We start from the raw sequence: 112,449 nt of genomic DNA, 5'->3' as shown, positions 1-112,449 counted from the left end.
TTTGGAAGTTGAACCCTTTCTGGTTAAAGTTGATGGTATCTCCCGATAGAACAATCGATTAGTTGCATTGTTTCATCTCATCCCATCCAGAACCTCAAGATATCAATTTATTTTGGGATGCCCTTAAGGCATATCTGAGGGGCTGTTTGTCCTCCACGATCTCTTATATCAAGCGGGTAACCTCAAGGGAGGATGATATGGAGCAAAAATTGAAGGATTCAGAGGCTACATACATATCTAACCAAACTAACGGCAATAGGATTGAGCGGTTGGCTGCTCAGAGGTTATATGCTCAGCATATAGACACTAAGTCTAAGCGTAAACTATTCTTTACCCGTCAATTTTATTTTGAGCTGGGAAACCAGGCAAGCAAATTCTTGGCCTATTTGGTACGCCAACACAACACCTCTAACACAATATTACAGATTCGTAAGTCAGATGATTTATTGGTGTCTTCAACCGAGGAGATACTCGGCTGTTTGTACGATTACTACAGGGCATTATATGAATCTAAAAGTGATTTTGATAATTTGGGGTGTTTAGACTACTTGTCAGATGTGACATTTCCTACATTAGATCCTGAACAGCGAGCCCTTATGGATGCTGAGTTCACTGCGGAGGAGATAGAAAATGCCATGACGGACATGGCCTCAGGGAAGGCTCCTGGACCAGACTGATTTTCTATTGAATTGTACAGGAGATACCGGGATATATTAACGCCACTTCTGGTAAAGGTATTTCGGGGAATTTGGGAAGGGAAATCTATGCCTGAATCCTTTTATGAGGCAAATATCAGTGCTTAGGAAGGAGGGGAAGGACCCTTTGGACTCCCTCCCCTCTGTACCAGTGTCATTGTAAATTTGTTTACTGTTAACGATATCTGTAACTTTGTATGTAACCCCCTTCTCATGTACAGCACCATGGAATTAATGGCGCTATATAAATAATAATAATAAATGTGGATCCTATCATCCCATTTCGTTAGTAAATGTGTACTATAAAATTTTTACTAAGATCCTAGCTACCAGACTGAATTCAATTATATTGAACCTTATACATCCTGATCAAACGGGCTTTATGCCTGGTAAGAGCACCTCCATTAACATCAGACGAGTCCAGTCAATAGTGCAATATAGCTCCCTAATGCCAGACAACAAATGGGCACTGGCATCGTTAGATGCTGCCAAGGCTTTTGACTCTCTTGAGTGGCCTTTCCTCTCTGCATGCTTGCAAAGATATGGCTTTGGTGGTAAATTTATAAAATGGGTCAAAATACTATATATGAAACCCAAAGCCCGTATTATAGTAAATAATTCCATGTCTGAGTCTTTTTCACAACATAGGGGGACTCGTCAAGGGTGCCCCCTTTCCCCGGCCCTCTTTGCCCTTGCGATTGAGGCACCTTTCAATACGTATAAGGTCTTCCCCTGGCATTAAGGGTATAGATATAGCGGGTCGGGTAGATACCATAGGTCTATATGCTGACGAAAATGGTGATATTTATGGATGAAGCGGAGAAAACTCTGCCACAAGTAATTGCCACTATAGATTCAGTAAATATTCAGGTTTATATATAAATTGGGAGAAGTCCGCCCTGTTACTTCTTTCCCATGCCCCAACTAGAGGCTCTCTCCTCGCTTTCTATTGTATCTAGTCTTAAATATTTTGGCATCTACATATCTCATAACCGTGCGCTTGACTCACAACTTAATATCCACCCACGGCTGGAACTAGTTAAATTTGCAACTTGGAGCAAACTTCCGCTGTCTGTAGCCGGACACATTAACCTGATTAAAATATTTCTCCCCAAGCTCAGCTACTCCCTTCAGCACAGTGCTGTAATGGTACCCAAATCCTTCTTTGTGAATCACAATTCCCAGATCACATCTTTTATATGGGGGAAAATTAGGCCCAAACTTAAATTGTCCACCCTACAAAGGCCTAAAAAGGGAGGTAGGGTGGAGTCACGATTTTTTCCTGTACTATTTGGCTGGGCAGGCTAAAGCTTTAAGTAAATAGATGCTGGGTAATTACCTCCCCAATTCTGAAAATCACCTGCTTCATGCTGCACGAACTGATTGCCCACTGGGTTTCCTTGAGTTAGAGAGAACTAATGTCCCTCATCTACTACCCTTGCTCCGACTGGCGCGATTAACATGGAGGCAAATTAAGAAAGTGATTGGATTTAAAGATTTTATAGCTGAAATTCCCCTGTGGAATGATTATTCCCCGGAATTACTAAATCACCCATCCACTGATTTTTGTAGTCAGCATAACGTCTCCTCGATGGAGGACTTGTATGACTAGGGGACCTTTTAATGTCTTTTGAGCAATTACAGGTTACACATGATATCCCAAGATCTCAATTTTTCCGCTATTTACAGTTGAGACCGGTTCTTCAATTACACATGAGATGTAGGGGTGTGGGCCGTACTATTTCATCTACACCTTTGATAGGAATCCTTAATTCGCAAGGTCCCCAGGGTCTTAACTCCTCTTTATATACGTACATGCTGTCAGTAGGAGCAGAATCTGCTATAAGCTCTATTAAGGGGAAGTGGGAAAGACTCCTCCCTAATACGCAGGGAGAGTGGGAAGAGATCCTGGAGTCTCCGATCGGAGTATCACCATCTATTAATAACAGAATGATAGTTATATATAATAAATCAATCGTACGTGACTCCGACACGACTATTTAGGATGGGTCGATTTCAATCATCAGAATGTCTGCGATGTCACTCACCAGCTGCATGTTTTTATTCATATGATATGGCAGTGTCCCACTATCCTACATTACTGGAAGGAGGGGACGTCGTTATTGACATCCCTGGTACAAGCACCTAGTCTGCTTGTTCAGGGCATGGGATGAGGAGATTTGGGATCATTATATCGGGATCTTTCTGCGCGAGACATTGTTTATGGTACGGAAGGTATTGGCACTACGGTGGATGGGAAGCTCTTGTCCCTCCCTTAGAATTTGGATTGATTTGGTAAATTCGATTGTTCCATACGAGCGCACGTTATATCAAAATAGGGGATGCCCGGGTAAATTTGAAAAGATTTGGGAGAGGTGGAATTCCTCTCATCTTACTTTGCAAGGTTGAGACATCACATGTGAGATAATATGATATAAGATACTAGGCTGCGAAATAGTAAATACCAGTTGATGTAATTAAGGAATTTATAATTAGACTATTATCCGAGATTGAAAATTATCCCCTATACATGGGATTAGGGATAATTTACGACCCCTGGGGATTCAAACACTGGGACTCCCAGTGATCCAGAGAACAGGGCTCTACATAATCTTTTCTGAACCTTGGCAAAAATCCTTTAAATACAAACAAAATTATGGTTTATTGTTGGTCAGAGTTGCCACGTGTTATTTAGTGGACCAGAATGAGTGACTTGTCAAGATGAGTCAGAGTAGATTAGGCATGTAGTTTGTCTACAGTCTTGGCCAAAAGAATGCTTTACTGTTGACACAGGACTTATAGTAAAAGCACACCCTTTCTTCTCCAGAAAAATCAGTCTGCCGGATTTCAAAAAGAGGACTTCATCGTCAATAACAACTCTACCACAGTCCTCTGCAGCCCTGTACTTCCAGCAAAATGGCCATCTGCCCTTGATATTTCTTTGTAAGCCATATCTTAAATGACCTTCTTGACATCAGATCAGTTTCTAAAAGCCTTTGCTTCACTGTGCATACAAGATGCACCAACATTTCCTACCTGCCAATGCACTAGGGATAAACTGTAGCCTTAGCTGAATCTGGTTTAGGAGAAGGCCTGGCACTTTCTTGGGCATGCTGAAGTCTTCCTCAAAGCAATAAAACTCCCTTTTTCAAGTTACTTGATTGAGAGGCAATCTTACAAACAGCAATGTCCTAGCCTGTAAAGCCCTTTTGATGCAACGCAATGACAACAGCACTTTTTTTTGTTTAGATAACCATGGTTAACAGAAAGACAATGATTTCACACACCATTTAAAGGGAACCAGTCATGTGAAAAAAAACACTATTAAGCTGCATATATGGTGTTAATCTGCATGTTAATAGCGTTCTGAACCTGTCTGGCGCCAGCACTTAGACCCACGCAGCCGAAAGGAAATGAACCTACTCTTCCCGAAGCATTCAGGTTTCATTCACAGGGTGAGGCTGGTTCAGGCACCGATCTGTGTATGAAGAACAGCGACTGTAACCGCATCCTGAGCACTGATTGACAGCCGGCCCTACAGCTGAGCTATTGTCAGTCACAAGCCAGGGCACAACCAGTCTGCTCTTATAATTCAGTCATGACAGAGGGATAGCAGATGCCTTTTTTTATTTAATACTCTCCTGGGCGAACAGGATCAGCGAAATGTTTTAAGCAGGCCATTGTGGGCGGCACGGTGGCTCAGTGGTTAGCGCTGCAGCTGTTAGCGCTGGGTTCGAATCCCACCAAGGACAACATCTGCAAGGAGTTTGTATGTTCTCCCCGTGTTTGCGTGGGTTTCCTCCGGGTACTCCGGTTTCCTCCCACATTCTAAAGACATACTAATGGGGAATTTAGATTGTGAGCCCCATCGGGGACAGTGATGATGTGTGCAAACAGTAAAGAGCTGCGGAATATGTTAGCGCTATATAAAAATAAAGATTATTATTGTGTAGCAGAGATGAATTTACCGTAAGTGGAATTTTTTTCGTATGGCAAGGAATGAATGCAATTTGTGTTTTGTTGTTTTTTTACAATTTATCTGATTACTTCACAACTGGAATAAATGCCAATTGGCACTATAAAATAAAAACTGGACAGCAAACTGTAAAAACTAAAATTTGTGTCAGTCTATAAAACTTTTGGCCACGACTGTATAGAGATACTTGATATTCCAGGCTACACTGATCAATCTCAATTTTATAGGACGATGTCCAAGTTTAAAATAAAGGTCTGCCTTCTTTGAAAACCAGTGCCACAGTTGTCTACGATGTGTAGTACTGAAGCTTATTCTCTTTTCATGCAATGAAGCGGAAATACAAAACTACCATAAAGTGGACAGGTGGGTCATGGTTTTGAGAATAAAGCAGTTTATTGTTTTCTTAAATCTCAACAACTCCTTTAAGTATTTGTGAACTTCAAAAGCTGTGTAAGAGCATTCAAAATGCAGGAAAAAAAAATGTGGCCAAATAAATTTATCCTATGTATCATTTAATCAGATGTGTATATATTCACGTGTGCCTCAGTCCAACTATACTGTTTTACTGGTAAAAAAAAACCATTGAAAAACCCATTCACCATAAAAAATTGGATGCCACAAAAAATGGTAAGATTATAATTTTTTTTTTTTGACTCATTAACCGTTATACTGGTACTCCATCTAGTGGGTATTCCCAATAGTACAATTGAAGAGAACACAAAATTAAACATCAGCCATAATATATAATATTTATAATTTTACACCAAAAATGAAGACCTAAAAGTACTGTTGCAGGATAATTTTTTAAAGTGTGGTGTAGGTGTGTGGTTGGATGGTGTGCTGACAGGCCGGTGTAAGATCCGTCCACCTATGGCAAACCAATGGTTGCAAAATATTGAAATAAAATCATGCATCAATTGGCCATCTGGTGTTTGGCATCGCAACCAAATGTGGCCAGCTACACTGTCTTGCTTTATCTTAAAGGGGTTGCACACATTCAGATTGATTACATATCCTCCAAATAAGTTTTCAATATCAGATCAGTTGGGGTAAGGCACACATCCCAATCAGCTGTTCCCAGTACCTGCAGATATGATCAGTTGCGGAGCAGACCAGTGCGGCTCTGTCAACTGTACAGTGATTGTGGGGGAATTGGGTATCACATCCGCACCGATCTGATATTGATGACCTATCCTAAAGAGTGTAAATATTAAAAGTAGTGAACAACCCTTTTACATCTAAGGCCAGATGGAGCGGCTGTGGCCATCACAATCAGTGGCATGGTTTTGTAGGTCTATTTGCTGTTCCCCTGCACAAAAAAGTAAAAGTAATTTAAGGTTTTAAAAGTAGGCAACATTAAAAAAAATTCATGGACAATCAACATCACTATTACACTCTTGAGCATAAAGACCCCACCACATATTCACCACTCCATTAAGTATCATGTGCTGCAACTTCAGTGTGTTCTCTTTTCTGGTAGGATTTTGCACATACACATCCTAGTCAATTACAAATTGGGCTCTAAACTGTGAATGTATGGCTCAGTGATTAAAAAAAAAAAAGAAGCTTTTATGGTCACAACAAAATGTGGTGGAATCTGTGTGGGGAAAAATAGTAAAGACACATCGATGGTCACATAAAATGTGGTGGGATCTGTGTGGGGAAAAATAGTAAAGACACATCGATGGTCACATAAAATGTGGTGGGATCTGTGTGGGGAAAAATAGTAAAGACACATCGATGAGTAGGTAAGGAAGGAAGTCGGCACAACTATCTGTTGGTAAAAAATGTTCCATTTTATTAGTAATCCATTAAAATTAGAAGAAAATTTCTAAAGACTTGCGTGTTGCAAGCGGAACATAAATGCTATGATTAAGGGCAGGTGTTCCGCTCGAAACGTGCAAGAGTTTTAAAAATTTTCTTCAACTTTTTTCTTCTATTTTTAATGGATTACTAATAAAACGGAACCATTTTTTACTGATGGATGGTTGTACTGGACTTCCTTTCTTCTTACCCATTTGTGCTGACTGCCAGCTGGATACGGCTCCTTCTGGTCGATACAGACAGCACGGTCGGCAAACTAGTGGCAGCGCTGGTGAGCTTTTTACTTTTTCTATTACAATCTGTAATTTATCTTAAAAGTCCATGTTATGAGTCCTCAAACCTCACTCTTCAGCCCCTGCAGACTGTGGTCCGATGTTTTGTACTTCTTGCCAGCTCAGTTATCTCTAGACTACATTTCCCAAGAGACATTGTGTTCTGGTTTCTCTGTTAGCACTGTATCCAGCTCACACACACCCACCCTCACTGCTCTCGGACTCCACCTTGAAAGTGCCCTCTTGAGACTCCCATAGAGTCTCAAGAGGGCTAAATCACTGCTCAGATAGTTTTTCCTACCTCCTGCACACTGCACCTAGTATGCTGCCATCTCAAAATCACTGGCAGATTTCTTTTCCCTGCCTCCCACACCTAGTATACTGCTAGCCTGAAACTCTCATACAGTCTCAACATTGCAGCTTTGTGAACGGAATCTCCTGCATTGTTGTGTCTGGCAATCACCTACCCAATGCCCACAATGCAATGGTACTAAAGTTTCACTTCCCAGTTTTCTCTAGAATACATAATCACTTTAGATGTGCATATAAAAGGTGTGTATATGTATCAACTAAAGAGTACAGCACACTGTGTGCCTAGATGTATGCAAACATTGACTGTGAAATTTAAACTGCATTACTGTCATATGGAATATTCTTATAAAATATATTTAGTGAACAAATTGTCCAGTTTGTGAGCGTCTACCATACACAAAAAAGTAACCTACCTCCAAATGTTTACTACTATGAAAAATTGACCAGCACCTCTGTAACAGAATAAAGCAAGTGTGAACAGGTGCAAGCTGACGTGACTGCATTATCTATAAAAACACCACACCAAGTATATACTTGAATATTTATTTGTACTTATACATATGTGCTGTGCCTTACAGTATGTATGATACCTAGGAAGAACCAGGGATGCAATAACAAATAAACTTTTTACCTGAACAATAGTGCAGTACAAAAGAAATGCAAAAACACATTGCAAACATCTCCCCTTTGATAAATAAAAGGGACAAGTTAAATTTTATTTTTTATCAGTGGTTCTTCGGATAAAGCTGAAAGACAAAGCCCATTAGAAGTACACAGTCATTGGAAATCTTCACAATATGATTGTGAACATATTAACTAGTATAATAATTTTGCACATTAGTTGTTTATAAAAAAAAAAAAAAAAAGTAAAAAAATATAGATAATTTATTAGGAAGTCGTAGTCAACTATCAAGAGCAATAAAACTTAACTGAAAGAACTGTGCCAGATTCATCCCCTATACAGCACATCTAGACAGCTATGAAATAAAGCTAGGGTAACAAACATGACATTTTAGACCCATGTTTAGATCCTTTACCCCCTGCAGCACTGACAAATACATCATGCTTGTGAATATCTTGTCCTACACATACTAACACAATCTGAAAATTTGCAGTCCGTTGGCAGGTAGGCCAAGGATAGATAAGCCTATGTGTAAAGTTCGAGAAAAGACAACTGTTCTTGGCACAAAATACTGTTGTCAGCCTAGCACAATATTCAAGGACTTACCACAAACTTTGGTGGGTTATGCCATCAATGTCTGATGCTAGTCGATTGAAACCCTTGCAAAGATGGGAAAAAGATGTGTGAAGCCCAAGTGATATGGCGCTTCTTAGAGCTGCTGCCAATTTGATGTCAAAAAGATATGACCTCAGGCAATCACTAGAGCAAGGTCTGTGTTTAGTTATCCTCTTTGCTAAGCAGATCAGTGACATTAATGTTTAGGTGAAACATTGCTGGACGGGTATTGTAATAACCCATAGCAGGTCATACACATTATATAAAAATTGGCAATTTAATGTCTGTGGCGGCATCATGAACCCATCAGTTCATAAACGAGAATCGGTTATGATGGATTTTAACATGCCCAGATCATAGTCCTCGTGAAATAAGTGGTTTCACTGCCATTTCTTTAAGCTTTAAAGGAAGTGTATTATTAGAAAATGACCTATTTAAAATAAGAGGTGTTAAATGTGTTTTTTTTTTAAATTTGGGCAACCTTTTTTTCCATATCAAGATCTTTACATATATGAAAAAAATAAAAATTAAAAAGTAATATTGCATTTTTCACAGTGCCCATTTTTTTTTTTTTTTATACTCCTTCCTGTCTATTCAGGAAATTTTCAGCAGGCTCCTTATCAGAGACAAGAATACAATAACCGCTAACACCTCTAGACACCGCTGATAACATAGCATCCACCATTGCCAATAGGTGAGGTCACAGCCAGCCACAATAACCTTTGTACGCGTTCAATTGGTGCTTTTCTACAAAATATAAGGTCAGAGTCCGTTTACTGCTGCCAATGTGCATTTCCTGAAAGAACGGGAAGCTTGAACATAAGGGTATGTGCACATGACATTTTAGTCGCCAGCGTACCCAAAGAGTTTTTCATGCAGAAGACACTTCAGGAAAATGCTGGTAGTGTTTTTCCAGTACGGTCCTTTATGGTTGCTTTTTTTGCAGGTCTTTTCACTTGTATGTAAAAAATAGTGTGTGGCTTCCAAGTGGAAGCTCCCCAAAGGATGGTCAGGTTGCTTCTTTTAGCCGCTTTGCGTCTTTACAAATGTAAAGCAGTTAAAAGATACTCAAAAAAACTGAACGCAAGCATGGCGGGTCACATTTATTTTTTTGATATATCAATGCATATGTTCAGAAACATTTATTAAGCTCTTTTGCAGGTGGGTTACAGAGCGTTTCCACCTAAAAAAAGAAAACCAAAACAAAGCTGTGTGCACATACACTAAAGATGCCCAAGTGTTCAGTGTGAGAACTGCAATATTTACATTTGCCATTGTTAATACAGGTTGTGATATGCCAACATAGAGGTATATATATTTTATCTCTTTATAATATATATATATATATATATATATATATATATATATATATCTATCTATCTATCTATCTATCTATCTCACACACATACGTTTAATACATAAATAAACCAGAGGTCATTTTCTGATGATACATTTCTGTTAAGGATTAATCACATGGGACTGATCTGCAGTGTATTACTAGACCAGCAAAGTGAATGACATTTTAGCAATATTCATCCACACAGAGTTAAAAAAAAAATTAAATAAAATAAAAATAAAAAAGGTGAATCCACGGGACAAATAAAACTTCCACAGTGTACATTTTAGATCCATTCTGTGCAAATGATAAAGTGCTCCTGTACAAACCGCTGCACATTCAGCGGAGTGCTACACGCTCTGTGCACATACATTCCAGCAGCTGGAAAAGATAGAATACTCCTCATGTCTTACAAGAGCAGACCTCCTCTATCCTCTGCATGAGGTTAATAAAATGTTACTTTTTACATTTCAGATTCATTTTTTGCATGTAAATCATAGCATGTATTTGGTATATGGAACATATACTAACACAAGGAATTCTAATGTGTAAAAAGAAATCGATATTATTTCACTGACATTTAACATTAGCTTTCAATATCTATTCAATTAAGTACCCTGAAGTGCAGTGAACAAACGCTATACATTAAACCAGGGGCACTGCTCCTGAAACCACCAGTGATCAGCAGAAATCGCCAAGAAACGTTCCATCCATCCATTGGATGGGCTAGATACACCCAACTCCTTATTCCAAAGTTCATCCATCCACGGTGGAGAAGTATAGCATTACATGGCCACAATTTAAATAAATGGTGAACATGTAATAATACATAGCTGGACAAATGGACGTCAGTGTATATATATATATATATATATATATATATATATATATATATATATATATATATACATACATATACACACACACACAATATGAATGGGGATTGTCTTCATGCATCAACCTTGTAAAATATGGCATCAACTGAACCTGCAAAATGTAGAATTATACACAGAATAAAAAAAAATATATTTAGTCCCCTAAAACTGTTAAAATATGCTTCAAATATTTCTGATATAAACAGGCGAGCAGACCTCAAAAGTTATGAAAAATTAAAATTACCTGACACTGGACAGGTTTTCTATCCCATCTTGGAGCATTATAGCACCAGGGAATGGGTTTAATTCTGCTTCTTATAAGCACTTAACTAAAAGGTCAGAACGAGTCTGGGATATAAAGGGAATGTACCAACCATATTTTTTTAGTAATGTAAGCCGATACTGATTTTTTCCCTGATGTTTTTTTCTGATAGTTTTCTACATCTATTCTCTGTAAATAAATAGCAGCCATCTTGCCCAAGATGCTGTTAACAATATTTAGACATATGCTTCTGCAGTTGTTACTTGGACAATAAGAACCTGTAAACTGCAGATGTTCATTTACTGCAATGAGCATTTCTCAGCATGCTCTGTGACCTCTGCAGAGGTCATTGTTCAGAGAGGAGGTAGTGACTGTGACCATCACCTATTTTGAACATTGTAATCCAGTGTTATCTATATACAGACGGTACCTTTCATTGTAATCCAGTTTGGGATTATTTTTGTACACCAAAATAGCAAAAAATATCACTAATAATTTTAAAAATATATATTTAAAAGATAAATTTTTGATTTAAACAATAAGTCATTTCCTGGTAACACTCTCCCTCTAAGGGTTCATTGGGTGGGGGGACATGTCTGACATATATATTATCCTTGGCGCGTGCACTTTGATAAATCTATCCAACAAATATGCAGGATGTTTTCTAGTACTTATAGGATACATCTTACAAGTTTGCAACTTTACCTTTTTGTCAACAATTATAGTCAATGCCAGATGTATGCACTTGTACAACACACAGATGCACACAAAAAAATGTTTGTGGGGTGTACACACTAAACGTGGTGTGAACACAGCCCTTGACTGATCACTCTACATGGCAGGATGGATAAGAGTGTATGCTTAGTACCTCGTCTACAGAGAATGGAAAATATTGCTTCTTGATGATGTGTCCTGCTGCTGCGGTAAATCTCCATTTCTCTCATCACATACCATTGCGTCATTAAGTTTTCATTGCAGTTTTCTTGTATTGTGAAGACTGCGGAGCAGAATCTGTCACGTCTGATAATAACAGAGCTATTACACAGCACACGGCTCTCAGTTATTTTATTACTGATAATGTGTGTGGAAGATATTGGAGGGAATCAGAAAACAAGTGATCTCCCATATTGTCATCAGTACTTGTATGGCATCACCGAGAACTGTCGGGAGTGAGTGACTGACCAGAAGTTACGTCGGCTCTGCAGAGACTGAAAACAATTTTTTATTCTCCATTTGTCGCGTCGAATTTTGATCTTTTTCACCTGAAAAAAAAAAGTAGATACATAAGCATCAGTGGCATCTTTTTAGATTACTTTTTCCATGTACATAAAAGATATCCTTACTTAGCTGTGAGAGGTAAAGGGGTGATCTCACTAAGGCATATGGCTAGCTTTTATTTTTCACTACTTTTACATCAAAATTACAGTTTATAGTAGAAATCAGTAGGCTGTTGGCAGACATGGGCATTTATAGGGTCGAGAGGGAAGGGATGGACATGAGATCGGACTTCCCTAGTGGCGCTGCACCATTTAAATACCGCATTCAGAGGTTACTAGCACCTGCCTTGTATGAAACGAGCTCAGCTCCTTGTATGCCCAATACAACTGCACTTACTAGTATGTTCTACTTTAATTCCTATATCAGGAAAGCGTTAAAGGGGTTGTCCAGCCTCAGACTACAAGTCTGCAGTCACTATGTGACTACAGACTTGTGAATCCTCACATCGCATGCACATTGTTCGGATTCTCTGGTGACGGGCATCAGGAGTATCACCAGTGGCGTAACTACAAAGTTATGGGCCCCGGTGCGAACTTTCAAATGGGGCCCCCACCATGCCAAAAAACAAGCACATCTCCGCTCCGTACACGCGCGGCTCCGCTCAGTACACCCTGTAAACCACTCCTGACCCCACACAAACTTACCCTCATCCAGCACTATGACAACCAGCACAGCAGAGTCCTGCATACACTGAGGCTCCTGATCATGTGACCCGTGACTCCTCCCCTCCTGTGACCTCACCACAGGTCCTGTGCACACAGATCAGCCATCGCGTGCTCCTGAATGCGCGTGTTCCACCTAAGCCTGCCTCAGGGACTGAGCGCGCTCCTGAATGCGCGCCTTCGCTGCCCTAATGAACCAATGTGCATCAGGCCAATTGCAGCCTGGCAGCCAATCAAAGCACAGAGCTTCACAGCCAATGAGCGGCTGCAGCTCTCAGAGGCTGTTACTCCCCTGACACACAGCTCACCTTCAAAGTGTAAACTCGCGAGCGGGCCCCGTTAGTTACAACCCTGAGTATCACCACAAATAAGTGATTTGTACACGTGTGGTTATCTGCTGACTAGATGGGTGCAGTCACAAACAATTCAAGTGTATTGAGCAAGGCTTGACAGTCTAGATGGAATGTGGTTGAAAATATGCAAACCGCATACTTGCAGTCACATGACTGCCCACTCCAGGATAACCCTCACAGCGCGCAATGTGCGGATTCACAAGTCCACAGTCACTATAGCTAAAAGAAAATCCAGTTAAAGGGCTTAAAGGGAACCTGACATGTCCCCCATGCCCTCCAATCCACCAGCATTTGTATATTCCTTTATAAAAATCCTGCAACAAGCCATTTATCCTGGATGACATATTAACCCCTCTACGTCATGTCCCTGGCTTTGATGCAGGCTAGGACGCTGAGCCCGCATGTTTCCCTGCACATGATAGTTGATCTTATAGGCTGTCATGTGCCTCTAATTGCCGTGGGTGAATGTGAGATGCATCCGTAGCCGTTATTCAGTTAAATGCCACTGTCAATCACTGACAGCGGCATTTAACATGCTGGCCGGAAGAGCATCACAAGCCTGCCCATCGGCGCCCGTCATGTGATCACAGGGCGCCAATGGGTTGTCATGCCGATTTCTGTGTAGCACAGGCGACTGAATGATCACAGCTTCAATTCTCCTAAGGGGACTATTAAAGCCAGTAAAATGTAAAAAAAAAAAAAAAAAAAAAAAAAAAAAAAATCACCCCCTTTTGCCTCATTCAAAATAAAACAATTACAAAAATACACATTTGGTATAGCTGAGTTCAGAATTGTCCAATCTATCAAAACAAAGTATATTAATCAGATCGGTAAACGGTGTAACAAAAAAAAAATAAAAAAATAGAAACACCAGAATTAACCCCTTACCTACATTGGACGTACTATTCCGTCCATGTGACCTGGGACCTAAGTCCCAAGGACGGAATAGTACGTCTAGTGAGTTCAGCGGCGCTCACGTGGTGAGTGCCGCTGATCGCGGCCGGGTTGTCAGCTGATTATCACAGCTGACACCCGGCACAATGTGTCAGGGGCGGTCACAGACCGCCCCCGACACGTTAGCCCCTTGCACACCGCGATCAAACACGATCGCGGTGTACCGGGGGTTAAAGGGAAGCATCGGCAGGGAGGGGGCTCCCTCCGTGCTTTCCTGAGCCCCCCACCGCAGCGCAACGTGCAGCGCTGCTGCGGGGGTCTCTTTCCCTACAGGTCCCCGGATCCAATATGGCGACGGGGACCTTCGGGGACCTGCAGGGAGCTGACTTCCTCAGTGCCTGCAAAGCGCAGGCATGAGGATGTCTGCGTCTATGCCTGTGACAGATCGCTGATCTGTCACAGTGATCTGTGATGTGACAGATCAGCGATCTGTCACAAGACAGTGATGTCCCCCCGGGACAACCTAATAAAGTTAAAAAAAAAAAAAAAAAAAAAAAAAAAAAAAAAAATCGCTAAATAAATTCCAAAAAAAAAAATTCCCTAATAAATTCATTTTTTCGAAATAAAAAAACAAAATAAAAGTGCACATATTTTGTATCGCCGAATCCGTAACGACCCGCCCTATAAAACTGTCCCATTAGTTAACCCCTTTAGCAAACCCCTTAAAAAAATAAAAAAAGAAGCAAAAACTAATGATTTATTATCATACTGCCGAACAAAAAGTGCAACAATGCACGATCAAAAAGACGCATATAAATATCCATGGTACAGCTGAAAACGTCATCTTGTCCCGCAAAAAACGAGCCGCCACACAGCGTCATTAGCGAAAAAATAAAAAAGTTATAGCTCGCAGAATAAAGCGATGCAGAAATAATTATTTTTTATATAAAATTGTTTTCATTGCGTAAAAGCTCCAAAACATAAAAAAAAGACAAATGAGGTATCGCTGTAACCGTACTGACCCGAAGAATAAAAGGGCTTTATCAATTTTACCGCACGCGGAACGGTGTAAACGCACCCCCCAAAAGAAATTCACGAAACGCTGGTTTTTGTTCGTTCTGCGTCCCAAAAATCGGAATAAAAAGCGATCAAAAGATGTCACGTGCCCGAAAAAGATACCAATAAAAACGTCAACTTGTCCCGCAAAAAATAAGACTTCACATGACTCGGTGGGTCAAAATATGGAAAAATTATAGCTCTCAATATGTGGTGATGCAAAAACTATTTTTACAATAAAAAGCGTCTTTTAGCGTGTGACAGCTGCCAAACATAAAACCCGCCATAAATAGTAAATAAAACCCCCCGTTATCACCCCCTTAGTTAGGGAAAAATAAAATAAAGAAAATGTATTTATTTCCATTTTCCCATTAGGGTTAAGGTTAGGGCTAGGGCTGAGATTAGGGTTAGGGGTGTGTTGGGATTAGGGTTAGAATTGGGGGGTTTCCACTGTTTGGGCACATCAGGTGCTCTCCAAACGCAACATGGCATCTGATCTCAATTCCAGCCAATTCTGCGTTGAAAAAGTCAAATGGTGCCCCTTCCCCTCCAAGCTCTGCCATGCGCCCAAACAGTGTTTTACCCCCACATATGGGGTATCAGCTTACTCAGGACAAATTGCAAAACAACTTTTGGGGTCCAATTTCTCCTGTTACCCTTAGGAAAATAAAAATTTGGGGGCAAAAATATAATTTTTGTGGAAAACACACAGGATTTTTGGGTTGCTTACCGTAAAATCTGTTTCTCGGAGCCTTCATTGGGGGACACAGAGACCATGGGTGTATGCTGCTGCCACTAGGAGGCTGACACTATGCACAAAAAAAGGTTAGCTCCTCCGCAGTGTACACCCCACCGACCGGCAGGGAATTCCTCAGTTAGTGAGAAAGCAGTAGGAGAAGTAACAGAATAGATTGAAAACAGAACAAACAACTCAACTGTAACCAATCAACCAAAGTAAGAACAGGAGTTGTAGAACATGGGAGGGTGCCGTGTCCCCCAATGAAGGCTCAGAGAAACAGATTTTACGGTAAGCAACCCAAAAATCCTGTTTTCTCGTTCGCCTTATTGGGGGACAGAGACCATGGGACGTCCCAAAGCAGTCCCTGGGGTGGGAAACAAACTTCCATCAGGCCAGTGGACTCACCACAGCTGCCTGCAGGATCCTTCTACCTAGGCTGGCGTCTGCCGAAGCGTAGGTGTGGACCTTGTAGAATTTCACAAACGTGTGAACCGAAGACCAGGTTGCAGCTTTGCAAAGCTGCAGCGCGGAGGCTCTGTGGCGTACCGCCCAGGAAGCACCCACTGCCCGGGTAGAGTGCGCTCTGATCCCCGGAGGGGCCACTCGATGCTTAACCCGGTAGGCCTCCAAAATTGCCTATCTGATCCAGCGAGCAATAGTAGCTTTGGAAGCCGGGTGACCTTTCCGCGCCCCATCTGGAATGACGAAAAGAGAGTCTGTCTTTCGCAAGGAAGTCGTCCTAGACAGTTAGACTCTCATCGCCCTGACCAGATCCAGTTTGTTCAGGGACCGCTCCCGAGGGTGAGTTGGACTCGGACAGAAGGACGGCAGAACAATATCCTCATTGAGGTGAAAGGAGGACACCACCTTCGGAAGAAAAGAGGGTGGAGGCCGCAGAACTACCTTGTCCTGGTGAAGTACCAAGAAAGGAGAGCGGCAAGAAAGAGCCGCCAATTCCGACACGCGCCGGATGGAAGTGATGGCCACCAGAAAAGCTACCTTCCAAGAAAGGAGAGAAAGGGAAACATCCCTGAGAGGTTCAAAAGGAGAACCTTGCAGAACCTCAAGAACCAGATTAAGATCCCATGGATCCACGGGCGCTCGATACGGAGGAGCCGTGTGAGCCACGCCCTGAAGAAAGGTTTTGACCTGAGGGCGGGAGGCCAACGTCTTCTGAAATAAAATGGATAGCGCCGAAACTTGACCCTTCAAGGAACTGAGAGCAAGCCCCGCATCCAGCCCTGCCTGAAGAAACGCCAGAACGGAAGGGAGCGAAAAGCACATGGGTGCGATGTTATTGGCCTCACACCAAGTGAAATAGGCCTTCCAAGTACGGTAGTAAATTTTGGAAGATGATGGCTTCCTGGCTCGGATCATGGTATGAATTACTCGACCGGAGAATCCTGCTCGTTTCAAAACCTCGGTCTCAACAGCCACGCCGTTAAATTGAGCGGCCGAGAATTGGGGTGGCAAATCGGGCCTTGAGACAGCAGATCTGCCCTGTCTGGAAGCTTCCAGGGGGCGTCCGCGAGAAGGTTGACAATGTCCGCGAACCAAGACCTTCTGGGCCAATTCGGGGCGATAAGAATGACTGGAATTCCTTCTGCTTTGATCTTCTCAACAGCTAGGGAAGAAGAGGCAGGGGAGAAAACAGGTAGGGGAGCTCGAACTGCGACCAAGGAATGGCCAGAGCATCGGCGCCCACTGCGAGAGGATCTCGAGCCCTGGATACAAACTGTGGGACTTTCCTGTTGAGGCGAGAAGCTAGCAGATCTACGTCCGGGGTTCCCCAACGACGGCAAAGCTGAAGAAATACCTCCGGATGTAGGGACCACTCTCCTGCCGCGAGACCTTGGCGGCTGAGAAAATCGGCGGCCCAGTTGTCTACGCCGGGAATGTGTACTGCGGAGATTGTCGGTACCGAAATCTCTGCCCACCGAAGGATCTTGGACACTTCTGCCAGGGCTGAGACACTCCGTGTCCCTCCTTGGCGGTTGACATATGCCACCGCTGTGGCATTGTCTGTCTGAATCCGGACAGGCAGGCCCCTGAGGAGCCTCTCCCAGTGGACGAGAGCCAGATGGATCGCTCGTATCTCTAGGACGTTGATCGACAGAGCAGATTCCTGAGTCGACCAACGACCCTGAACAGTGTGATTGCGGAATACTGCACCCCAGCCGAGGAGGCTGGCATCCGTTGTTACAATCTGCCAGTGAATGGGAAGAAAAGACCGCCCCAAAAGGATGAGAGGTGACGTCAACCACCAGTAGAGTGACCGCCTGATCCGGCCTGACAGACGAACAGGGCGATCCAGGGACAGAGCCGACCTGTTCCACCTCGACAGAATGGCGTGTTGGAGAGGTCTGGCGTGAAATTGGGCAAAGGGACCTGCCTCTATCGCCGCCACCATCTTTCCCAGGACCCTCATGGTTGTTCGGAGGGATGGAAATCGTGTGGTCTGCAGTGATCGTACATCCTGCCGCAGGGAGAGAATCTTCTCTTGAGGGAGAAAGACCCTTGACCGACGAGTGTCGAACAGGAGGCCCAGAAACACAAGACGTTGAGTAGGAACCAGACAGGACTTTTTCCTGTTGACGATCCACCCGAAATTGGAAACAGTGTCTAGGACGATCGTCAAACTTAGGCGTGCCTGTTGGAAAGAGGGAGCTTTGATCAGAATATCGTCGAGGTACGGAAAAAGAACGAGACCTCTGATCCTCAACAAGGCCATCAACGCAGCCACGATCTTCGTGAAGACTCTGGGAGAGGTGACGAGACCGAAGGGCAGCGCGACGAACTGGTAATGTTCCTGGCGAACCGCAAAACGCAGGAACTTCTGATGTCCGGAGAATATGGCAACATGTAGATAGGCATCTTGGATGTCTATTGAACACATGAATTCCTGCTCCTCCATGGAAGCGATTACCGAACGAACCGACTCCATCCGGAAGTGGCGAAGACAGACTCTCTTGTTGAGCAGCTTGAGATCCAAGATGGGTCGGACCGCCCTGTCTTTTTTCGGCACGACAAATAGGTTTGAATAAAACCCTGTAAACCGCTCCGCTTCGGGAACGGGCACAATCACCCCGGCACTGAGGAGAGAGTCGATGGCCGTAAAGAACCCCGGGATCAAAGCTGGATCTTTTGGAGGACGGGATTCGAAGAAACGATCCCGTGGAAGAGACGAACTCTATCTTGTATCCTGACGATACAACCTCCCTGACCCAAGCGTCCTCCACTGAGGCCAGCCAGACGTCCTTGAAGAACAGGAGTCGACCTCCCAATTGGAAGGGACCCTCGGGAGTCTGAGGATAGTCATGCTGATGTGGACCGTCCAGATCTGGGTCTGTATGGTCTGCTTTGCGAAGAGTGGGAGCGGGTCTGAAGGAAACTTTCTTCCTATCTTGGCGTGCCTGCGGGCTTTGTTGGTTGGAGGAGGTCTCCGCCGTATTGAAACGGCGGTAAGCCCGAAAGGGTCGAAACTGACGCCTTAGTGGAGGTCTGCGAGGCTTGGACTGAGGCAGGAGAGAACTCGTGCCTCCGGTGGCGTCCTTAATAATCTGGTCCAATTGGGAACCAAAAAGGCGCACTCCCTGAAAAGGCAGATTAGTAAGAGAGTTTTTAGAAGACAAGTCCGCCTGCCAGGCCTTGAGCCAAATTGTCCGTCGGATTGCCACTACGTTGCTTGACGCCTGAACTGCGCAGGATGCCGCATCCAAAGAAGCAGAAAGCAGATAATCCCCCGCATGGGAAATCTGATTGGCGAGATCGGCCAATCGATCTGGTTGTGCTTTCTCTAGGATGCCCTGACGAAGATCCTCTGCCCAAGTAGCTATGGCCTTTGCTGCCCAGGATGAAGCAAAGATTGGGCATACCGCCGTCGAAGCCGCTCCGAAGGCAGACTTCGCTAGAGATTCTATAATCCTATCATTAGAATCCTTTAGAGACGCCACGCCTGAAAGCGGGAGAACCGTGTTATTAGAAAGCCTGGACACGGGCGGATCGACCGAGGGAGAGGCAGACCAGTTGTCCGTGAGCTCTTTAGCAAACGGGTACAGAACGCTGAGACTCTTTCCTCTTTGAAAGCGTCTGGTCGGATCTTCTCTTTCCCTGGTAAAAATCTTTCCAAACTCGAAATGCAGAGGGAATACCCTGGAGGGTGTTTCCTCCCTTCTGAACGAAACCTCCTGATCTGAGGATTTCGCAGGGGAGTCCGCAATGTCGAAGGTATGATGGATCGCTGCAATGAGGTTCTGTACAGTAACCCTCATGTTCGCATCCTGGTCTGAATCTAGCTCTAAGATCCCCTCAGATGACCTGTCCGAGAGCGCCTCACCTGACTCGGGAGAGGAGGCCCGGGAGGGAGGCTGACGAGAAGGACTATGTGGTGACATGGGGCGAGGAGAGGATTCCGGCTGGAGATCCTGCCTGGGTCTTTTGCGACTAACACTGGCCGACTCAGATGGAACCTCTTGAGGCCTGCTGGACCCTGTAGAGGTGTCCAGGGGCAACTTATCTAGAACGGCTACTAGGGACTGACACCCTGGTGAGGTCTGCCACTGACTGTGATAGAGACGAAGCCCAGCCGGGCATGGGGGGTTCACTCTCACCTGGGGCCCTAGATGGCTCCTGGGCGGCGTCAGGTTGAATTGGATTGCTACAGTCCAGGCATAGGGAAGTGGACTGACCTGAGGGAAGTTTGCGATTGCAATTAGAGCATGCAAAGAACTTGACTAGAGTGCAGGAGGGAGCCGCAGGGCGGCTACGGTCAGATTTGGAGTTAGACATAGTGAAACCTGAGGTAGTGCCGGAAAGTTGGGGGACAGGAGGCAGAGGAGGGTGTCAGTCTGCAGAGCAGAGCCTACTCACGGTCCAGTGTCCTGTAGATGCTTCCAGCAAACGCTTGCTGAGTCCCCCAATGCTGCACCACTCGTTTGGATCTGCGGAGCCCTCGATGGGGAAGAAGACGGAGTCCGGCTGACAGGCAGAAAAAATGGCGGCCGCCTGAGAAAAGCCGGGTAGAAAAGCGCGCTTCCTTGAGCAGACAGGGAGAAGGAAGGGGCGGGCTGACCGCAGTAAGGAGGACGCCAAAGTAGGCCCAAACTGAAGCCGGGGCCTGTAGTAGATGCGGCGGCCGCCGTGAAGCGCGGGGCGGCGTGGAGACAGCGCCGCACTGCCACGGCGATCACTCCTCAATGGAGCCATGACTAGCCCGGCTGCTAACCATCGCTGAAGTGCAGCCGGGGAGGATGATGGAGGCCTAGGAATTCAGGGAAAGGAAGAGGCTGCTGAGGGCTCAGGGTCCTATACTTACCCTCTAGTCCTGCCGCTGTTCAGTGTCTTCTGGTACCTGTGGAGAGAGAGGTACACTTCTATCATCCAGCCGAAGGATGTCCGCGTCTCTTCCGGACCGACAGGCTCTGGTGGGCGAGTGGGTGGGAGACGGGGGACGGGGACCAGTTGGATCGCCTGACACGCGTCCGTGCTCAGGCTCTGGTCCTTCCGGGAGACCTATGAGGATACAGGGTGGCAGTTCACGCTGTACTCATAGCCTCCTTGTGGGACTACAGATGTGACCGTTCACACTGTATCCCTCCACAAAACGAAGCACATCGAGGTAGATAAGGGTCTAATGAAAGACCCGTGTCCACCTCCTACTGACACTAAGCTAAAACTGAGGAATTCCCTGCCGGTCGGTGGGGTGTACACTGCGGAGGAGGAGCTAACTTTTTTTGTGCATAGTGTCAGCCTCCTAGTGGCAGCAGCATACACCCATGGTCTCTGTGTCCCCCAATAAGGTGAACGAGAAATGATTTTTTTTATTTTCACGCCCGGGCGTTATAAACTTCTGTGAAGCACTTGGGGGTTCAAAGTGCTCACCACACATCTAAAGTTCCTTGCGGGGTCTAGTTTCCAAAATGTGGTTTGGCCTTTTGCTGAGGAAGAAAGCCGCTCTTGCCTCCTGTGGAGTCGGAGATGAGCTGATCAAGCCTATCTCCGAACAGGCGGCCACACTGGTATGGTATCGCTGTCAAGGACTTTTTTGAGGCTGAAACAGCCCGCCATGTCCTTAACCATAGCGCTCTCCTAATGGATATTGCATTTGCGGCTGCAAGTGCCGAGCAGTTGGCCGCATCTAAAGATGCATTAATCAAGTAGTCCGCCGCCATGGCTATCTGATTCGGGATTTCTGATACTTCCTAGGTCCTGCAAGGCTCTATTCAAAGTTTCTGACCAAGAAATCATGGCATGGCTACCCACGTTGCTGCGATCGAGGGAGAAAGCGCTGATCCTGATGCCTCAAACATTGAGCGAGCCAAGTTCTCTATGAGACGGTCAGTGGGATCCTTAATAGAAGAACCACTAGGCACAGATAGTAAAGTTCTTGTAGCCAAGCGCGACAAAGGTGGGTCCACCGTTGGGGATTCCGTCCACTTTTTACGGAGATCTGGGGGGAAAAGGGTACTTCGCCTCGAGTACCTTCTGACCCGAGAACCGCCTGTCCGGCCGTTCTCTGTGTTTTTGCACTACATCCTCAAATTCAGGGTGAGTGCAAAATACCCTATGGGGACGCTTGACACGTTTAAATGACACCTTATGGCCCGCAGCCAGAGTGGAATAATCCTTAATCCCCAGTGTCTGGTTGACAGCTTTTATGAGACTGTCAACCGTTTCCTGACCACCTGGCGTATCTAGGTCCAGGGGCATATCCGAGTCGAAGTCCGAGCCTTGTTTGCCATCGACTGCTGGCGACGGGGAGCGAGAAGCCGAGCTCACGGATGCCGAGGCACCGGATGGACCGGGAAACGCCGTGTGGGTTCGTTTCCCCCAGGTCTGCCTGGAGAGCGGCCCCTGCAGGCCGGAGGCTCGGGTGAGGTAGAGGACCCCTCTAAGACAGGAGAGCCACTGTCCCTATCGGGGCAGGAAGGGACTCGATTGCTCTCGTAAGTGACGCCATAGATTGTGACAGTGATAACGCCCATTCCGGGGGGCCTGTTACACTGGGCTCGGTCGCAGGGGAGGGCTACTGAGCGCGTTCGGCTTCGCATACCCGTTTGGTCTGTGCCCGCGGGAAAGTCGACTGACAGGAGATACATGCAGCGTAAAGGAACGTATGCGTCTTAGATTTTCCTGACATGCTGTACCTGTCAGGTCTCTGTGCTGACAAAAACAAACCGCCGGGGGAGGGCGCTCTTTGTTCCTGATAGCGTGGCCTGTCCGTGGGGCAGCACTTACCCCAGTCCTGTGTCCCCTGTGTCCTCAGCGTGCGAAGTGCCACTTTAATCTGCGTGCCAGTACTGCAGGCTGGCCCCCGGAAGAAAAAGAAGGATCCTGGGGGCGGTTCTTTCTTTGCGGCCTAGTTCTGGCCTAAAGCCAGGGACTAAATTTCTTCACGCGCCCGCCCAGGCTACGTGGGGCAGGGTCACCGTGACTCGATGCCGGGGACTTCCGGCCGCGGCCTAGCGCTGGCTGAATTTTGGGCCTCGATTTATTCCTCCATCCGCCCGAGGGGCGGGCGAAACCTCTGGACCTCCCGAAATGCTCTGGAATCGGATCCCTGGGCGCCGCAGGAGCCCTCCCTGGCCATCATTCCTCAGGTAGAGGGGAGGGGTCCCTAAATGACCAGGACAGTGCAGGCACCCTAGCTCCATCTACCCCCTGCAGGGGTGAGGAGAGGGACCGTCTGCCACCCTGCCCCCCGCAGTCCTTAGCATTGGTGGGGCAGCGGGGCTGCGTGGACTACGCTTGTGCCTCTGTGCAGCCCCGGGTTTCAATACCCTGGGGTGGACAGGACTAAGCCCGGCATCATGTCCCACGGTGCGGGAGAGGATACGTGGAGGGACACTCACACGTGGTCGCCCGTTGTTGGTTTGGGGAGATCGGACCCCTTCGATAGGGTCCGTCGCCTGTATCTCACCTCCGTAGTCTGAAAATATCCCACGGTGCGGGAGAGGATACGTGGAGGGACACTCACATGTGCTCCCCCATTGATGGTTTAGGGAGATCAGACCCTTTCAATAGGGTCCGTCGCCCCTCTCTCGTTTTCATTGTGAAAAAATGGAACATCTGGAAAAAAATCCCCATTGCGGGAGAGGATACGTGGAGGGACACTCGCACGTGCTCGTCCGTTGTTGGTTTGGGGAGATCGGACCCTTTCAATAGGGTCCATCGCCCCTGTCTTATTTTCATGGGGAAGAAGAAAAAAAAAAATCAGTCTTGAGACAGACCGACGTGTGCCTCCAACAGACACCAAGCAAAAACTGGTTTCCGCCTGCAATCGGGGCGAGGGTGTATACGGCGGAGGAGAAGCTAACCTTTTTTTCACTTAAGTGTCAGCCTCCAGGCGGCAGTAGCATACACCCACAGTACCTGTGTCCCCCAATGAGACGAAGGAGAAAAATGGATTGTTAGGCAAGGTATTTATAAACGATTATACAAATGCTGATGGGTTGGAGGGCATGGAGGACCTGTTCAGTGCCCTTTAAAATCAAATTTAATATCAAATTCAAGTCACACTTAGTTTGATTACCTTTCCTCTGTCAAATTCTTCATCCCAGTCATCTATAACAGTGCTACTTTTTGCCTCCTCTGCATAATTCACAGCATCTTGGCTCACAGCAGATGCTTCTCCATCCCACGTATGCACTATGGCAGAGAATAATATATAGTGAGCATTGTAATCCAACAAACTGCAAGAACATGTCACTTGCCAATATCCTCCATCTTGTCAGCTTCAGTGTAGTCATTTAAATTACATTTCCTCCTCACACTTGTTTAGTTATTGCATATAAGAGTTTAAAATGATTGCTTCCTTTTTCTACCACATCTTACCTTCAGTCCCATAGGCTTTATTACTAGAGTTTTTCAACAGTTCTTGGACAACAGATGAATTCCTCGTACCATCCCAATTTACGCACAATTTCTTTTCAGCACCATTTGAATTATATCGTTTGTATCCATCCTTGATGTGGGTGTCCCATACAAACACAGAATCTAAAAGTAGGGAAGAAACAAGATTCCTTCTAGATTGAAAGATCTTCAGATGCCTGTACTCTAGATAAAAAACAGCAGGACTGGGCAACAGTTTTGTTTGTAGAGGTGAAGGGAGACACAAGGAATGGACAGGTTTTTAACACTGATCCTTCGTTACTGCTGAATACAAGTCTCCTGCAAGCAGTATTTCCCCTAATGAAAACAGAACTCGGGGAGAATAGCCATCTTTGGGAATGCGCTTATTAGACCAGACTGTGCTGAGTAGAATAATTCACTTGTTGGGATGTTCAGGGGGAACTGAAGACTTTTCTTAATGTTGATGGACTGGGAATAAGCCAGGTGATGGCGCTAGTTTATATTGGGAACATCTGGAAAGAGGTTCCCTTTAAGAAACTCCCTTATATGTAAAAGCATTTGTTCAATACATACAGCTGGCAAGCAAGCTACAGTTCTTATGCTTGTTTGTACAGCGCTTTACATACTTTGTCATCACTGTCCCCATTGGGGCTCACCACCTAAATTCCGTATCAGTATTGTCTTTGGAGTGTGGGAGGAAACACACCCAAATTAGGGGAAAACAAACGGCAAGCAGATGTTGTTCTTTTTGTAATTTGAACCCAGAATTCCATTTAAATAGTAACTTCATCTTACCAGAATTTTCCCCCCGAACCGTCTGCTTTCCACTAGATTCAGTTTCCACAGTCTGAACACTGTCCGGTTCTTTTACTTTCAGCTTGATTTTCTTTGCTTTTCTAGCAACACAATCCACACCTTTATCATCATATGAACGGTCAGTGGTACTAAGATAAAGTCAAGATGTAGATTATTATCTGTACAGCAGCTAGTTTAGGACATATTTTGACAAATAACTAAAGGATACATTTCTCTATTCTAAAAAAGTTGGTTTTATTTTTCCAGTGCAATGGTTTTACATTTTTGACATTATAGGGAACCTGTCAGCAGGATTGTGCACAGTAACCTACAGACAGTGTCAGGTTGGTGCCGTTATACTGATTACAATGATAGCTGGGTGATGAAATCCATCTTGTGTTTGTTATCAGTATAACACCAACCTGACACTGTAGGTTACTGTGTATAATCCTGATGACAGGTTCCCTTTAAGAGTATGTTCCCACATACAGAAACAGAAATTTTTTTTTGCCCCACGGTCTCCAAAGGGGTCCACCCCAAATTAAGCAATCAAAATCTATCCTGTTTATTACGTCTGTTGATGCATTCTCCCTATTTGTGATGCGTTTTTGGTGCAGGTAAGTGTTTTTAATAGCCTTTTTTTTATTAGAGCAGAAATGCTGTGATTACAATTTTTTTCAAACTTCCCATAAATATACAGCTCTGGCAAAAATTAAGAGACCACTGCAGAGTTTTATAAAAAATCAGCTTCTCTACATGTCTGACAGCCATTCCATTCCAGTGTCAGTTCAATTCCAACCAGAGTACACCTCATTCTACTTAATGTGCTTCTGATTAGGTGATCACCGGAACCAAATCTTATTTAACCCCTTTCTGCCATTGGACATACTATCCCCGTCCATATGCCCTGGGACTTACTGCCCATGGATGAGATAGTACGTTATGGACGATCAGCCGCGCTTACGGGGGGAGCGCGACTGATCGCGGCCGGGTGTCAGCAGATTCTCACAGCTGACACCCAGCACTAAGTGCCAAGAGCGGTCACAGACTGCTCCTGGCACTTAAACCACAAAACACTGAACAAACATGATTGCAGCGTTCCGAAGTTGGCAGAGGGGCATGTCGCGGGGTCCCGATCACTGCCAATGAGACCCGATGTCGTCATGACGACATGCAGGTCTCCAGACCTGAGAGACTTGCTGTCATGCGCACTGATGACCAGGAAGTCACTCAGGTCAGTGTAATAGAAACTGCAGCGCTGACAGCTTCTATAGCATGCAGATCTGCATGCTATAGAAGCGATTAGCCTGCACAAAATGAGTGTCCTATAGTGGGACAAAGTGTAAAAAAGTAAGAATTAAAGGGAACCTGTCAACACCCCAGGGCGTTTTTAAGTAAAAAAGCCACCTTCAGCAGCACTAAGGCTGCATTCTGTGAAGGTGGCTCTTCTGTTTCTGACCCCTAGTAACGCAGAAATATTGACTTTTATAAATAGGTCCTCAAACCTGCAAGGTGTCCCATAGGTATGGTGCGTCCCCCTGTATCAGCCGCCTCCCATCCGTCCATCATGCCTGTGTCTTGTGCCTGGGCACCGCCCTTCATCCGTCCATTATGCCCCTTGTCTTGTGCCTGGGCACTGCCCACCATGCCCCTGTGCGCCGCCGCCACCTCCTGTTTTGAATGCCGGCGCCTGCGCTGTGACAAGAGTTCTTGGGCATGCACAGTGTGCGCTGCCCGAGAACCGACATCAGGCTATAGCGCCTGCGTGTTGCTGAGGCCCCAGCACCGCAGTGTGAATACATCATAATAGACTGCGGGGCGGGATCTAGGGCCTCAGCAGCACGCAGGCGCAATAGCCTGATGTCGGTTCTCGGGCAGCGCGCACTGCGCATGCCTGAGAACTCTTGTCACAGCGCAGGTGCCGGCATTCAAAACAGGAGGTGGCGGCGCACAGGGGCATGGTGGGCGGCACCCAGGCACAAGACAAGTGGCATAATGGACGGATGGGAGGCGGTGCCCAGGCACAAGACACAGGCCTGATGGACGGATGGGAGGCGGCTGATACAGGGGGACACACCATACCTATGGGACACATTACAGGTATTAGGACCTATTTATAAAAATCTATATTTCAGCGTTACTAGGGGTCAGAAACGGAAGAGCCACCTTCACAGAGTGCAGCCTTGGTGCTGCTGAAGGTGGCTCTTTTACTTAAAAACGCCCAGGGGGGGGTGACAGGTTCCCTTTAAATAAAAAAAAAAGTTTTAAAATAATTGTAAAAACATTTAAAAAAACTAAAATTATATATATATATATATATATATATATATATATATATATATATATATATATAAATGTTTATTCCATCAATAAATATTTAAATTAAGAAAATCTAAATAAAATTACACATATTTAGTGTCGCCGCTTCCGTAACAACCCAACCTATAAAACTGTCCCATTAGTTAACCCCTTTAGTGAACACGATTAAAAAAAAAACAAGGCAAAAAAACAATGCTTTATCATCATACCGCCGAACAAAAAGTGGAACAAGCAGCGATCAAAAAGACGGATATAAATAAACGTAGTACCGCTGAAAACGTCATCTGGCCCCGCACAAAATAAGCTGCCATATAGCTTCACCGGAAAAATAAAAAAGTTATAGCTCTCAGAATTAAGCGATTCAAAAATAATTATTTTTTTATATAAAATAGTTTTTATTGTATAAAAGCGCCAAAACACAAAAAAATGATATAAATGAGGTATCGCCGTCATCGTACTGACCCGAAGAATAAAACCGCTTCATCAATTTTACAACATGCAGAACGGTATAAATGCCCCCAACCCCCCCAAAAGAAATTAATGAATTGCTGGTTTTTGTTGATTCTGCCTCCCAAAAATAGGAATAAAAAGTGATCAAAAAAATGTCATGTGCCCGAAAATGGTACCAATAAAAACGTCAACTCGTCCCGCAAAAAACAAGATCTCACATGACTCTGTGGGCCAAAATGTGGAAAAATTATAGTTCTCAAAATGTGGTGATGGCAAAATAGTTTTTTGCAATAAAAAGCGTCTTTCAGCGCGTCGGCTGACAAACATAAAAACCCGCCACAAATAGTACATCAAACCCCCCTTTATCACCCCCTTAGTTATGGAAAAATAATAAAATAAAAAAAAAATTATTTCCATTTTTCCTTTAGGGTTAGAGTTGGGGCTAAAGTTAGGATTACTGTTACAGTTGGGAATAGAATTGGGGGGTTTCCACTGTTTAGGCACATCAGGGGCTCTCCAAACGTGACATGGCGTCCGATCTCAATTTCAGCCAATTTTGCATTGAAAAGTCAAACGGCGCTCCTTTCCTTCCGAGCTCTGACATGTGCCCAAACAGTGGTTTACCTGCATATATGGGGTTTCAGCGTACTCAGGACAAATTGTACAACTTTTGGAGTCCAATTTCTCCTGTTACCCTTGCTAAAATAAAACACATTGGATCGGAAGTAAATTTTTTGTGAAAAAAAGTTAAATGTTCATTTTTTTTTTTTTAAAACATTCCAAAAATTCCTGTGAAGCACCTGAAGGGTTAATAAACTTCTTGAATGTGGTTTTGAGCACCTTCAGGGGTGCAGTTTTTATAATGGTGTCACTTTTGGGTATTTTCTATCATATAGACCCCTCAAAGTGACTTCAAATGTGATGTGGTCCCTATAAAAAAAAAAAAAAAAAAAGTTTGGTAAAAATGAGAAATCGCTGATCAACTTTTATCCCTTATAACTTCCTCAAAATATTGAATAAAGACCACTTTATTAATAATCCTTGAATATAGTTATTCACAGCGCGGATTGTCTGACCACATTTTCCTACTGTGTATCAACATCAAATGAAACAAGGTCTAGTTAGGCTGCCAGGGCCAGCATTTCAACAACTGCACACATCAACTTATGTTAGTGGTTAAAATGGAGGTGGTCAAAGGAAATTGGGACAATGCTAGCTACAACGTACAAAGGCAATGCGAAAAACCCTTGACACAAAAGAGTCATGCGAGAACATAAATAATGAGTTAGAGCAAGGGTGGGCAATTACATTTTCCCAAGGGGCCACAAATGAGAGACCATGACTCTTGTGCAGGACTGTGGAGTCATTAAGCCAAATGTCCGACTCAGACTCCTCGATTTATTCCCCGATTCCAGAGCACTGGTCACTACTGAGCATGAACATAAAGTGCAGGACAGATTCATCTCAACTAAATCCCAGATCCTTAGATCAGGAACAGACATTTGTAGGACATTTCATAACTTTCCCAAATTATTATAGAAACATTTAGGCTAAATGCCCACGTTGCAGAAATGCTGCGGAAATGTCCGCAGCATTTCCGCAACTCCCTGCCGCGGGTAAAACGCATGAGGAATTTGCATGCATTTTCCAGCAAAACACAAGCTTTTTGCAAGAGTTTTTAGCTTGCAGAATGCTAGCGCTTTCCAAGCGATTTGAAGCATCGCTTGGAAAAGTGATTGACGGGTTGGTCACACTTGTCAAGAATAGTGCTTGACAAGTGTGACCAACTTTTTACTATTGATGCTACCTATGCAGCATCAATAGTAAAAAATAGAATGTTAAAAATAAAAAATATGGTTATTCTCACCTTCTGACGGCCCCTGATCTCCTCAGCGACGCTCCAGGTACGTTCCGTTCCCAGGGATGCTTTGCGCGAAGGACCTTTGTGACGTCACGCTCGCGAGACCGCGACGTCATCTCAGGTGATTCGCGCAATGCATGGCTGAGAGGCAGGAGAGCTCCATGAGCCATCAGAAGGTGAGTATATCACTATTTTTTATTTTAATTCTATTTTTAACAGGATTATGGTACCCAGGGCATGGAGGGGAGTCTCCTCTCCTCCAGACCCTGGGTGCCATCCGCACATGGTGGGCATAGCCACATGCATAAAGTGAGCGTTTCAATGCAACCCTATGGTGGCGGAATCGCCGGGATTACGCAGAAATAATGAACATGCTGCGGATTTTACATCTATGCGATTCCACAGCGGGAAAATCCGCAGCATGGGTATAGCAACTGCGGAATCCCATAGGATTACATGGGAATGTGTTTTTTAAGAAACGCACACAGCCTTACAGCTCATACCTGCATTGTACGACTGAACTCAAATTATTATATATTTTAGGAGTCGGTTCGTTTTATTCAGACTCCGCAGTTCTGCTGTTGTGGAGTGCCAAACCAAAACGCCATTCTTAATTTTGATCAATTGTTATGATTGTTTTATATTAATTTGTATCACTTAATATTGAGCAGAATTAAGAGGAAAACGGTTTATTTTTATTTCATATCATTAGTACACATAAAACTATGAAACTTTAATATACACTGCTCAAAAAAAATAAAGGGAACACTTAAACAGAATACAACTCCAAGTAAATCAAACTTCTGTGAAATCAAACTGTCCACTTAGGAAGCAACACTGATTGCCAATTTCACATGCTGTTTTACAACAGATGGAAATTATTGGCAATTATCAAGACACACTTAAATAAAGGAGTGGTTTTGCAGGTGGGGACCACAGACCACATCTCAGTACCAATGCTTTCTGGCTGATGTTTTGGTCACTTTTGAAAGTTGGTTGTGCTTTCACACTCGTAGTAGCATGAGATGGACTCTGCAACCCACACAAGTGGCTCAGGTAGTGCAGCTCATCCAGGATGGCACATCAATGCGAGCTGTGGCAAGGTGGTTTGTGGTGTCTGTCAGCGTAATGTCGAGGCTGGAGGCGCTACCAGGAGACAGGCCAGTACACCAGGAGACGTGGAGGGGGCCGTAGGAGGGCAACAACCCAGCAGCAGGACCGCTACTTCAGCCTTTGTGCAAGGAGGAACAGGAGGAGCACTGCCAGAGCCCTGCAAAATGACCTCCAGCAGGCCACAAATGTGCATGTGTCTGCACATACGGTTAGAAACCGACTCCATGAGGATGGTCTGAGGGCCCAATGTCCAGAGATGGGGGTTGTGCATACAGCCCAAAACCATGCAGGACGCTTGGCATTTTCCACAGAACACCAGGATTGGCAAATTCGCCACTGGCACCCTGGATTGGCAATTCGCCACTGGCACCCTGTGCTCTTCACAGATGAAAGCAGGTTCACAGTGAGCACGTGACAGAGTCTGGAGAAGCCATGGAGGGCGATCTGCTGCCTGCAACATACTTCAGCATGACCGGTTTGGCAGTGGGTCAGTAATGGTGTGAGGTGGCATTTCTTTGGAGGGCCGCACAGCCCTCCATGTGCTCGCCAGAGGTAGCCTGAATGCCATTAGGTACCAAGATGAGATCCTCAGACCCCTTGTGAGACCATATGTTGGTGCGGTTGGCACTGGGTTCCTCCTAATGCAGGACAATGTCAGACCTCATGTGGCTGGAGTGTGTGAGAAGGTCTGAAGGAATTGAAGCTATGGACTGGCCCGCCCATTCCCCAGACCTGAATCCGATTGAACACATCTGGGACATCATGTCTCGCACCATCCACCAACGTCACGTTGCACCACAGACTGTCCAGAAGTTGGCGGATGCTTTAGTCCAGGTCTAGGAGGAGATCCCTCAGGAGACCATCCACCGCCTCTTCAGGAGCATGCCCAGGCATTGTAGTGAGGTCATACAGGCACGTGTAAGCCACACACACTACTGAGCACGATTTCCTTGTCTTGAGGCATTTCCACTGATGTTGGATCAGCCTGTAATTTCATTTTCCACTTTGATTTTGAGTATCATTCCACATACAGATCTCCATGGGATATTAATTTTGACTTACATTGAGAACAATAAAACATAAAAATGATCAATGAGTTCCACTATGTAATGAATAAAGATTTGCAATTGCAATATTTCATTCAGTGATATCTAGGATGTGGTATTTTAGTGTTCCCTTTATTTTTTTGAGCAGTGTATTTTATTAGAGTGCTGTGCTTCTCTATCCACTGAGACGGTATTCCGTGAAAAGAGATTTTTGCATTACTTAGGTAGGAGATGATAGTTCAGTAAAATTCCATACAGATGAGAGGGGAGAAGAGGCAGGAACTCAGCTTCCAGCTCCTCATCCCCTCTCAGCTACATAGAAGATGACCTTTGCTACTTATAAGATTCTACCTCAGTAATTTGAAAAACTTCAACGAATAGAGATTTTACCCGTGAATTGAGAATTTTGAGAAAGAATGATCAGTCTAGGTGAAAGAAGCCGATTTCTATAATAAATTATATTACAAAAATTTTCTTATTTTCACATGTACTACAGATTTATGCAATAAAAATGAAAACAACGGTTACCCTTACGACAGGGTTTATTGTAACCTGTATTCTTACCAGTAGCAGCTAATCAAAACCATATAATTTACTGCTTTTTATACGGTTTATTATAAAAACCCAGGAAATCATACTGCTGTTGCTATTCACCCCTTGTATCTTGAGCAAAAGCTCCCAACACAATAAGATATCCCCACACACTATGATTTCCACCCAGCTTCCCCCGCCACAATATGATATCCGTCCACACAGCCAAACAATATGATGTCCCTTCAAACAGAATGTTGTGATGTCCCCCCAAAGAACAATGTCAGCACAAAGCCCACCCAACAGTATGGCTCCCCACACTGCACGATGTCCCTTCAAAAAGTGATGTTATGTCTCCACACAGCCCTCCACCAGTATGATGTTCCCATAAAGATCCTCAAACCATATATCCCTACAAAGCCCACTCCAACAGAATGATGTCCACAAGTGGCCCACCACACAGCCACCTACAAAGTATGATATCCCATATCCATATTGACTTTTAGTATTGCATCCTCCAATATGCAGCACTAAGTTCCTGTCCCTCTCAGAAGAGGCTACTGGATATTTAAATTCCCAGGGAAGCATTGCATGGCCTAAGTGTCTTCCTATGCCAAATTTGCATTCTCTACAGGGAGAAACTTTACCTCTTATAACCTATAGGGGGAATTTCACAGATGGCCAGACAACATAACATAGCTGGCAAAAGTTGTTAAGCCATATTTCACCTCAAAATCAATAGCAGAAAAGATGCCTTTGACCTTAGGAGAGAGGTCTTTTCTTTTAGACCACATTAAAGGGTACCTGTCATGTAAAATAACGCTATTAGCTTGCAGATATGGGTTATTCTGCAGGTTAACAGCATTCTGTCAACAGGTGGCGCCTGCACCAAGAGCCCTACTGCTGGAGGAAACGATCTTTATTCCACTTGCCAGCTTCGCTTTTTCAGTCACACGGGGTGGTACTGGCACAGTTTCAGTTACCGCTCGGTGCATAGAGAGCAGTGACTAGAATCGTACCCCTGTTATTTATTGACAGCGCATTTATAGACATGGTGGACAAGAGTTTATCAAAACCCGCTCATTAGAGTTGAGCGATTTTGGTCGGATCGGGTTTCATGAAACAAAATTTGTTTCAGACGAAACTGGTCCGACTAGGGCAAAAAAAGTGGGAGTTTCGTCCGAAACCCGACCCCAATGCAAGTCAATGGGAAATAAAAGTCGGCATTGAGCGGATGACATTCATCCACTCAATGCAGACTTTCATTCCCCATTGACTTGCATTGGGGTCGGGTTTCGGACGAAACTCCCACTTTTTTTGCCCTAGTCGGACCAGTTTCGTCTGAAACAAATCTTGTTTCATGAAACCCGATCCGACCAAAGTCGCTCAACTCTACCGCTCATAGTAGAAATAGTCTACAAATAGTATTACTATGCACTTGAAATCCACATTATACCAATTCTAGCGCATAAATTTTGTGGCTTTCCAATGCGGATTGACCCTCTCAATCCTAGGTAAACCAGGAGCACAATGTGATAACGGGCTGAGTTCTTACCCATTGGAGTGTATCAGGGGCTTCTCCATATCATGCTGAGCAGACTGTAAACTCTTCCGCTTTCTATCTGTTGTCTCTTGTGAAGTTGGGTTGAGCATTTCTAATATAGGATCTGTCCTTTTTTTGGCCTTTGGAGGTTTACATTTCTTACGTTTTACTTTGCCTTCTTTTAATTCATGGACATTCATAGTCTGTGTCTCCAAATGAGATGTAATACTGTCTGTCCTTCCTTCCATTTCCAAAGCTTTCCTCTTTTTCTTCTTTTTCTTCATATTACTACTGACTCCATTGTTCCCGTTACAATGTTCGCTGTGCGATTCAAATTGGCATTTGTCACTTTCATTTGAGGACCTGGTAACCAATGTTTCTACAGATCTGTCCTTCACGGTGGCCTGCAATGCCATGGATGACGAAGTGGTCTTCTCTGAAGAAAGGTTGGCACGGTGGCTAAGTGAAGGAAGGTGTTGGGATGGTGACACACTATGCTGTGTATGTTTTACATGGAAATTAAAAGATTTCTGCTTAGGAGTATTGCTACAAGTCCCATGATTGTTTTCTGCAGCTTGTGATTCCCTATAAGACAAGAAATGTATTAACTGCTTTTACCCAGCCGGGCAAACATTACTACTACTTGTGCTGACATTTGATGTTTATTTTTTTTTTCTTTTGACCATATGCCTGGCCATACTTCTAAGCTAATGTAGCCAAAGAATATGACTGAGACTTGCCTATGGATGACCTTTCTCTGGATAGGTCATCAATGAGATCTTTGGGGTCTGATACCACTACCGGTTAGCAGAAACCTGCTCTGGCAGTGGCCAAACGTAAGCAATGTACTGTAGGCAACTCCATACATCGCTTCATGGCCGCATACGAATAATGCACCGCACCTCCCATTCATTAGAAAGCAAGCAGGTGAACAATAGTTCGGTCCTGGACAACCATTGCTGCATGCTCACCAAGAGCCAGGATTAATGCAGGCTTAATGCACTTTAATTCCCACACAATACCACCATAGTTAAAGTGCACCTGTCCGCAGTTTTGGTCGATATAAGATGCGGCCACCGCCTTTCAGTCCCCGATCCGACCTGAAAGAGAAGAAAAATAAGTTTTATTATACTCACCCGGGGGAGGTCTGGGCCGATGGGTGTTGCAGGTCCAGCGCCTGTCATCTTCTTGCGATGCCGCCCTCCTGTTGCTTCATCGCTCCCCGGCATTGCACTCCTGCGCAGGCGTACCTCTCTGCCCTGTTGAGGGCAGAGCAGATTCCTGCAGTGCGCAGGTGCTGGGCCTCTCTGACATTTCCCGGCACCTGCGCACTGCAGTACTTTGTTCTGCCCTCAATAGTGAAGAGAAGTATGCCTGCGCAGGAGCAGGATGCTGGGGAGCGATGAAGCAACAGGAGTTCGGCATCGCAAGAAGATGGGAGGCGCCGGACCTGGACCTGCGACACCCATCGGACCGCACCGCACCCTGGGTGAGTATGATAAAACTTACTTTTCTTATCTTTCAGATCGGATCGGGAGCTTATCTACAGCGTTACAGAATAATGCCTGAAAGGCAGTGGCCGCATCTTACAGCGGCCAAAACAGGCGATGGGTTCGCTTTAAGCATATTACGTAGTTATACCAAGAGGATTGAACCGGATAGTAACTGTCTTACGCAAGAATAAAGTGCACATTAGAAAATAACAGTTACATAAAAGACATTATATGACTTTGTATATTGTACACCACATGTTATTACTAATAAGAGAGGTGAAAAGCATATCTGATATGACATTTGTCTTTACTATGAAATCCATTCTCAGAGATGACACGGCTACACTTACCGATGCATATGGAGCAGCTTGATTGCAGAGGGACCAGGGGAAACTGAGATGGGATGAGTGGAGCCGGCAGTGATTGAGTGAGGAGGAAGGGAGTGGGCGTCATTTCTGCTTCCCTTCGGCGGCATGCTGCCCTGTAGTTATTGACATAAATAAAATCTTGGTGGTGTAAAGAAAAAAAGGGAGGTTTGAGGCAAATGAAAACAAATGAAAAAGGGGAAAAATAGAGATTTTTTTATATACTTCTAGAAGCCACAGAAATTAATATGAAATATAGGGATGCATAGAAAGGATATAACAATGAGAGAAAAGGACAGCGACAGGTAGAAATGGTAGACCACAGCCATAGCAAAAACAACACAGTTAATGGGATAAAGAAAAAAAAATACATAAGGATATTAAGCAAAAAAAAATAATAAACATTTGACTAATTTTTAACAAATTCCATTCCCACACAATTTCACCGCGTAGAATCATGATCATTGAAAGACACTGCACCATCAGAAAATGACCTACTGTGTAAAATTGTATGTTTTCTTTAATTTTAGGTATTGTTAATGTTTTTCTTTTTCATTTCACCAAATGCATTTAAAATAAATAATTTATAAATAGAAATCTTGCAAATGTCACACTGGCCACTAGGGCTATACTATACTTCCTGATGTTTCAGGAAATCCACTTGTACCTATCTTTTGTATTGAAGCATATAATGAGCATGTGCAGAATTATTGTGACCGGAGGGGGGAGCAAGGTCAGCTGTGACATTACCTATTGTAACTGATGGATCCTGTTTTATCTGCTGTGTATAAATGGCTTAATAGTCATTGAAACTGCCTGTGACCACTTCTGAAAAGTTTAGAGGACAACCCCTTCTTGATCTAAATGTTTGGCTCCGATAAAATAAGAAAGCTCAAATCCAGGGCTCTTGTGTGGTTGTAGGGTCACTTGACCCCAGTGCCCAATCACTGCTGGCATCAGTGTCCCCACCTTCGGCCGAACTGAACATGAAGAGTAAGTCCAGGCTGCAGCCGATCTCCAACTTCCTCTTCATGTTCAATTTGCCAAAAGGCGGGGGGACAGCAACGCCACTGTTGAATGGACGCAGGCCTCGCGTGTCACAACAGCACGGGAGCCCCAGGGAATGTGGGTGCCGACACCTCCTGAACAGTGGCGGCACGGAAGGCGAGTTTAAGCTTTCCTTATCTTAATCAGGGCCAAGCTTGAAGTATGACAAATAGCAGACAACTTCGGCACTAAAAACCAGTGTGGTGGCTGGAAAAATACTGTGCTGTGTAAAATATGCACTTTTTATGCTTTTTTTTCCACCATACATTTGAATGATGATAAACTGTTTAAAAACTTTTAAAGAATTTACAACATGCCAAAAATGCAGCATCTGTACAAGCACTAAAGTAGCCCAAGTGACTAGTGAGAAAAGTCTAAGATCTTATTTTTATAATATGGCATTTTTTTTACATGACAAAACATGGGCAAACTTTTTTTTTTTTTTTTAAGGGCAACCTGTCAGCAGGATTGTGCACAGTAACCTATGAACAGTGTCAGATTGTTACACGGATTAAAATGATACTTGGTTGATGAAATCAGTCTTGTGGTTGTTGTTTAATCTTTATTTTCAGTTTTCAGTTAATGATATATGCTCGGGATAAGGGGCGGCCTGTGGGGAGGTCTTCATGTAGTGATCTGATTAGATATTCATAATGCAGACTGCTGACAGGTCATTGATCCCTCACTGACCTGCCCCTAGTTTGCATAATGGATATTATATTTATCTTGATTATTAGGGGAACAGCAAACAAATTATACACACACAACACATGCCATCAAATGCCGCACAGGTGCCATCGCTGGAACCTGCCTGCAGAAGGTTTTCTTTTTCCCTCCCAAGATAAATATAATATTCATTATGTAAATTAGGAGGCAGGTCAGTTGAGGGGTCAGTGACCTGTCAGAAGCCATACTGATGAATATCTAATCAGAGCACCACATGTAGAACCACAAGACGGATTTCATCACCCAGGTATAATCATCATAACAGCACCAACCTGACACTGTCTGTAGATTACTGTGCACAATCCTGCTGACAGGTTCCCTTTAAATAGGTAAATCTCTTGATGATGCACTTCCTATAATACTGGTCATTATGGTATTGATGGAGGTAACTGAATGAATATTGTCCCCGTGGACAATAAACGGAGAGGTTGTGCAAATGCTCATCCACTGCTTGATTGAAAAGTTGAACCCCCGAGCACTGATCTTTGGTTTGTGGAGGTTCAACTGGCCAGACCCCCAGAAGCCAGCAACTTATCACATATTCTGTGGAAAGCTGCAAAAGCGTCAACACCTATAAAGGGAATCTGTCAGGTGACTTTCTGCTATGCTATCAAAGAGGTTTTCCACTACTAATTTAACCCCCTTTCATTTGTCCTAACTATTCCCACCTAACACATGTTTTACTTGCTCTGCTCCTGTAAGCTCACCGCTGTGTGTCGTATATCCTTTTATTTTGATTCTGTCTCTGCTACTTCAGATCTCTGGACCAGAATTGGATGAACAGAGCAGGGCACCTCACTGGTGTTGGCGGGCTACGTCTCTGAGTTACAGCAGTCTGAGCATGCATGCTCAGGTCAGTTTTCACAATCCTGTCTGAATCCTGCTTTGAAGTGTCGTCTTTTCACCTGACAGGGGGTGTTACTAGTGCAAGACATGTAATGACCAACAGTCTGCTCTACTAATCTCATTGCAGAGCTGGGTGTGATAACTCACACAGTATAGCAGAGCTGAACTTTGTATTACTTTGCAGCTTCACCTCATCTTCTGCTGTCAGCACAGCTGCAGAGCTGTGCCTTACTTCAATTAACTTTTCTTTAGTTTTTATCTCATACATCCAGTGTGCGCAAGGCTGGGCAGTTTAGCAAAACTGACAGCACTAAGAGAAGAGAACTACAAATGCAGAGGTGTTTGTAATGAGACAAAGCTCTGCTGGAGTACTGCTCCCTCAAACACTGTCTACTCGTGAGCTGGCACACCACAGCTAACAGCACTGATATAGGACAACTGCACTTGTAGATTTGTTTGTAATGTTAGAAAGATCAATTCTGTTAAATGTGATTATACCTGTCAGTTATTACATGTCTCACACTGGTAACGCCTCCTTTCATTTAAAATAATCTCTGGAAGCCAAGTCTCATGCAAATCAGTTTCCAGTCTAAAGATCTTAACCGTTCATTTACACATTAAAAAAGCATGGATTTTTCAGGAATAAGGCAGATATCAAAGTATCACATAAATGGCTTAGGAGGGTTGATCCTACTGACAGTTTCCTTGTTAAAATTTTCATCAGGAACAGTAAAAACAAATAAATATAGGGCATATCATTATAAATTCTTAACCCCTTTCTGCCATCTGACGTACTACCCCGTCCATGTGACCTAGGCCTTACTCTTGGACGAGATAGTACGTCATGCCCTTTTAATGCGACCTAAGTTGCGGTGAGTGCATTAAAATTCCAGCGCCATCTTACTCCTTGGAAGATGGTGTCAGCATCCCGGGGGCTGTCCCCGCCTACCGGGCCTCCCGATTGCTGTGATTGGCTGTTCAATAAGCCAATCGCAGCCTCTCTCATTGGCTGAAACAGTGAGGTCCCAGGCTAGGATTGAGTACCGATGTACTCGATCCTAGGCCGGTACCCGGCAACGCCAGGCATCAGCGAAAATCCCTGATTGGGCGATCGACAATCACATCGATTATGCCAATCGCAGGGCACAGCTGTGGTGTTACCGCACTGTGCCCTGTAAGAGCACTGATCCTAGGCCGGTGCCTAGGACAGGACAGGAATGGCCTGCAGCTGCCAATTGGCGCGATCGATGTAATCGTCGATAGTGCCAATCACAGGGCACAGCCAGCTGCGGTGTGACCACGCTGTGCCCTGCCAGTGACCTGCCCTAGGATCAGAGCTGTGTGCTCCGATACTAGGCCGGTGCCTAGCAACACCGGGGTCACCAGGGCCAGCTCTGATTGGTGGGATTGAGCTTTGTGGTGCTACAGAAGCCAGTAACACCACAATCCCTGCTGGAGACAGGAGAAACGAGACAGGAGAAACGAGACTACAAACGTAAGTGTTGATCCCTGCCCGATCTCTCTTTATCCACCCCCATACCCCCTTCCCTCTTTTTACCCCCCTTTGCGCCACCCCCGTGCGCACATTTAGCAGCCGCCGAGCGTTGATTGGTGACGCAATTCACCGATCAACAAACATGCCCGCTTTTTTCAACTCGGCCCCCTTTGCGCCACCTCCGTGCGCACATCCAGCAGCCGCCGAACTTTGATAAGTGACGCAGTTCACTTACCAGAGCTCGTGCCTGCTGTTTTACACTTTACTTTTCAGACATTTTTTTCTCCCCATTTGCTTTTTTCTTTTAGCTTTTTCTTTTCAAACAAGTTTGCACCAATCACTATCCCCCCCCTCCACACAGTTATAAAGTACACACAAGCACCATACTCAAAAAAAATGTCCCGTCCATCACGTTCGTCCCAACAGCACTATTCATTGGAGGCGGCATATGCTTTTCTTGCCTCTGACACTGATGGCGAGGAAAAGGATCCCACATTTCTTTACTTTTCGGATTCTTCATCCTCATCCTTATCTTCCTCCTCGGATCCTGCGGAACCGCCACGCAGACGTCCCAGGACAGAAGATGAGGCAGCACCCACCATTCCCGAAGATGAAGCTGAACCAGCGCACCCTATATGGACCTCGCCTCCTGAAAATTACGAGCCACAGTTTTCTGATCTTGTGGCAGAATCAGGAATCAAGTTTGACACCACCGGCCTCACAGAAATAGACTTTTTCAAAGTCTTTTTCTCTGAGGATTTTTTAACCTCATGGTGGACCAAACTAATCTGTACGCTCGTCAATTTTGCCACAAAAGCCCGTTTCATCATATTCTAACTGGTCTCCCGTAGACGCAGTTGAAATTATGCAGTTTTGGGGCCTGGTCCTTAACATGGGGATCCTGAAGAAGCCAGAATTCGGCAATATTGGAGAGTTGATATTTTATATAACACTCCATTGTTCCGAATGGTCATGGCCCGGACGCCTTTTGAGGCCATCCACAAATTCCTGCATTATACCAATAATGCACAGTGTCCCCCACTAGATGTCCACAACTTTGACAGTCTTATCAAAGTTCGACTGGTCATTGTACACTTCAGCAAAAAGTTTGCTGAAGTGTACGTGCCCCAAAAGGGTTGAGTCCTTAGTTCATTTTAAGGGAAGGCTCAGATTCCGTCAGTACCTGCCCAGCAGGAGGGCCAGGTACATAATTAAACTCTACAAACTGTGTGAGAGTACTTCAGGTTACACCCACAGGTTCAGAGTTTATGAAGGAAAGAACCCCCTGAATGTCCTCCTGTCCTGGGAGCGAGTGGGAAAATTGTGTGGGATTTGGTGCACTCACTGCTGGATAAAGGTCATCACCTATACACTGATAACTTTTATACCAGCATCCCACTCTACAAATCCCCTTCTGCGCGAAGTACCACAGTCTGCGGTACTGTCCACAAAAATCAGAGAGGCCTCCCGAAAACACTACTTGGGCAGATGCTCAGAAGGGGTGACAGCAGAGCCCAATGTAGCAACCACCTGCTGGTGGTCAAGTACAAGGACAAGAGGGATGTACTTTTCTTGACCACCATACACGGTTATGACAGCGCCCTAAGCACTGTACGAGGTACCTCTATACAGGTCAGCAAACTGGACTGTGTACTGGGGTACAACAAAAACATGGGGGGGTGTTGATCTCTCCGATCAAGTCCCCCAAACATACAGTGCTTTGAGAAAGGCCAAAGTGTGGTAAAAAAAAGCTGGCCATGCATACCGTACAAATGGCAATGCTCAACGCTTTCCTGCTGTCATGATGTGATGATGTGCACGCCACACCAATACGTCGTACCTTCAGTTCCAGGAGGAAGTAGTTAAGGCCCTGGTATTTGGCACTCAGGAAGAAGCGGGCAACAGTACTTCCAGAACTGAAGGTGCTCGTATTGTACCAGGTCAGCATTTCCCAGAGGTGGTCCCACCAACTGAAAGAAAAGGTAAGCCGCAAAAAATGTGCCGAGTGTGTCACAAAAGGGGAATACGCAAGGACAGCATTTATCAATTCGACACTTACCCCGAAAAACCTGGCCTGTATATGAGATTGCTTCAAATTGTACCACACCTCCATGCACTACTAATTTACTTAGATTTATAGGAAACAGTAGATTACTTCCAAATAGGGGGAACATTTCCAAAATGATGTCACTTGTGGGTTTTTTTTACTGTTTCGGCACATCAGAGGCTCTGCAAACGGAACATGACGCACGCAGACCATTCCATCAAAGTCTGGATTCCAAAATGTAACTACTTCCCTTCCGAGCTCCGACGTGTGCCCATACAGTAGTTTTCACCCACATATGGGGTATCAGCATGCCCAGGACAAATAGGACAACAGCTTTTGGGGTCCAATTTCTCCTGCTACCCTTGGGAAAATAAAAAATTGGGGACTAAAATATCCTTTTTGTGGGGGGAAAAAAAATAGGATTTTTTATTTTCACGCCTGGGCATTACAAACTTTAGTGAAACACTTGGGGGTTCAAAGTTCTCACCACACATCTAGATAAGTTCCTTAGGGGGTCTAGTTTACAAAATGGGGTCACGTGTGTGTGTGTGTGTGTGTGTGTGTGTGTGTGTGTGTGTGTGTGTGTGTGTGTGTGTGTGTGTGTGGGTTTCCACTGTTTAGGCACATCAGGTGCTCTCCAAACACGACATGGCGTCCGATCTTAACTTCAGCCAATTTTGGTTTGATAAAGTCAAATGGTGCTCCTTCCCTTCCGAGCCCTGCCGTGCGCCCGAACAGTGGTTTTCCCCCACATATGGGTATCGGCGTACTCAGGAGAAATTGCACAACAATTTTATCTGTCCATTTTCTCCTTTTACCCTTGTGAAAATAAAAAAAAAAAAAATGTTACTAAAAGATCATTTTTGAGACTAAAGACTTAAACGTTCATTTTTTCCTTCCACGTTGCTTCTGCGCCTGTGAAGCACCTGAAGGGTTAATAAACTTCTTGAATGTTGTTTTAATCAGCTTGAGGTGTGCAGTTTTGGAATGATGTCACAAAGATTCTTCATATGTGAGGTGGTCCCTAAAAAAATGGTTTTGTAAATTTTGTTATAAAAATGAGAAATCACTGGTCAACTTTTAACCCTTATAACGTCCTAATAAAAAAAAAATTGCTTACAAAATTGTGCTGATGTAAAGTAGACATGTGGGAAATGTTATTAACTATTTTGAGTGACATATTTCTCTGTTTTAAGGGCATAAAAATTCAAAGTTTGAAAATTGCAAAATTTTCAAAGTTTTCGCCATATTTCTGCTTTTTTCATAAACGGAAGTTATATCGAAGAAATTTTACCACTAACATGAAGTACAATATATCATGAAAAACAATCTCAAAATCGCCAAGATCCGTTGAAGCGTTCCAGAGCTTTACCTGATAAAGGGACAGTGGTCAGAATTGTATTAACTGGCCCGGTCATTGACGTGCAAACCACCCTCGGGGGTAAAGGGGTTAAACACGTTTGATTAGAAAACCACAATCGTTTTCTCTATGGAAGTAATCACTTTAGAATTAAAATGGCGCCTGTCTTGTTACACTTCAGAAACCTGTCGTCCATTAAGACAGGTGTCTGTATGTGCAGTAGGAAGCTCCAGGGTTTCCTTCATATGTAGAAACATATGCTCCAAATAAATATTCTTATCTGAAGATAATAGGAGTGCTGAGGTAAGAAGATGTTGCTCACACTACTGTCCACCCTGGATTGTGATCAGATACTGACGATACCAGGGGGTGCAGAGGTAAGAAGAGGTCACTCAGACTGCTGTCCACCCTTGCTTTCTGATCCCATACTGGAGATACCAGGAGTGTTGCAGTAAGACGAGACTGCTCACACCATCTGACCTAATCTCAATATCCCTGGTGTCTCTAGTATTAGAAGAGGTTGCCCACAACACTGTCTCTCAACTCTCCTCGCCATCTTTCTGATAGACTATTCATAGCTACAGGTCACACCAGGTCGAGATTTCCACTCCACATGCTCACTTGCACCAATTCTACGTTCTTGCACAGAGATCTGTCAGTGAAACAAGGTTCAAACCAGATAGGCCTAAATGCATCTGCACGAATACTTTTTATATTTCTTTCAGGGTGCAGTTGGGCCCAAATGGTTCTACAAACTTGTGGCCTCTGTTCACACAGGATGCATTCTAGTTGGCACTGCGCAGCCCCCCCTATATGGTGTTACTAAGAGGTTGTGAGCCAGAAGCCCTGCATTCCCTGTGTGAACACTGCCCCACATGCGGATTATTTCTTCTGCACTGGTGTACCACACGGCCAATTCCTGATTGTAGGCTGGCTGTCTCATTTGGTATTTATGCACCTGTGCAGCTGCCATTTTACTTGGGTCCGCTGCACCCTGTATTAGTGCAGATGCATTAAGGCCTGTCTGGTTTGTATCTGAATTTTTTGGACTATTTTTTCCACTTTTTGAGGTTTTCATGTTAGAGTAGGACTGGCAAGTGTAATTAACTTTGACGCAGTTTGCCAGCTTCTGTATTCAGGCCTTAATATCAACCAATACCTTACATATATTATGTTTTTTGTGCACTTTTTATATTTCTTTCAGGGTGCAGTTGGGCCCAAATGGTTCTGCAAACTTGTGGCCTCTGTTCACACAGGATGCATTCTAGTTAGCACTGGGCAGCCCCCCTATATAGTGTTACTAAGTTTGTGAACCAGAAGCCCTGCATTCCCTTTGTGAACACTGCCACATGCGGATTATTTCTTCTGCACTGGTGTACCACATGGCCAATCCCTGATTGTAGGCTGGCTGTTTCATTTGGTATTTATGCACCTGTGCAGCTGCCATTTTACTTGGGTCCGCTGCACCCTGGATTAGTGCAGATGCATTTAGGCCTGTCGGGTTTGTATCTGAATTTTTTGGAGGATTTTTTCCTCTTTTTGAGGTTTTCAAGTGAAACAAGGTTGCAGTTATTTTTATACTATAGTGGTTACCTTCATAGACAACAGAATCTGTATTAGCTTTTTAAAAGTATTTAAGAATACTAATAATGACATTACCATTAGTTACTATAGAAATTCTTGGAGATGCCTTTCAACTCTAGTACATGAATACAGCTTCAAATGAATTTTTTGGTCGAGATAAGTACCATTTGATCATCAACGCATGACATTTCATATAAAATTCAATTCATGCTACTTTAATTACAATGTAACGATTGTATCACTGATATGAGAGCTTAAAAGGGAATCAGTAAGTCGAGATACCCCTTAATAACTATCTACAAGAGGCTTCATTGGGTTTAATGTGCTCTTAGCATGTAAGCTAATCAGTTTACCCCAACTGTCTACTGCTAATGTCTGACTGTACAGAGTGTATGCCATTGTGATTGCAGTCTTCACAAACTCACCTTTTTAGCTGATAGGGCTAGTTTCTTGGCAGGTGGTGGTGACATTGTAGTCAATGCCTCGCAGACACTGGCCAGCGTGGGTGACTTCGATTTCATAGCACTGCCTGTCCCAGGCTGCTCAGCTTCCATTGTTGGAGAGCAGCATGAGGAAGTTGTGTTCCCACTAGTGGGAGAGCTTTGAGTTGAAGACTGTCCATTCATGTGAGATTCTTGTTGCTTTACATTTTCCATCTCTACTTGCTTTGTCTTGTTACTACTTTCCTGGTTTTCAATACTTCCAGTTTTAGCAGCAGAAGATGGAGCTGGATCCTCATGATCCCAGTTTTGTTTGGAATCTTCCTGCATTACTGCTTCATTAGTGGGGCTTGTGGCATTAGACGCCTTTAACTTGGCATGAAGAGGCTTTTTCATTCTACTCAATTGATCATCCAAGAAATAAGGAGCATATGATGTTTTACAGCTGAGCTTCGGAGAAGGGCCTGCGCTAAGAGGTCGTGTACGGTTAACTCCATTATGGTCCTTGTTGCAAGGTAAAATGTCTGAGTGACTGACTGGGACCCCAATGTCTTCCACTTTTTGTGGCTTTTTCTCATGCAAACCCTCAGGTTTCTAGAAATAAAAAAATACATGGGCTAATCAGTGCAGATTAAGCAATAATACCACCGAGTAATTATTTCTGGATCTCCTGCATCAGTATAAGCAGTAAGCTAAACCTCAACGACAGAAAATACAAATGGAAAGAGCAATCATGCATTAAAGGGAATCTGTCACCCAATTTTTGGCCTATAAGATGTGGCCACAGCCATCAGGGGCTTATCTACATCATTCTGTAATGCTGTAGATAAGCCCCCGATGTAAGCTGAAAGATAAGAAAAACACGTTTTATACTCACCCGGGGATCCGGTCTGGTCCGATGGGTGGCGCGGTCCGGTGCCTCCCATCTTCTAGAGAGGACGTCCTCCTCCTTACTTCTGCCGCGGCTCCTGCGCAGGTGCACTTTATCTGCCCTGTTGAGGGCAGAGTAAAGTACTGCAGTGGGCAGACGCTGGACCTCTCTGACCTTTCCCAGCGCCTGCGCACTGCAGTACTCTTCTCTGCCCTCAATAGGGCAGAGAAAGTATGCCTGCACAGGAGCTGCGACAGGAGTAAGGAGGAGGACGTCATCTCTAGAAGATGGGAGGCGCCAGACCGGACCACGACACCCACCGCACCGGACCCCGCCCCCCGGTGAATATAATCTAACTTGTTTTTCTTCACTTTCAGGTTACATAGGGGGCTTATATACAGCATTACAGAATGCTGTAGATAAGCCCCTGATGGCGGTGGCCGCATCTCATAGAGCAAAAACGAGGTGACAAGATTCAGTCACCAGGTTTATGCTGCCCTCTCTCTAGAGACGAGTCCCAGTATGTTAATATGGGATAATTTGCACAATCACATTTTATTAATGGTGGCTTGAGCTCTGGACTCCTCACAATGCCATCTACAGTTCACCTTCATATTCACCCATCACCGATAAAGATTTATTCCTCTCCAAAATAAGTTCTTGCTCAGAGGAGCTTATTTCATACAACAGATATCATATGGACAGCACACAAACCAAAATTATTCGATGATTGTAGTGAAAAATCAGCACTCGTCCAGCTCCTCATTCCTGACTGCACGGTAACACCTCTATGAATGCCATATAGACACCATCCAATCCTTACGGCAATTGATTATAACAACTGCATTACTAAAAGAAAAAATGGAACTTGGCCTTGAATTTTGATGTATCAAACAGATGTTAAAAACGGACAAACAGGTTACATATGGATTACCATATGGATGAAAAACCTTCAGTTTGTTTTCTGGGTTAAAAATGACGGATTTTTCATACACTCATCTGAAAGTGGTATGATAGTCGCAAAGTTGTCAGCAGGGGAAAGTTCGTGGCGGGCAGGACTAACCTGCACCTATTGGCTCATCTCTATATATAAATCTTATTGTGTGTGTGTGTGTGTGTGTGTGTGTATCACTAACCAATCACGAAGCATCTTTCATTTCACCAGAGCTGTTCAAAAGAAGCTAAGTTGTGATTGGTTCCTATGACCAACAGTTTTCCTTGCAACCAATCACTAAGCATCTCTCATTTCACCAGAGCTGGTTAAAAGTAGCTGAGCTGTGATTGGCTGCTATGAGCAAGTTTTCCCACTTGACAACACCTCAGCAGACACTGACATGGTGGTAGAAATCTAGCATCCCCAGGAACATAAGCTCCAGCTATCGCCTGTCCCCCAGAAAGGAGCAGTGAATACATGACAAATGAATCCCCCCTCCCGTGTGGTATCATTAAGTGACACACATGAATGTAGGAAAGTGCACATATTAAATGTCATGTGGATTTAATATTTTCTCAGACACTTTTATGCATTATTGATGTGTTACTGTGCTCTGATGCTGTGAGTTTTCTTTAACGTGCTACTTTCCCCATAATTCACCTGAATATACCCATATAACACGTAATGCTTTTCCCATAACCCATTAAATATGATACTGTACTGCATACAGATGCTGTACATCCATGAGCAACTCAGCTGGACAAATTACAAATTGACCTGGGATCTTAGTGAACCATGTTTCTGTGCAATTTCACTATTCTACTTTTACTGGCTTTGACAGGATGATGTGGGATATTAGGGGTAGTAGTCCGGTAGCTCTGGCTGACGGGATGATGTGGGATATTTAGGGGTAGTAGTCCGGTAGCTCTGGCTGACAGGATGATGTGGGATATTAGGGGTAGTAGTCCGGTAGCTCTGGCTGACAGGATGATGTGGGATATTATAGCGAATGAGGTTATGCGGAGTGGGCGGGGCTCTACATTATAATTTGTTATAACTAACAGTAGTTAGTTACTATGCCCGGGTAGCGCCAGGCTCTTCAGCTAGCGATTTTATAAAAAGGAGATTTTTGTGTACTCACCGTAAAATCTCTTTCTCTTAGCCTCTAATTGGGGGACACAAGACCTTGGGGAGTTATGCTTTCCGTCCACTAGGAGGCGACACTATGCTTAATCTGAAAAAGATTTGGCTCTGGCTCCTCCTCCACAGCATACACCCCTGGGAGGCATCCGCCTTACCTCAGTTTTTGTACCCAAGCAGTAGGAGGAGATAACAAATCCAACATAACCAAGCCTATAAACAAAGGCTACTATGTACAGCTCAAGGAACAATATGAGTACCCAACATAATAACAGCCCGCAAGGGCAACAGGGTGGGAGCTGTGTCCCCCAATTAGAGGCTAAGAGATTTTACGGTGAGTACACAAAAATCTCCTTTACTCTGTCGCCTCATTGGGGGACACAAGACCTTGGGACGTCCCAAAGCAGTCCCTGGGTGGGAAGCAATGGACGAATATTGTGCTGACAGGTCCCTAGAATTGGGACACTGCCGCCGGCAGTACCAGTCTACCCAGACTCGCTTCCACTGAGGACTGAGTATGCACACTGTATTGCTTTGTAAACGTGTGTAAGCTAGTCCAAGTGGCCGCTTAACACGTGTTGTGCTGAAGCCTGGCGTCGAATGGCCCAGGAGGCTCCTACCGCCCGTGTGGAATGTGCCGTGATACCGGCCGGAATAGGAGAATTGTTTAGGCGGTAGGCGTCATGGATGGTGGACCTGATCCACCTGGCAAGGGTAGCTTTTGAAGCCGGTAAACCCCTGCAAATGCCTTCTGGAACAAGGAAAAAAAGGAATCAGACTTCCGGAAGGGTGGAGTCCTAGACACACACATACGCAATGCCCTGGCAAGGTCAAGCGTATGCCGGGCCCTCTGCACTCTATGAACCGGAGCCGGGCAAAGGGTCGGTAATGAGATGCCCTCATTGAGGTGGAAATCAGACACAACCTTTGGAAGGAAGGATGGAACTGTACGGAGAACCACCTTGTCCTGGTGGAAGAATAGGAAAAGCTGTTTGCAGGAGAGCGCTGACAGCTCAGACACCCTGCGTAGCGAGGTGATTGCCACGAGGAAGACCACCTTTTGTGATAAAACTCGAAGTGGAACTTCCTTAAGAGGTTGAAAAAGGAGGTGCCTGTAGAGCAGTTAGGACCAAATTAAGGTCCCACGTATCCAGTGGACGTCTGTAAAGAGGGACCAATCTGGAGACTCCCTGAAGAAACGTCCTGACTTGAGGTTTGTTAGCTATACGCTTCTGAAAGAGCACTGAAAGCGCTGACACCTGACCCTTAAGCGATCCTAAGGATAGGCCGGCGTCCAGACCTGATTGAAGGAAACCACGAACTTTCGGAAGAGAGTAAGGGAACGGAATTCGCCCGCGAGAGTCGCACCAAGTAAAATACGTTTTCCAGGTACGATAATAAACTTTGGCGAAAGCTGGTTTCCGTGCCCTGATCATGGTTCTAATGACGTCTGGAGCAAACCCTGCCTGGGTTAAAACCCAGGTTTCAAGGACCACGCCGTCAAATTGAGAGTCCCTAAATTCTGGTGGTAGAACAAGCCGTGAGACAGGGGATCGGGACGGTCTGGAAGACGCCAAGGGGTGTCTGCTGTAATGCTGAAGGATGTCGGCGTACCATGTACGTCTGGGCCAGTCCGGCGCAATTAGGATGGTCGGAACTCCTTCCTGTTTGATCTTTCTCATGACTCTGGCCATCAGGGGAAGAGGTGGGAAAATGTACAGAAGCTGGAACTGAGTCCAGTCCTGAACCAGGGCATCCGTCCCGAGCAATCTCGGACCGCGTGTCCTTGCCATGAAAATGGAGACCTTGGCATTGAGATGAGATGCGATTAGGTCCACGTCCGGAGTCCCCCAGCGATAACAGATCCGACGAAAGATTTTTGGAATGGAGAGACCACTCCCCCGAGTCCATTTCCTGTCTGATGAGGTAGTCGGCTTCCCAGTTGTCCACACCCGGACTGTGGACCAGTGAGAGTACTGATTTCTTGTTTTCTGCCCAGCGAAGGAGACGCGCCACATCTCTCATTGCCTGGGCACTGCGAGTCCCACCTTGGTGGTTCACATATGCCACTGCCGTGGCATTGCTCGACTGCACTCTGATGTGAGAGGCCTTCAGCAGATGGCAAAAAACTTTTAGCGCCAGGAAGATAGCTCGTATCTCCAGATGTTGATGGGCATGGTCGCTTCTATTGGAGACCACGTGCCCTGTGAAGTAGGTGCACTGCACCCCATCTTGTTAGACTCTCATTGGTGGTCAGGACTTTCCATCGACTGGGAAGAAAGAATTTTCCTTTGGCCAGTACGGGTGGTTTGAGCCACCAGTACAGTGATTTCCTGGTTGACTCCGTCAGTCGGAACTCCCTTTCGAGGGAGAAAAGGGTTCCTGTCCCAGGATCTGAGAATGGCTAGTTGAAGAGGTCTGAGGTGGAACTGGTCAAATGGTACCACCTCCATTGCTGCTGCCATCCTGCTAAGGAGTCTCCTGGCAAACCGAAGAGATCGGCAAGGTATGTGTATTAACATGCGAACTGCACCGCGGATAGCTTGTACCTTGTCCTTGGGAAGGTGTACCAGACCCCTGGAGGTATCGAATAGGATCCCTAGGAAGATCAGTGACTGACGCGGGAGTAGTTGACGACTTCTTAAAGTTGACTAGCCAGCCTAGACGAGTTAGTGTGTCGATCGTGATCGAGACGCTGTCTTCGCAGTCTTTGACAGAAGGTGCCTTGATGAGTAGATCATCGAGACATGGGAGGACCACTATGCCTCTGGAGTGTAGGACATCCATGGTGGCTGCCATAACCTTGGTGAATGTTCTGGGAGCCGTGACTAATTCGAAAGGCAAAGCCACGAACTGGTACTGATTCTGCCCTATTGTGAACCTGAGAGATCTTTGATGAGCAGGCGCAATAGGGATGTGCAGGTATGCCTCTTGTATGTCTATGGAGGCGAGATATTCTCCCTGTTCCATAGCCGCAATGATGGATCGAAGGGACTCCATGCGAAACTGCCGAACTCTTGCAAACTTTTTGAGTTGCGTTAGGTTCAGGAATTGGCCGAACGCTGCCTCCCTTTTTGGGAACCACGAATAGGTTATAGTAGAGTCCTTGGAATCTCTCGTTTTCGGGAACCCGTATTATGACTCCTGCTTGAAGGAGAGAGAGACACTATTTCCTTGACCCACCTGTCCTCTGTAATAGGCAGCCAGACTTGCTGAAAGATTAAAAATCAACCGCCTACAGGTGGGGTGTCTTCCGTATTTCGTGAGTCATGACGAGGAGAAATTCTGGAATTTCCCTCCTTTGGGCTTTGCCTGGCCTGATGTTGACCGCCAATTCTTGTCCGTCCTCTGTGCTGTCCTTTGGTTGTCCCTGTGAGGGGGAACGGTTGTAATTCCGTGAAGGACGTGAAGCGGCCTAGCCTGAGGAGTTCCGAAAAGACCGGAACTTAGCCTGGTTACGTCGCTTAAACGTACGTTTAGGTTGCGGAAGAAAGGTACTCTTACCCCCCGTGGCATTGGAAATCATCTTGTCTAATTTTTTCCCCGAAAAAAATCTCCCACTGACGTACGGGAGATCCGTAAGAGGCTTGTTTGAAGACGCGTCCGCTTCCCATTCTCACAGCCAGAGGATACGTCTGATTGTAATTACATTCGCTGCTATACCTGCTACGCCTCTTGCAGAATCAAAAGCTGCAAGGCGTATGTAATCTGCCACCACCGCTATCTGAACTAGTTGATCGAACATCTGAGGAGCAGACTTTTGGAGGCTCTCCTGCCATCTTGGCCCATGCCATTCTGGCTGCCCACGTTGAGGTGACCGCGGGAGCCAGGGAGGCTCCTGCAGCCTCAAAAATTGAACGAGCCATGCGCTCAACCTGCCAATCTGCTGTATCCTTCAGGGTTGAGCTATCTGGCAGTGAGAGGAGAGACTGTGCTGCAAGCTTAGAGATAGGGGGATCGATTTCCGGTGGATCTGTCCACTTCTTGGTCTTTTTGAGAAAAAAGAGTATCTAGCCCTTTTTTACGGTTTTATTTACGGTTGGCGAATTTTTTTTTTTTTTTTGTTTTTTGGCAGGTTGCGAAAAAAGCTTAATCAAGGATGTCCTGAAAGCTTGGGTGATCAGAAAAAAACTTTAGGGACTTCAGGGACCCCTCAAAACAGATCTTATGTTTTGGGGGTTCTTGGGGAGCATCGGATAAAACCAGCACCCGATGAATAGAAGTGATGTCCTCAACTAGCGCTGTATTGCTAGGAGGACAAGGAGCCTGAGACTCCTATGTTTCCTTTTCTGATTCGGAGTCACAGATGCCCTCTGAATCCTGCGCATCGCTGAGGCGTTGCCAGGAGGGAAATGTGGACCGCCGCTTTTCCATGCCCGAAGATCTCTGTGGAGATCTGCTGCGCCCGTCTTTGGAACGAGACGGTCTAGGAGACCTAGAATTACGGTGTCTCTGCCTAGAGCGGGACGACCGTGAGCCATGGGAGGACGTAGCTGAACGTGACCTATGGGGCCGTTCACTACTAGCATTGCCAGGGACTGCCTGTCCGCTTATAGCTGGGATATGACCCTGCATAGCCTGAAGCAATGTGGAAGTCAGCGTATCTATGGACTGTGACATAGATGCGGCCCATACCGGCATGTCAGTGGAGTTGAAACAGTGACAGGAGCCTCTTGGGGCACTGACCCAGCATTTTGGGAACAACTCTAGCAGTACGGTGCATGTTGCCACTGGGAAGATTGGCTTTACAGGCTGAACAGACTGCGTAACAGCAGATAAACCTGTTTTTTTTTTTTTTTTCTTCCTTCTTTCGGGCCTGGAGACCGACATAGTGCACTGAGTGCCGGCAGGTTATTCTGACCAAAAACCTTACTGGGGTGGCTATGCAGAGGAGCGCTATAGGGAACCTATAGGGAGTCTGCGTCCACAGCAGGATAATATCCTGCTGTGCCTTACCCCACCGGTGTGCTCCTAGATCCGGCGCCAGCAGAAAAACTTCGGTTCTGCGCCCCCTGGAGACTGTGCAGCGTTCTTGAGTAATATAGCAGCGCTGCTTTTTTTTTTTTTCTTCCTTCTTTCCCTGAGGTAAAGAGGTGGGAGGGAGGAGGGGCGGAGAGCAGAAAAAGGGCGCGCAGCCAGGAAAAACCGCGCCTTCCTGGTTCGATCCGCCCCCTGTATGACGCTGTGCAGCGTCATGATCATCCAGGGGGGCGGGCCGGGGGCGGTAACAAGGGCGGCTGCTTCGGCTTAGGCCGAAGCCACGGTCTAAAGTACAAAATCCTGCCCGGGAAAGGCTCCAGAGCGGCGCGGTAGTCCGGAGGGGGGCAGAAAACGAACCAAAACCCCCCCGGATGAGTGCCATATCGCCCGGACGCCCCTATATACGCAGCGCAGCCCTGTGAAGGGTCTTTTTGACCCCTTTGGAGGGCTGACGCTGCCGCAGGGACAGGAATCCCTGCATACTGTGGCCCAAATATGACAGCCCCCGGCCCCATAGCAGACCACAGCAGTGCTGGGGCTACAATAAAGTTAGCGCTGCGAACGCAGCTCCTACCTGCGGCGTCTCAACCTAACATCCCTAGAGGGGGTTAGGGAGGGCGCTTCACCGCCATCAGGAGGAATTCTTCCTCACCTCAGCCTCAACCCAAAAGGCCCAGGGCCTGGGGAAGGAGGGGGGTTCTCGACCTCGAACCATGCAACCGAAGGGCTGGGGAGGGAGCGACATGGGGAAGAGCCATCTCTACCTCAACCGGGTACTGCTAAAAAGAGGACCGAGGAGGGAGCCATGTCGGGAGTCTCAGAGAGACCCTCTTTTCTTCATCTGTGTCAAGAAGAATCTTCTTATGGTGTGCCTCCTTGCGACACTAAGCAAAAAACTGAGGTAAGGCGGATGCCTCCCAGGGGTGTATGCTGTGGAGGAGGAGCCAGAGCCAAATCTTTTTCAGATTAAGCATAGTGTCGCCTCCTAGTGGACAGAAAGCATAACACCCCAAGGTCTTGTGTCCCCCCAATGAGGCGACAGAGTAAACGCTACCATATTGACAAGTTAGTGCACACTCTTGATAAAAATAGTGATAGATTCCAAGGAAAAATGCACTGCACTATCGTCACAAGGGAGAATTTGGTCAATACTGAAATGATGAAAATTGGAACAAAACACTATTCGCATGACCTTTGAATTACTCACCTTCCCAATAAGAGGGGATGACAAACTGCCATTGGATTGGGTTTTCTTCAGAGTAGGAGGGACAGAGCTGGGGCGAGGCATTTGGCTTTGTGACACTTTGCAGACAGAAGGATCAAAATTCTTTTTGGACTCTGGAACCCTGTAAAACAGGAGACAATACAAATATAAACTAAGGAAATGTGTCAGTTTAGAGCTATACTGCCTGGTTGAGCAAGCCCTAATCTAGGTCGCCATTTTTGTTTTCAATGCCACAATGAACACTACAATTTATGACAACCATAGCTTTGTTTTTCCTGTATGTATAACTATGCAAGAGCTTGATTTTTTGCATGACAATTCACAAACTTATATACCATATTTTCCAGCGTATAAGATGACTTTTTAAACCCTGAAAGTCTTATATGCCGTGTGTCGTCTTATAGGGCGGTGCGGAGGAGTGGTCTCGATGATGAGGTGAGGGGGGACCTCACCGGGAAGGTGTAAATGAAGTATCCATATTACCTCCTTACGGCAGCAGTGCTCTGTGCGGCAACGTCTCCCGAGATCAGAATCCGAGCATGCGCTGCCCCCAGTGGCCATCTTCCTGGAGGCCACCGCATCGCAGCAATGGAGCTGCGGGGGCCTCCAGGCTTTGAGGAAATGCCGTCGGAGCTCCCCATGCTGCACAAAGATCCGCCGCCGCCCCCCCCCAGCACAGAGAGCCGCACAGAGCACCGCTGCCGCAAGAAGGTAATAGGGATACTTCATTTACATCTTCCTAATGAGGCACCCCCTCACCTCGGGACCACTCCTCCGCACCGCCCTATAAAGCCCCCTTCACACATAGCGAGATCGCTAGCGATATTGCTAAAGCGTCACCGATTTTGTGACGCAACAGCCAGGGCTGTGGAGTCGGAGTTAGTTTTGGTTGGAGTCGGAAGAAATGTACCGACTCCAGCTTTAAAAAAAATGTATTAATATTTCATAATTGAACTTTCACATGAATTTTATAAATGTTACTCAAATATATATGTTCTATCAAACTATGAACAACAGTGATAAGCAGTTTTGCTGGAGATAGAGACATTTCTTACTTCTTGTGTGTCACTGTTCTCCACTGCCCTTATCTAATCTTATACTTGGTTAACCTCATGCTGCCCCAACCCCCCTACTTACAATGTATGAAAGTGAAAATGTGTTGCAAATTCTTAGTAGTAAAGCTCCTCCTCTAGACTAGATCATACTAGGTGTGCGTCTTCCAAGCATCTCACAGCTGCCTGCTACTCAAGAGGAAGACTGTAAGAAGTATTATCCTTTCAACAAACTTTGCATCAGTTAACTGTGAGTACATGAGGAATAATAACAACAGTATTACTGACCACTATATCAGTTGTACGACCTGGCAATAATTTTGTACAATTGTTTTTAGGAAAAACAAATGTCATTTGGATTGTGAATGCAGAATTAAAAACCTGAGAATGTCAAAGAAGCATCACATTAAATCAGCTGTATTTGAACATTTCACCATCACTCAAGATAGAAAACATTATGTCTGTCAGTGTATGACAAATGATCCAGACGAAAACAAATGCTGTGAAGCCAAGATGAGTGCATATTCAGGCAAAAATAAAAATGCTCCTACCAGAGCTTCTAATCTAAAGAGACATTTACAGCGCTTTCATCCAGAAGTACTGAAAGCAGTGGATGAGAAAGACTGCATCCAAACCAATGAACCAGTGCCCAGCTCTTCCAGCCAAACAAAGTAGCAGAGAACTTTGCAGCCATCAGTTGCAAGATATTTTGTCAGTGACAAAGTTACTGTGACAATGACAGTAGATACATTTAAAAAACAGATCATAGAGCTTGTTGTAAAGGATAGTGTGCCCATTTCATTATTTTCACGACCAGCTTTTATGTGTCTGAATGGGGAAATGGCCCGCAAGCTTGGTGTTTCTCTGGAGAGAGAGAGAGTATTAGAAAATTAGTAATCGAAGAAGCTTTTAAACAAAAGGAAGAACTTAAAAAAAACTCTCAAGGGATGCTTTCTGTTTCTTAAAATGGATGCCTGCACACGTCACAGAGTGAACTATTTTGCCATCAATGTCCGATTTGTTTGTGACAAAAATGAAATAGTAACCAAGACATTGGCAGTAAAAGACACCAAAGCTCATCACACCAGTGAGTTTCTCCAGGTCTTGGTGGAAAAGATTCTGCAAGACTATGAACTTAAAAAAGAGCAAGTTCTTTCTGTTGTAACTGACAATGCTTCAAATATGATAAGTACTATTAAGCTAATGAATGAGAGTAATGATGGTGACCAGCAGCTAGAAGAACATTCTGGGTCCACAGACACAGAAATGTTTGAACTAGAGGAACACAGTATTGTAACTGAGGAGCAAACTGAAGTTGCTTCAGATGAACAGCAACATGATAGTTTAGATGATCTTGTTGAAACTGTGTCAATATGTTCTTTCATTCATCACATGCGCTGTGTTGTGCATACGCTACAGCTGGCTATAAGAGACAGTCTGCAAGAAGGACATGCTGCTGCACTGATTGGCAAGGTGAGAAAATTGGCTACTGTTGCCAGAACCCCTAAAGTTGACTCAATTTTGAAGAGACGTGCTGGAAAAGGGACAATTATTGATCAAGCCACACGATGGGGCAGTACTTACTTAATGATTCAGCGCTTGGTTGAACTGAAAACCTTTCTTGTAGACATGGCTAACCCTCAACTGACGCTAAATGAAAGTCAGTGGAATCAGGTGACTGAGCTGGAAAAATTGCTAGAGCACCCATTTACAGTGACTAAAAAATTACAAGCAGAGGACTTAACTCCAGGTATTTTCTTAAAGGAGTGGAAGAACCTGATGTTTCGCCTGTCCCAAAGAGGAGGGTTAATTGCAAGTGGCATTGCTACATCAATGAAACAGAGAGAGGAGCTACTATTACAAAATAACATTCTTTTGGCAGCTGTTTATGTAGACCCAATGCATCGGATTCTTCTAGATGATCAACAGCTAAGTAAAGGAAAAGAAGCTCTGTTTGAAATAGCAGTAAGGATGAAAGGGTTGCAGAACAGTCAGGAGGAACAAGAAGAATTTGGTCGTCCTGCCACATCTTCACCCTCATCATCAACTGATGAAGAATTTAATTTCTAAAAATATTTGGATCACAAGGACCGTGCAAAGCGTTCCCGCATAGAAGAGTCATCCCCATCAAGGAACACAGCCAGTACATTTCAGCAGAATTTTTCATGTGCACTAAAAGAAATTGAGAAATTTGACCGTTCATCAAAAATAACAGTGCAACAAGCGATTCCTCTGTATCCTGACATTGTCAGAGATGTTGCCCGAGTGGTTACTGCTTTGCCACCAACACAAGTTAGTGTAGAGAGGTTGTTCTCTGCTCTCAAAATAATTAGATCAGATTTGAGGGCATCCATGAAGGAGGATCTGACAGAGGCAATACTTTTTCTGAGGACAAATTTATAGATTTCTTCTTCTTAAATGCATAAAAGTGTTTATTGCATATTTACTTACAGTTTAGAAAAGTTTATAAAAGTTATTTGCTATATTCTAATTGTATTCTAATAAATGTAGTTTTTGCTCTAAGTGGTCTGATTACTTATATGATGGTGAGAAACTAAATAAGCACGATGTTTAATATTTTACAACAGTAAATTTGTTGTTATGAATTGGCCATTTATGAAGGAGTCGGAGTCGGAGTCGGAATCGGAGCCTGATAAAATCCAGGAGTCGGAGTCGCAACTGTGGCTTACCGACTCCACAGCCCTGGCAACAGCGCTATCGCTAAAGATCTCGCTACATGTGACACCCACCTCCGACCGGCCCCCCTGCTGGCCATCGTTGATCGCACAAGATCGTCCTGGTCCATTTCTCGTCGTCTGCTTCCTGCTGGCGCTGACGAGCGACTCCATGGATGCGGGCGGAAGTCGTTCAGCAGAGCTGCCGTCTGACAGGTAAGTAACGACCGCCGACCGCTGCTGCATCGCTGGTAAGATCTGCCTGTTTAACGACTATTTAGCGATGCACCAGCGATCCTGAACTGGTCGGATTGCTGTCGGGATCGCTGGGGCATCGATAATTGTAACGGGACCTTAAGACAATACCCGGCGTAATACAACCCCCGACTTAAGAAAATTTTATATTTTAACTGGAAAAGTTGGGTGTCGCCTTATACGCCCAATTGCCTTATACGCCGGAAAATACAGTATATACATACTGAGCACAGATACAAAAACACTGAAGTGAAAATAGAAGGCTGCCAGAACTTCCCCTTTGATTACAGCATGGGTCATTTAAGTGGTGGAATCAGGATAGACATATTCAAACTATGATTACTGTGTCAAACTCAAAATGTGCTCACTGGGTCAAACAATTATGGAACATATATGGCCAGAGGATTACAAACAAAAGTGAAAAAGAAAGAAAAGAATAAAGTTGGAGAGTGCATAAAGGCAATACCTGACATGTTTTTCTATCATTTTTCTTCACTGCAATTTTGTTTTAAAGTAAATAGTTACTGTATATACTCGTGTATAAGCCGACCCCCTAATTTTGCCACAAAAAATTGGAAAAACTTATTGACCCGCGTATAAGCCTAGGGTGGAAAATGCAGCAGCTACTGGTAAATTTGAAAAATAAAAATAGAGGCCAATAAAAAGTACAATTAAGACATCAGTAGGTTAAATGTTTTTGAATATCCATATTGAATTAGGAGCCCCATATAATGATCCATACAGTTCATGATGGCCCCATAAGATGCTCCATACTAAATACGCCCCATATAATGCTCCATAAAGGTTAATAATGGCCCCATAAGATGCTCCATAGAATATGCTGCCCCATAAGATGCTCCACAGAATAGGCCCCATATGCTGCTGCATATAAAAAAAATAAAAATAAATAAAAAATAAAAATGACATACTCACCTGTCCATCGCTGCTGGCTCAGGACCTGGCACCTGAGATATTCACCTGTCCACGCTCCCTCGCTGCTCACCGCTGTCTGCCACGTCATCCCTTAGTGACGTTCAGGCAGCAGAGGGCGTGGCGTGAACTAACAACATCACCGCGCCCTCTGACCTGATCATCACAGGCAGAGGACGCGACAGACAGCGGTGAGTAGCGTGGGAACGGGGACAGGTGAATATCATTATACTTACCTCCTCCTGGCGCGGTCTCTGCAGCCCCTTTCTCCCACGCCTGCTTTCAGCGGTCACGTGATACCGCTCATTAAAGACATGAATATGCGCATATTCATGTCTTTAATGAGCGGTACCACGTGACCGCTGAAGGCAGGTGCCGGAGACTGTGGGACAAGCAGGGGGGCTGCAGAGACCGCGCCAGGAGGGGGCAAGTATGATCTCTGACACCCCCGCTGACCCCCGGTATATGACTCGAGGATAAGCCGAGAGGGGGACTTTCTGCCCCCAAAAAATTGGCTGAAAATCTCGGCTTATACGCGAGTATATACGGTAATCTGTGAAAACGTATTCCTTCTTAACTTCAAAAGATGTTTGAGGGGAAAAAAAAAAGCAAAATAGACACATACCTCAAATAAAAGAGAACATAAGCCTGCTGATTTAGCACAACCTTGATGTTACTGGCATGAACGAGTGAATCGTTCATTTGATACCACTGTCCATTACTTGCCTGCAAAAGAAATAGTAACAAATATTAAAATACTCAAAAGGTGATGTATATAAAATGGTGGTAAGTGCATTATAGCAACTGATTTCTCAGTGGGCGTAATCACTTTTTTCAGTAGAAGATTTAGCACATCTCTGTATGGAATGGATACTGTATTGCGCAAACGTCATTTTAGTATTGCCCAGTGTTCTGATGTAGCCTCATCGAACGCAAACTGTTAAAATGTACCAAAGCTATTTTTTCAATTACTTCAAATATTCTAGAAATTTTGGTCTGTTTTGCCATTCAATCCTGAGTTGCAGTGACCTTAAAGAGAGCCTGTCAGTAGGATTATGTAATGTAAAAACATTGTTATAATACTGATTATATTGATTCCTTTTTTGTGAAGAAATTTGCTTTGTTCTTCTTAATCACCATTTGAAGCTTTCTGCTAATTAAATTTTGGGGGACAGGGGCGGAGGAAGGCTGTACACAGGGACATATCCTCCCTGCCTGTGATTCCCCAGTCACTCCACCTGCCTCCAGTCTGTGAATGATCTGCCTCTTCTGTATGAAATCCCAGCCCTGACCTGTCATTTACAGACCGGAGGCAGACTTAAGGGCCAGGGAATCAAAGACAGGGAGGAGAAGACCCAGTGTACCGTCCGGCCCCTGTGCTCCGAAATCTAAGAAATAGAAAACTTTAAATGGTGATCAAAGAAGAACAACAAAGCGGATTTCTTCAAAGATATCAATTTAATCTGTACTACAGCTGTCTTTACATTACAAAATCACGCTGGAAGGTTCTCTTTAAGATGCATACTGTTATGCTGGACACAAATAAAAATTACAAATAGAAAAACTCCCCCTGTGCTCTCTTGCATTTGTACACATAGCAGATGGGCGCAGAGCTACAGTGACATATAGAAGTTTGGGCACCCCTGGTCAAAAATTACTGTTATTGTGATGTGAACAGTTAACCAAGTTGAAGATTAAATGATCTCTAAAAGGGCTAAAGTTAAAGATGACACATTTCCTTTGCATTTTAGGAAAAAAACATACATACATATATTTACATTTTAAAAATTACAAAACGGAAAGTGGGCCAATGCAAAGTTCAGATCAGGGGACTGAGGGTTCATTGTAAAACCTTCGGCTTGCGCCTTTTGAGGTAGTCTATGGTGGATTTTGAAGAGAGGAGGGGAGAAGAGAGGAGGGGAGAAGAGAGGAGGGGAGAAGAGAGGAGGGGAGAAGAGAGGAGGGGAGAAGAGAGGAGGGGAGAAGAGAGGAGGGGAGAAGAGAGGAGGGGAGAAGAGAGGAGGGGAGAAGAGAGGAGGGGAGAAGAGAGGAGGGGAGAAGAGAGGAGGGGAGAAGAGAGGAGGGGAGAAGAGAGGAGGGGAGAAGAGAGGAGGGGAGAAGAGAGGAGGGGAGAAGAGAGGAGGGGAGAAGAGAGGAGGGGAGAAGAGAGGAGGGGAGAAGAGAGGAGGGGAGAAGAGAGGAGGGGAGAAGAGAGGAGGGGAGAAGAGAGGAGGGGAGAAGAGAGGAGGGGAGAAGAGAGGAGGGGAGAAGAGAGGAGGGGAGAAGAGAGGAGGGGAGAAGAGAGGAGGGGAGAAGAGAGGAGGGGAGAAGAGAGGAGGGGAGAAGAGAGGAGGGGAGAAGAGAGGAGGGGAGAAGAGAGGAGGGGAGAAGAATTTTTTTTTTTTTGTTTGCACGGCTGTTCCGGAACGCTACTCAGGGGTTAAAAGCCCTGCTACAGCGAATCTGCAGGGCATGCGCAATATAAATTAGCAGACCGTCGCTCGGAAAAAACGTTGCAGAGTCAGTCTCATCCGCGCTGGAGACGCTAAAATTTTGACGGATCCGTCAAAAAACGGGTGGGATGGATGACCGTCAGTCAACATCCGCCGCTAATTTAAGTCTATGGGGGAAAAAAACGGATCCGCCCCTTTTTTGGCGGATCCGTTTTTTTTTTTTTTTTTTTTAAATTGGCGGATTTTGACTGACGTCAAAAAACGGAAGTGTGAAACAGGCCTTAAGGATCATTATCCATTTGTAGAAGCCATCCTCTTTCAACTTCAGCTTTTTTACAGATGGTGTTATGTTTGCTTCAAAAATTTGTTCCCCGTGCCATTGGCTGTAATACAACCCCAAAGCATGATTGATCCACCCCCATGCTTAATGTTTGGCAATATGTTCTTTTCCTGAAATTCTGTGCCCTTTTTCACCATGCTTACCTTTGATCATTGTGGCCAAAGAGTTCTATTTTAAACTTATCGATCCACAGGACTTCTTTCCAAGATGCATAAGGCTTATTTAGATGTTCTTTTGCATACTTCTGATGCTGACATTTATGGTGAGGACGCAGGAGAGGTTTTCTTATGTCTCTTCCATAAAGGCCATATTTGTGCAGGTGTCTCTGAACAGTAGAAAAATGTATCACAACTCCAGAGTCTGGAGAAATCGAACTTTTCAGATTTTGGCGCGCAAGGCGCACCGTCAAAAGTGCGCAGCGCAGGTCAAAGCGCAACTAGCGCACGGCCTGCGCACCCTATGCTAAAGATAGGGTGCGCCGATCGCAGGCGCCGCTGTCCGCTAGGAGGCGGCGCTACAAGCAAGGGGCGGGCACGCCGGGCAGATAGCCGGCTCGGGGGCGGAGCTACCCCGGCCGTGCGTGCGCTTAAAAAGCGCTAATGTGAAACCAGCCTAATTCTGACCAGGGGTGCCCAAACTTTTACATGCCACTTGTACATGCAGTCCTGAAGCATTAAGTTCCAACTATGGTAGGAAAAGAAGTCAGAGTTCCTGTAGGACACAACAGCAAAGCTGGCAAAAGGCCAACTAAAAGAAGTACAAAGAGGGGGTTGGTTTGAGTGTTAATTGAGAAAGGGTAGCTGTATTGGGGCAGAATTGTGGCTAGTGTGGAGGGCCAAGTAGATTTGAGCATTACAGAGGTGAAATGTAAGTGAAGGCTTGTAGGTTGCAAGAAATTTTAAAAAGCAGATATACAGCTGCATAAGTGAACAGCTAATGGGATCCTGAAGTCCCTGAAGGTTTTAATCACAATAGTTGATTGCCTCGTACAAATAACATTTTGCAGAAATAATTACCTTTACATAACAATAGTAATGTCCAGCGTGGCAACTGTACCCAGAATGTACAAGAACAGCATAGAGGGCATACATTACAGGGTCACCATTAGTCTGCGACATGTATGGACGGATATTCAAAAATTCTGGGTATCCAACATCCTACAAAATGACATAAGGCAATAATTAATGCACAGCCAAAAGATGCTTATTGTCATTTGAATTCAACATTATTCTAAAATACAAGTACATTTTAGTTTCTCACCTTGGTAATTTTGCCACCACTGAAGTTAGCAAATCTTTTAAGCGACAGCGTGAGGACATTTGAGGCTCGATGCACGCTGAATCTCTTGGTAGCAGGAACTTTCTTCTTACATCTTGCAAAGAATAAAAAAAGATCTTAATAAGCCATATCAAAATGAACAAAAATGACTGATTTTAAGTATGCAATTGATGTGCAAAACCCGATAAAAAGGGAACCTGGCAGAAAATACATGCTGCCCGATCGACAGACAGCATTTATCAGACGTTGGCGCCATGATTTCAGCAGGGTATGTTTGACTCCGAAACACTGCTGGGTTTCAGAGAAAAACACACTTTAAAAGGCGCCGGGGACCGAGATGCATCGGTGACTGGTAATGGGTGGCCAGAGGCCACCGGCGATCCACCCATTTACCTAATGACTGACAGGTCTCGCTCTATAGACGCACACAGGGAAAGCCCCATCTTTCAAGGGGAGAAGACACCAAGGACCTGCTTGTTTGAGTAGTCACTGTATGATTTGGTCTCTGGCTGGCTTTTTATAGTAGGTCTTCCTCAGAAATGAAGAAGCGTTGCAGAATCAAATGTGCACGGCTGAAGTCACATAGTTAGTATCTAATGTATGCTACCGTGATTCAGGCAGCATGTATCTGCTGTCAGGTTACCCATAAAGGGAATGTATCAGCAGAAAACCATATATTAAAGCCAAATATATTTCAGCTTTTTATTTTTATCAAAATCCCCCCATTTCAAACACAAAAAAATAACAAATCTTATGACTCTCCTCGCTACTACTCTGAAAACAATCACCTCTTAAAATCTGATAAACACCCTTGTCTCTTCCCCTTCTCATAAAGTTCAGGGGAAGTTGACCAATGATACAAATGTGTCATACTTTATTGATTCAGACTGAAGAGGCACAGCGTGGGAGCCCAATCATGGATCACTAAAGTAACAGAGCGTTCACACAACCCAGTTGCAAACTAGTATTCCTGAGCATCTGGGCAATGCAAAAAATATGACAGTTTTACTTTGATATTTCCGGCTGATATAAGTTTATAATTTTAAAAAATGTATTCTATTTACATATTCTCTTTTCGTTGATTTATAATGTGCAATGCATTTAGTCAACAAGTTCAAATTATTCCTGACTGCAAAGGACTACACAAAAGGTTTACTTTTATAGGGATGTTGCTAATGAAGCCAACCATTTATAGATCTCTTACTTTGCACACATGTAGGCATTCTCTCCACTTAAAACATCCGATCTTACAAACAGCTCCAGGGCACGAATTATGTTGGCAGAGTGCTGCAAAGAAAAGAAAAAAAAAAAAAAAACAATAAAGAAAAACATCTCACAATAAGAACAATTACAAAATACCAAATTCAATAGACGTATGAAACATCTTGTGTACAACTGCACAGAATGGAGGAGATTGATTATTACTGTCTCAAGTTTAAAACAGAAGATGCCCCATAGTTGTCACTGTGGTCCATACACACGGAATTAATGTCTTTTTTTTGTGCGATTTGAAACAGTTCTCGTGCATTTAGCTTATGTCCCTCAAGATCTTAAAATCCAACTACTAATGATTAGAGATGAGCGAATATTTCAATGTTCGTTTCGGATCACGATCACCGAATTTGCAATATTCGCCGATTAGTCGAATATTTGCCGAACATAATCGAACGACATTCATCTCAATGGGAGGCAAAAACATACGCATGCACAACACCTTATAATGGCTCCAAATGCTGCCAAAACACATCAAATGAGGGACAGACGCCAGAAAATTGGCCTCATTTCACCCAGAGTACAAACTGCAGCATGAAACTGCAGCAGTCAGCCAGGCATGAGGTATCAGAGTTTGGGACAGCATTTACAGCTTTCCAATGAACGTCACAGTAAGACTAGGTGAGTGAGAGATCGGTGAAGGCCTTCTTTGCTGGGAGCCCTGATACCACATGCAACATCTCTACCTGCTTTCATGCTGAGTCACACTCAGGTGGCACAATCATCAGTTTTGTAGACTACCATTGTCAGAAAAATTTAAGGATAGTAACAAGGGTAGTTGAGTCCAAGGAAGTGGAGGCCTGATGGTCTCGGAGGCCTACTGCTATAGGCACCACGCATGAATGAGATCCAACCAGGAGTGTTCACATTTCCAAAAATTATTATTAAACTGTGCAGTAGATGCAGAAGTCCTTAATCTGTGCCCACTCTGTAAACGTGATATGCGCCACATCTAGACTGCGGTGGCCCAGGCTATATGACATGACATACTGCATCAGGGCTCGTTGATGCTGCCACAGTCGCTGCAACATGTGCAGAGTGAAATTCCACAGTGTTGGGACATCGCATATCTACCTGTTAACCGGCATGGACAAAGTCCTTTGTATTGATGCAAGTCAATGACCAGAGGGTTGCAAATGGTGGAAATGAGCTCAACGCTTACGTGCTTTCTGGAGCAGCTCACCCAGGCCAGGATAGTGGAAGAGAAAATGCTGTACCACCAGGTTGAGGATGTTAGCCATGCAAGGCACATGAGCAAGCTTGCTTCGCCCTAGTGCCGCCACCAGGTTCACATCGTTATCGGACATGGACTTCCTTGGATGCAGGTTCAGCAGAGACAGCCATTGATAAAACTCAGCCTGGACAGCTGTCCACAACTCTTCAGCTGTGTGACTGATCTCCAAGGCAAATCAATTTTAATACTGCCTGATTGCGGTAAGTCCTGGCTTCACAGTATGGAGGTGGTGCGGATTCGCTCTGTACTGTTGGAACGCATGTCTCGTTAAGGCTAGTTTCACACTAGCGCTTTTGAGCGCAGCGACGGCCGCCACTAAGCCCCGCCCCCTGCCGCGCCTCCGCCGGTAGCTCCGCCTACCGGCGCATGACGCTGCATGCGCCCTGCGTCCCCTATCTTTATCACTGGGGGCGCAGGCCGTGCGCAGTATGCGTTTGGCGGCGCATGCGTCCTTTTGACGGTGCGCCGACCTGCGCCAAACGCAACCTGCTGCATTTTGGTTGCGCTCGGCGCACCGTCAAAAGGACGCATGCGCCGCCAAACGCATACTGCGGACGGCCTGCGCCCCCAGTGATAAAGATAGGGGACGCAGGGTGCATGCAGCGTCATGCGCCAGTAGGCGGAGCTACCGGCGGAGGCGCGGCAGGGGGCGGGGCTTAGCGGCGGCCGTGCGCAGGCCGTCGCTGCGCTCAAAAGCGCTAGTGTGAAACTAGCCTAAGACAGAGGTTGAGGGTGCAGGTGGAGGCACTAGAGGAGATAGGAGGCAGAAGCAGTGGAGGAAGTGTTAAATGTAGAGGTTTGTCCTGCAAGCCTTGGGGATTCCAAGACTTGTGGAGCAGCACCCTGTCCCCACAGCCATCAGAGTCTCCCTGTCAGCAAGATGTAATGCCCTCCTTGGCCATGCTTACTCATCCAAATGTCTGTGAATTGCTCCCTGGAAGACAGAAAAATCTCTGTCAAGGAACGGGTGATGTTTGCGACATGCTGGTGTAGCACATGCACAGTATTATTAGAAAAGTAATGGCGACTGGGCAAGTGGTAATGGGAGACTGCGGCGGCCATCAGCTTTCAGAAACCGTCTATCTACCAGGCGGAAAGGCAGCATTTCTGTGGCCAACAGATTGGAAGTGGTGGAGTTCAACCTCTTATGTTGGTTTCACATTAGCGCTTTTTAAGCGCACGCACGGCCGGGGGTAGCTCCGCCCCGGCTCTCTGCCCGGCGTGCCCGCCCCTTGCTTGTAGCGCCGCCTCCTAGCGGACAGCGGCGCCTGCGATCGGCGCACCCTATCTTTAGCATAGGGTGCGCAGATCGTGCGCAGGGCGTGCGCTAGTTGCGCTTTGACCTGCGCTGCGCACTTTTGACGGTGCGCCGTGCGCGCCAAAATCGAACTTTTCGGATTTTGGCGCACACGGCGCACCGTCAAAAGTGCGCAGCGCAGGTCAAAGCGCAACTAGCGCACGGCCTGCGCACGATCTGCGCACCCTATGCTAAAGATAGGGTGCGCCGATCGCAGGCGCCGCTGTCCGCTAGGAGGCGGCGCTACAAGCAAGGGGCGGGCACGCCGGGCAGAGAGCCGGCTCGGGGGCGGAGCTACCCCCGGCCGTGCGTGCGCTTAAAAAGCGCTAATGTGAAACCAGCCTTAGCTTTGTCATGTGTAGGAGGAAACAATCCTTTACGTGACCACAACTGCAGAACCATGGACTGGCTTCAATGCTGAGAGAGGGCGGAGTACTGTGAACCAGACAAACTGCTGGACCGTAAGAGAGGTGCAGGCGGAGAGGTTACGGTGGATTGAGAAACGTGGTGTGCTCGTTCTTGGAGATCGGTCAAAAACAGCAGGCATGTCCACTTCCGTTACAACTGAAGGCGGGCTCTCAGTCAGCGCGACTGTAGCAGGTAAGGGTGTGTGCTACGTAAGCGGTTTTTTGAGTATTTACCTGCAAAAACGCTTAAAAAACGCTTACAAGAAGCATCCCATTCATTTTAAAGAGTTTTGTGCATATTGATGCGTTATTTTCCACTAAAAAACGCAGCATGCTCATTAATTTCGTGGAAAAATCCACATTTCTAACTATATTCTATGAGACTGGGGATGCTCCGGAAAAAAAAAAAAAAACGCATAAAAAACGTGCAAAAATCATGCGGGAAAAACGCGCATTTCCTGGGAAGGAGTCTGGATTTTAGTCAGGAATTTTCTGCATACGTGGGTACATAGCCTAAGGAACCCGAGTTTCTGCGGTCGAAGACCTGCCTCTCAATAGTTGGCACGGTAAAAGAGGAGGAAGAAGCAGATGCGATTAATGGGGCGATGGTTCTTGACATCCGCTGGTCCACATTTTTGCACAGTGGGATTCCCACACTAAAGCATGTCGATTGTGCATGTGAAGGTTCATATATCTAGTAGTCAAATTATTGCACTTTTTACCTCGACTCAAGTTTTTTTTTTTTGCAACGTTGGCAGAATACACGAGTTGGCTCATCCTTCCTCGAAACCAAGCTAAAAAAATGTTCACTATGCAAAGCTTTTGAGTAAACTTCTGATGACCATGGCATAGAATGTGTGAACAGCCCTTCAGACTCACCCATCTGTGGTTCCGTACAGTCAGTTGTACGGTTGGAGAGGTGGGATGTGGGGGGGAAGCAAGGGGAATTTGGGTGCCACCTCTGTGGACTGTACTGGGTGTGATGTTGAGGTAGAGGAGGAGAGGCCACTTGAAGCTGCGCTTGCCATCCACTCGAGTACATTCTCTTTCTGGGCATCATCAACAAGGTGTACCGCTGTGCGTCTTCTAAAGGTAGTGGTGTAGTCTGTCCAGTAATAGAAGTTGTCAGCTGTCTTTGAATAGGATGTGACGTTGCTTCACTAGTGCTTTCACAAACATTACCACCTACCCCAAATATACCTTTAACACCAAGCCTAATTCCCCTTCCACCACGGCCACACTTTTTCACAGTCAGGTTTGCTCAGATAGTGTAGTAGGAGCACAGTATTAGCAACAAAAAATTAGATTTTAAACTCTGCACCACCTCTGGAAACAGCTGAATTTCAGCGACAGTAAATTCCAAGTCAAAATATGGCGTGCTGTATCGTGTTAGTTACAGAAAAAAGAATTGTTTGAGTGTGGATGAGGCCTGTATGACAAAGAGGTTATGCTACAAACAATTTGACAGTCAGGTCCCCTACTGATGACACTAGGAACAGAAGAATTTTTTGTGGCCTCTGGATCAGGCCTCTACAGCTTACTTTCAACCCAACAAAATGACAGTGTGATACTTATTGCAACTAAAAAATTATACATTTTTTTTTTTTAGTGTGCCTTAGGTCTGCAGACAGGTTTATATCACCGCCACAAAATGACGTGGGATACAGCAGGCTATTTCACATTTAGGGTTCTTTTACACTTGCCGTGGTTTTGCGACCCATTTTTGCATCCCCAATAGATTTCTATGGGGCCGCAAAAAATCGTAGGAGCGCCGTATGGCCATGAGGCACTCGATATTTTTCATGGCTTACTGACACGGCCCCCACTGAAAATCAACAGGGCCGCAAAAACAACGGAAGCTTGCCCAGTATGTTGATTTTGCGGTACACTGTGAAGACCTTATTTGCGGAACGCCGTATTTTTACTAGGACACTCCCATGTACTTCCTGTTTATCACTTTGAAGTTTATCACTCCATGCCTGCAGAGACACAAGATGGACCTAGAGGGAATCATCGTTCTCGTTCAGGTATGTAGGGGTGCTGAAACCCCACCCCCACTTTGGTGTAGAGGAGGCTGCATGTTATTATGGGGGACCGTGGGTTCTGTTTTTTGCTGTGATGGGGGCCATACAAAGATGGGAGGGGGGGGGTGTTAACCCCTTCCCGACCAGTGACAACGTATGCGTCATGAAAGTTGGTGCCAATCCGACCAATGACGCATACGCTGTGTCATGACTTTAAAGCCCCCCTGTGGGTCGGGTGACCGGGGTCAATGAAAGGTCACCCGACCCGCAGACACAGGAGGCTTTGTACTTCACCACAGGGGGCGTGGCTTCGCCCCCATGTGGCTACGATCGCTCTGATTGGCTGCTAAAAGTGAAACAGCCAATCAGAGCGATAGTAATATTTCATCAATGAAAATTGATGAAATATTACTAACCAGCCATGGCCGATGCTGCAGTAGCATCGGACATGGCTGGAGACTGTTATCTGACCCCCCCCACACACCGGCTGGCGCGGGTGATCGGCCCCCACCACTGAACGACAGCGGCGATGTGCTGCTGCTATCATCTACTCCCCCCGCCTTCCCTCCGCTCCCCCCCAGCTTCCGATCACCCCCCGGTACCTGCCGAGTGCTGCTGTCTCTCCAGGTGTCCCACAGTCCTGGATCATGGGCGCCGCCATCTTGGAAAATGGTGGGCGCATGCGAAGTGCGCCCGCCGCTGCAGATTCCATTCATTCATTTTGATCACTGTGATAAAACTCTCACAGTGATCAAAATGAAATAAAAAGTAAATAAACCCCCCATAGGTAGGCAGAACTAATAGAATAAAGAAAATATTTTTATTTTTCCATTAGGGTTAGGGCTGGAATTAGGGTTGAAATTAGGGTTAGGGGTGTGTTGGAGTTAGGGTTGTGGTTAGGGGTGTGTTGAGGTTAGGCTAGTTTCACATTAGCGTTTACGGCCGCAGCGTCGGGCTGCGAATGGCCGCCGCTAAGCCCCGCCCCCTACCGCGCCTCCGCCAGTAGCTCCGCCTACGGACGCATGACGCTGCATGAGTCCTGCGTCCCCTATCTTTAGCACTGGGGACGCAGGCCGTGCGCAGGTATGCGTTTGGCGGCGCATGCGTCCTTTTGACACTGGGACGAGCGCACCAAATTGCAACCTGTTTTTTGGGGGTCTAATTTCTCCTCTTATCCTTGGGAAAATAAAAAATTGGGGGCTAAAAAAAAAACATTTTTGCGGAAAAAAAAATGATTTTTTTATTTTCACTGCTCTGCGTTATAAACGTCTGTGAAGCACTTGGGGGTTCAAAGTGCTCACCAGACATCTAGATAAGTTCCTTGGGGGGGGGTCTAGTTTCCAAAATGGGGTCACTTGTGGGCGGTTTCTACTGTTTAGGCACATCAGGGGCTCTGCAGACCATTCCATCAAAGTCTGCATTTCAAAATGTCACTACTTCCCTTCCGAGCCCTGACGTGTGCCCAAACAATGGTTCCCCCCACATATGGGGTACCAGCGTACTCAGGACAAACTGGACAACAACTTTTGGGGTCCAATTTATCTTGTTACCCTTGTGGAAAAAAAAAATTGCGGGCTAAAAATCATTTTTTGGAGGAAAAAAGGAGATTTTTGTGTACTCACCGTAAAATCTTTCTCTTAGCCTCTAATTGGGGGACACAGAACCATGGGTGTTATGCTGCTGTCCACTAGGAGGCGACACTATGCATAATCTGAAAAAGATTAACTTTGGCTCCTCCTCTGCAGTATACACCCCTGGACGGCATCAGCCTTCTCCAGTTTTGTGCCAAAGCATTAGGAGGAACGTAACCAAATAACATAACCATGCTTGTAAGAAGGCTACTATGTACAAGCTCAAAGAACAATATGAGAACTCAACCGTAAACAACGGCCCATAAGGGCAACAGGGTGAGAGCTGTGTCCCCCAATTAGAGGCTAAGAGAAAGATTTTACGGTGAGTACACAAAAATCTCCTTTACTCTGTCGCCTCATTGGGGGACACAGAACCATGGGACGTCCCAAAGCAGTCCCTGGGTGGGAAGCAATGGACGAATATTGTGCTAGCAGGTCCCTAAGTGAGGGGCACTGCCGCCTGCAGAACCAGTCTACCCAGGCTCGCATCCGCTGAGGACTGGATATAAACACTGTAGTGTTTCGTAAACGTGTGTAGGCTAGTCCAAGTGGCCGCCTTACACACTTGTTGTGCCGAAGCCTGATGCCGAATGGCCCAGGAGGCCCCTACTGCCCGTGTAGAGTGTGCCGTGATACCGGCCGGAAGAGGGGAACTGTTAAGTCGGTAGGCCTCATGTATGGTGGACTTGATCCACCTGGCAAGAGTAGCCTTGGAAGCCGGCAGCCCCTTGCGACTACCTTCCGGAAGAATGAAGAGGGAATCAGATTTCCGGAAAGGTGCAGTCCTGGACACGTAAATCCGCAATGCTCTGACGAGGTCAAGCGTATGCAGAGCCTTCTCCACTCTATGAACCGGAACCGGGCAAAGGGATGGCAGTGAAATCTCCTCATTGAGGTGAAAGTTGGACACAACCTTCGGAAGGAAGGATGGTACCGCGCGAAGAACCACCTTGTCCTGGTGAAAGGCTAGGAAAGGCCGTCTGCAGGAAAGTGCTGACAATTCCGACACTCTGCGTAACGAGGTGATCGCCACTAGAAAAACCACTTTCTGAGACAGAATGGAGAGTGGAACTCCTCTAAGAGGTTCGAAGGGTGGAGCTTGCAATGCTGTCAGGACCAGATTGAGGTCCCACGTATCCAGCGGACGTTTGTAGGGAGGAACCAATCGGGAAACTCCCTGGATGAAAGTCCTTACTTGCGGTTTAATAGCAATGCGCTTTTGAAAAAGGACTGAAAGCGCCGACACCTGACTCTTAAGCGAACTTAAGGATAGCTTGGCGTCTAGGCCCCGATTGAAGAAAACCTAGTACCTTCGGGAGGGAATAAGGGAGTGGGACTTGTCCATGAGATTCGCACCAAGAAAAGAAAGCTCTCCAGGTACGATAATAGAGCTTGGCGGAGGCAGGCTTCCTTGCCCTGATCATAGTTGCAATGACTGCCGGTGAAAAACCTGCCTGGGTTAGAATCCAGGTTTCAAGGGCCATGCCGTCAAATTGAGAGCCCCTGAATTCTGGTGGAAGAACGGACCTTGAGACAGAAGGTTGTGACGGTCGGGTAGACGCCAGGGGGCGTCTGCTGTAAGTTGGACGATGTCGGCGTACCATGTACGTCTGGGCCAGTCTGGCGCGATGAGGATGGTCGGAACTCCCTCTTGCTTGATCTTCCTCACGACCCTGGAGATTAGGGGGAGGGGTGGAAAAATGTACAGGAGTCGGAACTGGGACCAGTCCTGGACCAGGGCATCCGCTCCGAGCGACCGTGGGTCGTGTGTCCTGGCCATGAAATTGGGGACCTTGGTATTGAGATGGGATGCCATTAGGTCCACCTCCGGGGTTCCCCAGCATTGACAGATCTGGTAAAAAAATCTCGGGATGGAGAGACCACTCCCCCGCGTCCATTCCTTGCCTGCTGAGGAAGTCGGCTTCCCAGTTTTCTACACCCGGAATGTGGACCGCAGAAAGTACCGACCTCGTGTCTTCCGCCCAGCAGAGGATATGCGCCACTTCTCTCATCGCTTGGGCGCTGTGGGTCCCGCCTTGGTGGTTCACGTATGCCACAGCCGTGGCATTGTCCGACTGTATCCGTATGTGCGAGGCTGCAAGCAAGTGATGAAAGGCTCTCAGTGCCAAGAGGATGGCCCTGATTTCCAGAACATTGATGGGCAATGTCACTTCCCTCGGTGACCACTTGCCCTGTGCCCTGTGATGTAGGTGCACCGCCCCCCCAGCCTGTCAGGCTTGCATCGGTACTCAGGATCTTCCATTGTCCTGAGAGGAAGGGCTTCCCTCGTGTAAGCGAGGTTGGTTTGAACCACCAATGCAGGGACCTCCTGGTTGATGACGTCAACCTGAACTCCCTGTCGAGGGAGAAGGGGTTCCTGTCCCAAGATCTGAGTATGGCTAGTTGAAGGACCCTGAGGTGAAACTGGGCAAATGGCACTGCCTCTATTGCTGCTGCCATCCGGCCGAGGACTCTCATGGCAAACGGGAGAGATCGAGGAGGACTGCGAAGGAGTGTGCGAACTCCCAGACGGATGGCCAGTGTCTTGTCCTTGGGAAGGAGCACCAGGCCCCTGGAGGTGTCGAATACCATTCCCAGGAATGTTAAAGTCCGAGTTGGGATAGTCGACGATTTCTGTAGGTTGACTAGCCATCCCAGGCGACTCAGTGTGTCTATTGTGATTGAGACACTGACCTCGCAGTCTTTGAAAGTGGGAGACTTGATGAGGAGGTCGTCCAGGTACGGGACGACTAGAATGCCTCGAGTGCAGAACGTCCATGGTGGCCGCCATGACTTTGGTGAACGTTCTTGGAGCCGTGGCGAGTCCGAACGGAAGGGCGACAAACTGGTAGTGGTTTTGGTTGACCGCGAAGCTGAGAAACCTTTGGTGGGCGGGAGCAATTGGTATGTGCAGATACGCATCCTGTATGTCTATGGAGGTGAGGTATTCTCCCTGCTCCATGGATGCAATGATGGACCGGAGGGACTCCATGCGGAAATGATGGACCCGTACGTAATTGTTGAGCTGTTTTAGGTCCAGTATGGGTCGGACGCTGCCTCATTTCTTGGGGACTACGAACAAATTTGAGTAGAACCCTCGGAATCTCTCGTTCGCGGGAACCGGCACCACAACTCCTGATTGAAGGAGAGAGGAAACCGCTTGGTGGAAAGCACGAGCCTTGTCTGGTGGTGTTGGAGGAATAGAAAGGAAGAACCGGTTCGGTGGAGCGGAAGTGAACTCTATCTTGTATCCGGAAGACACTATTTCCCTGACCCACCTGTCTTCTGTAATAGGCAGCCAGACTTGCTGGAAGAGTAAAAGTCGGCCGCCTACTGGTGGGGTGTCTTCTGGAGTTCGCGAGTCATGATGAAGCGAAGTTCTGAGGTTTTCCTCCCTTGGGTTTGGTTTGGCCTGCTTTCGACTGCCAAGACCTGTCCGGTCGCTGCTGCGTCCGTGGGTTGTCCCTGCGTGGAGAGCGGTTACGGTTTTGTGCTGGGCGCGAAACGGACCAGCCCGAGGAATTCCAAAAGGATCGGAATCGCGTCTGGTTTCTTCGTTTAAACGTGCGTTTCGGTTTTAGTTGAGGGAGAGAGGTACTCTTACCCCCAGCGGCATTGGCTATCATGGTGTCCAACTTTTCGCCGAAAAGTCTTCCAGTAAAATACGGAAGTCGCGTGAGGGACTTCTTTGAGGCCGCATCCGCTTTCCATTCTCGCAGCCAGAAGATGCGTCGGATCGTGATGGCGTTTGATGCTATTCCCGCTACACCTCTTGCGGAATCCAGGGCTGCATGAATCATGTAGTCTGCTACCACTGCTATCTGGACCGCTTGGTCCGAGAGCTCAGGATTTGAAGCTTGAAGACCCTCCTGTAGTTTTTTGGCCCAAGCCAGGATGGCCTTGGCCGCCCAAACTGAAGCAAACGCAGGGCCCAGAGAGGCGCCTGCCGCTTCGAAAATAGAACGAGCCATGCGTTCTACTTGCCGGTCTGCTGCGTCCCTGAGGGTTGAGCTATCTGGCAGAGAGTAAAGTCTGCGCTGCTAGCCTAGAAACCGGAGGGTCCACTTCAGGTGGATCTGTCCATTGTTTGGTGTCTTTCTGTGGGAAGGGGTACTTCGCTTCCAAATATTTGCGATTAGCGAATTTTTTCTCAGGCTGCGCAAACTGTTTGGTAAGTATTTTCTCAAACTCATGGTGATTAGGGAAGACCTTAGGTGGTTTCTGAACACTTTCGAAGCAAATCCTATGTTCTGGGTCTTCCGGGCCGACTCTGGAATTTTTAGCACCCGATGAATGGCAGAGATTATGTCCTCAACTAGCGCTGTATTGCTAGGGGGAGAAGGTACCACGGACCTCTCCGTTTCGTTATCTGAGTCGGAGTCACAGATGCCCTCCGAATCCTGTGCCTCGCTAAGGTGATCCCTGGAGGGCGACCTGGGGCGGGGGTCTTCAGTGGTGGGGGATCTCTGTGGTAAATTGCACTCGGTCTGTCTGTGGCAGGGGACTGCCTAGGAGACCTGGAATGACGCTGTCTCTCCCTGGAGGGGGACGACCTTGTGCTATAGGGCGACTCAGGTGATCGAGACCTGTGGGTCCGCTTACGTCTGTGAGAGTCGGAAGCAGCATGTTCCTGAGACAAGCTGTCCGTTTGCTGTGTAACGTCCATAGCCGGAGCCCGACTCTGCAGAGCTTGCAGCAATGTGGCAGTTAGGTTGTCTATGGACTGTGTCATAGACTGAGACATCTGAGTTGCCCATTCCGGCGTGGCCTGTGACACTGAAGCGTCAGTAGGGACTCCCTGGGGTTCTGACCCAGAGTTCTGGATGCAGTCCCGGCAGTGCGGATACGTGCTGCCACTAGGGAGCGTGGCTTTGCAGGCTGTGCAGAATGCATAGAAACATTCCTGCCTGGTTCTCTTCCTTGAGCCCGGCATAGTGCACAGAGGCTGGCTATTAGGGATCGAACAGGGGTGGCTACGCAGAGGGAACCCACAGAGAGCCTTATAGGAAGTATAGATTCACAGCTGAGTAATGAGAAACCAGCTGTGAGCTTACCCCACCGGTGTGCGGTCTAAAGTAGAGGCCTGATGCCCAGGAGGGCTCCAGAGCGGCGCGGTAGTGCGGGGGGGGGGGGGGGGCAGATTTGTACCAGACCCCCCCAGAATGGTCGACTGGATAGCGGTGGGGGTAGCGGTTTCTGTATGGGGGGCCCCTGGAGCGCTATGGAGCCGCTGCTGCTGCAGAGACAGGGACGCAGAAATGCCCTGTCTCTGCTGTGCCATCCAGTCCGCACCCTCCCCCGGCCCCAACAGAATCCCTCAGCTGGTCTGGGGTCGCTGGAAGCTGCGGAATGCTGCCTGTTCTCCGACCCTACCTGAGGCGTCTCAACCTAATGCCCCCTGCGGGGAATTAGGGAGGGTGCGTCTGTCACCGTCAGGGGGTCTTCATCCTCGCCTCAACCTCAACCCAGACCCCAAAGGGGTTGGGGAAGGAGGGGGGTCTCGACCTCGAACCAGGACCCGAGGGACTGGGGAGGGAGCGACATGGGGAATAGCCACCTCAACCGGGTACCCCTAATGAGGGACCGAGGAGGGAGCCATGCCGGGAGTCTCGCTGGAGACCCACTTTTCTTCATCTGTATTTCCGGACGAAAAAAGGAAAAAAACGGAAGAAAAAAGGTGTGCCTTCTTGCGACACTAAGCAAAAACTGGAGAAGGCTGACGCCGTCCAGGGGTGTATACTGCAGAGGAGGAGCCAAAGTTAATCTTTTTCAGATTATGCATAGTGTCGCCTCCTAGTGGACAGCAGCATAACACCCATGGTTCTGTGTCCCCCAATGAGGCGACAGAGTAAAAATGATTTATTATTTTCACGGCTCTGCGTTATAAACTTCTATGAAGCACTTGGGGGTTCAAGGTGCTCACCACTCATCTAGATAAGTTCCTTGGGGGGGTCTAGTTTCCAAAATGGGGTCACTTGTGGGGGTTTTCCACAGTTTAGGTACATCAGGAGCTCTGTAAATGTAACATGACGCCCGCAGACCATTCAATCAAAGTCTGCATTCCAAAACGTCACTACGTCCCTTCCTAGCCCCGACGTGTGCCCATACAGTAGTTTTCTCCCACATATGGGGTATCAGCGTACTCAGGACAAATTGGACAACAACTTTTGGGGTCCAGTTTCTCCTGTTTCCCTTGGCAAAATAAAAAAATTGACTAAAAGATCATGTTTGTGGAAAAAATATGATTTTTTTATTTTCACGCCCGGGCGTTATAAACTTCTGTGAAGCCCTGGGAGGTTCAAAGTTCTCACCACACATCTAGATAAGTTCCTTGGGGGAGGTCTAGTTTCCAAAATGGTGTCATTTGTGGGGGGTTTTCCACTGTTTTGGCACATCAGGTGCTTTCCAAACGAGACATGGCGTCCGATCTGAATTCTAGCCAATTTTGCATTGAAAAGTCAAATGGCGCTCCTTCCCTTCTGAGCTCTGCCATGCGTCGAAACAGTGGTTCCCCCCCACATATCAGGTATCAGCGGACTCAGGACAAATTGCACAATAACTTTTGCATCCAATATCTCCTGTTACCCTTGGTAACATAAAAAAATGGGACCTGAAGTTATTTTGTAAAAAAAAAATGTTCTTTTTTTTAAACATTCAAAAAATTCTTGTAAATAAAAGAAACAAAATAGGGCGCATCCACTGTGTAAAACCTTTAAACCACAATTGTAATGGTGAGGCACAGACTCACCTGATAGGGTTGTGAAACTTCGGTCACAACACCTAGAAACCCATGAAACAGATTCTGCAGTCTGCACAGGGTCCAAGGAGTTGTAATTGAGGATGGCTATGAGGTGCAATGATACACTGCGCTGCTGTAGGTATAATCCAAGGAGCTTTATTGATGCCTACGCGTTTCCCGAGCTGTCCCAGCTCACTTCATCAGGGCATCAGATGCCCTGATGAAGTGAGCTGGGACAGCTCAGGAAACACGTAGGCACCAATAAAGCTCCTTGGATTATACCTACAGCAGCGCAGTGTATCATTGCACCTTATAGCCATCCTCAAAAAATTCTTGTGACGCACCTGAAGGGTTAATAAACTTCTTGAATGTGGTTTTGAGTACCTTGAGAGGTGCAGTTTTTAGAATGGTATCACTTTTGGGTCTTTTCTATCATATAGACCCCTCAAAGTGACTTCAAATGTGATGTGGTCCGTAAAAATAAAATGGTGTTGCAAAAATGAGAAGTCGCTGGTCAGCTTTTAACCCTTATAACTTCCTAACAAAAAAAAAAAAAAAAATAATGTTTGTTCCAAAATTGTGCTGATGTAAAGTAAACATGGGAAATGTTATTTATTACGTTTTGTGTGTGCCGTATCTCTGTGATTTAAGGGCATAAAAATTCAAAGTTGGAAAATTGCGAAATTTTCAGAATTTTCGCCAAATTTCCGTTTTTTTCACAAATAAATGCAAGTTATATCAATGAAATATTACCACTAACATGAAGTACAATATGTCACGAGAAAACAACGTCAGAATCACCGGGATCCATGTAAGCGTTTCAGAGTTATTACCTCAAAGGGACAGTGGTCAGATTTGTAAAAATTGGCCCGGTCATGAACGTGCAAACCACCCTTGGGGGTAAAAGGGTTAAGCAGTCAACGAAGCGTAGAGTACGCGATTCTTTTATGCAGAATCAGGCAAGTGCAAATCTGCCACAGTCTTCCGGGGGCACATTGCAGTTTCAGGGCGCATCTAGTCTTTATAGCACTCCTCAGTCTTCTGAGCATTCCCTGACAGGGATGCTTGACCACGACATCCCCAACTTTCTTAACATGTGAATTTGGAACATGACCTGTTTTTATTACAAATGCCAAATTCTTTTTAAGGCCATGTAGGAAATGTTTGTTTTTTGGTATTTCCAAAATATTTCTGTACAATTTTCTAAAAAAAAAAAATACATACACACACACACACACACACAGTATATATTGTTAAATAAAATTTAGCAAACTAACTTTGTGAGGTTTTTTGATTAGGATCAGTAAGTCCAGCCGTTAGTTCAGATCTTGTGTAGCAGACAGACTTAAATAGTACTCTAGTTTCAGTGTGCCACACTAGATCAGAACCGATAATTGCAGAGTAGATCAAATTGGATTAGTGACATGTGAACTGAGTGACATCAGTTTCCAAGTCTGTAAGGACGTAGCTGCCTACAGGCTGGAAGCAAAAACATGGATTTTTGTGAGTACTCACCGTAAAATCCTTTTCTCCGAGACGCTCATTGGGAGACACAGGTACTGCGAGTGTATGCTACCGCCATCTGGAGGCTGACACTAGGCAAACACCACAAGGTTAGCTCCTCCCCTGCCATATACACCCTCGCCCTGAATGCGGGCGGAAACCAGTTTAGTGCAAAAGCAGTAGGAGAATAACAATCAGCCTTAATGCAGAAATTATGTCTGGCGAAGGACCACCCTGACATTCACAAAAGAACATATAATTAAATAAACGAGAGCCAACTTGGCTAACAGGGTGGGTGCTGTGTCCCCCAATGAGCGTCTCGGAGAAAAGGATTTTACGGTGAGTACTCACAAAAATCCATGTTTCTCCTTCGTCTCATTGGGGGACACAGGTACTGTGGGACGTCCTAAAGCAGTCCCTGGGTGGGAGATTGACTCACCGATCCAAGCTGCATGCACCTCTTCGTTCAAAGGTGCGCCACTGCTGCTTGGAGAATCTACCCAGGCTCGCATCCGCCGAAGCCTTAGTATGGATTAGTAAATGTGTGCAGGCTGGACCAGGTCTCTGCCTTGCATACCTGTTCCGCCGAGGCCTGATGCCGAAGCGCCCAAGAGGCGCCCATTGCCCGAGTAGAGTGCCCTTTGATCCCTGATGGAACTGCCGCACCTCTAATGCGATAGGCCTCCTGAATAGTTAAACGGATCCATCTGGCTACGGTCGCTTTTGAGGCAGCAAGTCCCCTCCTGCGCCCCTCAGGGAGCACGAACAGCGTATCCGTCTGGCGAAAAGGTGCCGTCCGCGACACGTACCTCCTGAGTGCTCTCACCAGGTCTTAGGTGTGAAGAGCTTTCTCCACGCGATGCACCGGTGCCGGACAGAACGAAGGCAAGACAATATCCTCATTGATGTGAAAAGAGGACACCACCTTCGGTGGGGGGGGGGGGGAGCTGGTCTAAGCACCACCTTATCCTTGTGGAAAGCGAGAAAAGGTGCTCGGCAAGACAGAGCCGCCAACTCCGAGACTCGCCTAACAGAGGTAATGGCTACCAAGAATACCACCTTCCAAGAGAAGAACGATAAGGAAATATGCTGTAGCGGCTCAAAAGGCGCTTCCTGCAGAACACTCAGGAACAGGTTAAGGTCCCAGGTGCCCATCGGCGCCTTATAGGGAGGTACTAGATGAGAGACTCCCTGGATGAAAGTCTTTACCTGCATATTAGTAGCAATCTTTCGTTGGAAAAGGACGGACAACGCCCCGAGTCTAGGCCTGATTGAAGAAAGGCCAAGATGTTGGGAATAGAGAATGTCTGGGGCGAACGACCCGCTCTCGACTCCAAGTGAAGAAAACTTTCCAGGTGTGGTGGTAAATTCTCGCCGAGGTCTGTTTCCTGGCGCTAACCACTGTAGCGACCACTTTACGCTCAAAACCTGCTTGAGTTAGAATCCAAGATTCAAGGGCCATGCCGTCAAACACAGGGCCCCTGAGTTTGGGTGGAAGATCGGTCCCTGGTGCAGTGGATCTGGGCGCTCTGGCAGTCGCCATGGCACGTCGGTGAGCAGCCGCACAAGACCTGCGTACCACGCCCGTCGGGGCCAGCAGAATTGCTGGGACCCCCTCTGCTTTGATCTTCCTGACAACCCTCGGAAGCAATGGCAATGGGGGAAACAGGTATGGAAGGCGAAACTGGTTCCATGGTAGGACCAAAGCATCCACCCCGAACGCTCGTGGGTCTCGTGACCGAGCGACGAACACAGGCACCTTGGCGTTCATCCTGGATGCCATCAGATCCACATCTGGTGTTCCCCACCGTTGGCAAATTTGCTGGAAGACCTCAGGGTGCAGGGCCCATTCCCGAGCCACGACCTCTTGTCGACTGAGGAAGTCCGCTGCCCAATTTTCTATGCCTGGGATGTAGACTGCCGAAATTACCGACTGGTTCTTCTCGGCCAAATGAAGCACATGTGCAATCTCACGCATGGCTGCCCTGCTGCGCGTGCCCCCTTGATTTACATAAGCCACCGCCATGGCGTTGTCTGACTGTACCCGAATGGGCCGTCCTGCTAGGAGGTGCTGGAAATGCTGCAGTGCCTGCCAGATTGCTCGTATTTCCAACAAGTTGATCGGGAGACGAGCTTCCTGTTGCGACCACCGGCCCTGGGCCGTGTGGTGGCGAAAAACTGCTCCGCAGCCGAGGAGACTGGCTTCGGTCGTGACCACTAGACAGTGGTCTGGGGGGAAACGGTTTTCCCTGAAGAAGGGAGGATCTGGTCGTCCACCACTCTAGTGATTGCCTGACCTGAGAGGATAGCCGGCACTGCTGATCGAGAGTGAACGGGTTCTTGTCCCATGCTGACAAGAGAGCGTGCTATAGGGGTCAAAGATGAAATTGAGCAAATGGAATTGCTTCCATTGCTGCCACCATCTTCCCTAGTATCCTCATCCCAAACCGAATGGTGTGAGGGACCGGCTGCTGGAGCTTCTGGACTCCTTGTCGGAGCGCTAGGGCTTTGTTTTGAGGGAGAATTACCAACCCCTGGGAGGTATCGAAGACCATTCCTAGAAAAGCAATCCTCCGAGCTGGGACCAGAGATGATTTCTTCCTGTTGACCAACCAACCTAAGCGGGAGAGTGTATCCAGTGTAATGCTAACATTCTCCTTGCACGCCCGAAATGAGGGACCCTTCACCAAGAGGTCGTCTAAGTATGGCAAGACGACTATGCCCCGCGAGTGTAAGACGACCATCACGACTGCCATTACCTTTGTGAACACTCTGGGTGCGGTGGCTATCCCGAATGGGAGTGCTGCGAATTGAAAGTGTCGACCATTGATGGCGAACCGAAGAAACTTTTGATGCGGAGGAAAAATGGGAACGTGCAGGTAGGCATCCTGGATGTCGATCGAGGCTAAGTACTCTCCCTGCTCCATGGCTGATAGAACGGAGAGATGGCATCCTGAAATGTTTGACTCTGAAGAACCTGTTTAGGCACTTCAGGTCCAAAACCAGTTTGACCGTCCCGTCCGTTTTGGGGACCGCGAACAGACTGGAATAAAAACCCTGAGCTTTTTCGTGCTCTGGTACGGGAACAATGACTCCGTTGTTTTGGAGTGAATTGATGGCCCCTAGCAGCGCTTTCGCCCGGGGCTCCACCTTGGGAAGTCGGGAGAGGAAAAACCGTGTTGGAGGGTACCTGATGAACTCTATTTTCTACCCTGAAGTCACCAGTTCCACCACCCATAAGTCGTGTGCTACCTCGGCCCAGATATGGCGAAACAAGAGCAGGCGGCCGCCCACCCTGCTGCTGTCGCCTACTAAGGGCTCCGAGTCATTTGGCTGAGGGTCTCTGGGCCCTGGCTCCTCTCGACCTGAGCTGGCGAGCGCGCATCCTTCCCACCGGAATGGGTCTATGTGAGACCTGTCGCTCCATATCCTGGTTGGAGCGAGGTGGGCCGGCCGAACTGGCTGCTGCCATCCATCCGGTGTTGCGGAAGGCTCGAAAACGTGTCGGGACCTGGCGAATCGCAGATGAGCCGATCCAACTTCTCCTCGAACAGGCGGCCTCCCTGATAGGGCAAGGAAGTCAAGGACTTCTTGGAAATTGAATCGGCTCGCCAAGTTCTCAACCAGAGGGCTCTCCTAACGGCTACCGCGTTAGCGGCTGCAAATGCCGCACAATTAGCCGCATCCAAAGAAGCATTAATTAAGTAGTCTCCAGCCATAGCAATCTGACTTGCGACCTCAGACACCTCCGCAGGTAGGCCTCTATCCTGCAAGGCGTTATTCAAAGACTCTGATCATGACATCATGGCCTTGGCTACCCACGTCGCCGCGAACGAAGGGGCGAGCGCCGAACCTGATGCCTCAAAAACTGATCGCGCCAAGCCCTCTATGAGCCGATCCGTGGGTTCCTTAATGGACGAGCCACTAGGCACCGACAACAAGGACTTCGAGGCCAGGCGTGACACTGGCGGGTCTACCACTGGGGATTCCGCCCATTTCTTACAGAGTTCCGGGGCAAATGGGTATCTTGCCTCAATAGACTTCTGGACCGAGAAGCGCTTGTCTGGGCGTTCTCTGTGGCGCTGCACTATAGCCTCAAATTTTGGGTGAGTGCCAAATACTCTATGCGGGTGCTTGGCCCGCTTAAAGGCTACCTTATGGCTCGCGGCCAAGGTAGCATCATCTTCAATCCCCATGGTTTGGATTGACAGCTTCATTGAGGCTGTCCACTGTCTCCCCTCATCCCGGGGTATCCAGATCAAGTGGCTCGTCTGAGTCACGATCTAAACTCTGCCCGCTCCCGCTCGCTGGTGAAGGGTAGCGTGATGCTGAACTCCCCGATGCCGAGGCACCGGATAGGCCAGGACACCTCGTACGGGTTTGTTTCCTTCGCCTCTGTCTGGCATGGGAACGGCCCCTGCAGGCCGAAGGTTCCTGTGAGGTGGAGGACCCTTCTCAGATAAGCGAGCCACTATCCTTGCCTTCCTTTGGGGCGTGAAGGGACTCGATCGCATTTGTAAGTGAGGCCATAGACTGGGACAATGATAGCGCCCATTCCGGAGGATTTGGCTCTCTGGATTCAGTCGCCGAGGGGGGCTCCTGGGCGCGTTCGGAGTCGCAGGCCTCGCACACTTTGACGCTCTGCGCTCGTGGAAACGGGGCATCAGAAGAAGTGCATGCAGCGTAGAGAAAAATGTGCATCTTCACTTTCCCGGCCATATTGTGCCTGCCAGGCGTTTTATATAGCCAAAAAAATAAAATCTTTTTTTCTTCTGCCTCAATGCGAGGGAGGGGTGGGGGAGGGGAGACCCCCCTTGCTGTTTTAGCAGCCTCCGCAGCGACACTCACCCGACCTGCGTCCCCCGACTGTGCGCCCGACCTCCTGCACCTCCGTGGGGCAAACCGACCTCTTTCCTGGTCGCGGCCTACTTGAAGCCTGGGCGGGCGCCGGATAAATCCAGGCCCCGGCTCTCTGGATTCAGTCGCCGAGGGGGGCTCCTGGGCGCGTTCGGAGTCGCAGGCCTCGCACACTTTGACGCTCTGCGCTCGTGGAAACGGGGCATCAGAAGAAGTGCATGCAGCGTAGAGAAAAATGTGCATCTTCACTTTCCCGGCCATATTGTGCCTGCCAGGCGTTTTATATAGCCAAAAAAATAAAATCTTTTTTTCTTCTGCCTCAATGCGAGGGAGGGGTGGGGGAGGGGAGACCCCCTTGCTGTTTTAGCAGCCTCCGCAGCGACACTCACCCGACCTGCGTCCCCCGACTGTGCGCCCGACCTCCTGCACCTCCGTGGGGCAAACCGACCTCTTTCCTGGTCGCGGCCTACTTGAAGCCTGGGCGGGCGCCGGATAAATCCAGGCCCCGGCTTCAGTGCGGGCCGCCGGAAGTGACGCCGCGCGCCGAGGGCGGTACTTCCGCCGCGGCCTAACACCGGCCAAAAGCCGGGGGCTCAAATTTTCTCCACCACCCGCGGCCTAACACTGACCAAAAGCCGGGGGCTCAATTTTTCTCCACAGCCCGCGGCGCCGTGATGGTGACAGTGCCGCGCCGCGGCGGTGATGACGGCAAAAAAAACACAGCTACTCTTCCTACTATGGACACGAGGAGGTCCTTAGGGAGACGCACACCGCTGCCTGCCGCTGCCCAGGAGCCCCCCGCACGCCCGTATCTTAAATGTGGCTGTCCACTTCACTCCAGGTAGGCCCTTCAGGGCAAACAACAAACCAGGGAGCGGGGGGTGGTGTGGGGATCCTGGACGGTGCAGGCACCCTAACTCCGTCCAGCTTCAGCCGAGGAGAGGGACCCTCCTTGCAGCACCTTAGTCTTGTGTTGGTGGAGCAGTGGGGGCCGCTCGGACCAACTTGTGCCTCTGAATAGCCCATGGTTTCTCTACCTAGGGGTGGTCAGGGCTAGGTCCATGATTCATGTCCCACGTCGCGGGAAAGGATACGTGGAGGGACACTCGCACGTGCTCGCCCGCTGTTGGTTTGGGGAAATCGGACCCTTTCAATATGATCCGTTGCCCAGGTCTCATCATCTTAGAAAAAATAAAGAAAATAAAAAAACAAACTAAAATAAAAAATTCTGGGGAAATTGCCCAGATTTGTCCCACGGTGCGGGAAAGGATACGTGGAGACGATACTCGACATATGCTCGCCCGTTGATGGTTTGGGGAAATTGGACCCTTTCAATAGGATCCGTTGCCCCTGTCTAATCTTCATGGACAAAAAAAGTCTGGAGAAAAAGGACCAGACGTGTGCCTCTATAGACACTAAGCAAAAAACTTTCCGCCCGCATTCAGGGCGAGGGTGTATACGGCGGGGGAGGAGCTAACCTTGTGTTTGCCTAGTGTCAGCCTCCAGATGGCGGTAGAATACACCCACAGTACCTGTGTCCCCCAATGAGAGGAAGGAGAAAATGTCTGTAGCAAAAAAAGAAAAAACCCACCAAATTTCCAGATGGTAAAAACAGATTTCCTTGTGTGTTTTTCAAAACATGCAGGGAAATAAGCCGCCACAATCCACACTTTGGCTCTTAATAATCATTTGATGCAATGGCTGCCTGCTGCCTGGAGACGGCTCCCTGAGAGGACACAAAATAATCTGCAAAATCCTCTAGAATTGCAAATGCAGCAGGGCGACCAAAATTAACTTGCTGATCCGAGGTGTTGATGGTGTTGTCTGATGGATACTGCAGAGTACTGCAGTGCGCAGGCGCCAGACCTCACTCACCTCTCCTGGCGCCTGCGCACTGCAGGACTCTGCTCTGCCCTCAACAGGGCAGAGCAGTGCACCTGCGCAGGAGCCACAACAGGAAGAAAAGACGAGGACAGCATCGTATGAAGATGGGAGGCGCCGGACCGCGACACCCCCGGGTGAGTATAATCTAACTTGTTTTTTTTTTTTTTATCTTTCAGGTTACATCGGGGGCTTATCTATAGTCGAAAAAAAGGGTGACAGATTCCCATTAAGTGGAGAATCTCTCATGTGACAATATTCTTCTCTTAGATTCCAGTTTTATCTACAGAGCTTTTAAGATTTGTGGCAGTGTCAGTGGAACCTTAGAGCATCTTTAAACAAAGTATGCTTACAAAGAAAAAAATGACAAGTCGCCATTGCAGCCAGGCACGGGAGCGCCGCCTTATACCGGCACATCACCAGACTCTTAGCAGCATTAGTGACTCACCCATTTCAATGACAGCGCAGCAACATTAACCGCTTTTCTTGGGCATTTCGGGGAGTTCTATCCTCCTTTTTGCACCTTATCTATGATCCAGCTCTGGATTAAGCGATAAAGTGATAAAGGCTCTGGCATAGTCGAAACGTCAAAGTATTTATATCGCTTCTGCTATATATTCTTGTTTTGCTCCCACATATTTTTATATAATAAAATTGACACTAATTTGCATGAAATCTATATGAGTGTGCGGTGAATTAGATTACATGACTATTAGGACCTACTGGTCCATTACACCTGCACCTCGCAATTGAGACAAGAGTGCACGCTACCTCTAATTCTACAAAGAAAAAAAAGGCAACAGCTTTGGTGGCCATAAGAACAAAATACAGATAAAAAGTTAAAAGTTACCCGTATCTCCAGTGCAATATCCAAATATGGGTCAAATGTGTCAGAAACGCTCTTACAAACTGAACATTTTACTAAAAGAGATAGAAAAAAAAAGTTTAAGTACATTGCATCTTTTTCAAAGTATTTTGTAAGACACCTATTTTCTCACTCACCTCTAGAGCGTAGGTAGCCTCCAAATATCTGATGAACTAAAGTAGTTGCTTGACTTTGGCGATCCAGCCTAGGAAGGACAATAATTTATGCGACCAATCTTTTTTTCAAAAGAACTTTACGACAAAGTAAATTCAATAAAATAAGCTATTGACACAATTATCAAAGTTTAAAGAGCATCTAACAGATGTCCAATAAATGGTCAAAGTAGAGAGTGCTTTGAGCTTCCAAAACCAGAATCTGGGGAGAAGGAGAACTATTTAAGTACGTATATGGTGCCTGCCATGCAACTAACACAGAGCTGTCATCAAATTTCACAAAACAAGCTGCATATACATTGCTGAAAAACTTACTCTAAAAGTCCATGTCAGAAGGACTGGAAAATCCAGATATTAAGATGAGCTGATAATTTTATTATAAGGAAGAAAAACAATGTGTGCAGTTTGTACTGTGAAATTTGGTGCCAGATCCACTTCAAGGGTGATTGCAGACACATGACGTTTTTGATTCACAGCCACAGATTCAGGAGGAACAGGAAATACAGAAGAGGTTACATTTCTTTCCAATTAGATCTATTATAGGATTAGAACAAAAATCTGAATCTAAAACTGGAATGGCGTGTTACAAAAACAGGGATTTTTGTGTACTCACCGTAAAATCCTTTTCTCTGAGCCACTCAATGGGGGGGACACGGGACAATGGGTGTATATGCTGCTGTCACTAGGAGGCTGACACTAAGTGAACACAAAAAAGATTAGCTCCTCCTCTGCAGTATACACCCACACACACACTGGCTCTAGCTGAACCAGTTGAGTGGCAAAGCAGTAGGAGAACAAACATCAAATAAGATACAACATGGCAAATCAAAGAACAAGACCAGCCGACAGGCTGACAGAGTGAATGCTGTGTCCCCAATGAGTCGCTCGGAGAAAAGGATTTTATGGTGAGTACACAAAAATCCCCGTTTCTCCTTCGCCTCACTGGGGGGGGGGGGGGGGGGAACACAGAGGACCATGAGACGGCCAAAAGCAGTCCCTGGGTGGGAAACTAACATAACAGATTAAACCCCATGTACCAACTGACTAGAAATGTGCTATCGCAGCCTGCAAGATCCAGCTGCCCAAGCCTGCCTCTGCGGAAGCTTGGGTGTCAATATTGTACTGCTTTGAAAATGTATGCAGACTGGACCAATTTGCAGTCTTCCAAACTTGTTCTGCCGATGCCTGGCGTCGAATGGCCCAGGACGCGCCCACCGACCGAGTGGAGTGTGCCTTAATCCCCACTAGGATAGGCTTGCCTCTGACACGGTAGGACTCCTGAATCGCGGAGCGAAACTACCTGGCTATCGTGGACTTGAAGCCCCTCCGGAAGGACGAACAAAGCATCCGATTTACGAAAGGACACCATCTGAGAGGCATATCTCCTGAGGGCTCTCACCATATCCAGAGAGTGAAGGGCTCGCTCAACCCGATGTACTGGCGCCGGGCAGAACGAGGGCAGGACGATGTCCTCGTTAAGGTGGAAGGAAGAGACCACCTTGTGCAGGAAGGACGGGGATGGCCTAAGAACCACCTTGTCCTGGTGGAAAATTAGGAAGGGAGCTCGACAGGACAGAGCAGCAAGCTCCGAGACCCATCTGATAGAGGTCACTGCAACCAGAAAGAAGACCTTCCAGGAAAGTTAGGTCAGCGAGACTTCCTGCAGTGGTTTGAAAGGCGACTCCTATAGAACCCCCCGAAGACCAAGATAAGATCCCAGGCTTCCAGCGGCATTTTATAGGGAGGAATCACATGGGAGACCCCCTGAAAGAAAGTCCTTACTTGAAGATTGGAAGCAATCCTACGCTGGAACAAAACAGATAAAGCAGAGATCTGGCACTTGAGGGAACTGAGCGCCAGACTTGAAATCAAGCCGGTCTGGAGGAACCTCAAGATGGTTGGGTTGGAGAAGACCAGAGGAAGACGTCCGCAATCCCTGTACCATGAGAAAAAGGCCTTCCATGTGCGGTGATAGATGCACACCAATGTAGGATTTCGGGTGCTAATCAAAGTGGAAACCACCGACTGGGAGAAGCCGGGTTGGGTTAGGAACCAGGATTGAACAGCCAAGCCATTAAACACAAGGCTCCTGGTTTCTGGTGGCAAATCGGGCCCTGGGAAAGCAGATCTGGTCGATCTGGCAGTCGCCAAGGCACATCAGCGACGAGTTGCACTAACTCCGCGTACCACGCGCGGCGTGGTCAGTCTGCAGCGATTAGGATCACCGACACCCCCTCCACTTTGATCTTCCTCAAGACCTTCGGGATCAACGGGAGCGGGGGGGAAATATGTAGGGGACACGAAACTGACGCCATGGAAGGACCAATGCGTCCGCCCCGATGGTTTGTGGATCCCGAGACCGAGCTATGAACTCTGGCACCTTAGTGTTTTCTCTTGAGGCCATCAGATCCACGTCCGGAGTCCCCTAGCGAAGACAGATCTGGCTGAAAACCTCCGGATGAAGGGACCACTCCCCGAAGGAGAGACCCTGGCGGCTGAGGAATTCTACCATCCAGATTTCCACACCCAGAATGTGAACTGCTGAAATGATCGAATGTTTATTTTCAGCCCAACAGAAGATGTGAACTACCTCTCGCATCACCACCCTGCTGCCTGCGGGTGCCCCGATGGTTGATATATGCCACCGCCGTGACATTGTCCGAATGTATCCGGATGGGGTGACCCGCTAGAAGATGATGGAGATTCGAGCGGAACGGTTCCAGGACACACTGCCCAGGGGCGCGCTTCTTGAGGAGACCAGTGCCCCTGGGCAGTGTGGTGACGGAAGACAGCCCCCCCACCCAGCTGAGGAGACTGGCATCAGTAGTGACCACTAGCCACTGGACCGAAAGAAAGGATTTCCCCAGGATGAGGGAAGACCATAACGTCCACCACCTGATCACTTTTCTGACCCGCGGGGACAGACGTCAGTCGAGGGAGAATGGGTTCCTGTCCCAGGCCGCCAAGAGCGAATGCTGCAGAGGGTGGAGGTGTAGCTGAGCGAAGGTAACAGCTTCCATCGCTGCCACCATTTTCCTCGGACCCTCATGCCGAAACAGATGGGGAGAGGGGATGAACGACAAAGTGCCCGGGATCCCTATTGAAGAGCTAAGACCTTGTCTCGAGGGAGAATCACCAACCCTCAGGAAGTGTCCAGAAGTATCCCTAAGAAGGATATCTGCTGAGCTGGAACAGGAGAGGACTTGCTTAGATTTATTAGCCAGCCCAGGCAAGAGAGAGTTTATCCAGAGTGATACGTACGCACTCCGCGCAGGCATGGAAAGATGGTCCCTTGATCAGAAGGTCTTTAGGTACGGCAAAATGACCATGCATCGGGAGTGCAGAATGGCCATGATGGCTGCCAAGACTTTCGTGAACACCAAGGGAGCGGTGGTGAGCCCGAAAGGCAAGGCTGTGACCTGGAAACGCTCTTTGCAAACAGCGAATTGCAGGAACTTCTGGTGAGGGGGAAAGATCTGAATGTGAAGGTATGCATCTGGATGTCGATGGATGCTAGTACTCCCCCCTTCTCTATAGAGATGACTGAGCGGAGGGGCTCCATCCTGAAGTGTCAGACCTTGACGAACTTGTTTAGTAGTTTAGGTCCAGGATGGGCCGCACCGTTCCATCCTTCTTTGGGACTACGAATAGGTTTGAGTAAAACCTTCAAACCTCTCGTTTACTGGGACCGGAATAATGACCCAATCTTGGCGTAGCAAGTCTCAGTAAAAGGACCGTGCCCACGCCTCTGTTTTGGTGGGACGAGAGGGGGAAAAAAAAACATTCCGGAGGATGAGAAGAAAATTCAGTTCTGTATCCGGAAGACACCAGTTCCCTGACCCATTCGTCGTAAACGATGGAGAGCCAGGCATGACGAAACAGGAGTAGACGAAACAGGAGTAGACATCGGCTTACCCTGCAGGTGCCGACCGGATGAAGTAATTGGGCCAAGAAGATCCCTTAGTTCTGGACTGTTTGGGTCGGCTCCTCCAGGATGGGTTGGGCTTGTACGAAACTTGGGAAACCCTGTCCCGACGTGGTGATCGCCCCGATCCGGAAGGGGCGCTCGTAGTGGACCAGCCAGGGTTGGTGTGAAAGGACCGGAAACAAGTTTGTTGCTGAAGGCGAAAGGGTCGTCTGGTCCTTTGCTGAGGGAGGAATTTGCTCCTGTAGCGTCAGAGATAAGCTGATCCAGCTTCTCCCCAAATAAACGACAGACAGAGAGGTTAGGGACTTTTTAGACACGGAGTCCGCTCGCCATTCCCTGAGTCCTTCTGATGGTGATGGAGTTGGAGGCTGCCAACGCGGCGCATCTGGCAGCATCCAGGGAAGCATGCACCAAATAGTCTCTGGCCAGGGAAATCTGATTGTCCAATTCCGCTGCTACCCATGTCGCAGCAAAGGAGGAGGGGGATAGTGCGGAGCCTGAGGCTTCAAAAACTGAATGGGCCAGATTCTCTGACGGTTGGTGGGATTTTTAATTGAGGACCCATCTGGTAAGGACAAGAGAGTTTTGGAAGCCAGACGAGACAGGTGGATTAACTGGAGCGGATTTTGCCCACACCTTCCGCAGATCTGATGAAAAGGGATATCTTGCTCCTAGAGTCTTCTGTCCTGTGAAGGGTTTGTCTGGCCACTCTCTATGTCGCTGAAGCATGTCCTGAAACTCGGGATGGTTGGTGAACGTCTTATGTGGACGTTTGGCCCTCTTAAAGGAAACCACATGATTTGGGACAGAGGTAGAGTCCTCCATCCACCTTCCGAATTTGGTTGACAGCCTCTATGAGATTATCCACTGTCACCTGGTACTCAGGTGAGTCCTGATCGAAGGACTTGTCAGACTCGCACTGAGTTCTGGTCGCTACGAACCCCTGGTGAGGGGGAGCGAGAAATGGAGCTTACGGATGCCGAGGTGCGAGAGGGCCCGGGAGACACACTATGGGTCCGTTTTCTAGCCGACCATGTATTTTATGCCTGAGAGCGGCCCCTGCTGGCCGACGGTTCCCTTGTAGAAGAGAAACCTCCTGATCAGGAAGGCGGATGCCCCGACCCGTGAAACGGTACTGGAGGGACTCAATCGCTTTAGCAAGTGAGGCCATGGATGAGGCTCACTCAGGGGGCTAGGTACGCTGGGTTTGGTAGCAGCGGAGGGCTCCTGAGCGCATTCGAGGGTCGCAAGCATTACAGAGTGGATTAGTCTGTCCACAAGGTAGTGCAGACTGACAGGAGGTACATGAGGCGAAAAACACTGTGTGGGATTTAGTAGCCCTCCTGAATGTCTTAGAATAAGACATGTCGTACCCCTGTATGTTCTGACTCTGCTAAATGTCCGTGAAAGCAACTTTTGCTTTCATCGAGACAGGCAAGCTCTAGGAGTATGCTGCAGGGAAGTGGCCAATAACAACAACTAATGCCCAGGGTCTCAGCCCAGCTCTTACCCACGGTCCTGTGCGCTCCCGCTGCTAGAAGCCTAGCCTCTTTCACACAGACAGGGAAGGGAGCGGCAAGGGAGATTCCGCTGGAGGAACCGCAGTGAGGAGCATCCGGAAGCCAGCTAATGGACGCCGGGAGCAGGAAGAGGAGTTTGTGGTGAGAAGAGGCGCCAAGAGAATGGGCAGAGCTGGCTGAACACGAGCGAGCACCTGGGCGGGACTTCCGGCTTGCTGCCTAGCAAGGGCCGAAGTCGGGGACTAAATTTTCGGCGCCGGCCGGAGCCTACCCGGCCCGGGCAGCGCAATGCACCAGGAGCCCTCCTGCCTAACCTGACCCCTGCACTTACCGATTGGAGGTCCTGGGGTCCGCTGAGAGGAACTGCAGAGCTCGACCGCTCTTGCATGCAGGTAAGTACAGCAGATTTGGACGTGCAGGGACCCTCCATCCACTTGTTAGGATGTGGAGAGGGACCGTCCGCCATCTTCCATCACCGTTGTTCCATCAGTAGTGATGCAGTGGGGGCCGCACGGATGCCATCGGTGGCTCTGTACATCCTAGAGGTTCGCTCCCCCACGATGGGACAGGGCAGTTGTCCGGCTGTAAAGCTGGCTGCAGAAGGAGGTACGTGGAGGCGACACTGTTGATGGTCGGTTGATGGGGCGGTGAGAGCAGAGCCCTTAAGTGACCCGTCGCCCCCTAAAATCCAACTCAGGCATAGCTATAACTGTGCAGGATGGAGTACGTGGAGGTGACACTCCGCGTTCCTGCCTGTTGCTGGTTGGGGGAGATTGGAACCCTGAAGGGATCCGTCTTCCCTATCATCCTTGCAAAAAAAAAATTGACAAAAAGGTAAAAAAAATTAGAAAAAAATAAAACAAATAATGGTGGTCTGAAGACCAAACCCGTGTGCCTCCCACGGACACTAAGCATGAACTGGTTCAGCTAGAGCCAGTGTGTGTGGGTGTATACTGCAGAAGAAGAGCTCATCTTTTTTGTGTACACTTAGTGTCAGCCTCCTAGTGACTGAAGCATACACCCATGGTCCTGTGTCCCCTAATGAGGCGAAAGAGAAAGTAACAAAAACAAAAAAGACATAACTGGAATCAGATTCAGTTTTTAATAAGGTTTTTTCACAAATACAGGATTAGATATGAAGTGGAGAAGTATTAGTCTTTCCCTTCAGATCCATTACTGCCTTTGGCTAAGAAAAAAAAAAACGAAACTGGTAGTGTGATTCCAGCTTAAATAAAAAGACATTTGGAAAGGCACTACTTGAAGCTAGTTGTAAGACCATTGCTCACTATGCACCACCCGAAAGTCCTTGTCAGATGGATTCTAGGCACAGCATACATTTCAATATTCAGAACGAGCTCTTTGTATCAACCAGGTAAGCATAATAAATATATCATATAGAACTAGATTTACAAATTATTTTATAATCTCTTGCAAAATGCCTCTGATGTGATACATTGATATGGAAATATAAGAATGACTACAAGTTTTTTAGCTCCTTACTTGGCATAGCCATTTAAACAAGCCTTTTGCATGGCATCAATTGTATACCGCAGGAACTCATGTGCATCTTCTTGACTTCCAAATCGGAAGTGACGAGCAATTTCTAAATTGAAAACGATAAAAGTAAGGGTGATTAGGACTACATAGCAGATGTTTCAGATACAGTTTAGAAATAATGATCTGATGGTTACACCTTTTTGCTAGAGAAGGGGTTAATAGGAAAGACCATACACAGGCTAATTACTGCTGAAATGTGGTGCTCAGTATTCTAGACCCTGCAGAAAGGCAAAGAATTTTTTTTTTTCAAAGAGTACATATAAATTTGAGAACTTCACTCTCACTTGAGGACCTAGCACATCAGTGTATGACATACATTATAATTTCAAATGAGACAGTTTTAGAAGAAATTTGTCATTAAGATAACCCTCCCAAACGACATTTATATGAGCATTTGTGTCTTTGAAATGTAAATCCATTGTTTCCTATAGATCTTCTATGCATTGCTGCATTCCCAAGTAATTAGCATTTCAATGTATATGTAAATTATACATTGAGTTCTATGCATGTGAAGGAGCACCAAGGAGTAGAGATAAGTGAATATTTCAACATTCGGTTCGGATTAAGATCGCTGTATTTACAATATTCGCCAAACATTGGAGTCAATGGGAGTACAGATGAGCGAATATGTTCGGAAGCGATCATCAAGCATTAATTCAGCACAAATATGGAAAATTCGGATTTGTTGATCGTTTACCGAACATATTCTGTCTACCATGGTTGTTTCCTTGACCAGCACCAGCCTCTTTAGCTTGTGATAGCCCACTGTCTGATTTCCTTGCCTCCTGCTTGACTATGTCATTATGGCGATGTTAAAACTACCTCTATCCCTTTGGTCTTTTTTTAGCCTCAGTGTGCCCCACTTTTGCCCATGTGCTTTTGTGGTCATTTGACTCCCATTGTTTTCCTGTTTCCTGATATATCACAAAATTGTATTTAATATTTTCCTATATATGTAGTTTTGGACTTTTTCGATCGCCTCTTTTCTCTCATTTTTTTATCAAATCCGCAGTGTAATGCACAACCAATGCTAGTGAATGGCAAATTAAGAATTGCTCTGCACATGCTGCGAAAAAATCTGCGCAGATTTGCGTTCCCGCGGATCCACAGCAGCGTTTTTAGTCTGGCACATATTCATTCTCTCTCCCTCTAGAAGCACAAGGGAGAAAGTTCACAGACCGAATCCATTCCCAGTACCACCAAACATATCCGCACAGCAAAATCGCATTGAAATCCGAATCACTTCCGCTTGGAAACCCCAAGCGTTTTCCCGGCGTTTTCTGCCAAGAGATGTGGATTCTCTGCAGAAAATTCCGTAGGCTAATCTGCAAAGTGTGCACACACCCTTACTGGAGACTGTAAAACAAATGGAAATCGGAGGGTTTCTGTCTCCGTATCTGTTGCTTAGTCCACAATCACATGTTCAGCACTTGGTCAATATTTTACCTCAGTATGTGTAAGCCAGAACCAGGAGTGGAACAATCAGAGGAAAAGTATAATACAATACAGACGTGGTGACGTGTTTCATCACCCACTCTTGGTTCTGCCTTACAAATACTGATGTGAAATACTGAGCAAATACTGAAGATACGGATGCGGCCTTAGTGATAAACTTGAACAAAAATGTGACCTTTCAAGGGTTTCTTCATTGGTAGGAAGCAAGCACACCTCTTTAGAGAGAAAAACAAAACGACACAAGATAAAAAAAAAAAACCCCAAACAAACTAGTATAACATCTAAAAACAATCGATCAGTTTCTTAGATAGGAACATTCTTAGTGGTACAGAGGAGTTGACCCATTACCATGTTCCCCACAGAATATTATTAATCTCTAAAGGTCAGGCAGCTAGAAAGTCTATGAACAACTTATTTTCAGGGAACATAGGGCCCTCTTACACAGAGGAATCAAATTTACACGACTAAAACCTTAGCAGTGAACTCCTGCCCAAACCATGGGCTGCATAGAAAAGACACGAGATATACATATTGGGAAACATCTGCCAGTCAAGTCAATTAATGGCAGCGCTGAGGACAATATTAGCTAAACAAGTCCTGTTGAGTTCAAAATGGTTTCTCACATTAACAGGTTATTAATATATACAAATTTAAAGGGACACTAGACAGCTGATGCATGTATCAGGCACTGGCTGTGTATGATTTCAACCATGTATGACTATGAAACACTGGCGTTTCAAAGAAAAACAGTTTAAAAGTTGCCAGGTACTGAGCCGCACAGGAGACTAGTTGGACAAATAGGTCACTGTCGGCTTCCCCTTACCCGTTCCACTTGAATACTGGGGTCTCTCCCTGCGTTCGTGTATAGCAAGAGACCTGACAGTAACTGGCAACGGGCATGAAGAAGCCACCGATGACCTACCTTTCCAACTACTCTACAGTGCGGCTTAGTCTTGGCGGCTTTTAAACTGCGTTTTTCTCTGAAATTTTTCACCTTTTCAGAGTCAAACATACATTCCTGAAATAATACAGCCAATGTTTGATACATACTTCCTATGGATCAAGCAGCATGTGTCAGCTGTCAGGTTCCTTTTAAACAAATAAGTCAATGTAAGGCCAGTACGTGAGAAACAGCAGGCAAAAAAGATCATTACAAGTATAGCCTTAAGTAAATGGAACAGCTTCAACAAATGCTGTCTGAAGATGAAACATGTTTCAAGAGCATCCTATTCTCATAGTGCAGCAGCTAATCTAAAGCAATAAAACCAGCTATTAATTGGTGCGAACAACGCAAAATCTCACACGTTCTTACTTTTGAGTTCGCGAATAAAAGAAACGGGCTTGATAGAGTTTCCACTGTTGGCAAAGGCTTGAATCAGATGGTTCTGCATAATGCACAGCATACAGAATCCAACCTGCTGACCTGAAACCAAGGAAGAAAGGTCTTGAAATCAATGCGCTCTATGAAGAAAAGCATTCATTATATGATGGAAATCATTTAAAGCAGAACCATCACTTAACTTTACTGAAGCACAGTTCACTTGAACATGTAGATTGCTATTTAAGCTGATCATATTTAAATAGGGTTTTCCCCATCTCGTTAAGTATTGCTAGTATATGGCATCACTTTATGACCGATGGTCTGAAGGGCTACGATAGTGCAGGGATAAATTAGAAAGAATGCAGTAGAAGAGCGCTGCATCCTCTGACTCTCAGGATACAAGGGGGTCTGACTTCCTAGAGATAGGTCACCACTTGTGATGGGTGAACCCAAACAGTAGAGTTCAGCATCGGTACCAAACACCTACTGTTTGGGTACTGACCCTGAACTTCTCCAGGAAGTCCGTGTAACTGATTGGGTTCAGCACCCCGAACATCAGGCGCTTCCCAGGCGGTCATCTGTATGACAGCACGAGTAAATTTCTCACAGTGAACTCATTGAGCTCAGCGCTGCACAGTGAGACTTTCTCACAGTGCCAACGGTGATCCTACTGAGGACACTGGAGTTCAACGGACCTGCTCACACTGAAGTGAGTTGGGAACACAGCATCAGTGACCTGCGGTAACCTCGATGAAGCCACCGCTAGTCACTGACACTGCACTCGCAGCAGCTCATTCACCTGTGGTTTTCAGCCTGAACGGCCGAATCGTAGCACCGTCCAGGCTGAAAAACAATCATCGCAAACATGGATTACGGCATGGGACAGTAGACAGATATTGTTGTATTTTATTTATTTTTTTTTTAAAAAGGGACCTGGGCTTCAATGGAATGGGCGTAAGGTGAGTATAATGGTGTTGTTATTTTTAAATAAATTTGTAGAATGGTGTGTATTTTTATTTCAAATAAAGGATTTCATTCTGGGTGTTTTTACTGACAATATGACTATGATGTTAGTAACAGAGAGGCGTCTTATACACGCCTCTCCATTACTAGCTGCTGGGCTTGATGTCACCTGAAAATACTAAAGGTGACATCAACCCCACAAATAAGTATGAAGGAGAGAATGGCTAATGAAATCAATCATCAAACATCATAAGCCAGTTTAGATATGGTATAGCAACATGGCGTCTGAATCCTGGAGCAACACCCTGGAAGAAATCTTTGGAATGTGAAAGTGAAGCCCACATATGGAGTGGAGTTGGCATCGCACTATCATAGACCGACACCGGCTGTTCAGAAGATTGTGTGACGCCCTTTTCCTGTCTGTTACAAGATTCTTTGTTTTAAGGTTGAAGTTCAGTTGTGTGTCAGCTGTTGCTGAGAAAGGATTATACATCTGACTCTGTGTTCGGTGTGATTCTTTTATGCGCGCACTCAGCTCATATTTATTTGGTCAGGGCCAGGCAATCACTAAGATCTCACTTTAAGAGATCACCCCCACATAAGAACCCCACATACCACCACCACAGGGCAAGTAGGAAGAGCCGGGCAAAGGGCCAGAATTTGAGCATTCAATAGATGCGCTTTTTCTGGGGCAGCTAAAGGCTGCTATTTTTAGGATAGGGGTGGGCAATATCCATGGCCCCTTACCAGGCTGAGAATACCAGCCTCCAGCTGTCTGCTTTAGCCTAGCTGGTTGTTAAAAATGGGGGAAACCCAACTCTTTTTTTAGATTATTTAGTTAAAAAAAAAAAAAAACAGCCATGATAAAGCTGACAGCTGAGGGTTGCAGCATGCTGGTTATCAAAAATAGAAAGACCCCACATCATTTTAATTATTAATTTATAGCGCAGGCACCTGCTTATGAATACTCCCTGCTATTAGCGGCAGCAGAAACAGGCTGATAAGAGTAGTAATCTCTCATCAACTGACACGTCTGTGACCAGAGGTAAAATTTTTACCTTCAGTCACAAATGCTGGCTCACACTGCTATCCAACAGCGTGGGAACTGCAGCTGTCTGACCGGCGGTAATGATCTTACCACCGATCAGAGGCAGTGACTGCCGTGCTGTCATGTAGATGACAGGGTGTCAAACAACGGATGTTTGGGGGGAACCTCATTCATCTTAATGGGGTCCGGGTACTGTTCCAATACAAGAAACAAACTTTTTTTTAACTGTTCGGCCGAACCTGGACATCCAGTGGCTCTCGCCCATTACTAGTCACCAATTCATAAAATGGGAAAACCTCTTTAAATGGTGATCAAAAATAAATGTCATGCAAACAGAGTCTGCATATGTGAAAATATACTTACAGTTACGACTATGCTCTTTAGACAATAGGTAGTTAGCTAGGGGAGGGGTGTATGTCAGACACTGGACAGTAGAGTTTAAAAAGCAAGTGTTTCCCAGATTTTGAAGACCTGCTCCCACTCTGGAGACTCGCTCCCATTTCATAGTTAGCTTCTCAACTGGAAAGAGAACCTTTTGAGGATGTGGAATTCCATCTGAGCTACTTGATGCATGATCACCACCTGAAACAAAGGAAAAAAAAAAAAAGACACTTTAAGGCTATGTGCCCACGTAGCGTTTTATTCCGGACACTAAAAACCGGACTCCTTCCCAGAAATCGCGCGTTTTTTTCCGCACGATTTCACCACGATTATGATCGCGATTTTGCCGCGATTTTTGCGTGCGATATTCAAGCACTTTCCAAGCATCGCTTGGAAAGTGATTGACAGGTTGGTCACACTCGTCAAACATAGTGTTTGACAAGTGTGAGCAGCTTTTTACTATTGAGGCCGCCTATGTGGCCTCAATAGTAAAAGATAAAATGTTAAAATGCTAAAAAAAAAAAAAAAAAAAAAAAAAAAAATCGGGGTATATTTACCTTCCGGCGTCCCGCGCTGCATTCCCGGGCCTCAGCGTTCCCAGTAATGCCTTGCGAGACCTGTGATTACGTTGGTCTCGCGTTGCTATAGCGATCTCGCGAGACCGCTAGAGTCACGCGAGACTACGTCATCACAGGACCTTGCCGCAAGGCATTACTGGGAACGCTTAGGCCGGGAATGCAGCGCGGGACGTCGGAAGGTAAATATACCCCGATTTTTTATTCTTTTTTTTACAGGGGTATGGTACCCAGGGCCTGGAGGACAGTCTCCTCTCCTCCACACTGTGGGTACCAACCACACATGAGACGCTTAACTTCCCGCATGGTGGGCATAGCCACATGCGGGAAGTAAGCGATTCTCATGCATTCCTATGGGTGCGGAATCGCAGCAATTCTTTGCGATTCCGCACAAAAGAATGAGCATGCTGTGATGCGGAAAAAAGCGCAGCATTAGCACAGCATGTGCGGAATGCCATAGGAATGCATGGGGGGCGTTCTGTACACGATTTTTAAACGTTTTCGCACCGAAAATCGCGGCAAAAACGCTTAAAAATCGCTACGTGGGCACACAGCCTAAAACAGTTTGGGTTACACAAAACAAAGATCAATAGCTGCACCATCATTCTTCACCTATTTACATATAGCAGTAGTAAGCAGGACTTTTTCCGGTTTTGGAATGCACAGATTTAGCTAAACCATACATCTCTCCTCTCCCCTTGATTGCTGCAAAATATGCCTTTACACACAGCAGCTGTCAATCATCATTAAGGGGATAGTGTAATAAAAGGCTCCTGAATACTACACTCATTTCAAGTGTCATTACAATTAAGCTGAAACCCGGAATGCATACATTATGTGCTGAAGGAAATAAAAGAATGTTTACTACTACATACTGGGCTTCAGGGCTCCCTCCAAGCTTCTCTGGGAAGTGGTAGGCTGCAGACTTGGACTCAGTAGGATATATTTGCTCTTTAATGTCTCCAGCTGGTAGTAAAAACTTTTACTTGCGGGCTCAAATTCGATTTTTTGTAAAAGTATCTTTTTAGCAGAGGAGGTGAGCAACTTCCCGAGGTCTACGTCATCAGAATACTTGCGACCTGGCTTCAGGGCATCTTTTAGTTTCTCCACAATCGGCATGTTTGCTCTATAATGAGAGGTGGAAAAAGAAATATTCAAAGGTTACACATTTGAGAACACTAATGGGTGTATTCATGATCTGTATCACAAGATTGCTATGGCGCCTATAAACAGCTATAGACACGCACTGTACCTAGGCCCAGGCTACACACCTGCAACAGGTTGGATGCAACATCATGCACTCCTGTGAACTGCAGCTGTCACTCAAAATCATTGTGGCCCAACACAGGACTTTCCCAATTCCATATGGGGAAAAGAAAATAATGGCGAGTAGCTGAACATGAAACATTACAGCAGTGGTCTTAATCTAAGCTTTGCTGTTGGCACAATATGTTGCGACTTCTGATCCATGTCAAGGATCTATAGACACTCCATGTGCTGCTCTCCGTAAATGCACGCTGTGTCACCAGGTGTAGCAACATTTTTATCACTTTGCTTCGATTTATACCAAATCTACTCATCTTACTATGGGTCTTCACAGGATATAATAATAGTACAACATGGGTTTTATCCTACGGTTAAAAAAGTAACAAAAACATTACAAGACTTCTCCCGCGCATCCTCCCTACTCTGGAACTCTACCACAACATATCAGACTCTCGCCCACCATGGAAACCTTCAAAGAGAACCTGAAGACCTACCTCTTCAGACAAGCCTACAACCTGCAGTAACCACCAATCCACCAAACCGCTGCACGACCAGCTCCACACTCGCCTACTGTATCCTCACCCATTTCCTGTAGATTGTGAGCCCTCGTGGGCAGGGTCCTCTCTCCTCCTGTACCAGTCGTGACTTGTAGTTTAAGATTACTCTAATTGTATGTGTTATGTATACCCCTCCTCACATGTAAAGCGCCATGGAATAAATGGCGCTATAAATAATAATAATTATAAAAAATGGAAGTATGAGGCTGATTACACAGTAAAGAGGGATCTGGGGACATATCGGCGAATAATCAGCAGACTTCAAATTTAGTGATCTATGATGGTCATTAACATAGGAGCATGGGTATGTACAAGAAGATATATATATATTTTTTATTTTTTTTATTTTGTTCCCACTGACAGCCAGATGTGATCAGCTGCAGAACAGCTCGGCTCTGTCTACTGTATAGCAGCCAGAGTGGGGGACTGCACATCTGCCCTTATTGAAATGAATGGGGTGGATCTGAAGAACCCAGCTATGGCCACAGTACAGCTGACTGAGCTATTCTGCACATGATCAAAACTGATCCTTAAAGGGGTTATCTGGCTTTAGGCTACAAGACTACAGTCACTGTGTGAATCCTCACAGCACGTATTAGGATTCTCCGATGCATGACCTCAAGTATGCAATTTCCATACATGCGGTCACGTGCAGACTAGACGTGCTGCTGCCTCACTCAATACAAGTGTATTGAGCTAAGTCAGACATGTCTAATTGGAATGTTCCTGGAAGTATCTCAGTATGCAGTGAGCACGCTGTGAGGAGTCACAAGTATGCAGACACACAGAGCGACTGCAGACTTGTAGCCTAAACCCAGATAACCCCTCTTGATTATTATTCTATGCTTATATAGTGCCATCATAGTTGGCAGCTCTTTATATACATTATCATCGCTGTCCCCAGCGGGCTCACAACCCCTTCAAGTTCCATATTAAGTCAATAGAAAACACACACACAGCTCTGCATGTGTTCACCTAAAACTCGATGCTTTACAAAATTACCAGTTTTTCGTGGCTGAATCATATTGGTTGTATTTTCCTGTGTGACCAAATGTTACACTGAATACCTAACATTAAGGCTATGTATCCACGTATGCAGAAAATTCCTGACTAAAACCCGGACTCCTTCCCAGGAAAAATGCATTTTTTTTGCGCTTTTTTTAAGCGTTTTTTTCCGGAGCATCCACATTCTCATAGAATATAGTTGGAAATGCGTTTTTTCCCCGCAAAATTAATGAAAAAAAAAGCATTATGTGCACAAAAATTGCAGAATGCATTATAAGGATGTGTGCACATGCTGCGGATTCTGCAAAATCTGCAGGCCAAAAGACCTGCGGTTTATCTGCAGATTAGCCTGCGGTTTTGCCCTGCGGTTTATCACCTCTACAATGGAGGAGATGATAAACTGCAGCGGAATCCGCAGAAAGAATTGACATGTCAATTCTTTCTGCGGATTAGAAACCGTGGAAAAATCCGCACCGTCTGCACTGCGGTTTCCATTTCCAATAGGATATTATGGTACTGTACACCGCAGCAGAAACTGCGGCGGATCCGCAGGAACAAAGCGAATCCGCAGCGTGTGCACACACCCTAAGAATGGGATGCTTAATGCATACGTTTTTTAAGTGTTTTTGCATGGAAAAAACGCTTAAGAAGCGCTTATGTGGGCACACAGCCTAATAGCTCATCCTTCAGATATCAGACCCCAGCGCAAAAAAAAACAAAACACAGGGGTATACAGCAAGCATGTACGACTCAGGCTGGGGCTACATGGTGATTGAGGACGTGCAGTAAAGATGTCCGTATGGGGGTCGCTATGTTACCCCCAGAAGAAAGTCAGGAAAAATCCAACTGGTTCAAACTTTTGGGGTCACGAGACCCCATCTATACGCATCACACAGTGACATACTGCAATTTTTGGCCACACGCCATAGTAGGGGGTCGCAGCCTTTATACTGGTATCACGGCTACTACCAGGAACTACGAGACCCCCAGTGGTCTACATACATGGGTGGTCCCATGCCGTGTGGCTACAACACGTGGCACTTTGCCACCAGCGCACACCGCATAGAATGCATTAATGGCCGCACACAGGAGGGCCAGGCCCTGCTGTGCCGGAGGTCAGGCTCCTGAGGCAGCGCCATAGCACAGGTGCGGGCACCACCACCCGCTGGGCCAGGCCCTGCTGTGCCGGAGGTCAGGCTCCTGAGGCAGCGCCATAGCACAGGTGCGGGCACCACCACCCGCTGGGCCAGGCCCTGCTGTGCCGGAGGTCAGGCTCCTGAGGCAGCGCCATAGCACAGGTGCGGGCACCACCACCCGCTGGGCCAGGCCCTGCTGTGCCGGAGGTCAGGCTCCTGAGGCAGCGCCATAGCACAGGTGCGGGCACCACCACCCGCTGGGCCAGGCCCTGCTGTGCCGGAGGTCAGGCTCCTGAGGCAGCGCCATAGCACAGGTGCGGGCACCACCACCCGCTGGGCCAGGCCCTGCTGTGCCGGAGGTCAGGCTCCTGAGGCAGCGCCATAGCACAGGTGCGGGCACCACCACCCGCTGGGCCAGGCCCTGCTGTGCCGGAGGTCAGGCTCCTGAGGCAGCGCCATAGCACAGGTGCGGGCACCACCACCCGCTGGGCCAGGCCCTGCTGTGCCGGAGGTCAGGCTCCTGAGGCAGCGCCATAGCACAGGTGCGGGCACCACCACCCGCTGGGCCAGGCCCTGCTGTGCCGGAGGTCAGGCTCCTGAGGCAGCGCCATAGCACAGGTGCGGGCACCACCACCCGCTGGGCCAGGCAGGGAGCAGCTGCCACGACATGGAATGCCGCCGTACAGCTGTGGCACACGGACAGGCGACAACACTCACCCGGCCCAGGTCTCCTCTCCAGACTTGTACTTCCCGTTCCGGCCCGGTAATGTCCGCTCCCGGGATGAAGGCTACCTCATGTCACTGTGGCGTAATCCTAGACATACAGTGCCACTAAACATAACGTCTCGGGCACGGCAATGCTCCGGACTGCGCTCAGTGATACACTGCTATCGCGGCCGCGCTTCCGCCATCATGGGGTAGTCCGACACTGGCTATGGGAGACGGTGCAGGCGGCGCTACTGCAGACTGAAATGTGAATGTGAGCCGCAACCTCTGTCGTCTGCTGCGTGCTGGGGCCTCGTACAAGGAGCCTGTGGAGTCCGCCATTTTGTGGGTAGTCTGTGGAGCCAATAGGAGCGCAGTTGCGCGATGCTTACTGGAAAGTGTCTGTGCTGAGGCGGTGATGTCAGTTATTGCTGGGGAGCAGCTGTGCTGCAGTCTAGTGGGGGCATGGTGGGACCCACACAGCAATATGGTGCTGCCTCTGAGGTAGTTGCCAGTGAGTGCCAGAGCTCCTGTAACTTCTGGGAAAACATTTCCTTAAATCCCATATAAGCAACGGGCACAAGACGAAGAAGTGTCTTTACCTCTTCATGACCGAGTCATTTTTTGTTTTGGCAATTTCGTTTCTTACACTGCCAACCTTTTTTTTTTCGTTTGCGGTATGAGGACTAGGGATGAGCGGTGATCGCTCGAGTATCACGGTGCACAAATGTACTTGTTACACGGCGAGCAATGGGCGGCGCTCAATGTAAAACGCAAATCACCGTACCGCATCTTTGGCGCATGTTACGAAGCCTGCAGGGATTTCCTGTGAGCCACTGTAATTCTGTAGCCATCTTGGTTGTGGCATTATTGTAATTGTGTGGAATCATCATTAGTTATTAAAGAACGTTCGCTGCCTGGCTCAGCACACTGGGGCCATTGCACAGCTTTGTGAAACTTCGTAGGAAGAGAATGCTTGTCTAGGCCTGCGTGCACAGTATAAGAAATCAGAGGCCTGATCAGTATAACAAATCAGAGGCCTAATGTGTTGATACTGGTGCTGAAGAGGATCCATCATACCAACTTCCCTTCTAAGGGCTAATTGTATCACATACAATCTGCATTTAGCCTATGGAGGGAGAGAGACTCGCAGGAGCAGGGAGAGTGACAAAATCCAGTCTGTAAACAGGGATTAGGCCTGTTCAGTCCATTGCCAAATAAATAGCTGTAGTTTTTTTGTGGGGGGGCTGAAAAAATTGAATATATTTTGATCCATCTAGTATTACTTGCTTTGAGGTCCTCATTTGTGTTATATAACATACCCAAAAATTGTTGAAACATTTTCCTGGGCTACATTTCTCTGCCGTACATTATTCTATAGTGTGAAATATATTTCTGTGATCTCTAAAACGGCTCCAAAGCTGTTAAAAATTTTGTAGGCTTCAAATTCTCAGTCATACAGTGTTACATGATCTGTGAACATTCCTGTGATCTCTAAAAGTGAATAAAAGCATTGAAACATTTTTTCTGAATTGAATTTGATAGTCATCCATACACTTTTGCTTTTTTTCTGTTAATTTATGGTGGAGTAAACTCCTTAAAACCACTTTGCTGCAGGAGACCACATTTTTTTCTTCTATAAAAAAAAAAACTAGGGTTCAAGAGACCTAGCAATTCTAAAATGGGTAATACATGCGTTAAGTGATGGTGAAGTGGCAGTGCTTATGATTTTGCACGCAGATGCCAAAGATGTGGGGCAGGTGTTATCATGCCTGTTGCTGGAACACAAAAAATACACCCATCCACGACGCAATAGCTTCCTCTTCCACATTGCAGGGAGGCACGGTTCACCACTCCTAAAGCCAGAGCAGTGCGAACAAGTGGTGGGTTTGATAGCAGATAATGTTTTCAGCAGGCTTGGCAGCACCACACAGTTTTCTACACAGTCCAGACTCACCAGCCTAAAGCCTGGATAACCTAATCCTCACCCTGATCCTTCTTCCTCCCTTCATCTTGAGTCCTAGGAGACTATTGATTCCACACTAGGACACTCCAAGGAGCGCTTTACCATATTTCCTGATTGTGGCTTCTGCACTTGAATGCTCCAAGAGGGACGGGAGGACACGATATTTAGTGATGCACAAAACCTTGAGCAGCCACGGTGGGGAAAGACAAATTTGGAATAAGGACGAAGATGATGACACACTGTTGCCGCTAAGTCTTGTTATATCACAAAGTCTGGAGAAGTAGGGTGCAGTGATGGAAGACGAAGTGGTGGTTGACAAAGACAGAGACCCAACCTAGGAACCTGGCATGCAGAGCAAGACCAGCAGCACTGAGGGGGAGAGATCAATAGCACTGATACAGACAGGAAGAGGCAGTGGGGTGACCAGAGGCAGAAGTCGGGCAACTGTTCCATAGAGCACCGACGATCCTTAATTTCTCCTTGAAAGAGTTAGGTGTTCACCAGTCTGGGAATTTTTTAAGAAAAGTGCTGAGACAAAATGGCCATTTGCAACCTGTGCCATGCAAAGATCATTGGGGCCGGAGCACTAAGAACCTAACCACCACCAGCATGATCAGGCACATGTCATCTAAGCACTTGACTCGGTTGGCTGAGCACCTGGGTCCACGATTAGTGCCATCGGGTGACACCATTGCCTCTTGCCCTGTGCTAGGTGCTTCCTAATCCCTTATCCAAAACACTGGTGCAGATACTTCCTGCCCTAAACCTATCCTTGCACATTCTGACTTAGCATCATTAGGCACTTCCAAATCCTTGTCAAAGCCCAGCAATCAGCTATCCCTGTCCCAGGCCTTGGAGCGAAAAAGAAAGTTCCCACCCACACACAGGCCCAAATGTTAAATGGGTCCTACTTCTATCAGGGTTTCCTTTATCTCCTACAGCAGTTCCTGCACTCCCTACATATCCTATCTCAGAGCATGTTATCCACATCAGCTGGGAGCTCTGCAACACTGCCTCAGGAAAAGCGGCAACAGGCTCTGCTGAAGCTAATTTGTCTAGGAGACAAACCGTACACCGCGGCAAAGATACTTAAAGGAATAACAGACTAAATCAGGTTTTTGCCACTGACCCTCCAACCATGCATGGTCGTGTGTGATAATGGGCGTAACCTGGTGGCGACTGTGAAGCTTGGCATGCTCACACACGTACCATGCTTTGCTGCTTTGCACATGTGCTCATCTTGGTGTCACGCCGCCTTCCCTGCCGCTCCCGAGCTCCGGCATACTTACCAGTCCTCGGCGTCCCGGCGCACTCCCGGATCTGGTGCGCGGCACCCGGCGTCCACTCCTCTGGTCTCGCGGCCGGCTCTTGGCTCCCATCGGGTGCGCGTCTCTCACGCTGGGTTCAGCAGCCCATGCGCACATCACCCTGCCTTATTACGGCCGCTCCTTCCTGTCCTCTCTACTCCCTGGGAGGACCCTGACTCGGATGTCCTGCGGCGCGCTCTGCATATCAGGCAGCCTCTTCCTCTAGGCTGTGCTTGACGATCATTTGTGTCTCATTCTTAATTTAGGCCCCACGCTTCCCTGCGGTTCCCCGTGCTCTAGCTACCTGCCCTGTCACACGCTGTTGCCACCTCTTCCTCAGTCCTCACACTGCCCTCTCTCTGTGTTCTCTCCTAGTGTCTGCCTGCCAGTGTCTCAGTTCTGCCCGTGTCCCTGTGTCTCAGCCGCGTCCGCCTGCTGGTGTCTCAGTCCTGCCCATGTCTGTGTCTCAGCCGTGTCCGCCTGCCAGTGACTCAGACCTGCCCGGCTTCCTGTGTCTCTGCCGTGTCCGCCTGTCGGTGTCTCAGCCGTGCTTCCCTGCCAGTGTTTCTGCCATGCCAGCCTGTCTGTGACTCAGCCGTGCCTGCCTTTGCTAGTCCGTCTCCCACTAATGTCTCCTACGATCCTTCCCTGGGTACCAGCTGTCATGGCGATAGTCTCCCCTGGGCCTGCCCCTAACGCTCCCTGTATAGGGGGTGGTCCACCAGGGCAGCTCGCCCGAGGGAGGTTCGTTGTCGTAGCCCAGCGGTTCCACTCTTGGGAGTTCCACTAGTTCTCACACTTGGTAGTTCAGCGGTTTTTGAAAACACCCTGATTTGCCAGAGCTTCTAGTCAAGGTAAGCCACATCAGTGCTTTTTTCTGCAAGTCGGCTATAGTTGCCGCCGCTTTGGTAGTGCAGCAGCAGCGCAAACAAGTGCCATCTCACCGACTGGTGTGCGACATCACCTCATGCTGGAACTCCACACTGCATATGCTGGGAAGGCTCTGTGAGCAGAAGAGGCCATTGGTTAAGTACCATCTCCAACACGCCCGTCGATATTCTGGTCAGTTTCTGCACATAACAACTGAAGAGTGTGCATGGATATCTGACATTTGTTTGGTTTTCCAAGACTGAGGACTCCACAAAGATGACGAGTGGCGATGATGCCATAGTCAAGCAACAATCCCGCTTCTGTGCCTACTTAAACAGCGGCTGCTCACAATTAAACATAAAGCTTTTCCTGCGGACCAGGTGGGGATGGAGGAAGACATAACACAGGAATTGTAGCCAGCACAGCCTCATCTCATCTGCTCAGCACGAATTAGGTAAGAATGAGGATGAAGAGGAGCTGGTGGCTAGCGCCCACATCAACCTTCGCCACATTTCTCTTACGTGGATGGGCTTAGGATGGGAAGAGAGGGACGCGATGGAGAGTCGTCATCATGGTGAAGACGGATTTGTTGACTGTGTGGTGCTTGGCACATATAGCCGACTTTATGTACCGCTGCCTTTCCTGTGACCCTTGCGCTACATTCATCTTGCACAAAAAAAAGTACTGGTTGTTCACCCTGCAAGACCCATGCTACAAGAAGAATTTTGCATCTCCTGTTCCTGAGGTGGCGAGGTCTTCTTAAATGGTGCTATACCAGAAGGCCAGTGTGAAAAATATGTTGAAAAAATTCACATCAGGCAGCGCTATCAGCAGGGGTCAAGCTTCCTTGACCAATCAGGGAGGAGAGGCCAGGGAGACACAGCAGGGGCAGGGGCACACTGCCAAAGGTGTGATCCAATTTCATAATACCAGCCCAGGGCATGACTGGGTATTTTCGACAAGGAAGGAAACGTTTTTAAAGATAGTCAAGCAATACCTGGCCGACCAATCCAGCGTACTCCCTAATTCTGCTGTGACTTTCAACGATTGCGTCTCAAAGCTGGACATCTGGCATGAGCTGTCCCTCTATGCCTTGGAGGTGTTGTTTTTCCCTGCCACTACCATCTTGTCTGAACAGGTTTTTCGTGCCAAGTCATAACAGACAGGAGCTTTCACCTGTCAGTGAATGGAGACAGGCTCACTCTCATAAAAATGAACAAAGCCTGTATTAGCCAACAGTTTTCCACACCACCAGATGACAGCAAAACAAGAAGTGTTTGTAATATTTAATACTTTAATGAGGCCCACCAGATGTTGCCTTTCAGGGGTCTATGGATGACCCTAATCATATTCTCCGTCTCGCTTTGCACTCTCTGCAAAGCCTTTATGACTTTACAAGTACATCAATTACACTTTTAAAATATTTTCGTTCAAAATGTTGTTATGGATTCAGTGACTCATCCATACAGGTTAGCACTGCTATTGCATTACGGTGGTATGTAAAATGTACATAAAGTGTAGAAAAATAGTTCAGGATTAGATTACTTGTCCATACAGTATTACATGCTTTATGTCACATTTTTGTGGTGCATAACAGTAGAAAAAGCATTTGAAAAAGTAGCTTGTTTCTTCACTTTTCTTATCCATACACTGTTCCATGTTTTGGAGTATGTTTTTGTGATATACAGTTTATGACTAAAAAAAAATACGTTTCAAAATTTTGCTTGTTTCTTCAGAATTGAGAGTCCGCAGTGGTTGATACCTTTCAGTTAGCCATTAAATGGTATCAACCACTGAGGACTCTCAATTCTGAATATTTTTCTATCTACTGGCTAACACGGTGCAAAGATATACATCTTTCCTGTATCAAAATGCTTGTTTCTTCAAATTTCTTACTCATACAGTATTACATGTTCTTGGGTACATTTTGTTGGTATATAAACCTCAAAAAAGTTCAAAATTTTTCATTATTATTTTGATCACCTATAGACTATTCTTTGGTCTGGAGTAAATTTTTTTGCTTTATAAACCTCAAAAAAATTGTTAAAAATTTTGTTATATTGCTCACCCATAAGGTATTCTGTGGTCTATATCACATTTTGTTAGTATATAACCCTATAAAAACTTGTTTAAAATGTATCAGTATTATATTGCTCACCCATAAGGTATTACATCTTTTGGTACATTTCGTTGCTATAAAAGCATCAACAAGCGTATTCAAAATTTATCGGTATTATATTTCTCACCCATAGGGTATTACATCTTCTTGGGTATATTTAGTTGAAATATAAGCCTCAAAAAAATGTTCAAAATTGTATTGGCATTATATTGCTCTCCCATAGGGTACATCTTCCTGAGTACATTTAGTTGCTATATGAGCCTTAAAAAACTTGTTCAAAATTGTATTTGTTTTATATTGCTCACCCATAAGGTGTTACCATATATTCTCGAGTATAAGCCGCCCCGAATATAAGCCGAGGCACCTAATTTTGCCACGGAAAACTGGGTAAGCTTATTGTCATGATCCAGACCGGGTTTTGAGTCCTGTTTTCCCTTTTTCCCAGTCTGGTCATGTCAAGAGTCAACCTTTCCCAGCCTCAGTCTGGGTTCAGGTTGGCTATTTATCGCCAATGCTTCCTGCTGGCAATGTCAGTTATAGTTTTTGCCTAGGGCTGCTGTAGCTGACTCCAATTGCTCTGATTTTTCCTGCTGTGTTTGCTGTCTGAACCCGTGTCTCTGTTTTCCCCTATTCCCATCATGTGCTGACTCCCTGGTTTTGACTTGGCTTGTATCCTGACCTGCTTACGTTTTTTGTCTTTTGGCTTATCCGCTCCTGACCGTCACTGATCCCCTGGCTTGTCGCTGACCGTGAGTTTGCTTATTCCTTTGGTACTGCGCTACAGTCTAGGATCTGATCCGGCTTGCTTGACTATTCTGCTGCCACTTGTGGTAGCCTCACTGCTGCACTGCAGGCAAGCTCTGTTCAGGTGCAGTCCTGCTTCCACTCTACTGCCATCTAGTGGAGCCTGCATTTACCTGCATTGCAGCAGCGTGACATTTACTGTCTCGAGTATAAGCCGGGTATGCATTGTCCCCTTATCCCTGTCCTGCAATGTGGCTCCCCCCATCTTGCCCTGGTATGTGGCTCCTCCGTTTTCTCCTGCTATGTGTGGCTCCTCCATTCTGTCCTG

The 112,449-nt window shown here is 46.6% G+C and overlaps 1 protein-coding gene across 1 annotated transcript; it reads right to left on the bottom strand.

The window, feature by feature from the left end:
- Nucleotides 1–7,608: 7,608 nt before the first annotated feature.
- Nucleotides 7,609–105,457, bottom strand: USP36 (ubiquitin specific peptidase 36). Its single transcript, XM_073588073.1, has 19 exons — nucleotides 105,128–105,457; nucleotides 101,322–101,572; nucleotides 99,854–100,072; nucleotides 97,471–97,581; nucleotides 94,647–94,749; nucleotides 87,663–87,730; nucleotides 87,511–87,581; nucleotides 65,020–65,102; nucleotides 63,798–63,909; nucleotides 63,554–63,694; nucleotides 60,370–60,470; nucleotides 54,815–54,953; nucleotides 45,668–46,276; nucleotides 36,123–36,253; nucleotides 34,292–34,864; nucleotides 25,417–25,565; nucleotides 24,604–24,765; nucleotides 24,302–24,417; nucleotides 7,609–12,051 (listed from the first exon to the last, which is right to left on the bottom strand). The coding sequence occupies exons 2-19, from the start codon at nucleotides 101,563–101,565 to the stop codon at nucleotides 11,923–11,925; spliced, it is 3,261 nt and encodes a 1,086-aa protein (XP_073444174.1). The 5' UTR covers nucleotides 101,566–101,572; nucleotides 105,128–105,457; the 3' UTR covers nucleotides 7,609–11,922.
- Between the last annotated feature and the right edge of the window lie 6,992 nt (nucleotides 105,458–112,449).

The sequence above is a fragment of the Dendrobates tinctorius genome, unplaced genomic scaffold (genome assembly GCF_039654945.1).
Source record: "Dendrobates tinctorius isolate UK_male_01 unplaced genomic scaffold, ASM3965494v1 ptg000103l, whole genome shotgun sequence".
Taxonomy (NCBI): domain Eukaryota; kingdom Metazoa; phylum Chordata; class Amphibia; order Anura; family Dendrobatidae; genus Dendrobates; species Dendrobates tinctorius.
This window is presented reverse-complemented; position numbering and strand designations above follow the sequence as displayed.

Coding starts and splice junctions, on each gene's coding strand:
- USP36 (XM_073588073.1), bottom strand. CDS start 101,565: ATGCCGATTGTGGAGAAACTAAAAGATGCCCTGAAGCCAGGTCGCAAG. Junction 63,910..65,019: donor AATGCCTACATGTGTGCAAA/GTAAGAGATCTA, acceptor ATTCTTTGCAAG/ATGTAAGAAGAAAGTTCCTG. Junction 34,865..36,122: donor AAGCTGCTCCATATGCATCG/GTAAGTGTAGCC, acceptor CTTGTCTTATAG/GGAATCACAAGCTGCAGAAA.